The 127089-nt window shown below is 39.1% G+C and overlaps 4 protein-coding genes across 4 annotated transcripts; 3 read left to right on the top strand and 1 right to left on the bottom strand.

The window, feature by feature from the left end:
• Positions 1–15696: 15696 nt before the first annotated feature.
• On the top strand, positions 15697–24067 carry spon2b (spondin 2b, extracellular matrix protein). Its single transcript, XM_053323812.1, has 6 exons — positions 15697–15841; positions 17159–17431; positions 17797–18020; positions 19668–19859; positions 20415–20601; positions 22995–24067. Exons 2-6 carry the CDS (start codon positions 17197–17199, stop codon positions 23171–23173), a joined length of 1017 nt encoding a protein of 338 aa, XP_053179787.1. The 5' UTR covers positions 15697–15841; positions 17159–17196; the 3' UTR covers positions 23174–24067.
• A 2564-nt stretch (positions 24068–26631) lies between these two features.
• si:ch211-255i20.3 (transmembrane emp24 domain-containing protein 11) lies at positions 26632–28518 on the top strand. The gene is made up of 5 exons (XM_053323681.1): positions 26632–26761; positions 27211–27302; positions 27846–27971; positions 28102–28248; positions 28369–28518. Exons 1-5 carry the CDS (start codon positions 26632–26634, stop codon positions 28516–28518), a joined length of 645 nt encoding a protein of 214 aa, XP_053179656.1.
• A 1695-nt stretch (positions 28519–30213) lies between these two features.
• Positions 30214–37627, top strand: LOC128362943 (probable E3 SUMO-protein ligase RNF212). The gene is given in 12 exon segments (XM_053323813.1): positions 30214–30322; positions 31078–31139; positions 31286–31360; positions 31601–31657; positions 32219–32277; positions 32367–32426; positions 33241–33305; positions 34249–34309; positions 35522–35603; positions 35732–35786; positions 36781–36850; positions 37393–37627. Coding segments are annotated over 12 exon segments (906 nt in total). The 3' UTR covers positions 37544–37627.
• A 13032-nt stretch (positions 37628–50659) lies between these two features.
• fgfrl1a (fibroblast growth factor receptor like 1a) lies at positions 50660–119065 on the bottom strand. Its single transcript, XM_053323490.1, has 8 exons — positions 118628–119065; positions 116928–117031; positions 91801–92073; positions 62250–62327; positions 56979–57311; positions 53616–53788; positions 53307–53487; positions 50660–52923 (listed from the first exon to the last, which is right to left on the bottom strand). The coding sequence occupies exons 2-8, from the start codon at positions 116989–116991 to the stop codon at positions 52505–52507; spliced, it is 1521 nt and encodes a 506-aa protein (XP_053179465.1). The 5' UTR covers positions 116992–117031; positions 118628–119065; the 3' UTR covers positions 50660–52504.
• Positions 119066–127089: the final 8024 nt, after the last annotated feature.

Here is a 127089-nt window from a genome sequence, read left to right as displayed (position 1 = left end):
CAAATCTGTCTGAAGGCGATTTACTGGGTGAGCTGAGTAAGGGATCAGAGGTTTCACCTGGATTCACCTGGTCGGCCACTTTTATTAAAATAACAGGTGCTCCTGATAGTTTTTTCTGCAATGGGTGTATAGCTGTGTCCTTAAGAATCACAGGATTTCTGGGCAGTGGAGCAGCATTACCTAACGGTTCCTTGGAGAGAGACAGTAAATCCCTGAACAGGGAGGGACAACAGAAACACAAGATGATCTTCCTGGCTGACATATTGAAAGCCAATAAGGTGTGTGAGTTTATTTGACTGCTTCCATTGTGTCAGTATGCTTTTGTTGTCTACATGTATATATGTTATGAGTAGGGAAGTCTTTCCTGCCCTGTACTGCAATAATGCCATGAAGCAATGTCTGCATTTTTTATGGGACTTCATGAGTGTGTGTCAATGTGTCTGTACTTTTTCAGCAGCACAATTTCAACCTCAATATAATAACAAAAACAGAAAGTCTATAAATTCTTCTTTGAACAGACATCTGGTCTAATAGCAAACCCCATTTTCACTGAAGGTTTTTGTATGTGTTCTTGCATTTTTATTCATCCTGTTCTTTATTCATCAGTCCGGTCGTGTCACCGAGTGCATGAAACATGTGTGATATCCACTATTTTGCATGCACTGTACTTTGCTCAAGGTCATCTAATAGTGTGTATGTGTGTGTGTGTGTGTGTGTGTGTGTGTGTGTGTGCACGCGCACTCCTACATATCCCTGTCAACTCAACAGCCTGTCAATCAGGCTTTCATTTACAGACCTGGCCAGAGTTTCATATGTCTCCAGGGGATTTAATACAAAGAATCACTATCCAAGTGTTGTTATGCAATAACTCAGTCATGAGGAAGTCTTGTATATTCACTCTTGGCTTCATTTTAATTTTCACCTTGACTTTAAAGCTGACTTTATCCCCCCAACATGCTGAGGGAGTGATATGACCTTTTTGTCTGTGGAAACCATTCAAAAGCCTATTGTAGTATAACATTTTTTTTAAAAAATCAGTTGGTGTTACCTGGAAAATGAGAATTGGTTTTCTTTCGCCTGCGCTGCAAAAGCTATCCATCTTGACAAGTCATTTAGTATAAAGGTCAAGTCTTAAAACCACATTTCTTTAAAAGCAAGTGAAAAATCTGCCAGAGGGATGGGGAGATTTCACAAAAGCATACTGGCTTGTTTAAACAATTTTAAAGTGATCTGGATTCCTTTGGAGTGATTACCCCTATTTCAGAATGTCATCACATTTTAAAGAAAATTCTTCAAACATCACTGGAAACTAGTGTAATTATCTCACACATCTTCACCTTTTTTCTCTGAAGAAAACAAGATTTTGATATGGATGTTTTTTGTGGGGTAAAAAGTATATGTCTTGGGAGAGTTGAGGTTTTCTTTTAACTGTAATATTATTTTAAAATCCTCCTGTCTCTTCATTTCCAAACTATTAATATCTCATCTGTATCAGAGCGTGGCAGCTGGACTTCTGTCCAACAGATTTCTCTTCAACTTCGTCACTGAAGGATGTTCCAACAATCACAAGTCAAAGTAAAGAAGATCTCACATTGGCCTGTTTTTCACTTGTGGGTATCCTCAGAATTGAGTATTTTATTTCATTTCGTAATGTGGGGAAAAGATCAAGGGGCACAGACTCATGGTGCTTTTCCAAAAAGTCTAATTACAATTTTTCATCTTATGTTCATCAAAGAAAAAGAGGATGAGTCTGAGCATATGATGTTCAGCTTTTTTCAGTTGCACCAGTATGATAGAGAAAGTTTCTGAGCAACTTTACTACTGATGACACATTTAAAATCATTCCATAAATATTCATGCAACTGAGTTTGTGAATCTTGTTAGGCAGTGATGGTTGTATCCACTGTCAAATGTACATATGAGTTGGCTAACACTAAGGGAAGATCGTTTGTGTATATAATAAACAACAATAATCTGAGGCAACGCCCTTGTGGGATGCCACAAGTAATCATACGTGGGGAAAAAAGGATCCATTAACATGGACGGATTGCTTTCAACTGTTTAAAAATGATCTTATCCAATTCATAGAGTTCTTACTGAAGACATAATGAATTCATTTTTTCTGTAGAATTATGTGATATATCAAATTGAACACTGCAGTGAATGGTAAATGGACTGTACTTAAATGTGCTTTTCTAGTCGTTATTACCACTCAGAGCACTTTTACATTAAATGTCTCATTCACACACTGATGGCAGGGGCTACCACTCGGCTCATCAGGAGGAAACTATTCATTCATACACATGGAACAATTTGGGGTTAAGTATCTTGCCCAAGGACATAGGACTGGAGGAGCCGGGAATTGAACTGTCAATCTGCCAATTGGTGGATGAAGGCTCTACCTCCTGAGCCACAGCCGCTGAAATCAAGTAAGGAGAGACACAAGTTTACCTCGATCGAGGGCACATACTGTAGTTAGTCATCAGTCATATATATCAAACCAGTTTCAGAGGAATTATTTTTACAATATGCATGTTAAACGGGTTAGAAGTATGGCTTGGGAAAAATTCCTTATTAGATGAATTGAAATGTCAATGTGGACATTTCTGCATCGATTCAATAAAGTCAAGAATCCGTTTTCTAAATTTTGGTTAATAACGTGATGTTGACAGAACAACAAAGGCAGATCTCAACTGTGAGGGCAGTGCAGTGAGTTCATCTTCACAAAAGGCAGCAGTTTCAAGCATTTATTAATTAAATGACTTAAGTATGTTATCACTCGGCTAATACTAACGTTAGCGGGGTGGAGTAGTGAACGAGAGCAGCTGACCAACACACACTGTGGCATTAAACAACTGAAACAAACTCTGAGGTGAAGAAAATAACTTGGTGCTCGGCCCGTCTCACCTCAACAACCCTGCACCTACTCAGCGTGTTGTTCAACAATGTCTTTCCCTCTAACCTAACATTGCAGCAGAGAGGCTGCTCTCCGCTGGAGACATGACGTTAATAACATCACAGAAGAGTACTTCATCCTGGGTTTGTTATTCTCATACTAGACTTATACTATTTATTTATTTATATATATTACATATACATGTATGTTGAATGTTGACATTCTGATTTTTTAAAAGTACTTTTTAAATAAAAAAGGAGTTCATATTTATCTGACAGTGATGCATTGAAATACTTGAAGGTGAATGATTATACATTGTAGAATTGAATCAAATTGTTGAAAGTCTAACTGTTTTCCTCTAATCTTTCCATTAACTTCCACACTAACAGGATTAATGCTATTTCACCTACCAAGCAAACCATTCACCATATGCCATATCTGTTTTTAACTGTTTCTCTATTCCTCAAAAGCTGTTTTATAATAAAGCATCTTTTTCTGGTGATTACATTTTACAACAAAGTTTCTGTATTTTCTATAATGCATGACATCTGAGTCGTATCTTCACTTAGATTTGACAGCTCTTGCCTCATCCCTCTGAGAATGTGCTCCTCCTAGTTGTTGGTCAATCCAGGGAGATAGTTTCTTTATGACTCTTAAAGGCCTTTTGGCACTTTGGTGTGCACACAATATTATGATTTGTCCAAGATAACAGGACATAGTGTATAATTTATCCACAACTAAGGAAACATTACAGTCTTTGAACCTATATTCCCCAAAGATGGGAACTGTTTTTTGCTCTCTCTTTGCCTCTGGTCTTCAATCTCTCCTTTTGTTTAAAGTGCTTAAACCAAGCACTGGGGTAAGTTTCATTCCTCTGCTTTTCCAGCCTATGGATCCTTGTTCTGTACTGATTCCTGGGATAATTTTGATTGCTGGCACATAAAATCCCATATGGTTTGCTCTCTGTTGTCATTGTCTATCAGATATCCCAGAAAAAAAACTGATTTTCCACATCTTTAATCTGCGCGTCAAGCAACATTCCTTAAGCTATTTTCTTTCATAACATTATTCATTGTGTATAGCAGCTGCAGTACCATTCAGTTCTACTCTCATACTCTTAGATCAACTATTTAAACCTGGCTGAATTACAAACTTAGCCTCAGGTCGCTGAGATATTGCTTCACTTTAACCAGTATATCCAACTTCCCACGTCTCTCATTTAGTGGTTGTATTAGGAATATCTCCATTTCCATGGTTTGTTACCCTGCTCTTTAGGAAGATGTCGACCGGTTGACAGACAATTAAATTAAAAGATATCTAGCTGGAATTTTTCATTTGTTGGCCAAGTGAGAAGTTAACTAATATCCAGTGTAAAATCACATTAACAACAGGCAACTGGAGCAAACAAACAAACAATATATACATATTTTTTAATCAATGATGGAAAAATCTGAAGGTCATCTGTCATTTTGACAGATTACACTGGGGGTGATCATCCCTAACTTTAAGTTATTTATACCTTTGTTCAGTGCATATATTAATTAGCTATTATCTAGTCTTTTATTTGTGTATGGTCTCACGTACATGATCTTATTGTTTAGGTGGCTTTAGCCATCGCTAAATACTATAGCAAAATGTCAAAGCAGCTCAGTGTCGGAAGTTTCTTTACAAAGCCCTATAATTGTGGTGGTGTTGATAAATGAGGTGAAAAAAGAGGGTCTGGTGCAGTGGATGACGCCAGCAACAACTGATAATGTATGTCTGAAGGGGATGTGATAAATGGTCCAGTTGAAGCAGAGACAAAATTCAGTGAGACGTCACATGATGGCAAGTTGTGTGGTATCACATTCACGCAGACAGACTCGCAAACCTTTTCAATTTGCTCATAGAGTTCATTGCAGAGGTAACAAAATCTGTCATAAGAAAAGATGATGCTATGTAGTGCGTCCTACAGTTGCACCAATTATTAAAAAATGAAAATGAATGATTCTTCATTAAAACATTCAAATTAAAGTTATTACATTATGAAATCAATTTTACAACCCTATCCGTCAAAATAACGGACAATGAGAAAGACAATAAACAATAGTGTGTTTCCAACTTTGTGGCAACAGTTTTGAGAAGGTGCTCCACTATGTGTGCTTCGTTGTTGACCTCGACACTGGACTTGATGCATTTCGCTATCTGGGTTGCATGTTGAAGAAGGACTGCTATGTAGTGTGTCTAGTGAATACAGGTCACAGTGGGATGCAGTTGTCCCAATTATTAAAAAATAAAATTAATGTATGAAAACAAAAGATAATAAATATGTCTCATCATCAATAGAAAAAAACATTTAAAATGACAGGTAGATTATTATGATGGCTTATGAAGGAATTTTTACGACCCTATCCGTCAAAATAACGAGACAATGAGAAATAATGCAACCACTGCCTAGACAATAGTGTGTTTCCAACTTTGTGGCAACAGTTTCAGCATGACCACTCCCCCTGTCAACAAAGTGGGGTCCATAAAGAAATGGAAATTGGATGATGAAGAACTTGACTGGCCTCACAGAGACCTCAACTCCATCAAACACGTTTGGGATCAGCTAGAAAGGCAAGCCAGACTTTATCATCCAACATCAGAGTCCAACCTCATTAATGCTCTTGTGGCTGAACGGGATCAAATCCCTGCAGCCAGATTAAAAAGTCTCGTGGAGAGTCATCCCAGAAGAGTGGAGCCTGTTATTGCAGTATTTTAAAGCCCATGTGTTTGGAATGAGATGTCCAATAATCACATATGGGTGTAATGTTAGAGTGTCGGCATCTCGTGAAACTGCAACAACGATGACTACATATCCAAGCTGCATGCCAGCTAACATATTATTTCCCCTCTGCTTTTGTTATTATGCAAGTCTTGGTTATATAATGGAGTCACCTGTGATGACCCTGAACCCAAACTTCTTTCAGACTATTTGCATGATCTGCTGATGAATGATCATCGCTATTGATGTTGACACCTAAATCTGCCCCTGTTGGTGTTCCATCATCAAATACAAGGTAAGAACTGCTAAAGCCTTTACTTGTAACCATTGATGACTTTACAATACAGGCACACACGAACATGACATAACAACTTCCCATTCATCTATAGGATAAGTGGAAAAAGAGAGTGATCTACCATGACTCGTGTGTGTGTGTGTGTGTGTGTCCTGTATGGAACAATGAGCTCTTTCTAACATCCTGCCAATGATAATATTACACTAACTAGTGCTGTTTGAAATTATTATGTAATGCACCTACAAATTTTAAATTCTATTTTGTATTCTTTTTTTATTGTATTTACATATTTGAAAAAGACATCTATATGGATCATACCTGTCACAGATATTAAAAGTTTTTGGCTAAATGTTTCACACATATCAGATATACTGAATGTAATGACTGAGCCTTGAGGGTTGACTGTTATATGGCAGGCAAAACTAATCAATGGCTGAGGTGCTTGTTAGCTCAGTTCGGTTTGATGAAATTTTGTGAAACAAAGCAGAAAGAGGACTTAAATTAACAGACCTAGAGATAGAAAACCAATATTTTATATATAATATATAATAACTAACCTTTTTATTGGGATAATTGTGAAATGCCACAAAGTAATCCTCATTATTTGGGTCCACAGCATAATCTGAATTTGTTCCCACTTCAAAAATGTATATTTTTGAGGCATTATTAGTGAGCCAAGATCTAAAAGCAAGTATATTTAAAGATTAAATTTATTCAGATAAATAGACATGATGACCATTCAAGCACAGCTAATTGACTTACATTGATTTCTCAAACACTGTTGGCATCAAAAGGTTTTTGAATTTTACATTGCTCCTATGTTCACGGCAGTGATAAACTTTTGTAATAGCTCACACTTTACAACAGCCACACAAGGATAAGATGATATAATTGAGATGCTTATTGAAAATCTTGGCATATGGAATGGAAATCTCAGCGAGGAGGCTGAGTGTTTAACCCATTAACTTTCCTTATTGGCGCAGCAAACCTCTGCATTATAGTTTTGTTCAGGCCTTGATGTTAATAATTAGCCTCAATTCTCAAACCAGCATTTAATCATCATGCAGACTGCAGTCTCCAGTCAAGGCCTCTGTGTACAGTACATACAGATCCTGATGGTTTTACCACATTATTGTCAGAAAAAGCAGGGCCACTGGTTTACTCTGAAATCCTTCAATTACGCAACAGAATTCGTAGTAAAAATATTCCTGGATTATTATGTAAAGTTTCGTTAGAAGCAGGTGTTTTGATCATCTGTTGATTTTTTAAATTTATTTTCTTTACTCTCAGCTTTGACCATTTGTAGAAGAAGACTGCCACAGGTTGTTTCTGTCAACTGTGAGAATATGTTTACCTCTCAATTTCGTGAACTGCTTTTTAATCTATAGGTTCAGCTTTGGTGTCTGCATCTAGAACCTCAGTCCTCTTGCCAATAACTTAACTCTGAATCTCTGCACCAAATATACAAGTTTGGGTGGGAGAGGCTGTTAAAATATTTGATTATTCAAAAGAGCTTCTAAATAGAAAATAACAATATATATCAAATTACGATTTTCATTATACAATAAAAATGTACATAGCTACTAAGCCGTCATGGCACTCATTAAAAAATCAGGCCAGGAAATAAAAACTCACCTACTTTACATGAAAAAACTGTAGAGGAAAATTGAGCATGTAAGAAAAACACAAATCAAACTCTCAAAGGAACTGGAGTATTCTGACAGGTTTGCATATCTGCAGAGGAGCACATTATTTTCACATTAGAGTTCTTTAATGAATTATCATGTTATTCTTTTCTCTCGTAATACTGTACTGGATTTCATTTTGATATGTATATCCTATTTTCCATCCTACAGCAACTATACTCTTGGTTGTGGCTATGCAAGTGTAACAACTCTTATTTATGAGTGTGTGGGGTTTGTTTTGACACTGAAACACAGATGTACTGGTGTGTATCCAGCAGTGAAATTTATGGGCCCAGCTTGTCACTGTCTGACAGTGTTTTGGGTCAGGAGGTGTGTGCGTCTGTCTGGGCACTGTTGTTTTCTGCTGTGGGAGGTGAGATACTGACCAGGACTCAATGTGTTTCATCTTATGTTAACAGGGTAACTTGCTCGGTAGGTAGGCCTACCTATAATTAACTGTTGCATGCTTGAGTCATGTTTACAGCAGTGTTGGGTAGTAAGTTACTACTTCAGCTGTGTACCAGAATGACAAGGGACATTTCGATGAAGTTGTTTGTAAGATTTAAGTATTTAATGCAAGAAAACCAGACATAGAAATACTGTTCATGTTCTCAACTCAGAATTAAGCATGCTGACTTCAATAGCCACCACTGTGGTTTTAATGATGTTAAGTGAATATAATATGGAAACATTTGTTCCACAATGAATCAGTTATATATCAGACTAAAATCTGGGGAAGGTCAACATTTTCAGAAACAACCTGATTAATCTTACAAATTCACATCTGAGAGGTTTTCAATATAAATACCATGTTTAAAGTTTGAATTTGTATGCAGACTGGTGCTTAAACGGCATGTCCTTGTAGCTGCATGAGTTTTAAGACTCAATCTTCATGTTTTTTATTTTTCTTAATGGTGTGCTGCTAAATGAATTGCCCCAGTGAGAATAAAAAGATTTCTCTCCCCTAAATACACTTGTCTGCCCTTTATACTGGACCTGCTCCACCCGAATAGTTGGGACTTAAATGTCTTGGTTCCTTGGAAAGTGGAAACTTTTGTTCATCTTTCTTTTAAACTCTATCCAGGATGTAAATTGGTGACTTTCCAGCCACAAGCCTCATGCTCTAATGTTCAAGCTGCTGGGTTTATAAGACTTTATAGAATCACGAATAGCCTTATTCGAACCCAAAACTGATTCTTTAGTGTAACTTAAAGACACACCAGTGGTTTCATATCTCAATTAGAGGTTTTGTATAATCAATCTGCCTGTGGTCTACTGGCAATAGCCAATAGCAGCAGACTGTGTTTATACTGGAGAGCTCTAAGTCTCAGTTTGTGGAAGAATGCCGCAGGTTGTTTCTGAAAAAAGACATTTTGAAAATTTCCCAGGAAAAATTGTGGTTAAAAGTAACTTTTTAAGAGTCATAAGAAATTGAATACTTGCTGGTGTCATGTCAGTTCAAAATAATTTTGATTTAGAAAGCAATTGTGCAATGTTTTTCAGTCAGTATATCCATCTGTATGGCAGTGTATCAGAAATCCATTCCAGTTAGTCACGCTTTTGTGAAATGTTGACATGCTTATCACCATCGTTCACATCAACAGTGCCAAAATGTTTGTTCAAAACAGAACCAGAGCACTTGTAACATGTTTCCATTATTTTTTTGTCTGTTTGCGCTCTTGCTTCAGAATCAACAACATGAGTCCCACAGCATCTGCAAACTGTCCCCTCTTACTCTTTTGCAAAGGCTGATTCAAATCAACAGGATGCTTGCAGTCACCACTATCTTAAAGTAGTTTCAACATCATTTCAATCACTTCTCAGAGCAACAACATGCAGAAGGCTGCACATTTCAGCTGACAACAGCTGCATGAACAACCTGCTCATGAGACATGAAAAAGCCAGACTTGACCTAATTGGGGCATCCCATGCTTCCTTTTAAAACAGGGAATTACAATGTGTCAACACAGCAGCTTTGGAGGCTTTATGCTTAACTGTTGCTCCCACTTCCTCCCTAATTTGGCTCTCCCTGTCACTCCATTCATATGTCAACATGTCAACAGGACACACATGGAGAAAACCAAACCCGGCTTTATCACTGTTTTTTCTCCTGTGGTAATAGATTTTGGCATTTTTGCAGCCTGACAAAATTGGACCACACCTTGTCATGGTCAGAGCGCCATATTTCAAGTCAAAACTTTGAAGAGTGAAACCTGCACTGAAGCACAGGACTACTGTGCTGGAAAACTGATCTCTCATTTAATGTTTTTTTCTTGCTTTTTCCCTTTTTTGTTGCAAAGGGGCCTTATAAATCATGTCCTTTATACCTCCGGCCGGGGGTTCAGCGCCTCACCGCAGGGTGGGAGGAGAGCATGATGGGAAAAACATGATGGGATCTCACTTTAGTGGGTCAGAGAGAGAGAGAGAGACAGAGAGGAAGAAAAAGGGCAAAAGAGAATACAGGGCTGTGAAGAGGCAAGAGAGACTGTCTTCATTGGATAGAGAGAGATAGAGACAGTAGGGGGTAAAATATTGAAATACAGACAGGCAGAGAAAGAGAAATCAAGACAGAAGAATATAAAGACATAAAACTGGAGAAACTGCAATAAAAATCATACTCCTTATTTCAAAACATTTTTAAGCAACCGGCAAGGTAACTCTATGCTGCCAAAGAAGCAGAAAACAGAACAAAAAGTCATAAATACAAAAAATATACATATATAAAAACACAATCGTCATGACAGACATGGCAAACAATCCTAAACACAAAACCTCATCTTATTAGCAGAGAGCAAGAAATGAAAAAAGAGGATTCAGTTGCAGATATTTTATAAAATAATCAATTCATCTAGAAAAATTAATTGACAATGAAACAACTCTTTCTACCCTAGTTCACTGTCTTTCCCAAACACTTTGTTGGGACAAACACCAGTTATTATTATTATATTTGCATTAATAAGGACCAATTTGAAGCCTTATTAATCTACTGTACCGGTGCTCGATATAGGGGAAAAAATCTCCCACTGAGTAATCCAGTCTCACCCACAGGAAGCCAGTCCTTAATAAAAAAACGACCTCCTATACTAGGAATCATGTTATTTGAGTACCCAGACTTAAAGTATATGTTGCCTCTTAATCTGTAACTCATTAAAACATAATAAGAGCTCCTTTTTAAAGGGGCCTTTCAGAAAAAGTACTGCAACCTATTTGGAGGCCCAGACAATCTTAAAGGCTGTACCAGTGAAGTTTTTTAAAATATAAAAATACCCTGATCTAACAACAAAGAAGCATGTAGAATAGATGACTTACATTTGTGTTCCCCAATATGTCATAAAAAATCTCTGTAGGGACTAAGTCTACTCTTTACTGTCATTGTTATAAATGATGTCATGGTGCCCTCACCACTTTGATTTCTTTTTAGTTTGGTCGAAGTGTGCTTGCAGTAGTTGATGATGTCATCATCAGGCAAGATCTGTTGCCATTCTGAGCGTTTTCCATGGGACACAACCACACATACACACCCAAACATCCAAACCCAAGCCTTGTAGTAATCATTAAAGTTAATTTTGGATTGACCTCTCTGTGCCCTGTTCTCTGATTGGAGTCCATGTCTTTATAGGAGCTATCAAAACCAGCATACAAAAGATTGTATCTCTAACACAGTGTCACTGGGCTTTATAGGCCCATATTAACAGCTCCTGACCCCAACCAACTGTGGATCCATGTTTAAATGTGTTCTGTGGAGCTTTTACAAGTCTTTCTACTGAAGCTGAACAATACAGTCTAGGTGCCAACTGCCTCACCAATTGCTATGAAAGACACAAGAATGACAGAGAGGGAGCAAAAACAGCAGACTCAGCAGCTGTGATATCCTAACAGTGAATTTCTACATGTCGTGTTTTAATACTCTGCAGTCATCTAATACCATAACCAGAGCTGTTCATCCATAATTCTCGGATATAAATCACTTTGGTCTCGACATCCAATATTGGCTTGTCTGACTGTGGTGGGTTTTGATGATTGATGGCACAAACATTCAACAAAGTCAGTTATAATACCAGCAGTCAGTTTCTGTGGAGTCAAACAGGAGGACTCAGATAATGTATCACCAGAGAGGTAAGGCAGGTTAGACAGTTTATTTGATTAAATTCCTGTTTATCCAACATTTGAGGCCAATATAAAGGTCTATGTGGCTCAAAACACCACTGCCTTGACAATGGAAATAAAAAAATATTCCAAGTATAACAACAACATCAACCCAAAATATAGCTTCGGCCAAATCCTTGTGATGTTTTACATCCATGCAACACATGGATATACAATATCACTAACAGCCTGCTGTCTCCTGTTTCTACCCCGACCTGCAGCTTACATTAAAATGAACACACACTCACTCAATGTATCCAGAAACGTGCAAATGAATACACATGCACACAGATTGCTCCCACACAATGGAGGAAATTATTCTCAGAAATCAGGGATGATGATTACTGTTGTAACAAGGCCCTCAGGGCAGACAATGAATGGAGTTTAGTTGTGATGGAACAGTTTGAAGAAGGTTGAATGTTTCGACCAGGTGTGAGTGAGAGGTTAGCGTGTGTGTGCGTGTTTGTATGCTGAGAAACATCTGAAGAAAGTAAGAGAGACAAGGAGAGACTCTTTCATAATAAATGTTTGATGTAAGTGTGCCTGATGTAAGTGTTTTGTTTTTTACTACGTATGCTCTGATATGAAGCATGATTTGTCTCTCAACATACTCCGACTCACTTTGTGCATCTGTGTTTATCTGTATTTCCACATTCACTGTGGTCAACCCTAAAACTCTCTTAAAGCCAGAGGAAAAACAATGACCTCATATCCCGTCACCATAGTAACACTGGCCATTAACCTAACAACAAACCCTGTTATTTTGTTTACAGGCTGTCCACTCCATTGAGTTGACATATGCCGGGCCCTCTGTGGCCTTCTCCATCTTGACATTTATCTCCTCAGAGCCCTGTCACTGAAATCAATGTTTTCAGTCCTACTTCCTTCTTTCTGTTGGAAAGTCCAATGATGTTGTTTGGCAGCAAAAGAAATTCCTGCTTGTGTGCTCCATTTCTTAGCAATGACATTTTTTTTCTGTGTAAAGAATTCCATCAGTTTCACAACCTTTATTGATATGAAGGGTGGAGAGGCCTGTGGGTGCAGCCAAGGGTAAGCATTTTTATGGCTGTTTCAAGTTTTAAGCATGTTGGAAAATCCCAAGAATTAGTGTCATCCATCACTGTAAAATTTAATGAATATTTTTTTGGTTTGAATGACTAATCAGTCGAACTGACAGAAAAACAATTGGGAAATATGTTGAGAATTAGTTAATCATTTGTCTTTTTTTTCAAAAAATACAAAACCATTACCTAGTTGAAGCATCTTAATTGTAAGTGTTTGCTGTTTTTCTTTGTCTCGTGTGATAGTAAACTTAAATATCTTCTGGTTTTGGACCTTTGGTCTAACAAATGATGACTACTAGCTAACGGGAGTCAGGACACACCTGTCATCTCATCACTAGTCGCATTATTTATTGGCATTTTCAGTATATTGTGTGCATAAGCGTGACGTGACACAAAGTTTCACGCTTTCAGGCTGTTCCATTGATGAGCACTTTGTGGCAGTAACATGTGAAGAAATATAGCAATGGCAAAAGGCATAGAAGGAGAATATGGCTAGCAAAAAAATACAGATGTAACATATCATTAAAATACCTACATTAATAATAATGTTATATTTTAATGATCCCTGTGGGGCAATTCAGCTCTCTGGGAAGGTCAAAGGTCAGAGGTCTGAAGCAGAGCAACAGATGTGGAGCAGGTCAGGATTCAGGATGCCTTGCTCCAGGACACTTCAGCAGTATGGACAATAAAAAAGGGCTTTTCTAGTGAGTATGGCACCCTGTTGTTTTTCATGTATGAGCTGATGTACATATATATACTTGGATGAAATGATGAAGTAATTTGCTAAGGTGCATAATATGTACCTGTAGGGACACAGTCAGGTTTGGATCCATCTCTTGAATTAAACAGGTGGTTTTCATTTAATGCTGCTTCTCATTCTGGACATGCACAAAAAACCAACAGTTCTCTGAATCCCAGGGACCAGGACTGAAAGACACTGACATCAGACACACTGTTTGTGCTTCTTTCTTTTTTCATTTTGCTCTACTATCCTTGATAAAACACAGCACAATATGGTACTGTTTAGTGTGCTCAGAGTTACGAGGGTGGTGATGAGTTAAGTTTATCTTTTTAAATGTCGCTAATGAAAACAGACTGGACTCTAAAGTCTAAACAATAAATCCTGGAAACTGAGAGAGGTTGAGTGAGGGCAACTGGTCTGTATGTGAGTGTGTGTAGGTGTGTTTGCAAGAAACGTGACCATATGGAAATCATTAGATGTGGGCTGATTCAGCATGCTGGCATATTTTTGTGATTAGACGTGAGCGTGCTGGCACACATACACACCCTCCATAACCTGGCTCAGAGACTAAAGACACACAACACAGCACCCAAGAGAAAACAGCAGCTGTTATCGTTGCTTGCCGTAGGTGTGGTACTTACACATCACACACTGTAAAACACTCTAAAAATGGACACTGCATCCACTGTCCACATACAGTCTAAACCAGGGCTTTTCTACCGCAAATATGACCAAAAACACTTCATGTTTTTAGCAATGTTTGTTTATTTTTTTAGCTAATTTACAGTATATCCTGTGTTTATTTGTAGTAAAGAGTCGTAGAGTAGAGTAGTAAGGGTGTGACATTCTATAACATTATGGTTAAAGCTGAATAAAAGCTCCATTCAGCTATATGTTATGGCCAATAGCATGACGCACCACTGCACAGGTGTCAAATCAAGGTAATGTGAAAATGACTTCCTGACAGCACCTGACTAGAAGCTCCAACATCAGATTTTGCAAACTACAGTAGAAACACAATGCCTTTCAATGCAATTTAAACAAAACAATGTCACATTTATTTTTTCACAAAAAGTTTGCCTATTGTCTCACTTTGGGATTTAACATTAAACAACAACATACTTCATAAATATAGCTCTTTTCGGGAACTGTCAAATCTCAAATAAAGTAATAGAGTCACAACCAGCAAAAAGATTTCGCAACACTACATGCTAGAAACTGCAAAACCATGTGACAGCAAAGTATATACAAGGTCTTAGGTGGACATCATTGTTCAACCAACTTGAACATGAACTTAACTGAAGTGCTGCCCAGGTTGGAAATCAAACATATTGTTGCATGCGCCAACAAATTGCGAGCAATAGACACAATTTGAAGTTGATAAAAAACAACAGCATAATCATTAGTATTTTATACACCTGAAGCCTACTGTATATACAATGTACTGTCCACCTGGACTTGCCTGCAGCCAAAAATACATAGGCTTTCTGCACAACTCTCTCACAACCAATGCCATGAAACACATCATCTATTAGTATCTTAAGGCCTGTAATTCCTCCCACTTTCTGTTGGATGACTCCTCAACTTGCCTGCTTCTGCAAGCCCCAAAAAACACATAAAAAAGGAGTTATGCAAATTGACTGTGACATAGGCAATATAACTTCCTATGCGAGTTAAAAAGCAGCACTGGGATTTGATCTAGAAATACAAAAACGTGACCAAGAGACATCTCAAGAATTCTAGAAATACATTATCAATCTCATTAGTCATAGTTGTTGGTATTGAGACCTACAGTATCCCACTGTGATATGACACTCTAACCACAGAGCTGCACAAGACCCCTGGCTGTGCATACAGAGCTGCTGAACACATTAGACAGTTAATGGGCTACTTATAAAGTGTAGGAGAGAGAGAGGAGGAGGAGGGGAATGAAGGGAGGAGTGCCAAAGTCAAAGGGCATGAAGGGGGCAAGGAAGTCATTGACAAGCAGATAGAGAGCTTGAAAGAAAAAGTGGAGTAAGTCAAGAGGGGAGTGAGCAAAGGGGAAGGAGGGGGGAGAAAAATGGGGAAGGAGGCAAAGAGGGAGAGGAGAGAGAGGGGTGAGCCTCCTGGAAGACATAAATAGGCCAAAGAGGACTTGGAACTTTGCAGTCACTCTTCCCGACAGCCACATCCACCGCTCTCCTCTCCCCTTCTCCTCACTTACAGCCCTCCTCTCCACTCATCTGCTGCAACCCTTCCTTCATCCGGAACCCTGAGCAAAATCAGTGAGTAGTTTCCACACCACATATTCATACTGTCACTACACAACAGCACATAGATATTTAAATTTGGAAGACTGCAGTCATGAATCTGCACAATCTGGAACTGGCACCTGTATTATAGAAGTATGCATGTAAAATAATTATAATTATTTCTGCAAAAGTGGAATTTCATGCAAACTCTTGTAAGTGAAAAGATATTCAGACAGAGTAAGTAAACAAGACAAGAGGAATTTGTGTTGCAGTGCAAGAAACCCCTGCCAACAAATCCTGTTCCACTTTTGTGTAAAAATCAATCAGGACCTCTTTCATTTAATAAAAAATGATAAATTACTGAGGACAGATTTTTGAATGAATAGAAAGTCAGCACATTTATTTGCTCTGCATGACGAAATTATTGGATATATTAAGTTGTCTGGTTGTTCATAATTCAATACATTAAGCATGTACATTGCTCTATGTGGATGCTGATCTTGTATGTGATGCATGTCTCACATGGGAACACTTAGCACCATTTTGTGAGGGACACAGTCATGACAGATCATTTAAATTATACTGCCAAATGGGCAGGACTTGTGAGAATGGACCCAAGCCATTAAAAAGTAACTGAAAGAGTTTAGGAGGATGATTGCCATTTTGCTGCTCTTTCTCTGGAGCATGAAATTCAATTTTGTATGATGATATAGTGCAGTATACAAATTTATGTGTCTCCTGGCACAGTTTTATTTCAAGAAATTATGTCTTTCAGACAGGAATATATAGCTCAAAACAAAGGCCAAACTATGCATCTAAATCAATGTCAAATCTTCTGTCTATACCACATTATTTAAATAGTTTACAAGTCTAAACAGCACAAAGGGTTAAAGAGATTCACATGCACCACTTGTTAAACCCGACACTGATGCTTCAGCCAGATGCTTTGTCAGCCCTGTCATGTCCCATATCTAATTGAGAAAAGGATTACCGCAAGTAGAGATGTCATAAATAAATAGATTATACTTGTGAAAAGATTTTAAATGCACGTGGACAGAGGCAGTAAGTGTTGTGTGCCAAATAGATGACAGATAGATGGCAGGATGAAATTACCTGAATCCTTAGAATGAAAGCATTTATAATTATGCATAGTCACATTAAGCAGAATTGGTAAATCTTACATTTTAAAAAGTAATCTAAAACCAGACCTCTTCGGGTGGAGCAATGACAGATTAACAACAGTGCAGCAAAAGTGGCTGTTGGGATATATTGAGCATCATGCTTTGTGTGCACTCTAATACTAACCTTCTCTGTTTTTTTCCCCCTTCCCTTTTATCTACCCCCCCTCAGGCCTCCTTCATCCTCCCCAACAATCAGCCCTCATTATAATGGACATCACAAGGAACATCCTCTCCAACTCTGAGGCGCTCTACCACCTGATCGTCATGATGATGACACTAAGCCAAGGCATTCATTCACTGCCTGTTCCTACGCACATTCCCATGTGCACAGCCTCAGAAACTGCCCAGTACAGCTTAACGTTTAGCGGCAAGTGGACCCAGGCAGCTTTCCCTAAACAGTATCCTGTCTACCGCCCCCCTGCACAGTGGTCTAACCTTATTGGTAAGTGCACAACAAGCTAGCTGTGGAACAATATTCAAACTAAGAAAAGTACTGGGAGCAGATATGAAACTGTATTTCAAAAAGCAGTGGAAGCCATTGAAGGATAAAAAGATCTGATGTCAGTATGTGGGAAATAAATTCAAAAAATATCTCCTATTCAGTAAAAGTAGAAAGGACACTATTACATTTTCTTTCTATTGGTAAGAATTAAAATGTTATAATAAATATTATAATACTTTGATTTAATATCCAGGCAATCATCTCAACAATCCACTTAAGATATTTGAAAGTGCATCACTACTGCAGATTAATACCTGTTGCATCAACTAACTGTGATCCTCTCCTTCCCCCCTCTCTGCTCTAAGGGGTGACCCACAGCTCTGACTACCACATGTGGCAGCGTAATGAGTTTGCCAGCAACGGAGTGAGAGAGTTCACTGAAAAAGGCGAGGCCTGGACGCTCATGAAGGAAGTCGAGACGGCCGGCGAACGCATCCAGAGCGTTTATGGGGTCCTCTCCGCTCCCGCTGTTGTGGGAGGCACAGGCCAGGTCAACACTGAGTTTGAGGTCTTCGCCAGGCACTCCTATGTAAGTAACTCTAGCACCTGGTTTCTGGGTCACGGCATCAAGTATATGAAGGGGTTTATATGATGGGTCAATGTACATCATAAGGTGATGTGGTGTTTTTATTTGCCAATGTCAGAGGGATAAATAACTTTTTGAAAATGTTGGGAAGCCATTTTTGTTTAACCCAACGATAAGTGGACAAGCTTATCAGATACTAACTTTCTTTTTTTTTTTAAAACTGGGTTATTTTCTTACATAGTAGTTGCAGCCATCATTCCTTGTAGGTATGATAACATTATACAGCTTGACAATCTAGTGTAAAGGATAAAGAGGTTTCTAGTTTGAATATATTACAAACTTATTTTGGAGGTGAATATAAAGGCCAGTGCAAATAAAAATATAATCCCAACTCTCCTGCAAACATCTATTGTACTTTGTAGAGCTACTTCATTGTTCAACTTTGACCCCCACACTTGAGTTATGGTAGGTTGAGCAGTGAAAATATTTTTTTAATTATATTTTGTGTTTACCTTCATTTTTTACTTTCAAATAAGAGATTTTAGATAAATGAGTTAAACATGATTTGTTATGAAGTGATGTCTGTTAATGTTGCTGTATTGCCATCTCTCAACAATACAGTTATGAGGAGTTACTATGATATATACAGTAGTGCTGACAGTCAGACCTATAAAAACAAAACTAGGGTTGTAAAACAACTACAATTAGCTAAAAATCTTACTTTAATGCCACAAGTATTTATTTAGCCAAGTAATGGGTTTCCATACTGCTGTTAATTGTTGGCCATAAAACATTTACATTATGAAAAAGAGCAGCATTATGCCATTTCAACAAATTCAATGCAACAAAATGGTTACTTCGACCATTAAAACAGCTGTTTGCAAGTTTCCATAAGCTGCACCCTAAAGAGAACTTCCGAAACATAGCGAGCTTAATTTATGTCCCTACGTATTATGTGAAACTCAGCAGGAGCTGGCTGTTAAACTTCCTACCGATGAGTCTCTGGGTAGGTCATAAAGCTGGGGATATATCTGACCAAACACTCTGTTGGGCTTGGAAAAGAGACGAGACAGAGTTGGGATGAATAGGGGACACAGAGGTTTGGTTTGGAGGTGAAAGAAATGGAAAAAGGCCAGTTGGAGATTGAAAACGTTCACCAACAGACTGTACTTTGGCACTGAAATGGCTGTTTCTAGGAAGGAAGGAGAATTTTTGATGACTGATTTCTCCTATCAGTGTCATTCACGTTGTCATATGAGAAAGAAGTAAAGCATACAGTACTTACTATAATACTGATATATTATATAAAAAGTCTTGTTGATTTAACTTCAGAAGAGGGGATTGAGGAGTTGTGTTGCACAATTCTTCTTCAACTTCTTCTGCACCTACAGGTCACTGTCCTACTGACACAATGAGGTCAGACTATGATCCACTAACAAACAAACAAAGTCATATATGGTGACATAAACTTACATCTCTTCTGCATTTCCCATTCCACCCATGCCTTTCTCCTTTCTCTCCATCTCACATCCTATCCTTATCTCCATCTCTCACTGTGACCCACCTCCTCATTTCCTCCTCCTTCTTTTTTCCCCCCTCTTTACGCTCCATCTCCTTCCCCACGCTCTACTTCCTCTTCTGCATCTGCAGCTGTCGTTTATCGTGCGGATCGTTCCCAGCCCAGACTGGTTTGTGGGTGTGGACGGTGTTGATCTGTGCGAGGGTGACCATTGGAAAGAGAGTGTGACGCTGGAGCTTTTCCCTTACGATGCAGGAACTGACAGCGGGTTCACCTTCTCTTCCCCCAACTTTGAGACCATCCCACAGGACAAAATAACACAGGTGGGTCAGTATGATCAGCCAACACCCATCCAACAAAGCCAAAAATTACAAACAGTATGAGCAGAGTAATAATAAGCTTCACGTTGCTTGTTACAGCTGGTGTTGGCAGAGAAGTGCACATTGTTTTGCATGACTTTCATGTTGGTTTTCTACTCTATTATAAAAGTAGGACAATTGCTACATAGAAATAATCATTTAATTGCCTCATCCACATCATTACTACATTGATAGGGTGTTATGTAAAATCACCTGGGTAATGCAATTCTTATGCATTTCCAATTGATTACAGTCACTTTGATGATTTTGCAGTTGATACAATGACAGAACAACATTTATTGACAGCACATTAAATGCTGTGTTGGCCTATAGTTTGAACTGTGTGGTTTCTTTCTAGATATGCAACATTTTAGCACAAACTTAACATCTTTAACTTAAGTACTTAAATCATATATGCCGTGTTTCTTTTACACAAGTGATAAACTGCTATTGTGCTATAAAAGATTGATTGTCTCCTATTCATCTCTGCTATTGCTTGTCATTTCCCCCCCACCATAGATCACCTCTTCTCTCCCTAACCATCCTGCCAACTCCTTCTACTACCCCCGCCTGAAGCACCTCCCACCCATGGCCAAGGTAACACTGACCAAGATTAAGAAGACCAATCAGATCATCAGCTTGCCTCTAGAGCCTACGCAATCCAACCAATTGCCAACAGGAAACGAGATTGAAGACACACTCATAAGTAAGTCTAAGTAATATAATTTACATATATATGTTCAGAATGTTCTGTTCTTGTATGATATTGATGAAATACACCCATCATATACACTGAAAAGCACTGTTTGAAAAGAGCCCAAAGCCTATTGTAATACAGTCAAATAATAAATATAGAGCAACAACAGTAATCATATTTAATAATGACCAGTAAAAAAAACAATGACATTACACTACATGAATATTATAATGGATATATGTGCTAAGGCCTGTATGATATCCTTCAAATGTACCACTGTGTTTGAACTCATATTGTATTTCTTGAGAATTAAAAAATACCTTGTAGAGTTAGGGTTATACAGCGATCTTGTTAACACATTCCTGCTGCTATATATAATATAATATAATAATAATAATACCATAAAATCAAAAACAAGCACTCTAACATAGCCAACATAATGTGCTAAAATACAGATTAGTAAGATTAACAAGGAAAACAATGTACTTGCAATACTCCACCATTCCTACCCTAAGCTTCATCTTTCCATCCACTTCCACTGATGGAGTGATACCAAACAGATTTAACAGAAGAATAATAAAACTATATATACTCTATGCTGTTCCATACTAGAAGTTAACACAATACTAGGAACCTGAGTCTTTTTTCTGACTCGTATGAAAGTGTTTGGGAACCATTACTGGCCACACACAAACTTAATTACTCCCAACCAAAAACCAGAGAAGCCCACTGAGTGTAGGGCATCAGAGAAAAACAATGGCACATCTGGTATCCACTAGAGCAGTCTGAAGATATGAGACTGAGAAAGTGAAAGAGCATTATTAGAAAACTATGTAGAAATTATATACATCAGCATTTGGGCAGTGCCCCCAAATGGGAAGCAGACACAAATGTTTTAACAAGACCTAGATCCTTAAGATGAAGCTGGATTTACTTAACGCTGATTCGCAGATTGTTAAAATTTAAAACTCCCTGTTGTACAAATTAGCGGTAACAGTAAAAACAAAAGCCCAGCTGCAAAGAAGAATAGCTTGGAAAAATAAAGATGGATAGTGTGTCAACATATATGTACACGTAACACCAGCAATTCAGTACTCAAACCACCTGTCTGGGTCAATGATGTTATGTCTCAAATATGATACAGGGGAAAAAATTATCTAAATAGATGACTAGAAGAGGAAAAAGTTTTGTGGGGGGAAAAAGGGGAACAGATGGCATGTTGAGCTGGCAGGAAAGCTGACAGTGCAGTAATTGGATTCAGTGTTCAGGGTGACTGTAAAGTTTTGAGTCAGCATCACAGACTACAAGCCTGTTCCCCTGACTACCAATCAACAAACAACAGAGAGAGGCCAATAATCTGTTGGGGTTTCCTGCCCTGCTCCCAAAGCTCCATCCTACCCTTCCGCCTTTTATTTTGTTTGCTTTTTTGTCGTCCTTCTATCCTTTCACTAATCTCTCCATCCTCTATATGCCTTCACCCCAGGGTTGGGAAGGGTTTTTTTAAATACTAAAACAGATTGACAATTGCTCAAATTATTTCCTGTGAAATATAACATTAATGTTAAATAATATAAGTAAGCTTTGATTTTACAGCATTCATACAGCCTTTGCCATCTTCCCTCTCTCCCCCCTTTTCCTAATGGACACACAAGATGACAGGAGATGTCAAAATCAGCCTCAATTTGACTTGCATCCCTCCATCCAACCGTCCATCCATGCAGCTTCCGCACCTCCTCTCATCCTTCTGCTTTTCTACTCTTAGCTGACAACTCAAAGTCTGTGATACATATCATTCGCACACAAGCGCACAACAAGGTTGGCTGAGGTTTCTGGGCAAGTTCACCACATTGTAGAAAGGAAGAAAGATTAATAAGCATTATTCAATAGATAATTGAAAAAAAATATTATAAAGGATTTCCCCTTTCCCTATATTTTAGATGAGGTGCCTTTTAGAAGTGCTAAAACCCCAATGTGTAGTAGACAATGTGAAGCAGAGCTATACTTATAAAGAAGAAACATGGTCAGCAAGAAATCACTTCATAAATGAAGATTAATAAAATCAGAGCCACAATTAAAGGGACCTCCTGCAGCACAACCAGTGGCAATAATCTATAACAATATTCTATGGGTTGTCTATATTTTTAGAAATAAATTAGACATGTACTATTTTATGTAATGCAAGGCTTGAAAAGCAGCGTTTTTTTTTCTTCTATTATGTCATAGTCTTGCTTTCCATTCAAACCTCTGACATAAAATCCTTTAAGTCACTCATAACCTCCAAACAATAGACCCAGTATACTGAAAAAGGAGCTCTTTCATGCAAAATCAAGAAAACAATGACTGCAAAATGACAAATGACTCATGAATGTTAACATGTAATCCCCCCCCCCCCCTCTGTGCAGATACCCCTCTGGACTGTGAGGTGTCAGTGTGGTCTCCCTGGGGGTTGTGCAAAAGCAAGTGTGGAGACTCAGGCGTACAGCACCGCACACGCTATGTCCTATTGCACGCAGCCAACAATGGATCGCCCTGCCCCCTGCTGGAGGAAGAGAGGAAATGTTTCCCTGACAACTGTTTATGACTAAGCCAGGAAAGGAGGGAAAAGAAGGAAAGGAAAGAGAGGAGAGACAAAAAAGAAAAGAAAACGAGGAAAGGGAGAAAAGGACGAAGACGAAGAAACAACAGTAAAAGATCTGCAGTGTATTCGCTGGAGGCATAAAATTCATAAACTGGACTCCTTTCTTTCCTCCCTGGCTATGCCTTCATTTTGTAGAAATGACTGATTTATTGATTGATTATCTGTAAATCTTGACTTAAAATCAAACAGAGATTGTCATCAATCACCAACTGGAAACAAAGTGTCATCCTCAAGTTGTATTGATAGATCTGAGAGAACTAGAGAGGTGTAGTTTGGTGACATAGCTATTAGACACCAATTCTGTTTTGCAGATTATCAAAATTGTCTGGGGACATGACAATGGTGTTTTAAACATAAGTATTAACTGAAAACACATTTCCAAATTATAATTGGGTTTGGTTTGACATTTCTGAAGATCACAGACGAGTTTGCTTACAGTGGATTATAACTCCCAGCAGCTTTCATCAAGCGGATTTGGAAATAAATCCATATAAATGACACTTAAGATCTAAAATCCCCATATCCAAGAAATACTTAAAGGGAAATCCAAGAAGTATCAGATCAGGCACAGGGGAAATGAAGATGCTGCTGTGGTTCCATTAGATGGGATAGTGTTGACAAAATGTGAGTCAAACATGTAAATTAATGTACTATGCCGCATTCAAAACATAATGTTTATGAGACATTGTGGTTGTTTTCCTGAAGACAAAGAATATATTTATTGACAGGATTTTAACCTGTAATGTACAGTATATCAAATCTGAAAGTAAGAATTTGTATTCGTTTATGCTATTGAGATATTAGTGTAATACAGAAAATAAGTTTTTGTACAAAAAACAACAAACAATAAAAAAATGTATGTTTTCTGTATGTTCAATAAAATGTAAATAATATAAGATATTGTGAATTCACTGACAACCTCTTCTTGAAAAAATGGTGGTCCCTTTTTTGAGTCTAATTCCCAAACTCTACATGTAGCAGAACACAATCACAAGATTAATTTTCAAGTTTCCATGTCATCGAATAAAATCCTTCTTCAGTGCCTCTGCTCAGTAATATTACTAACACGGGGTCTGCATGATTAAACTGAGCGTAGAGAGAAATGCTTTTAACTGGATGACCTGAGTTCAAGCCCCAAAGCTAGGATTCATCCTGATGAAGTGTTGGTCATAAAACGAATAAACTATTTAAAACAGTTTGCCAAATGTGGATTTAGCCCATATGGCTTGAAATGTCAAAGCCCTCACTTCATGCTGTGACAGCCAGTGTAGCACATCCAACTATATAGTAGGAGCCCTATTTAATAGACTTAACAGAACTGAAAACAACCTCTTCTTTCAGGGGACAATGAAGAAAACACAATTTGAAACAGATAAAAATATGGCTGATTTTCTGAACGATAGTAGTGTAAATATGTAAACCAGATAGAGACACTTATAGCCCACTCTCCCTTCCCACCAAACAACATAGAAACCATACTGTATGACAGATTGAATAACACCAAAGAACCATAACATCTGGTGTACGATAGACTCCCTACTGCTTTGAATGGTGAGGGACAGAAAAATTACTGATTGAGAATGAGGAGAAACGGAAGAGGAGTGAGTCTAACTCCTGTATGTCTGTAACAGTTTCATCAGCTAAGTCTCAGAGAAGTAACAGTAAAGTATATACTCAATATTATAAATGGTGATGAATACATTATGGTACAACATGGGATTTTATAAATGGGAATAAATGGGAAAATAAATGTAACATTACCTCATACTGTTGCTTAGAATATACAACAAATATTAAAAGCAGTACTTCTGCCACAGAGAGTGATAGGTGGCTGTATGTGGTTCACAGAGAAATGCTAATTATCAATGATTTGTTAAAAGATGTGTTTTGTCACGAAGTAGCAAGTTAGACAGTATTTTGAAACCGGCGAGCCAGAGTGGCACTTTCAATGTTTTGATTTAGTGTTCACACTTTCTGTGAAACTACTGTGTGGGAGGAGAAGGAGATCTGATATTTTGCTTACTTTTACAGATGCTAAATATGAGAGGGGATTATTCTGTGTGTGTGGGTGCTGGGGTTTACTTTATAAGTGACCTCATCTAAGGTAAGCATATGGTAGTCATCTATTGTATGCATTGGTTTGAATTACATTTTCCACAGGAACTGATGTGGTGGAGTTTCTCTTGCACTACAGTAATAAGGCGACCCTGGTAATAAATAATGTGTCAGAGGTTAAGAGGTGAACATATATTTTAAAAGAAGGTTTTTTCAAGATATAAGAAAAAAGTCAGTAGGCCAGAAATACATTCATCAAATTTGTCAAGGTTAAGCACTGACTGCCATACTACAGTTGTGTGGTTGTACCACTGACTGTATATAAGGATGAAGGTCATGACAGCTCCCCAAAATTGAGGCCAAAACGTCTCGGTCGCCCACTGGTGGCTGGCTGCAGTATAGACAAAAATATCCTGCCTCCTCCATGTTAGCAGATGGAGCATAAGCTACACGAAAAACTCAAAAAATATATCACATACAAGTAGTCATTTTAGGTAGTTCTTATCACGTTAATGTTTTTCCAAGTACACATTTTTCTGATAAGTTTGTTTCTAATGAGTTATTAAAAGGTGGTGTTACATTATGGTTGACAGCGTTTGAAGCTGCTCTCAAACCTGTACAGACTCTGGCTCCAAATGACATCACACAAGCAAGAAAGAGATATTTTGTCACTTTTGCATGGCAACATGAAATTGAGACGCGTCATCCATATTTATATACAATCAACGGGTCGTACATATTCTTGCCCTGGAGTTTTTTAGCGAAACTGCTAAAACCTTACTAAGACATTTAACTCATTCCTCTTGCATCTTGTTGAAAGCAATGTTTTATCCATTAATGCACATTTCAGCATCTTCCAGTTTTCGTTAAGTGTAGTAAATGCAAACCAGCTACATTGTCCATATGGTATAAACAAGTCTACTGCAGCAATAATGTGTTTTATGTCATGACTCTCACATTAATATACACTAATAGGTGGACTTTTGAATGTGTCACTGTGCTTGTTCCTTAGTACTACAAAAACAGGTGACACTGTCAAGTGGTCAGTCCCAATCAATCAGTCTCTGCAGCTTTGCTATTGGCTCCCAGGTTAACCAGTAATAAAACCAGCAGAATGTCTCGTCACACAAAACAGCACCTGTAAGTTTCTCACACTCAGACTTTCTCTCTTACAGCCTCTCACTTTTAATATATATGCTACAGGATGCAGACATTTGGCTGTCGTAAAAGAAAAATAACACAGTTTTGATCTAGCATTTGTAGATCTGTAAAAAGTTGTGACTAAAGGCCAAACATTTTGTTGCTGTCAGAGGTATTGGAATTTAAAGGCTCATTGTTAACTGAAAATGGGTTTGCGAGGTACTGGCTTTCTCCTTCAGTGTTACCTGATGTTGGCAGTAGGCATGTATTTTGATCTCGGGGAACTAGAAGAAAAATGCATCATTGAGGAGATTCCTGAAGACACGCTGGTAACCGGTGAGTCCTGGAGACGGAATATTACTCCTGAGAGTCGTTCACAGTCTCAAAGACAGCAATAAATATGGATTTCTGTATTGAAAAGTTGTGAAATATCATGTGATTGTTGAATCGCTCAGTATTATTACTGGATATGAACTTATTATTTAACTTCATTTAAAAAGGAGGTGCAAAGGAACTTCACTGTGAAGGGATTAAACATATTAAGGCTTTTGTGTGCTTGTGCAACTTTTGTTTCAATAACATTTGAAGTAAATACTAATATCTATGAACACTGTATATTATGTATTATAGTGTAAAGCCAAATATGAATGCATTAATTGAATATGCTCTACAAGCTTTAATCTAATCATTATCCCAAATGTCACAAGCTGTTTACTGACCTTGGCTACTACTCTGTGTGATTGTGTACACATATGCTCTTATGTGTGGGTGTCTTTTACTCTCAGGATATTTCTTGTTGGAGCCTTGGGATTTGACGGCCTCCACCCACTCCCCTCACCTCGGCGTCACTGTGACAGTCAGAGACCCAAACCATGAGGTATTGGACTCACAGGAAAGGTTTATTACTTAGCGAGAGTCACACAAACATGTGTGTGTTGATACACGAGAACATGTGCTGTCTGGTTTCTCCATCCAAAACAAACACAAACAAGACTGAAAAGCATTAAATGCAGTGTCATAAAGCTTAGTGGTGCATGATTTGATTGATGACTAGAGCATAATCATTTACATGGATTTACATCTTACTGCAAGCCTGTAACTTCATTAATGTACTATTTTATTATTGTCTTGGATCTCCAGTGTAGAAAAAATGTTTTATGGCCCAGAGCATGAGTCCGTCTATGAATTACATTTGAATGCCAAAAAAAAGTGAATGTACATCAGCAAGACAATCTGACAGCTAAATTGGATGAGTTTTACTCTGTTTTATAGTTTTCATTTATATCATCCTACAGCAATTGTACATCAACTCTAAAATAAAGTAGATTTTAGCTCAAGAATTTTTGACAGAACAAAGATAAGCAAAATCAGATCTATAGATGGAGAAATGTTGGCTTAAATATGTTTTTCTGCTCTCTAGGTTTTGATGACCAAACGTTACGGTAAATTTAGTAAATTTACCTTCACAGCTCACGCCTCCGGTCAGCACTACCTTTGCTTTCAAACCAACTCCACAAGGTTTTCTGTCTTTGCTGGAGAAAAGCTGGTGAGACCTGTTGACACACACAGAACATATATTCATAAAAAAGTCACTAATGATAATGCAAACATTTTGCCATGACTTATCACACCTTTCTGACAACAATCCCTGACTTTATCCCCATTTTACTACACAGAAGCTACATTTGGACGTTCAGATGGGAGAGCACTCAATTGACCCCAATGTTGACAGGACCAAACACAACATGGAGAGTCTAGAGAGCAACCTCAATCATCTCATTGATCAAATGACGCATATCACGAGGCAACAGGAGTACCAGAGGGTAAATGCGACAATTTCATAACATGACAATAGGATAGCAGTAGGACAGGAATAGTATGGTAACAGCTTATATAACGAGTGATTGACTTTAACCCTCTTTTTGTCATCTCTTATTATTCAGGAGAAAGAAGAGACATTTCGTCAAATCAGTGAGGACACCAACAGTAAGGTCTTGTGGTGGGCCGTGGTGCAGACCTCCATTCTTCTATCAGTTGGTTTCTGGCAGATGAAACGACTCAAAGATTTTTTCATCGCCAAGAAGCTGGTCTGATGACAACCACTGACCTGTCAACGCTGTACCTGTTCACTTCACTGCATGTACTGCCCACTTTTGTACAGTACTGTGTTGCATCTTGTAATAATAATACCTTATGGCTTGAAATATCTGAACTAAAAACTCCCATCGTCAAACAATCAGTGACATAGATATATGAGGAAAATAGTGAAAACTACTGTATGTTAAAAATAAATAAAAACTTTGAAAAAAAATATTGGTTGTGTGCATTAACCATTACTATAATATTTAAATGGTTCATTCTCCTTCTTTGTGGACCTATGTAGCTCTAATTTAAACCAGGCTTGTGTTTACTGCAACCTTGTTTAGTTTAAGCTAGCATGTACACAGCAAGGTTGTACATTTCTGTTAAAGCACTTCAGTAATTAGTTTTGTCTACTTAAATTACTTAGTATCTCAAAATAATGACTTAGTATATTAAAACAATGAGATACTATCTCAAAATAATGACTTAGTATCTCAAAATAATTATTATCTTAAAATAATGACATACTATCACAAAATAATGACTTAGTAGATCAAAATAATGATACTAAGTCACAAGACAAGTAATTATTTTAAGACACAAATCATTGTTTTGATATAGTATCTCATTATTTTAAGATAGTATCTCATTATTTTAAGATACTAAGTCATTATATAGTTTCTCATTATGGGCTTCCATACAACTGCTTTAAAATAAAGATTTGAATGGATGGAAGTATTTTGTTATTATTTCTCATTTTATGGAGTATGAATTTTGATGCAATTTACCTGACATTCAAATTATTTTGAGAATTGCTGATATTTTTTAACATAAGCAATGGACACTTTGCCTCTTCTCCAATGTTGAAGGACCTGACAGAAAATTATTTATTTATATTAAATTTTTCGTGCAGAGTCAAACCAACAATGAAGTGATATTACTTAGTGTATTCAATGCATACATCACCTTATTCCTCTGTGCCATAAGACCTCCAATGTTGTCCAAAAACTATTAAAAACAAATATAAGTCATATGGGCTTCCATACAACCGCTTTTAAATAAAAGTTTGAATGGAAACAGTTTTGTTATTATTTCTCATTTTATAGGGTGTGAACTCAAATGATTGACGTTGTGAATAAATGTCTCTTTCACCCATAGACTGTATTCACCTGAGGAAAACTAGCAAGACAGCTAACAGCGCTGACGTAACTGACGTAACTGACGTTGTTACGTGCTGATAAACTTCAACATAGTAAATAAACAGTTGGGCTGATAAAATGTTACTTCGGATTAATTAACAATTCACCGACGAAAAAGAGAACTGGTAAGAGAGCTATACTAAGCATTTAGCTTATTTTTAGTCAGGACATAATATTAAGAAGATTTGTTTCTTGCTTAAATTAGCATGAACAATCACATGCTACGGGATTAATTCACATAACAGTAGGTAACTTTGATGTAACAAATCTACTGTTTATCTATCTAAATGTATTAAGATTAGGAGTTAATAAGGTGGCTATAACAGAAAAGGGTTTAGAAAGATGTAATGCTAACTTACTTTATGTGATAGTTGTGCCAATGCTGCCACTTAGCTGATATAGCTAACCATAGTTAACGATAAGAGTTAGCCTTTGGAAAGTTGCTGGCTGGTTAACTTTATCTTTTTCATTTTCTTTTTTTTTAACATTTATTCTGCAGGTTGTGACATGTCTTACTGGATCTGCTGCAACTCCTGCTTTCTTCCCCCCAGTGCTGACTGCAGACTGGCTGTGACATCCTGCGGACATGTCATCTGCAGTGTTTGTTATCAGAAAGGTGGACACACAATAAAATAACTAAGTGAAGTCAAAGCAATTGATGTGGAGATGTTTAGGAAGTATCTGGGCAGGTCAAATCGTGAGTAAACAGGGACATCTATCGGATTTGAGGTGATACTGCACATCTGATCACTCAAATCAGGCAGATCATTCAACCAGGAGCTTTTAATTAAATATTCCCATCACTAAACCCCCTCAGATAGACACAAACAAGCTCCCTCTTTAATTATATTTCCCCGAGGAATCCATATTTGAGTACTTGTCGTCAAATTGGGTTTGATCTTGCCCTTTATATTATAGAGAGGAAAATGAAATCTCTCATCCAGCCATGCTCCATCACTCTTCAAATGAAATAAATTACACCATTCAACATTTAATATTATAATGTTAATAATTTAATAAATCCTTCAAGTACCCAATGACCCTTAATCCCAGATTGACACCAGTTTTTAAACCAGTTATAATATAAATAGGTCACTCTGTTTCTGATGGGTGTCATCTCAGTCAAACTCTCAAGTTAAACAATATTTACTTTGGGTCACTGGGATAGACCCAGGGCTGGCACATCAATTTGGTTTCTGTCTAAAACATGTTGACTTTCACTTTGTGTTCAGTGCTTGTCAGTAATTGATACTGTAATTTGATATGAGCCTTAAGGAGCCTTAATTTATGTAGTATGTGTGTTTTTATGGGCCGGTCTGGTCTGAAATAAAGATTGAATTGAATTATTCTTTTGTATTTTTTTGGTTTCAGGTAAGCAAGGCAACTGTTTAATATGCGAGGCCAAATGCCAAGTATCACCTCTCTCTGACAAAGTAAGCATCTCATATTTTTCATCTTTTAAATTATATATTCATGTAACTTGTCTGCATGTGATAACACCACAATTAAAAATCTCATCTCAAACAGATTGACATGATTTAATAACCCAACTGACAAGAAATGTCTTTCTTTGTTTCAGAGCAGCTCTCAGGTGAAGGCCCTGTTCTCCGACATCAACCTTGTTGCAAATAAATACTTCACGGAAATCAACAAAGTTTGGTCATTTTCTTTCTTCACATCACATGACTGAATGAACAGATAGTTGATGACTTTTGGACATGATAGTGTTAAGATGCAGTTATTAGAATATTTGAAACATTGACAACTGTTTGTTACTCAATTTAAAATGATTTGTGTACTAGAAGTTTTTAAAGTTATTTATATACATGCATATATGTGTATTTTTATATAACTTATTACAGACATCTCATAATGTTGTCTTACTTTTCCTCAGGTTATAATGTTCCAGGCAAGACATCAAAAGAGGCTTTTGTCTCACTATCAGAAAAGGGTAAGAGAGAGAGAAAGAGGTTTGATGCTAGGGTTGGGCAATAAATCAATATTATATCGATATTGTTATGTGTGACTAGAGATCATGTTCAAGACATATTGTGATATGTTGTTGACTTTTCCTGCTTTTTAAAGGCGGGATTAGAGTAAACTGATGTAATTATCTGAATTTACCAGACTGTTCAAGCTACTCTATTATCTGCCTTTTCCCACTTACTCATTATATCAACATTACTGATTATTAATCATCAAAAATCTTGTTGTGTACAATATTTTGTGAAAGCACCAGTAGTTATCCCTACAATATTGTTGCAATATCAATATCGAGGTAGTTAGTGAAAAATATTGTGATATTTGATTATGTCCATATCGCCCAGCCCTATTTGATGCTATTCAAAAAATATTTATACTTTGAAAGCCTGTGTGACATTTTTAACCCACTAACCATGTTGAAAGCATTAGTTTCTTACTCTAGTAATTGCTCTCTAAAATGGATATACTAAATTCTACTGATAATATTGTTGCACCAGCTTTACTAGTGTGTCACTAACCAACCTTACAGAATGAGAAACTAGAGGATGTGATAGTCAAGATGAAGCAAGAAATGCAGCAGATGACAAAGTAAGTTAAATCAGCAGCATGTGAAATCCTTAACTTTAGTTCATGAAAAGTTGGCTACCTTTCTTAGTTTCCTTTTTTTCCTGTCAAAGGACGCTGAATGAACAGAGTGCCTACATCACTAAACTGGAAAACTCTCTTCAGCATCAGAGGTACAGCATAACCCAATTACATATACACACTGTTATCTTCTGATAATGGAAATTACACTTATCATCTTCACTTTATTAAAAATGTTTTAGTGCAATCAGTGTGGTAACGCTTGTAAATTTGATTTGTGCTGGCAAGTTTATATACTAAGTATACTTATATACTTATATAACTAAGAGCTATTATGCTGGTTAATCAGACAGTCTTTACATCTTTAACAGTTTCACAAACTAGATTACCTTTAAAAAAAATCTATGTCTACTTATATAGGATCAAAGGAGGTTAAATTGGCAATTATTTGGGATTAAATGCTAGGGTGTGTTTTCTGTGGGATTGTAAGCACCTCAGCATATCAAGTTATTTACAACTAGCTTGGTGTTACTACTCCTCTTACACTAGGTGGCGCTCCTGGCACATCCATTCCTGGCCTGTTTAATACCAGGCTTGGAACAGTTTAACAGGTCAAATTTTTAAGTTGCCAGAAAAGCTATGTCTTAAAGTATTTAAGTACAAGTTAAGTACAAATAACCTGAAGATCTCCATCATTCACCCACAGTATCATGTGTGAGGGCTGCAGCTAAGTCCCTTTTTAAATTTTGTGTAAAATACAACTAAAAGTCGACATACTGAAAGGGATGAAAAAAAGTATTTGAAATATTTAAATATTGTTTGACTTGAGGTCACCTTTAGGGGAGAATGGTCCTCTGTTATCATCCTATTTGAGATTTGAAACGGACAACTATGTATTAGATCCAGGTAACAACTCTATCTCTTGCGGGAATTGATGAAACTTGATTTTTTCCTGTTCACATTCAGTGCTAAAGCTTCATCAGTGGCCCAGATGAGCCACAGTTCCCATACTCCACAAGGACATAAGTCGGGTAAATAACAGTCTAAAATATATAGAAAAACCCTGTACTGTGTATGGCACCATATTAGTGTGTTTATTATTTATAAAGACCAAATATATTGTGCTTATGCATGATATAAACTTCTGACTCTGTCTCCACCTTTAAATTCCGCCTGAAAACTCACCTATTCAGAGTGGCCTACTCTGTCTCACACTGACTATGCAATCACGTTCTTGTTTATTTATTGTACTAATGCACTTTGTAGTCACATTCATATTTATTCTTTATCTTTGCACTAAATGTTACCTGATTTATATTGTTTGATGTACTGTTGTTGTGTCATATGTGCCTTGTAAGGTGTCCTTGAGTGCTTTGAAAGGCGCCTTTAAATAAAAGGCATTATTATTATTATTATTATATAAAGTACATGATGATGTACTGTAGTCAAGACCAAGTCCAAATTGGGCTCAGAAACCTAAACAGTTTCTACTCAGAGTTCTATTACTGTTGTTCATATTGAGTGACTGATATTCAAAAATGTTTGTGTTATTTGCTGAAATTTTGACTACAACTTTGACCAAAGATGATAACAGGTGAGACCGTTGACTAGAATTAAAAAAAATATTACAAAACATTATACTGTAGGAAAAATATTGTGATCCAGACTCTCAAACATGACAGTGTTATACTTCTGATTTTAAGTGTACTTCACTTAAATCACTTCAAGAAATACAAATACACTACATCTATGAATCTTTACACTACAGGATTCAACATTAAGATTTGTTATGATGGTCAAGTGTGGCCAGTATGACTACAGCATGATAAAAATGCATAGCCAAGCATGATGGGCTACTTTCAGGAACAAAAGGCAAATTTAGCAGCTTGTATATTCATAGATTCATTGGATAACCACTTCATTAATAACATGATACAGTGGTTGTTAACAGTGTGTTACACTTTCTTGTTTCAGTCGTACAGATCCCGTATAACTCCCCAATCTCCCTTTCAAGACACTCCTCAACTACTAATATGTGAGTATTATCCCTTTCTAACTTTTCACTATATTTATTCACATCATTAACCTTCTGTCTATCTCAGTTCATCTTTGATTTGCTCTCCCTTCACCCTGTCACATGCTTTGTTTTTTTTACTCTGCCCTTCTTTACCTAACACCATGCCCCAGACCTTATTAGATAAGAGGGAGAGAATGTAGGAGGTATTCCACAGAGCAAACAAGCTATATCCCAGGTTCAGCCCCCATGTCTTATGTTAGCTTTAGCTGCTGTATAGCTTTGCCCTGCCCTGCGGCTATCTACACACACACACCTGAATAAGCGCAGCTTTGCTTGGGTTTAGTCAGGAATCCCTATTGGGTTTCCTAGACACCGTTGACACAGGATTGATTGGCTGCCCGAGTTTAATAGCGTAAATGTTGTTTTATCCCCAGCGCCTTTAGATTCTTCTACTGAGCGAAAGCACTGTAGGTGATGGATAGCGGATATTAACCCCATTTGCAGTGTTACTACCATTCCAGCGGGGTTAATTAATTTTTTATTTAAATATTTTAAAAGTAAATTGAGTACCTTTTTACTTATACTTACCTTATTGTTTTAATTAGAAGCTTGATTAAGTCTAAAAAAATAATAATTAGTTTAATTTAGAGAAGCCCTAAGACCAATGGTATTTTGCAGGGTTTCCCAAGCTTTGGAGAAATCTATAGTTTTTTCAGTAAGATAATCACCTTAACCTTAAGTATTATATAATGAAGAAACATGAACCTAATATTATACCAATTATTGATTATAATTCTACTGTCAGAATTATATTTTTTAGAAAGGAAATGAATACTTTTTTTTGTTTTCTGTGTAGATCAATTGGTGTTAATCTACTGTTGATCTGCATTGTTTCTGAATTTTGCATTTGTTTCTCAAAGTAAGACATTTTGAAACAAAGTATGTGAGGCCTGTAAAATGTATGTTTTTGTTGTAGTGGATTGAGCTCAAAGTTCAGTATGATTATTGTTTTTGATTCCTGTGAATACCTGTAATTTACTGAAGTGTGAGAGGAAATGGGTTTTACATTCCTCTTGAAGGAGAAAGTGTCAGTATTTCACACAATGTCTATCACACCTCGGCATATATAGAAATTTTGCTAGGTGCACAAAAAAAAATCTCAGTCACCACTGCAGTGTTCAGCCAACTGAACGCAACAGGACTAATGAAGTGTGCTCTCCTGTCTGGCAGCGCTGAAAACATGGAGGTGGATGAAAGGAGTCTGTTCAGGAAAGTGAGTTCCATTATAGTTTTAATATAATACCTGAACTCTGTGAAGAACATACAGCATTGAAATTTAATTTATGACTTAAGTACATAGAGGGGGAAAAAAGTATTGAAAGAAAAAGCACATAAAAAGCCCAGATTTGCGATGTTCCTCTCTGTGTGTCTCTCTTTCAGACTAACACTGTTCCCAGACTGTCATTAATCAGTCCTCCACAAGATGGACTAATGGGTATGTGCTCTACTCTCCCTGTTATAAAACCTTTGTTTTTGGTATTAATTACAGGAAGAACTGTAGTCTGAGTGTTATACCGGTAATTTTAGGTTTAGTGGTTCGACACCCCCCTTTGTTAAATGTGTATACACTGAAGACACATTTGGAAATCTCATGTTATGCCACCTAGGATATAACACAATCAAGCCTCTGTGTGTCTTTGTCTCTCCTCTGATGAAAGTATGTGTCTAGAATTGCACGTTTATGAATAAGGTGCCACACTGAAACAGACATAATCGCACTGTAATCATCTGACAAAACCATCCTGCAACCCAACCTGTGTTTTGGGGTTATATACCCCGTGGTTGACCACCCACAGTGATTAAACTAATACAGATGTTGTCTTTTGTTATGTTTAGAATTATTTCTGCTGAGTTTCATCTCTCTGATTATGTGATTTAGTCTCTTAAGGGATCGGACTTCCGTTGTGGGGAATAAATTAGGTGACAGACCTCAAATGCTGCTATGGATTGTGTAGCTACTCACTATGTCTGTGTGAGTGTTTGGTTAAATAAATATTGTATTGAAGAAAATCATAATATTTAACCAGCAGTAGATTGATTGGATTGTTTAAAATGCTTTACAGTTTATTTCATTTATGGTTATTATAAGATAAGGATGACATGAGCCATTTATTATAGAGATAACTGTATGTCAGGCTTGTGAACATGCCGTAGATGTTTTTCCCTTTTAGGAAGTAACCTCTACTGTAAGTTTGTGTGAAGTGAACACTGTGAGATACTAATTACTCTGGAAAATGACTCACTCATTTATCTTGCCTTCCTCAAAGATTTTCCAAATAAAACCTGCAGAGAGCTCATGTGAAGGCGAGACACATAAGCCTATAATGATCCTGAAACATCTCATGCATTCCTAAAATTGTTACAAGCCATTATCATCTGCATGACTTGTGTGAAGCATTAACCATGGATCTATCCGGTGTTATGTTTAGGCACCATCTCACACAGATCATCCAATCAAAACACACTGGCCAACAACTCAGCACGCTCAGCCACAGTCAGGTGACTCATCTCCTTCATCACAGGCATCTTGTTAATGTTAAAGTAATGTAGAATAATCCTAACTTTCTATTAAACAGTAGCTGTTTATGGTCAAAGCTAAATTTGATACAATTATTTGATTTTGTAAAGTGAAGCAATGTGTGTGTCACTATTCCAACAAGCATACTTTTTGACATGCAAAAGTGTCTGAGTTTTAAGTCGCTGCATTTTGATACAAATAGTAGTTTTAAGTTATGGAGAATTTGGAAACTTAGAAGGTTGCAATCAACTTTATGTTGATTTTGCTCTGATTACTGATGGCTGGTATGTGGCATCACATGGCTAGAAGCACCCCGTGTGCATGGCCTCTCTGGTTAACCTTAATTGGAAACAGTTTTCGGAGCAGCTTGGAGTTGGTGAGAACATCTCTCTCTGAACCATGGTTACAGAAGCAACCTTTTGTTCTCATTAGTTTATAATGTTGTTATGAATGTAAATATTAATTAAATTTGCTATATGAGGAATAAGCTGAAAAACAACTACACCCTCTTCTCCTCTTCCAGTCGTTTCCAAGGAATGCCGATGACCCCAGACATGTCATATGGCCTGAGTTCTGGGTGGAAGTCTCCCCTCTTCAAACCTCCGCTCGCCTTCAGACACTCCTCTATGTCCTCTCTGGTCGGCCCCCCTTCCTTAACAAACACACACACATAAACTATCACAAAACCTCTAGAAGAACCACACCTGACCACTGACATGTTTCTTGAGGTATTTATGTGTCTCATGACCAAAAATGAGTCACCAGCTTGTTTGTGTGTTGTGTTTTAATGACCTTGAATTCACAAGTAAAAGTAAATGTTTTCAGCTTGAATCTATTATATTGTATATTGTATTGATAACTCAGATTCTGTGGTGTTGAATTGTACATTTAAATTGATTAAAATGATTCAACCTGACATCATACTGCAGATGAAATTGAGTACAGTTATTTCTGTGATGGTGACTGTTCATGTAGTCACAGGTTATTTGTTTACATAATTATTTAGTCGAGTTATTTTGAAAGTGAATTACTTGCAGTAATCCAGCAGAGAGACCCACAGGCCAGCAGAGTCTTACAAGCCTTTATCCGAAAGCACAGTTTGACGTGCTACACCAGCACCTGTTCAATTTACAAAGATAAACTGGGATTATGTTCACAAAAAATATGTCAATTTACTGGGTTCTACAAGAAGGCATGAGTACACTTCAAGGTTGACAGAGTCATACTTCAAAAAGCCTCAGGGCACAAGTGCTGTAGTGAAAAAACTCCCGGCCTGCTGGATGTAACTTCTGACTTGTGATTTCACCCTCAAATGTGTTACAAAACAGCTGCAAGTGAAGGCAAAGAAAAGTGTAGCCATATAGAAACATGATATCACCTGAAGTCATCGCAGCAAAGAAAAGCTGATGTGGTGAAGCGGGTGGTGAGGACGTCCAGATGTGTTCAGACAGGTAGATTCTGTGTTTGTCGACCTACGTTTTTTTTTCTTTTCCTCCTCTATTGTCCCTGATTGTCAGGGCGGTGAATGGTGTCTATTGAAGAGGGCTCAGGTGTGACTGTGTGTGTGTGTGTGTGTTCTAGGTCTGTGCACGCTATATTCAGGCACTTACTAGCGTGTGGGTGTGTGTGAAGTTAGAGTATTGTAGAGAGTCAGTAGGCCTGATCCTCCTCTGCGCTTCAGTGAGATTTGAACTCGTTTCCTGTTTTTTAAGGTCCACTTAGAGAGAAATGGCTCCCTGAGGCAGACTAAGCTGTCATGGTGTCACACACTGACAGGGAGAAGACTAAATCAGAATAATCTCTCCCTCACGCACACACACATACTGGGTCATCTCTTGTGTAGCTTTCACAATACCAGCAACATATGTGTTGCACCTTTCTTTCTTTCTTTCTTTTTTAAAATGTCATAACATATAATTCTTTACACTTATGGATCCTCACACACTTTCTCCATCTCACTTTTCACACTTTTTATCTCTCACTTGCTCACTTTCTCTTCTGTACACACACACTCACACACACCTCTGTATGGCTCCAGGCTGTACAAATGAGCCCTGCCACTTCAGAGAGCTAAAGAAAACTATTCTGATGTCAGTGGTAATTATTCAGCAGCGTGTTCTCACAGCTTGTCCTCCCCTCCCTCCCTCTCTCTCTCCCTCTCAGTCTCTCCCTTTCCATCTCCATCTTTCTGTGTGTGAGAGAGAAGCTTCTCACTTAATCTGATCCAGATTTCACACTTTGTCACTCAGTATTTCAGTCTTGAACCTTTGGTGCTGTAAGTGTAATCCCCTCCAGGCAAGACATGACATGAACTAAATGATTTCACACCGGAGCTATTTGTCTTCCTGAGTTGTGCAGAAAGTGTTGCTGCGTAGGCCTACAGTGTATAATCTGTGATGCCCATCAGGCTGAAAACAGCAAAAGAAGACCAATGAAGACCTTCTTGTTTGACAAGTAACAAGAAAAAGCAACAGAGAGGTTTATTTAAATATTTATATTTATATATTGATCCACAAAGAAGCCAAATATACCAAAACTACTTCCCATGGGTCACAAGATAATTTTGAGGTGTCATTAAATGATTAACGAGCGGAAAGAAGAAGAATTGAATGTCTTGTGCACAAAATAATATTTAATTTATCTTTTACTTGCTGAATAGTTTTACCACTTCATAATTTAACAAACTTTAAAGAGCAACTTCACCCAGAGAGTCCAAGTTTTACTGATGCCCAGTAGTTTAACTTCTCACCTTTTGACAGTGATGCAGAAGTGCACTCTGGGGTATGTCAGTACACTTTGACATCACTGTCGGCTGTGGTTCAAATGCATCAGAGCGCACTTCAGACCGCACCCAACCAGTCAACGTTGAAACAGGCTTTCAACCAGGGAGGTCGAACTGGTCACACCTCATAGCTATACTCATATCTCACCTGTGACAAGAGGTCACAAGGGGTCACAAAAAGGTCGGACGCCAGTGGTCTAGAGCGTCCTGGTGCGTCATTTCCTGGAATATGCTCCATTTACATCCAGGCATGCTATAAAGCATTTCTCTTCCCCTAAAAGCAATTTATAGCCATCACATGGCAAAAATCTCCCAAAATCATCCATATATAACAACGACACAAAAGCTGCCTATTAAAGGATAAGGTTATATTCTCTAGTTTTCCTGTCAACAAATCACCAAACAACTAATAACACATATTACTAAGCCACAAAGTTAAAGTGGAAGACATTTCAAGTTCAAGTTCAAATGTCTTTATTGTAAATCCTGCTACATGTACAGGACGTGTAGAGGATTGAAATTATGTTTCTCCCAGACAGTGAGGTAGACAACAATAAAAATAAATAATGATAATAATAATAAAGTGGTTTGTGCTGTTTTGTGTTCGTGTGTGTGTGAGTGTAGGCGTGTGTGTATATGTTGGGGGGGGGGGGGGGGGGGGGGGGGGTAGACTAGTTTCTGTATTAGCAGAGGTGAGAGTTTGTTGGGGTCAAGTTTTCATGGGGGCAGAAAGCAGAGGGGGGAGGGAGGAGAGAGAGTTTAGCTTCCTCACAGCCTGGTGGATGAAGCTGTTCTTCAGTCTTGAGGTGTGAGTCCAAAGGCTGTGGTATCTCCTCCGAGATAACAAGAGATGGAAGAAGCTGAGTGAGGGGTGGGGGGCGTCACGTGCAATGTTGAGTGCTTTACAGGCCAGGCATGTGATGTAGATGTCCAAAAGGGAGGGGAGTGAGGCACCAACGATCTTCCCTGCTGCATTCACTATGTCCTGGAGGGCTCTCTTGTTGGAGGAGGCGCAACTTCCAAACCACACAGAGATGCAGCCGGTCAGGATGCTCTCAATGATGCCACCATAGAAGGAGCACATGATGGGAGCTTTCTTGGCCAGTGATGCTGTGTTGTTGGTCCAGGAGAGGTCCTATGTTATGTGCACACCTAGAAACCTGGTGCTGCTCACCCTCTCCATAGCAGCACCATTGATGGACAGAGGATGGTGCTGGGTGTGTTCTCTCCGAAAGTCGACAATCACGTGATCAATTGGCTCAAGTGGTTGGAGCTGTGCTTTGTTGTGCAATCATGGGTCAGCAGGGTGAAGAGCAGGGGGCTGAGCACACATCCCTGGGGGGGGGGGGGGCTGTGTTCAGTGTGATGTTGCTGGATGCGTTGTTGCCAACCCAAACTGCCTGTGGTCTACCAGTAAGAAAGTCCAATAACCAGTTGCACAGGCAGATGTTAAGGCCAAAACTGTCCAGTTTCTGGATTAGCTGCTGGGGGATGATTGTGTTGAAAGCTGAGTTGAAGTCTTTGAACAGCATTCACACATATGAGACCTTCTTGTCCAGGTGGGTCAGGGCTAGGTGGATGGCAATAGAGACTGCATCACCAGTGGACCGGCTGGCCTAGTATGCAAACTGTAGGGAGCATGTATGGATGGATGGATGTTAAAGATATCCGTGAAGACATCTTAGAGCTCTTCTGCACAGTCCTTTAGCACACAGCCAGGTATGTTGTCTGGACCAGCAGCTTTGCGGACACTGATCATGCAGAGAGATCTCGTCACGCTGGCTGGAGACAGGCACAAAACCACCTGGTCATCAGAAGGGTGAGGTGTCTTCTGTGCAGGTGAGGGGTTGTCTGCTTCAAGGCTTGCAAAAAAGTTATTGAGTCCATTTAGTAAAGAGATGTTGTCACACATCTGTGGTGGGGGGTTGTAGTCCATGATGGTCTGAATCCCCTTCCACAAACTTGTGTCTCTGCTGTCTCTGAAGTTATTGGCTATCTTCCTTGTGAATTGTTTTTTGGCTTTCCTGATGCCGGGACAAGTTGGCCCTGGCTGTTCTCAGTTCTGCAACATGGCCAGCTCTGAAGGCAGCATTTTGGGCCCTCAGTAGCTTGTTGACCTCCCCTGTCAACCATGGCTTCTGGTTTGCCTGTGTGGTGATGGTCCTGGTTTCAGATACATCATTCATGCATTTGGTGGTTTGGTGATGTAAGCCGTCACTTTCTCTGTGAAGTCTTCCATGTTGGTATGATTGTTGTAGGTGCTGTAAACAGCGACTAACAAGATGGCTGTAAATTCCCTCGGCAGGTAGAAGCTAACAATGTCTGCAGACCACTGCAGCATCACAACCCCATGCATCACTTATGTACACAGGCCCTGCCACCCCTGGTCTTACTGTCCTCAACCTGAGGACTGTCCACTTGGTGACACGTTAGCCGGTCAAGTTGAATGGCAGAGTCCGGGATGTTGTTGTTGAGCCACAGTGAATTCAGTGAATACAAAAACACAGCACTGTCTCACAGCACGTTGAGTAGATCTCAGAAGCTGGATGTGGCCCATTTTATTTTGCAAAGATGCTCCTGTGAAGATGCAGGCAGGAACAGCATACATGGAACGCCACAACCAAGTGGCTGGCATAGTGTACAGGAACATCTACACTGAGTATGGGCTGGAAATCCTGAGGTCAGAACGGAAGACACCTCCAAAGGTGGTTGAGAATGACCAAGCTAAGATCCTGACTTCCAGATCCAGACTGACAAACTGGTGATGGCTAACCAACTAGACGTGATGATTTACAAACACAGAAGAAGGGAGTGGTGATAGACGTAGCAATCCCAAGTGACAGCAATATCAAGAAGAAGGAACATGAGTAGCTTGAAAATTTTTAAGGGCTGAAAGAACAGCTAGAAAAGATGTGGGGAGTAAGGGCAACAGTGGTGCCAGTGGTTATCGGAGCACTGGAGGCTGTGACCCGCAAACTGGGAGAGTAGCTCCATCAGATTCCTGACACAAAAAAATAATAATTAAATTGGCCTGTAGATGGCACTGTAGTCTATGTCAACCTTTCATATAGTATGATAGCCTCAGTATGCATTCCTCTACTGTGTGAAGGCCTTTGGACCACAGCTGCCTCTGATACAGATCTACAGGATGAGGAAGGGACGTTCAGGAGGTCACACACACACACACAGCTTTTATAGAGGGTGAAAAAGATGAGATTGAGAAATTGTGCACACACACACACAAACACACACACACAGGCACTTATGTTGCATTTTAGAGGAAGAGAGCTGAATAGGGGTAGTTTGTGAGTGAAAGAGGAACAGGTGAGGATGGGTGAGTGGGACCACTCGTATTCTTTTCAGTGAGCCTTCACACACACACACGCACGCACAGACATCCCACATGTGAAGGCAGGCAGGCTGCTGCCTTTGAAGGGGCCCGGCCTCCTTCAACTGTCCCATGCATGCTTGAGTGATGTCAGCACGGCTGTGGAAAGATTCCTTTCCTGTCATACGTACACGTACACGCACACACACACACACACACACACACACACACACCGTCCTTACCACAACTCGTCTTTGCCATTTTTACTACTTTCTCAAACAAATATGCACACTGTCTTGCTTGCATAAGATACACTGACTCTGACTTTCTTCCAGTCTTTTTCTCTCTTACGCACACACAGACACACACTTGGCAAGATGTGCAGGGAGAAAAAGGGGCCGAAAGACAACACCGAGATTAGGAGGCTTTTGTCACGGCTCTGTGGCAGACTTTAAAGGCCTTGGCTCCCTTCCCCTCTGCCAGATTTCTTTCTTTTCTCACCCTGTCTGTCCACATCCCTCTCTTTTCACAGGGGGAAAGTAAACATTTGGTACAGAGGGACCGGAGAAAGGGAGGAAGGGAAGAAGAAGGGAGGGATGGGTGGAAGAAGGATGGAAGCCGCCTGTTGCCCCCTTTTAGCCTCTTTTTTGTGTTTTTGTTTTCCTAGTTTTAATGGCAGCTTTGTGGCTGTGTGGAGGATGAGAGGAGAGGGAGAGGTATGCAAACAGAACTTTCAATGCCAGCCAGGTGTCTGTGTTATTCCCATCTGTGTGTGTGTGTGTGTGTGTGTGTGTGTGTGTGTGTGTGCATGTGCATGATGCATTCATCTTTGCTTTTGTGTCTGTGTATGTGTGCACTGTGCAGACTTCCATGTGTAGCTGTGTGCACATGTTGCATATGCACTTAACAAAACGGTGTCAAACTCTTCCCAGGTGAGTGTGTGTGTATATTAGTTGTCTTCCTTGGGTGTCTGTGTATGTTTTTTTCCCCCAGGTGTGTGTGTGTGTGTGTGTGTGTGTGTGTGTGTGTGTGTGTGTGTGTGTGTGTGTGTGTGTGTGTGCGAACGTGTGTGTGCCCTTCATGGTCACTGACTCCATTTACCTGAGCGGCCCTTTCACAGTGAAAAGGCGGTTGTCGGTAAAAAGCTCTTTGGACAGCTTCTCTTCATCACCAACCACAGCTGCTGTTGACTTAAGCGCCCAGGAATCTCCTCTATGGGTTCACACCCTTTTAACCAGCCAACCGCACACCAGAACCCTCCCCAAGCAAGCAAAAGGTCCTGCAAGACCACAAGGTCCCAAGGACTGAACATTTGCCCTGGCAATGGTCAAGATTTGTACCAAAATGCAACCACCTTATTAACTTTTATTGACTTACAGAAGAAGTTTGGTTGCAACAGAGAGCAGTATCCCATAAATTATAATTACGATGGATTCATTGTTTTTTTTTTTTGGCTTCTTGCCTTTATTTACATAGTAATTGGCAGAGATGCCAGCAGGAAACAGGGACAGAGAGAGAGGGGGGTTTGATCTGCAGCATAGGTTCCTAAGCAGATTCAAACCAGGGACACTGCAATTATTTGGCATTCACTCTAACCACTCAACCACCAGGGCACTCTAATTATGATGGATTAATTACTCAAGAAAGAGCAGCAAGCAAACACTCATAAAATAGGACATGAAAAGTCCCCACCATATATCTAGTATATACAGTAGCAGCCAAAGACACATCAGATTATTTCTAGTTACTGAAATTGCAGCTTAAAATAACTGAATACTTTTTTATGTGAAACTAGTAATATTTTCTAAAATTTCATGTCAAAAGAAAAGAAACCTGTTGTCTGCCTTGGTAGCTGAGTGGTTACCACTCATGCTGCATAATGGCTGCATCACTGGTTCGATTCCGGCAAGGGACCTATGCTGCAAGTCATTCCTCTCTCTCTCTACCTGTTTACGATGGGCCTCTATGCCAGCTACTGTCAAATATAGGCAAAATTGCCCCCAAAGAAATCTATAAAAAAAACCCTGTGACCTTAACCCAACAAAAGGTTCATCCTTTCTGAGCAGCTCAGGAATGTCCTCAGTGAATTCACAGCCCTCTGCTGAACCAGCCACTTGGTGGTACAGTGGGGCAGAAAGGCCGACTGACTGCAAAAGCTGAAAAGCAACAGGATTCATTTTCAAAAAGATCCAGTCAAAAAATTCTTACTTCTGTAATGTTTTTTACAGAAGTGGGTACAACGTGCAATAAGGGTCTCTTGCCAGATTTGAACCAGTGATGTGGTGCACTGTAACCATTTGACTACCAGAGCACTCCAAATCATTTATCTTCGAGTTAAAGCAATTTTTTCTGTGTTGGGGCTGTTAAAATAACATAATTTCATTATTCGCTAAGAAAATATTTTATTTAGGTTACAAGCACTGATGCAAGGGGCACTGATGAGGCATTTTAAGGATTACATATTATGCATAATTATGGCTTTTCACATTATTCAAAATAATGAAATCATGAGTATGTGGCATATACGTTATTGTTTGCTTATTATGATTATTTGTACTTATCTATACTCAACAAAGAACCATAGATATATCCAGTGTGGTCAAACTATTATTTATTTATTTATTACTTATTTACATATTATTATTTCCCTACATTAGAAATGTATACTTAAAATACAACTTCTTGTCTGATTCTTACTAAACGTCCATGACATATACAACTTAAATCTGAACATATCCTTTCAGCTGTCTTAAGTACCATATAAACATGGCAGATCCCACCTGGGACTTTTTTTATAATGAGGACGTAACCAGCTCAACACATTACAGGGTCAATAAATTAAATGGATTAAAAGGTTTCTTACAATTCAACCACCACAACAGGCTTCCCTGAGCAAGGAGCCAAATCTCTGTAAAAAATCATTTGAAAAATCAGCAATTGAGACTGTGCACACAAAAATGTTCAGTATTGAAAAATGGAAGAAACTCTGAAATGCAGTGTAGTAAATAAATAAATAAATGCTCGGGTCAAATATCAAGAAGTGTATCCTTAACCAACATGCCTTAGATATTAAAGAAACAAAACAGGCTTTAATATCTGTGGTTACACAATGGATTAGTTCATGTTTTTGTTTCTAATTTATTTGGATGGTCACTTGAGACTTCAGATACAGGCACGCATGTTTTGACTGGATAATCTCCGCTCTTTTTTTGTGTGTGTGTAACTGGATCCTTGGCCTGTTCATATTTTATGTGTTTATTGTTGTGGTGATTTCTTGTTGACTTCGAGGCCTGTTGGAAAATATTCTCAATCAGACTCTCCATAAAAATGTTATCTAAATTTGAACAGTGATTTTTGTTTCACGTGTCCAAATGACAAATCAAAACAGAGACAGAAAAGACTGAAGGCACTGGGCCTCAGTGACGTTTCCTCCTCCCTTCCTCTTCTGCACATTTCTTTATCTTCTCATTTGACACTTCCAAACTCTTCATTGATCTCCCCTCCATTTTCTCATGTCCTCTCATCAGTGCTGAGCAGGGGTGAGCTCAACACATCTGTCAGCAGCTCAGCTCTGTGTCATCCTCCTCCTCCACCACCCTGCTTTTTCTTCATCTTTCCCTCCTCTTTCTGTCCTCCCCACCCTCCTCCCCCCAATTCTTCAAGTCAATCAAATTCACAGGAGATAACCCAGAACATAAAAAAAGCAGGAAAAGTTTAATCCCTGAGATAAGGAAAGAATGAGAGTTGAATGTCAAGGATGAAAACACCCTGTGAAAGTCAGACACAGTATTTGTCATGTATCTTCTGCTGTTTTTTAGTGCTCTTATCTCATACTTAGAAACATATTGAATGTAATGTGTCTTTCACAGTTTTCCATTTTAAATATAGTAACTACCTCAGCTATGTATTTATCACATTTGAAGCTCACCAGATGTAAGAAGATATTTAGTCATGCTGTCAATGCTGACTTTGCTAAAACCTAAAAACTGAAAAATCCTGTGATGTAGTTTTCTTATCTGTATGGTTTCATTGTTCCTTTTCTTAAATATACTTTCCTTTCTCCTCCAGTGCAAATAGTCATAGTTTGCTCTATTTAAAAAAAATCAATACCTATTTGATATCTGATTAAACTTTAATGACAATTTGAGAAGCAAGGGAGACCAAGTGATTTTGGGGAAGTTTAATTTTGCTGTCTTTTCCTGTAAAAATCTCACTGTTTTTAATCTTTTGTTATATCTCTGTAAAATAAACACAAATTTAACTTTGGAATCAAAATCAATCATAAGTAATCATATGAATGAATGCTTGCTAGTCACCCTATGGCAACCTCACTGGAGCTTCTCTGTTATAAACATCTTGTAGCTCTTTCCGAGGTAAAGCTAATGCCGTGCAGGAAATGATGCATTTAGTGTTCCTACATGCAACAATGCTGCTTATTTTGGAATAACTAGGGGAAGAACTGAGAGGGGAGCTTGAGCATGGATGGATTACACAACAGGGCCCAGTTTCCCAAAAGCATTTAAGACTAAATGAGTTTGGCCCATGTATGTCCAATGGGACAAAGATCATCTGAGTCTTAATATATCTATATTAATAATGGTTCAAATGACTGTGAAATGTGACAGGGTTCTCTTGTAGTTACACACACACACTCACTTCTGCAGTTCCTCTCAGCTCTATGGCGTGTTGTAGCATCTTTGAGCTCACTGTCAGAAAATTTACTGTTTTAGTTCACTCTCACTCATCAATCTAGTTCCATGCAGCTACAAAAAATACTCAGATTAACCCATCGGACGCTATTTTTCCAGCACAAAACAATGGACAGACAACATTAGCGACAAGCTGGTTTATTTAGTGGAGCATTCAGCAGCTAAGGACTCAGATCTTTAAATCAGCAATGGGTGGAGACCAAAAGGAGAGCGCGTATTGGACGAGTGGTCAGATATGTTGGTTGCCAATGTTACATTGCTTCATGTTTGTTGGTTGCAAACAGGCAATGTGCTAGTCATATCGACTTGTTCTGCTACCTCTAAGTTGCCGAAACAATATTTAAAAAAAATACATTTAACACGCCTTGCTAGGGATGTTCTGGATGATCAGTGGAAGCCACCAAAGCTAAAAAAAAAACCTGAACAGCGTCACCTAAAGAAACTCTGTCGCTGCAGAGTCCAGAAAGTTTCACAGTGAGTTCTCTTAAAAGCAGAGCGCAGAAACGTTGTTGAGGTTTACTCTTATTTCATTCTCATGTCCTGTCCTTTTCGCCAGCCTCCACCCTTTTGCCGTGCCCCATCCTTTCAACAGCGTTTGCTTTCATCATCTTCCTCTCCTAAATGAGTCAGAGAGGGAGAGACGCTGGGCCTTCACACCCTCCATCTGCACGCAACGCTTGTCCATCTGTCATCTCCCCAGACAGACATGTTGACAGATGAAAGGCCGGCTGCAGCTCTCACAATTGAAGAGCTACAACTATTTAGAGAAGGACATTCACTTAAAGACAGTCCCATGGCACTGTGAGGTATTGTACTGAACTGGACTGGAATCAATTTCTGAGTTTGAGACAAAGGTAGAGGATTCAAGGAGTAGAGAGAAACTTTAAGAACAAAGACAATATGGTACAGATTTAACTTTTTAATGGCACCAATAACATGATTAATGGGAGAGAAAACAACATTTTGACCTAAATGACGATAGACTGTACAAGATTGTCGATACAAAGATTATCGATAAAATTTCGTATATTCTGTCAACACGTATAAATACAGTATCTTACAATGACATGAACATGGTATTTGCTACATAGCTTACATTATGACTATAACACAAAATCCACTCATGCAGTATAATGCCCAATTATATGGAAATAAAACAAACACACATGTCAAAAGAAAATAAATTAGAAATACACTTTACCCTTTTGAATCTTGAGACAATTTAGGATTCACAATGTTTTGTAGGCCAATATGTTGCTAGAGCTACTGTATGGTCCAAAGCATTATTACTAAATTATCTAATGTCTTCTATTTTGACACTAATCTCATTCCATGAACATACTAGTGGTAAGTGCACATATACACAGTCTGTCTATTGGCAGTCCATTAGCTTTGACACATAAAACGTACACGGGTTTAACATGAGAAATGAGGAAAAACTGATCCTAGAAAAGTCGGAGGAGAATTTTACTGTTTGTCGGAAGAAAAACTTTTGTAGTGGAAAACAGACACAATCCAGCTGTTGTTTTAACTGCCTACTGTCACTGAAGTTTGTATGTATATATGTGTCTGTTTGAATGTTGAGATGCCCTAACCTGAAACTGTAACCAAATCTACCTTCGGGTTACCTTGACCTTCATAGTGACTCTGTCAGCAGATGTTATAAAAGAGAAAAAATGCAATGTTTGTGGTTCTATTTTCAGTTAAAGGTGTTGCTACAGAGACATATGAGTGAACAAAGTCCTTTTCTTTGTTGACCTGGTGTGCTTTAATTTAACAGCTTGCATGTTCTTGCATATCAGCCGGTAAAATAGAGTTTCACAGGTATCAAACAAACTCTCTCAAAGGCACTTAATTCTTGTAGCTGTGGTGTGCATCTACTGTTCTTTTCAGGGCGTACAATAGATGACAAATGGGAATATGAAATGTATAGGTATATTTGTACATTTTCCTGCTTGAAAAATTATGTGCAAGCACCATGCCAGATGAATTTAATATATCACTTCATGTCACATGGTTATTTAAACACACCCTCGTAAAGATGTCACTCTTCTATTGTGGATGTATTAAACAGAGTCTACAGAGGAAAAAATTTAATGCAAATAAAAAGTTCATGACAAGCCTACAGTTTTTCTTTTTGTCACATTTTTTTTCTTTTTTAGTATTTAAAAATCTCTGGACAGAGTCACTCCACTGTTTAAATGTTATAATCCTGAACATGTTTTTCCAAGTGTGAGTGCTGTAATGTTAAACAGCTGAAACCTTGAATCTTTTCTTGTCACTTTTCTTGCACAGTTTTTATATAGTGGTCAGATCCGTGTCTGTGTAATGAAAAGGATTATTGGGGGTTTGGTTTCCAATGATGTACGGGTCAATGTAAATGAGCTTATCAGAAGAGCACTGAATGGAATGATGCAACAATACACAAAGAAAAAATGGGAATCAGTACGTTTCTAAAATTCAGCAAGCTACTGTACTGTGAAAAAGTAATACTTATCTTTAAAGATCATATTTTTGATCATTACTTGCAGTTTTCAAAAGTAAACTCCAGATTTAGAAATGTTAGTGCCAGTGAAAAACAATTTTATGGGCTTGAAACACTTGCTTTCATACTGTTGGGATTTTTTCTCATGATGAAACAACGCCATCACCTCACAAATCTGACCACAATTTGAAATCCAGCCTTTCCATCTTGAGTCAGTGATAGCCTCCAGCGAATTCTGTGCTAATTTATATTGTGTACTAATTGCTTTACTCACAACAGCTGCTGATGACCTCATTTACACATTACAGACTCTGAACTCCCATGCAGGTGTTTTCAGTTTGGCTGATTAACTACTCTGGTCAGGATGAAGCCAGGATTAGCTACATTGGGAATATTAAGTTTACCAAACTCATTGTGTATTAATGAGAATTAAAGTTTTAGTTGTTCCACCCTGAATATGCAACAAAACTGACGGGAGAGAATCACACCCACACAGTCTTGAGAAGATGTCTCATCTGTGGAGTTATATCGAGGTTTCAAATAACATTACCTTGAGACTAAGTTGTAATCAAATGGCATGATAAGGCCTAAAACACACATTTGTTGATCCAATTAGTCAACATATCACAAGGTCAATAAAACTAGTGATATATATCCTTGAATTTACGAAAACAGTGATAACTGATTGCCAGCAATAAGAGAAGTGTATTAACTTGTAGCTAATCAGTGGTTATTATTGTAGTTGTTATTCATCCACATGAAAGACTTTCTGCACAATATATGGCTCTAACAATTGGCTCTAGTATTTGTAATAAAAATATTAATATTCGATCCAGTTACAGGCTGTATACCATAATTTTACCTTTCAAGTGATTGCAACAGTTTCAACTTTCTGTGTCAGGGTGACAGATGTTTCTGCAGCTGGAAGCACAGCCCCTTTATCCATATTTTTTCTTTGTTAAATGAAAACAGGAGATAACAAAAGAGTCTCTCTGTCTTGTAACAAACCTTGATTATGCCCCAGGTCATCTTGTGACACACTAAAAGAGGAGAGTTAAGGGCTTTAAGTCTCATCCTTAAATTACCCAGCTTAAGATTTTATGTCTTTTGAACTCTCGGAGTCTCATGAAAAATTAAAAAGAATCAGTCACATTTCAAATGAGCAATCTATAAAATCAGGAAACAATTCTTAGAAGACACACTTTCGCACCACAGCATTGTTGAGCATCCCTTTGAGCTGTTAGGTAAAGAGGTTGAACATGTCTGACATGAGGAGAACTGAACCTTCATCCTTCTCCGTCTCTCTCTCCTCTAAAGTCAGTGAGCATCAAACAAAGCTGAAAAGGAGGTGATGTCAAACAGGAAATGCCAACACTCTCCAGAAAGTAAAGGGTTAGAAACCGTAAGTTGGGACAGATATAATTTCTGCAACCGAGAAGAAATCACTCTGTAGCTGCAGCTAGAATTCATAGCTTTCTGTCCATGCTGTCTGAACTCAGTAACTCAGTTTGTCATCAGCTCTTTTTCACACAGTACCCAGATAGCAGCTGGACATTTATCAGAGCGGCTGTCGGCTGGGCAAAAGCAGAAAACAGCAGCCCTCATCTTTGCCGAGGGTGTGGATACAGTGAAGTCTGTCTTGATTTGTGGATCTTATGGCTCAGTTGGGGTGACGCCTGAGATATACTCTGAAATTAAGCTATTACATTACACACATGTGATATTGTTCTTTTTAGATTACCCAGGATGAAGTAGTATGCTAAATGCTATATAATATTCCACTATATACAGGAGTAGCTATATTTGGAGCCTTGTAGTGTAAGCAAGCTGTATTCTTGCTGTTACTGAGGAGTTTGTGGTTGTGTCTTAAAGAACAGACATAAATGGACATGACCAAAGCGGTTCAGTTACCCTGAAGCTGCAGAGTTCATTGTTGCTTCAAAGAGGGCCTCAAGCAAAATATGGAGAGGCTTATTGATCTATAGAAGAGATTCGACATAGAAAAAAAATTGGAGTAAAACATGTTTTCCTTTCGTGGATTAGCTCCCAGATGGCTAAATAGCTGATGGCTAAAAATAAGGTTCTTTGTGATGCACTTTTTTCTTCTCTTTCTTTACATTCTTCATTGTTTTTTTCTTGAATAAGTCCATGTGTTCACAATAATGTGGCTGCAGCAGAATGAGGAAGAGCTGTGTGATCCCATGTTCCTTTATACAAATCCGCATGGTCTCTTGCATGTGGCTTTTCCTTGTATGCTCTGTAGTCAGTGTGGGCTGATGTGACTGTAAGAGTTGAATGTGAAACACCAAAGCTTTGCTGCTAGCTTCACTGCTAACACTGATAGTGAATGTGCTGGTGCTGGTGCACCTTCCCGTCCACGTGTGAATGCGTGTGCGTGTGTATATCCGTGTAGATCTTCGGGTAGACCTTGGGAGCCAATCCAGCACCTCCCTGAGTCAGGAGCAGCTGCTGATGGGCGATGTAGTCCTCGTAAGAAAGACAATCTTTATCCCCATTGGCAGGTTGAGGAGGCAGCGTTGGGCAGGCTCGGTCGCGATTGGCTACGGGGAGACGCTGGGAAGGAAGGGCAGAGGAGGATGAAGAAGAGGAGCAGGTGCGTTTAGATTGGCAGAACCAGAGAAGGGCGGTGCCTAAAATGAAAGCGACGCCTGCTGGTATTCCAATGATGACGGGCCAGGGGAGGCTGGGGGATATGGCTGTGGGGACAGGGTTATTTTGCGGTTTCAGATCTGCAAAAGAGTGAGAGATACAGATATTTTAAAACAAAAGAAAGCAGATATGACACACTACAGAAAAAGAAAAAAAAAACATTCAAGTGCAGAAAAAAACATCTCCTGGCTTATTGATAACATCTGTCAGGTTTTTTTTTACGTCAACTGAGAAAACTGTTATAGTTTTCTCATAGATGTTTTCTCTCAGAAATACATCTAATGAAGGTGAGGACTAGTATGGACAAATATTTTCATGTTATCTAGCACCAGCATTAAAATATAATGGTTTCAATTTACTGCTTCTTTCTTCTTTCTCTTTAGTATTGTAAATCAGATAATAAATACACATAATTATATACTATCATCTCTTTTTGTGTACAACTTAGTTTCCCTCTTCTGACCTGGTAGCACAGTGAGGTATGCACTCCTGAAGCTGTAGCCCATAGTATTGGCTCCCAGGCAGATGTACATGCCAGCGTCCTCCTCCTTGGCTCTGGTTATCAGAAGCTTGTTGAGGTAAGATCCGTCAGGACGTGACCAAACCTCCCCCGTAGGCAGAACCACAAACCGATGGTCACCTACCTGAATGAGATCATATAAAGAAAAACTTAACCTAAGCTCTTCAGTGAAAGCAAATTGTCAGATATTATTAGATGAACATGACCAGTAATATTGGTTGAAGAAGTGCACATGTATGCAAATGTGTGTACCTCTATGGTGGAGTTGAACTTGTTCTCATCACCAGGCTCGACTCTTTTAAGCCACTGGATGACTGGTTTAACATCACTGCGGACTTTGCACTGGAAAGATGTGGTTCCTCCATAGTCCACCGTGGTGTTGACCGGGTGAGTACCAGTCAGGATTGGTTTAGAGTTGGTACGTTCTGTTGAAGTGGACGTAAATAGAGACAAACACACAGAACAACATATTTTTAACATGAAATGCTATTTTAGTTAACAAAGTGTGAATGGGCGGGCTGTGGGCAGGAGGTAGAGCGGTCGTCCTCCAATTGGAAGATTGGTGGTTCGATTCCCGGCTCCTCCAGTCCACATGTCGATGTGTCCTTGGGCAAGACACTTAACCCCAAATTGCTCCCGTTGCTGTGCCAACGGTGTGTGAATGTGAATGAATGGTTAGATCCTCCTGATGAGCAGGTTGGCGCCCTGCGTGGTAGCCCCTGCCATCAGTGTATGAATGTGTGTGAAAGGGTGAATGACGTGTCATGTAAAGCGCTTTGAGTGGTCGCACAGACTAGAAAGGCGCTATATAAGTACAGTCCATTTACCATTTACCATTTACCAATAGAAGAAACTGCATCAGAACAGCTGTTATCAGAATTATGTAAGTGAAGACATTATAGCAATAATCATTTTAATATTGTTAGAAAAAAAACAGAGTCAGTGAACTGACAAATTTACACAAAGTTTTACATAACATTAGATTAGCATCTATGTAATAATAAAAGTATATTTTCAAATTCAATTAAACATTCATAGCAAAATTGACTATTTCTAAAATCAAGCACAGAGAGGAAAGTAAGACACTCTTTTTATACAATTTATATGAGCTGAATGAAATGGGAATGAATGAAACAGAATAGAGTGCACCAGAGAGAATATAATATGGTTTGAAAGCACTATTTGCACAGCATATGTTGTATTCAACACCACATCCTCCCTCTCAGCTGACGATACACAAACAGATCCCTTATGGCTGCCACCTTTTCATAGAATAAACACACCTGCTATTTGAAATCTGTTGGTGTAATCTCATGGGAATATAATTTGAGAAAATCAGTACTTTAAAAAAAGAAAAAAACATATTTGACAAACAGCTGTTTCAACTCCATTGTTCAGCAGAAATTGAAAGGCATCCTACGTTTTAGCCATGTGATAAGTTATTATTCATTAAGTTCAGGGAGGATCAAGAGGTGATGCAGAAAAGTTGCTTGTATATTTTACTTTTGAAGCAGGTTTACAACTAGAAAAGCTTCCTGCAATGCTTATTTTAGTTTAGTTCTATCAGAGAAGCTGATGTACCGTTACATGTAAACTCACACGTTTTTCTCAGAGTTCAATGTGCTATATGTTAACTTATATTGACTTTAAGTATGTTTTAATATTCGGAGCACGTCCAAAAAACATCTGGTAAGCATTGCTACCTACCATGAAATGCAAAGGGAACACAGATGCAAACAACATTGCCAGAACTCATTGAACTAATACAGGCAAAGAAATATTTGGAGACGAGTGTTCTGGACTGGTTTTGTGTGAAATTTCTGGAATCACGTTCTTCTTATAGGTTTTGAGGTAAAAGCCGAATGGGTGGGGCTCTTAAGCACACTGCACTTAACGTATTTAATCTCAAAATGATTTGAATCTCTGGCCTAATGAGTCAAACAGGTGCAAAATTATACAAGCCGACAAGATTAATTATATTTAGCAGTTATGGTCCTGATGTATTATATTTAGGTTTTTGAAATCGACAGTTTTTTCCCCTTGACTCCTTTTTTTCTATGTTTCTTACTAACAGCTGTAAATAACTGACAGCTTAGTGAATCTCTACTGATAGAGAAAATGTCACATTTGACATAAGCGAGCAGTGGTTTGATTTACTTCCTTTCTGTCTGCGTGCTTACGAGTGTGTGCACACATGTGCGAGTGTGTAAGCGTCTTTCAGGAAAGACTACAGCTGTAGTTTAATGTACAACAGATGTGGCGGGTAAAGCGAGAGGAGCTAGTCTGCTCTCAACAGAGCTATCACACTCTGCAACACACTGTATAGCTCAGCACACACACACAAATTCAACGCCAACTCTTCATACAAACAGCTCAACATTAAATCAACCAGCATCAAAACAGCTTTTTCAGCTTTCCAAATACGACCTAATACATCAAAAAAACACTCACAACTCATCATAACGCACAGCCTGTTCTCAAAAGTGAAACTAGACCTTTTTTAGACCAAAACCGCAACTGGCTCACCTTCCAAACTGAAAAACCTGCTGAACATTCCTCGCACGCTTGACTGAAGTTTACTGACAAGAGTGGTAGTGATCAATAAATGCCACTGAAGTGAAAGGAGACTTTTAAAAGCTATTTTTAAACTCTATTCTTGGTAAAGCTCATTAACCAGCACTGGTAAATGTGGTCTCTAGTTTGCAACCAAGAATATTTAGTCATTACAATATGGACAACATGAAATAAATAGTACATTTATTTTTGACTGCAGATGGATAAAGTATTTTTGACAATATCCCTGTAGCTCCCAGCCCATCAAAAGTTTCATAAACTAATCTGTTATAGATTATTTCAAATGAATTTGAAATTAGAGGCATACTTTTAAGATGGTTCATCTCTTAAAACATAATGCTAAATCGATGGGTGGATATCTTGCTCTGTTGAGCCACAGAAAACAATCTTATTATTTATGAAGAAAATATTTGCTTCTTCCAGCTGCTTAAATGTGGAAATCTGCTGCTTGTCTGTTTTGTTATTTCATTGCAAATTGAATGTTTTTGGAGTAATGGTCAGGCGATATCAAGGAATGTAACAACGCAACCTTGGACTCAAGGGGCTTATGATTTTCTGTTATTAGATACTGATGAACTATAAAAAATTGAAAGATTTATTGATAATGGCCCCAATGACAAGTAACTTGAAAACTTTCAGAAATCAATCAATAAACATAAAGCCAACACAGGCTGTAACAGAGAGAGAGGATCCAACATTCAAAATGAAGTCAGAAATGAAAATAGTATTACAATATCATACTGTCACATGACTACCAAGCAGAAGAAAGATTTTTAGTGAAATTTCTTATACCAAAATGTTTACTAAAGTAGTGCTTTTGAAGAACTAATGTATTCATTCCTGTGTATAAATTTATCTCTGTGTAGAAAAAGCGTTTTTCTTGCGGACGGTGGAACATTTTCCAAGTCTTGACACGATACTTCTTGCTGACATTTCAAACCCAAATCATTTGGGCCTTATCTTCAGCCTATTGCACACATCAAATGATCCTTTATCTCCATTAATCCTATAAATAATCTTTAATAATGGAGGATGACTCACGTATAACTTCCACTTTGTAGGTAGCGTTGATCTCTCCCGCTCTATTTGAGACGTGACAGGTGTATTTCCCACTATGCTCCGGCGTCAGGTTCTTCAGACTCAGTGTCCACTTTTTCTTCTTCCCTTCCCCACTTCCTGTTCCCCCTCCTGCAGCTCTCTCCCCACCTTCTCCTGCTCCACCGTCCTCGTCCACCAGCGGGCGACTGTCCTTTAGCCAGATGATGTCGGGGCGAGGGTTTCCACTTGCCGTGCATTTCAGACGCACGGAGCTGCCCACAGGACGAGCAATGACGCGTTTCCTCATCTTTGCAGGCTGGGTGAAACGTGGACGCACTGTGAGTAGAGAGATGGTGAAAGGGAGGGTTATTATAATATAAAAAAATCTACTAAAAACGTGGATGAAAAGACATAAAGTACACATAGTCACTCTCTCTGGACATTGGGAAGAAGAATAAAGCAAAAGGAGAGGAGAGAACAGAAGAAGTTATTACAAGAGATAAACGATTTAAAGGGCAGATTCATATTTACAAGCAGTGTTCTGTTCTTCAGTGGAGGGAGAAAATATTGGAGATTCTTATGTGACACTTTTATGAGACGTAAAGAGCGATCAAAGCCACGTTATCTGCAAAGGCTATGACACAGAAGGAGAGTTCAGAAATGTTTCAAGCCTCTTTTATTATATCTGCACTGCTAGAAAATAAACTATTTTTGCTATTAGAGAAATAAACATTAATAACACCTGATCTTTAGTACAACTTTATTCATGCAGTAGTAGACTAGGCTGCTGCAAAATACCAACTTTCCTGATGCTTAAAGCTACAATTCACATCGTTTTATCATCTCTTCTAGTAGAATTAGTCAAAATACTTACAAGGTCACTTTGAAGTCAAGTTACTGTATCTTTAGCTCTTAGCAGCTCTCCTCAATTGCACAGATGCTGTTTGGATGTTTGCTTTGACCCACACATATTCTGCACTGAAGTGTAACCTTCCATTACACACCATGAAATCAATTTCTTTGGAGTTAATAATAATCTGCATCTTCAACAAATTCATGCTTGGTGTGAAAAGTTTTTACTTCCACACACTCTGAAAAATTCAGTTAAGAACAAACTGAATAATCAGAGCCAATATTTTTAAGATTGAGTGAGGTTTAGGATTGAATATTAGACTTAGTGACTTGGTAAAATGGACATTTCTTGCAGTGTGAGGAGTGCCAGACGGGCTGAGGTCATTGCTTGAGGTGCTGCCAGAAATTCCATGTTGTGCTGTAACAACATATGGCAGTGTGCCTCTTGGTATATACAACGTAATTTGCTTTGATAAACCCTAATTATTTTGTTTGAGAAAAATGTTTGAATCACTTCCTCTTCTCTGCGACACAAAGACTTACACACATGACTGGGAACAGACACAAACACATGCATATACACAAACAACCCCCCCCCCCCCCCCCTTATTTTCCTCTGATCTTGCACCTCCAGTCCTGGGTTTATAAGCCTCTTCTGCTCTTAAAAAAACTACATATTTAACATCAACTCATGCATTCATCCACTATAAAGCCTGCTAGACAGCTATGTAACATCCCAGTATACATCCAGTCATGAATGCGCTGTATCCTTGTCTACATGAGTCATAAAAAGTCAGGCAGTGACACCCATTCATCCATGTAGATCCTTTCTTAGAAAACATAAAATGGCCAGTTAACCTCATACGCTTATTTAAACATCCACATCCTTCCATGCAGTTGCATGACCAAAACTCATTTAGCCATTCAAAGACACTCCTTTTTCCTGACCCAAAAAAATCAGTCAATCAATCAATGATTACAAATAGCCAGGCATTCACTCAACCTAACATACCTAACTATTTAAATTCAACTAAACTGACCTAATTTAACTAACTTATCTAACCTAACCTAACTAACCTAAAATAAATAATCTAATCTAACCTAACCTAATAGATCCCCAGAGGCAGTGCTGTTGTTCTGTTCCAGTAAAAACATGAAGCTTCAAGTCACACTCAGACAAACTAATACAATTGTTAGATGTCATCTGTGAGACCAACTTCCAGAAGGAATTATATCATAACAAAATACTACTTAGACATTAGAGCCAGTGATAAATTACCAAAGAGCTGGACAGATCACTCCATCAGATCATGACTGACCCATCATCTCAGGAGCCGGGCTAATAGTGGGTGAGATGGTAGGCTGGTCTCACCCAGCCAGCACCTCCTCACATGTCTGAAAACATGTTTTCGCACATGTATTATTTGGACAAACTGACCACATATTGGGAATCTAAATGGTTAGCCTTTTCACCTGAATAAAATATTGGAACTTAATAAAGTGACATATTGAAAGTCCTAAACAGCTTAATCTCTGACATCGCTACAGGTGGTGCAGAATGCATTCTGGGATAGGTAGCTTTAGCGGCCGTCAGACCTTTTCGGCCGGCCGATGGTATAATTTCATCACTTAGTCAGTCAGTCAGTCATGGACATTCGTGTTTATAGGGCTGACCCTGCTGTTGCGGTCCAGCCAAAAACTAGCCAGTCGGGAGGGAAGAGAGGAAATCATTCACAGGAGTGCTTGATTTTACAGCCCTTGTGTTCCAGCCACAGCAGATAGCCATCAACCCGGGCAATAAATCACCCTGAAACTACTGCAGTTACGTCTCTTTCTTTGGAAACAGTTATTATTCTAGCTCTGTGTCAACAAACAAGGGGAAGAGTTATGTGACGGGTTTGCGCGCTTGAATCCGGAGATTTCACTACGGCTGCATTACTCAGCAGAATATAGCTCTCTACTGACCGACACGAAGGTGGGCAAGATGACAAAACAAACATACTTGAAAGACTTTTAAGTCTTGCCTTTGTCCCCCCACCTCTGAGAAAAGCTACTGGACTACAGCTGAACCAGACAAGTCAATAGATCTAAGAGAGAGATTCAGGAAAGTATAGTGGTGAAGAAGAAGACAGTGATTAATAGTTTAAAGTTTTGGCAATGTCTCTCTTTGATGATGACATAAATTCAACTGCATCGGCTCAAGACTGAAAATAATTGAAAAGGGGAGGGAAGAGCCAAAGTAAAGTGTAGCTGATCTGAACTGAAATGGATTGAGTAAAGATGAGACTGGAGAATGAACAGAATACGGCAAAGAGCATCTGAAATGAACTGATTTATATCATCTAAGCTGAACCAAATCAAACAGACGTTCAGGAGAAAACATATGGACAGTGAGGGAGTAAGGTTCATGTTAAGGTTACTCCATCCAGAAGAACGGCACATTAATAAAACTGATGAAAAAAATGGAGTGACGGCAGAAAAACTGAGAACAAAGAGCGAGAGATGGAGTTAAAACAATAAAAACAGCCAAGGTAGAAGAAGGGGCACATTAAGAGGAAGAAGGAAAGAAAAACAGAGAGGAGACGTATGAGTGAACCAAGAAAAGCTGCAATAGAGAGAAGGTGAGAGCCAGAGCGGGCAAAAGGGCAAGCTTGTTCTGGGTCTCGGGGGCCACTTCAGCGTCACACTTCACAGTGTAAAAATACTGCTGACCCTCCGACTGACCGCCTTTGATCAGACAGTGTGTGAGAGTGTGTGTGCATGTAAGAGAGAGAAAGATTTCCAACATGGATTTTAGACTGAGAATGAGGAGAGTTTTGTTCTGTGAGGTAATTTTGGCTGATCTTGACTTGAGTAGTTTAGTGGCGGACATGGTTTTGGGTTAACATCAGAATTAGGTTAACATTTATTTTCAGTTTAAAGGGAACATTTAGGTCAGGATATGGAATTTGGTCATCTGTGTATTACATACAGAGCTGGAGGGAGGGAGGGATGGAGGGAGGGAGGGAGGGAGTTAAGACCAGGTTATACTCTGAAATCAAATGGGATTTTATTTGTTCTAAACAGCCACACTTACAGGTGGAGTGACAAGCTGACCGTCATAGAAAGCGTGAAGATACAATATTGTTTAAATACAGCAATAACAGTACTGTCTCTCCTGGCAGTCATTCATAGTGTTGCACTCTGTTGTTCCCGTGACAAAAAAGTGACAGAAATAGTTATGTAAAGAATGAAAACGTCACTCCTTTCTCACCTATGCACATCTGCCAAACCATGCCATGAAGTGGATGTTACTGTTAAATTGTCAGTTTTGGAAAGTTACAGAAATTGTCGGATACTTCCCCCTACTCAAATACGTTAGCGGAGAGGAAGTCTCAAAAGCTAGTCGACCATACGAGTATACATCAACCTTTAGTCCAGATTAGCATAAAGACCAGAAACAGGGAGAATAGCTGGCATTACTCTCTCCAAAGAAAAAACATATGCCTAACAACACCTCAAAAGATTAGGAATAACACATATATTGTTTGTTTAATCAGTGCACAAATAGAAATATGAATGGGATGTACCTATTCTATGAGGTTATCAAGCAACCAACTAGTAGTGATGTAGCTACAGCACAAAACTGTTTTCACATAGATACAACTTGTTGAGTGAACTTCAGAGGAGCTAGGAGGCAGATGTTTTATACCTTGTTCAGGGCTATGCTAGCTTTTCACTATTATTTCTGTCTTCTGCTGAAAGTGGTATCGATCTACTCATTTAACTTACTGCAAGAAAGCAGCCCCCCCCCCAGTACAGTTTTAATGACATGCAACGGAAGGTCTTCTTAAGGGCAGAGAAACAAGCATTTATGTAGATATTTATATCTGTGTATGTATGTGCAAGTATGTAATATTCAAGGTAAGCCAAGCGTGTATGTTTCATTGTGTGTGTGGAAAAACAAAAGGAGAATGAAGAGCAAATGTTTGTCAGTATTTAAGTGTGAGTGTGCCTTGACGTTTATGACAGAGAGAGAGAGGGTGAGAGAGAATGAGATGGGGGGGGAAGAAAGAGACAGAAGGATAACAACAAGCAAAGAAGGAAGGGTAAAGTTACATGACAGGGGGTCCTGGGGGATTTTGGAGGGGGAGTAAAGAAAGGAATGTGTCCCACCAAATCACACCTCACACAAATAGACTGCTCTTCACTCTGTCAGAGCCAATTATCTAAGCAAACAACCACCCTGATGTGTGTTTGTGTGTGGGCATACAGTATACTCTCACATTCTCCTCTCTGACAGTGTGCAAGGTGTTTATTATACAATCTGCCACTGTACTTTGTGAAATGTTACACACTCTCAGCTATCTAAGGTGTGACTTCCACTGTAGGATCCTTTCTCATTTTATAAACTTTCATTCAGAAGTAGTTCGAGGTCGTTACCTAGTTTCCCTGCCAGCTCTGGAACATGTTCATGATCACCATTTGCTGCTGCTGCTCCACCTCTTGAACTGGAGTCATCTGGAGAGGAACAAAAGGAAAAAAGAAAAGAAAAAAGAGAAGAAGCATCATTAGTGAATTAATGTCTTCTGAATAATCAAGACTAATATACAGTTTATAACATTCTTAAACAAACTCCACCCATTAGTACTGAAAATGATTCCTGTACTCATCTGTTTCTCCAGTTAGACTAAAACAAACATTAATTATGTGGAGATTTAACTGGGGCTATATGCGAGAGTAAGCTTGAATTTTTCTTTTTTTGGTATCAGCATCTGACAGTTGTTTTATACAATGTAGCTGTTTCAGCATGGGGTCATGATATATGATTTTTTGTTCAGCATAAATTCAAGATATCAGTGATGCATTGGTCCATTCTTGCATACTGGAGGCAGATTTTTGCAGATTAAGGAAGTGTAATGTGTTATCCTCAACTAAATCACTTTCACGTTCAAAAGCAGAGAGTAACATTTTTAAACCTACACAGTTTCAAACTGCTCTATGATGGATTAGCAATATAAAGCATTTTGTTCTGAAGCCAGTAAAGCAAAAAAATAAATAAAATAGACAAATCCATATTATTGTTGATATTCTGCTGATCCTTTGAAGGGGATGTATCATACATTTCCCTGGATATATCTTTGCATGATTTAAAGTATACAAAACTCCTTATTTATCTTACACTGGCTCTTAATGCAGCCTCTTTCTGAAGCTGTTTTGGCAGACAGTCTGTCTCTTTAAGGCCCCGTCCCGATAAACCCACTCTTGAATGTCATTTCTGGTTGTTTAGCTGACAGATTTCAGAAACTTCTCAAATACGTCTGTACATGTTTGGACCCCAAAACAGATCCAATATACTCTAAACCATGCGGTATATACCATGTGTCATTGGTCTCTGATAGAAGATGGATACCTTAAAATTAATGCCAAAATGCCCTGTCATGCTTTGCCATTGATCATAAAATAATTAACTCCAGTCTCTTGCTTTTCACACAGCATGACCGTATACTGTGCATTAAAATAAATATGAAATCATTTTCTTTCATGGGAAAAACACTGTATAATACCTTTATATTCTGTCAATTTCATACTCTATAAGATCATACTTGATCAGACTTGCTTTCACTCTCTCACTGGTGTATCAGTTTCCCTCCCTCAGCATGGCTTCCCACATCGATAATCAAAAAGATACAAACATCTGCCTGGACCTTCATGCGAGGAACCACTTCAAGATGTAACCAATGTATCCGAGGGGCCCTTTAACAGGCGGGTGAGGAGGGAGACGGGTTGATACAGTGCAATATCAGGTCTGTCAAAATACCGCGGGGGGGTGGGGGGTTGGCGGTTAACTTGGCTTGAACCTGAAACTTCAACCAAAACCTCATGGTAGTTATGGAAGGAAAGAAAAAGGAACCATATTGCTTTGGACCACCTGCAAGGAAGACGTGAGAGTGTACGCGTAATTGTAGATGGATATATTTATCGTGCATGTTGGTACATATATGGATGTGTAGCTGGATTTCAGAAGACCACCTGAAAGCTCAGAGTGTTTAATGCAGCGCCAAATGTCTTTAAAGTATCACTATTTGGATAATGGAATAAAAGACGCATTTGAAATGCAAATACGATGCATGACCTGCATCCTCAGGGCTGGTATTAATAACATACTGGCAGGATGCTTGGAGCAGGCCCTGTGCATGTGATTATGTATATCTTTGTTTGTGTGATATATGAATTCCTGCATGGGTGTGTCAGTGCATGTGTGGGTGCGTGCGTTCGACCGTTATTTAACTAAGTGGTAACTTGAGGTGTCGGTATTCCCGTCGAACCTCACTCCTCCTTCCCTCCTTCTGACTCCCCCTTCATCCCTGGCATGTTCTGAGAAAAGGGCATTGCGTTTGAAGCCCAGCGGCAAGGGGGTCTGATCTGAAGAGGGAACATGGTTTAACACTCTAACAGCTAGCAAACCCTCCCCCAGGCCCGCTGCAAGCCTGTAAACCTTACTTGGCAGACCTCCTACAGACCCACTCACAGAGGGGGGGCTGGACCGCTTCCACTGTCCATACAGTGCAGCTACACATCCCAAGTATCAAAGTATTTCCCAAATTCAAAACATGTATACGTATAGCAGCTCCGTATCATGATACCGATGCAGATCAGCCTACAAAACAAACCCACTGAGTCATGGCATGGTTAACATTATAAACAACCGATACTGTATAGAGCATATCATTAAAGAGCCTGGTTGTTGAAATTCCAGGCTCTATGTGCTTCAGGTAACAAGGAAAAGGTGATCCAAAATACATAATACATTAGAATCTAAATAAATATTGCACTTATTTTTAGTTAGTTAGTAAATGAGATATACAATTCTGTAGTGAGTCTTGCCTTTTGTCCTTGTTTGAGTGCTAGATGTTGGTTGGTTTGCTTTATAAATATCCAATTGTGTTGATGGGTGTAATGCCAGTTACTTGAAATGCATTCATCTGTGTCATCTGTACTGCACAGCTGTGCTGCTGATGAAGGTCGGGCAGCTGGAAAAGTCTTGTCTCCTTATCTGTGAATAAAGCTAGTTTAAAGGGCTTCTCTTCTGTTATCACTTGTTGTCATGCTTTATTGCTTTCCTCTGAACACTAAAGAAAAAAAAGATCCTATGGAAGTTAAAAATTGAGTTTTTTTTAATACTAATATAGCACTGATTGAAATTGTAGATTGAAAGATGACGAGGCTGCTTGTCTAACTGGCTGATAATTTAGCAAGACGAACATCTGTGTATAAGCATGATTACTACAACTGTATTCTCTCAAAGTGATGCAACAAAAATGATAATTTTGTCATTGGTTACTTTCTCATATTAAACAACTGTAAGATTTTTATTTGGATGTAACATATATTAAAGCAAAACGACTGAACTAGTAGTTCTTTAGATTTTCCAAAAGTAAAGAAATTACTGAAATGGCTAAATCTTTCCAAACAGCTGATGTAGCTTTCTGAAACAGTTATGATCAAATATCAAATCACTGCACTGTGAGTCAAAAGTTTTGCTATTCAAGACGATGAAGTAGAGTCTACAATATCCAGACATAAAATAATTTAAAACTTCTTTCTGACTGATTTTTTAGTAATCAATGAGGACACTCCAGAAATAATCAAAAACAGATCCTTGTTGGATCCAAAGATGAGTGCATGATTTCTACAAGTACTCTATAAACATAGACCAAGAGTGAAGACCAGACTATTGATGTCAATACAAAGTTACTGTCGACTATAAGCACACAGACGACCAGCTGACTCCTCCATTATCCAAAGTTCACTCACTTCACTCATGACCTGAAGAGGAAGCTTTCATCCAAAGATGTCCAGAGAGAACAAACTGAATGTGTGTGGTCTTACTAACTATATCAACAAACACCCTAGTCACCCATTACTCCTGCAGTAAAAGCCGCTGCCATGAATAAATGCTGTTTTTATTTTTGTATTTGTGACGTAACGACTTTTTAAACCTTCTAGTGTCATATGGAGCCAGACTGTAACACTATATTTCAATGTGACCCCTGCAAATCACACATCTGTCAGCGTGGTGGACATTCAGGCTTCAGAAAATGTTTCTGCCAGCCGAGTCTGTTTTACACCTTTCTTCTTCACCACCATTATACGAGTGCGAGGTTGGGGGTAGAATTAATGTTTCATTTTGTTTGTTACAAGTTGAACACACACAAAGTAGAAAACATATTCCCTCCTTGCTTCAGCTGTATTCAATAAACAATGTTTTCTTGTGATCCTGTTCCACCTTTTAATGTTCGGCCAGATACTTTGGCTGGTGCCTACAACAAACAATACACATGCACACACACGCCCACGTACACACAAATAATAAACATGTGCACACAATACGCAATCACATATAAATACATACAGTCATCAATAAATGAGTGCAAGTTTTATAATAACCCATATACAGTGATAATATCTCTGGAGAGCTGAAGCTATATACTCTATATGCTATATTAAATTGTAATGGGACACATGATATTGTCTCATTGTCCACAGGACCAGTGGCCTAACTAGTTATTATGTTTTATTACACAGATTTCACCCCAAATACACATTAAATAGAACCTGATCAGATTTGTTTTTATTTTATTATGTACAAGATCTCTTTTCTTTCTTTCTTGGAGCAGCTGTGGCTCAGGAGGGTCGGTGGTTCAATCCCTGACTCTCCCTGTCCGCATGTCGTCATGTCCTTGGGCAAGATACTTAACTCTGAATTGCTTCTGATGGTTGTGCCAGCACCCAGTGTGGTAGCTTACTGCCACTGGTGTGTGAGTGTGTGTGTGTGTGTGAATGGGCAACAGAAGAACATTGTAAAGCTTTTTGGATGAAAGTGTTATATAAACGCAGCCATTTGCTTTTATCTTTTAAAGACTGGGGGACACATCTACCATCTACTGGGACCTCCTCAAGCCATAATTATGGCAGAATAGCAGGCAGTTCTAGCTGCATCTGACGACATCTGGTCCTGAAATGTTCAGGACAGATTGTGTTAAGAAAATTAAATGTTAGCTTTACTTCCAACAAACTAGCAGACGTTATTTTGTCCCCTGTCAGAATTTTTTCCGCTTTGTGGTTGTTTTTTTGGGAAGGCTGCAGTTCAAGCAGTCGAGCGGTTCAGCCAGTCATAAGGTTGCTGGGACTCTAAATGTCAGCAAGCAAAGCGCCTGGTCTGCCAAACGAATGTCATGTAAAATTTGTGTTCAACGGCACCGAAGATACTCTAGCAGTGAGGTTTACAGCAGTGAGACCATGAAGAAACGAAAATGAGACAAGTGTGGTTTCATGCAAACAACTGAACTGAACAACTCCAACACCAACAAGACCTAAAATGTAAAAAGTATACTTCTGCCACAAGCCTTGGGCCACATGTTTCTGGTTCATGTCTGTTTTTAAGTCATGTTTGACTTTTTATTTCATATCATTTTAAAGTTATACTTACAGCACACATGAGAGGATATTTTAATGTGACCATGCAAGCATTGGCTGTAAAAACACCAAATGTCCCCCCAGAGTCAACGATTTGCAGTTCTGCCACCTGGTCTGGAGTGTCACTGCAGCATACAGACATGTGCTTTTGTAAGGCTTAACACAGCATAAAACACATTTGCCATATTTATGTCATCTATGAGTGTTGTTGTTTCTAACAATTCATTCAGTCTCTCTCTCATCACACTTATGTTTTACATTCTCACCATTTCATTTTCTGCCTCTTTTCTTTGTTTCTTTTCATCTCTCTCTCTCTTTTAATCTACCGGGGGAAATGGCTCAACAGTGTGCTACATTTCACACATTCACTGGCGGGGTACCCCTGTGTGTGAGTGTGTATGTGTGTGTTTGTATAACCCCTTCTTGTATTTACTTTCAGGTCTGTAGAGAAAAGGCAGCGATTGGACATGAGCATGCTCAGAAATATGAGTCCCCACTGTCCAGCGTGTGAGTGTGTGTGTCCAGGGGGCCAGTGTGTTTTCCTAAAGGGTCGTGTCCTTCCAGGTTTTAATATAGAGTCACTGGATATGTGGACAGAACCTCTGTGTGTGTGTGTGTGTGTGTGTGTGTGTGTGTGTGTGTGTGTGTGTGTTAAAGCCTCTGTGTTTCAGTGTGAGGAGGGAGAGCAATGTTTCTGTGTCAGCTCCTGACTGACCGCTGGTTGCTGCAGCATCAAGGCCAAAACCAGCAGCCCTGATGGGAGTTTGTGTACCTGACAAACCAGATAAACCATTGTTAGTCCTCTAAAAATCACCACCATGGTCACAGCTTGCCTCATACTTCATACAGACCTGATGTTTCACTTCATAATTCAGACAGGAGCTACCGCAAGTGAACAACTTTTTCATAACATTGGGGGAAGAGGTATTGTTGAGTTAAACCATGGGTCTCAGATGGGTTTATTTTTGCTTCAGAAATAACAACTTGGCTTGAATATTGCAACGACTTGCAGTTTTGAACAAAGTTTAACCCAACTGTGTGCTATGGAAATGATCAGAAATGCCTTATTATCTTCCAACTTCACATGGATTGCATTTTGCCTGCAATTTTAGGTTGGTAATCAGCTTGAATCAAACATATTTTAAGCAGAATTGTCCTGGAAACATAATTATTTCCCTGTTTACCAATCTGTGTCACTGATAAAATCTGTAATTTCTTATAAAAACAAAATGTTTGATGCTTCAATGATTAGTAGATTAATCGATCAGTAGATATACAGAAATTGAAAGGGAAACTATTTTATCAGTTTATAACCTTTTAGACATTTTTTAAACAAAAAAGCCCAAATTTCTCAAATATGGTGATTTCATGCTTTTCTTTGTCACACATTACCGTCACCTTTAACTCAACTTTAAACAATTAATTGAAGCAATAACTCAAACCTAGTACAAACTTTAATAAAAATGAGACGTCACGGGGCCTCTGATTCTGTTTAACAAGTGACCTCCAGTAGGTGTAACAATAGAGACCACAGGAATGCCTTGATTACAATGTTGAAAGGGCCTTGATAGGAGGGTAAGATAATAAGTGGTACACTTTGGTATCAGATAGATGAACTTTAAAACCCATTTTTCAACAGTTAAGCAAGGATCTGTTCTGCTCCAAAGCCTATAAAAACCAACAGAATAAACACATTCGTCCTTCAGCAATGGGATGGCCTGTCAGTGCACTGACCCCCTACTAGAATAGACTCTGTCATTATAACTCCATCAGTTCAATAATACTCTGGAAACAATGCAACCACACGTCATGTGGTTCTTTCTTTTGTTATAAGCCCATTATTACTGCTGACGGAATATAACCAGAGATTTAACATTTTCTGTTCTGTTTGTGGAAGAAAACAGACAGATCCAAGATCTCTCTCTTTGTATTTCTTAGTCTCTCTCTCTCTCTCTCTCTCTCTCTCTCTCCCAAATGATTACACCACAGTTGTCCTACATTTTGACCCCACGTTCCACACATACTTTTCTATCCAGCCACAGCCATTTTAGGAATATTTATACAGATTTTGTGCAACAAGTTGCAACATTATGCTGTGTCATTATATCAAATGACTGATTTTAGTTGTTGTAGCTCTAAATCAAAAATGTAATACTGTAGATGTTCTGTAGAAAACTTCTGTGTGCAATATGAGTGGTGTTACAGATGTAATTAGCAGCTCATCTAATCCTCAGTGGAGGAACTGCTTAAGGTACAGTACTTGGGGACGAGGCCAAACCACTGACTGTACAGTATAAAACAGACATCAATATCAACGTGAAGATTCATTTGTTTCTTTTCATTCACAACAAACTAAGATAAACAAATTAATGTAAGTTTACAATATAGTACAAAAGCATCTGCAGGACAGTGAATCAGCCTGGAATTCAGGGTCATGTTACAGAACACTTAATAACAATAATGTTTTCATTATCGAACATAACTCAAGGTCAACTCAACTTGCTGAGATTTTAATGGTATCAAAGGGTCTTCTTTGGTGTCTGGAGTTTGCTCAGTTGGCATGGAAATTGATCTTAAGAAGTCCTAAAACTGCTATGGTTGAAATCATAGCAGTCAGGTACTACACTGAGCTAAGATGACAACAGATATATCTCAGTGAGCAAACACCTACCTAATGATATTGCTGAAAGGAAAAAGACATTGAGTGTTCTGGTTCTTACAAACTACTATATCCAAGGTCAACAATGAACCTCTGTGCTTAAGGATAATCTTATTTAGGGCCGAAATGACTAGTTAATGAAAGCTATGCACAACTATTTTGACTGTTTATTAAAGAAAATTGCCAACAATTCGCTAGTTTCAGCTTTTCAAATATGAGGGTTTTCAGCTTGTCTCTGTTTTATATTAAGGTTAATTGAATATCTTTGGGTTTAGGAGTGTTTATTGGGCAAAACAAGCAATCTGAAAAAAATCTTGAAGAAACCAATTTATTATCTACCTAAAATCTAAATACCAATAAACATATGAAGAATCAAACACCTATTGTCACACATGGTCCAGAAGATGAAAGTCAAACTTTAAGCTTAAAGTTGTCGTAATCTCAGGGGAGTAAGACTCAGTTTATCTATATGTGCGCACATGCATGCACACGTGTACATTACTCTAAAGACCCCTTGTCCACACACACACACACACACACACACACACACACACACACACACACACACACACACACACACACACACGTCACTGTGATTTACTCTCTCGCCTGTGGAGAGGCTGTGTAGCCTTATGGAAATCATTATAACTTGTGCTGCTACACAGTCCTCCATTAACAGCATGAGAGAGAGACACTGAAAGAGGCTGCGACACAGAAAGAGAGGGAACAAGACGGGATCTGACGGACTTGTAGAAGAGGTCAAAGAGGCAGCAGGAGAGAGATGAAAACACAGAGCTGGAGAGAGAAAGAGAGACGGAGGCTGAGAGAGAAAAAGGCAGTGCAGAGAGAGATTTATTAACTGTAGCCGCAGAACAGACAAAACGTGCGCTACAGTTAACTGCTACAACTGAGCGACAACGCTGGCTTACAATACAGATTAACAGCTTCCCAGCACATTAATGATGTGTATTTGAGGTGATGACATTTTCAAAAGTTTATTAAATCACCAAATATCTCTCTCTCTCTCTCTCACACACACACACACACACACACACACACACTCACACACACACACACACACAGAGATAGAGAGAGAGAGAGAGAGAGAGAAATCATCTGAAGGTTAACATCTTTTTTATCTGAAATGTGTCTGGAACATTTAATCTCATTACTCTCATCATATCCATGGAGATACACACACACACACACACACACACACACACACATACACACACACACACACACACACACACACACACACACACACACACACACACACACACACACACACACACACACACACACACACACACACACACAAACACACACACTCACTCACACACATACACACACACCTGTGTGCAGTATTTTCTGCCTCCACACCTCCCTCGCTCCCCCTCTCCTCTTGCCATGGACCCCTTGCAAGAGTCCGAGACAACAACAAACTTTTTACGAGTGCAACTTTACGATGTTATTTACAAATGTGATTACACGTTGTACCATTCTGGCCTCAGCCTCTCTGAAATATGATGAACACACGTCAACGTTCGGCTGGGAATTGCTTCCAGCTTTCTGACCTATTTGGTACAAACCTACATGTGTGTGCAAATCACACACACATGCAGACTGACTTGCATATACACACACACACACACACACACATACATAAACATATTCTGTACACAGAAACTATTTTGTATAGTCACCTGGGTATATGGTTGATTACCCAGCGTTCTTTGCTTTGTTGGCAAGGGGTTTAGAGAGAAGGCAGGTTTAAGCAGTCGTGAATGTGTGTGTGTTACTGCACGTTTAGACAATTTGTGGAGGTTCAAATGGCTAACTGAAATGCACACTGAAATCCAAAAATCTGACACTCAGGTTTTGTACTTTTAAGAATGCTTAATGTACCATAATCACCTCAGTGAAATCTTAAAATCAGTTACATAAAAGAGAAAAGTTATGACTAAAATGAACTGTTTATTATGGCTAACAACAAAATGATCAGTAGTGCAGTTGACGTGTAGTCTTGGAAACTGAGAGTAACCGTTTTCAGTTTTTCCTAGAGCAAGTGGAATCTAAAAAGTTTGTCCTCATCGATTCGTATCAGTTCTCACAACAAAAAGTGTAACACTGAATTCATAATTGAATCATGTTGCATTAAGAGTGATTGCAAAGCATTAAATGGGTCAGACAGAAGCGTCTAAAGTTAAAGAATTTGTCTAAAGCTGTAACAACCAGAGCGGGATTGCATAAGACGCACTGTAATTTAGCTGCAAAGCAAAAATGTACTGGACTGCTGACAAGAGTGAGTGGAAGCCCCTGGATTCAAAACTCCTCCTTGACCAGATGAGAATGTAGTAGCTTGTTTGATGTAACTCCAACAGTTAATGATAATTTTTATATATTTTATATTTTATACATCTACGTCCAAGTCCAGTTATGTGCAGGTGGAAGACACACAGACAGCCTACAATGGATAAAAGAGCTCGTTAAGTGTTTAGTGAGGGAATGTTTTGACCATCAATGTCTTCACTAGGCAAAAAAAAAAGACAACAACTCACAAAACCTTGAACCATTGCTTCATTAAAACAATACTCACTCTGCGGACTAACTCTGTCCTTCTATCACATGATAAAACAACTTTCATTACAAAAGCGATACAATCTTTTTATAATTCTAGTTGTGTCTGAATACGTAACAAAGTGAAAAAAGTGGCACACAGAGAGAAATATGCCTGGTCATCAATATAAAAGGCTGACCACTCGGAGCTACAAGCCTTTCCTCCCAAAGTATTATTATTGCTTTTCTAACCTTGTGCCCAGCTGGACCCACTGAGAAAGCTCTGCTTACTGCTGCAGCAAAATAACAAATGTGTGTATGCTTTACTGAGACTGGAGATGTTGAAAACGTCAGGCTTATCTAACCCATAATCCCAGCTCTCCACCTTTCCTGTCTGTGTATTCTGCCTGTAGAAGTAAACACTTTGCGCCCAAGTGTGTGAGTTTCTACAGTGAAGTCAAATGGAGCTCTGTCTCACTTGCAGACTAAACAAAAACATTTTCAGGGGAAACCTTTTGTATGCCAGCATCATTTTAGAAACAGAGAAAGAGAAATAAAGAGTGAAGGTGCATGCATATATAGTATGTGTGTGTGTGTGTGTGTGTGTAAGTGTGTGTGTCTAACTCTAAGCAGAGCTCAGTATTTCCTGAAGCTGAACAGACCGCAGTTTGATCCTCTGCCATGAATGGGCTCAATACACTAATTACAGCCACCTGTGTGTGTGTGTGTTTGTGTGTGAGGTATGAGTGGCCGCATGAGGGAGGTGGGTGACTGTATGGTCATGAAAAAAAGCAACCTGCTGTTTCCACTCTGTCCACACATACACACACATAAAGAGGAAAAAATAATGTAGCGTCATACTTTGAGGACGCAGAGGTGCTGTTTTCCACTCTTAGGTTAAGCTTCAGTGTGTGTGTGTGTGTGTGTGTGTGTGTGTGTGTGTGTGTGTGTGTATGTGTGTGAGTCTGGTCTGTGTCAGGCCTGTTACATTCACTTTGGCCTTGGCCATGTCTCCCAACCAGGCAGCCGCATGTCTGAGTTTGTCTGTCCAGCTGTCAGTCACTAAGTTAGACCAGGAACACACCGTCTAAAGTCTAAACATACAAGTAAACTCATATTATGGGCCCAGGTTCTGTTTTACAGTAACATGGTTTTTGGTTGCAGATTGCCTTATTGATCCATCAATCCACTGACATTTTGCTCACCAGTAATTCTCTCCAACTCTTGCTGAAACTTCCTTTGAAGTCATGTTTTCCATGTGTGCAACAAGGAATGATGACGTACATTAAATCACCTCATTTTCTACAAAAGCCACTTCTATTACAGTATCAAATACATAAAAAATGTTTTAAGAGCTCGACTGTCTTACGTCTAAAAAACACTAGCAACATACTGTTTTTGCTCAATCTTAAACGCTTTGTTCACATACCTTTTTTTTTTTTTTACCCATGAGACCGCTCGTATCTTCCATGTCAATCTTTCATCAACTCCACTTTGATTGACATTTTATATTCAACTTACTGTCTTTATTTGTATAAAAAAACAAAATGTGTGAGTATCTTTCTGTCACTCACTAATTCAGCTGTAATAATGTGTGTAACAGAAGATGTTTGTGTGTGCGTTTTATGATAAGCGCAGCAGGCTACCATGTGTGTGTTCGATCAGGAAGCCACAAACGTCATGCACACAGGCAGTTTTATGGCAAAAGTCGTAAATATTAGTATGATCACAGCTCAAAACATCTGGTGCTCGTGTTTCACCCCTTTGCAAAGTAACTGTAAAGTTTTATCTTGAGAATATAATTGGCTTAGTGTTGGAGAAGCGAAAAAACAAAAAAAAAAATGCCATTGAGAACAGCAAAGCCTGAAAAGTTCTCAGTTCCTCCTGATAAAATCTTCAATAAGCTGACGCTTCCAGGTGACTAATTTAAGCCAGGGAGCAAAGTTTTGGCTAAAGCTGCTTAGCAATATAACTTTGTTCCAGGAAGTAAAATCTACCACCCCTACAGGCTGAAAATAGTTCCAGACCCCTCAGCACTCTAACTTTATAGATCCACTGCAGCTGTAATATATTGTACTGCTTTCTCCCTTCTCACCCCATCAGTTTCCTTTTCTGATTTAATTCACATTTACTTTTTAAGCACCTTGTTAGCGCTCTTATCCACACTGAGTCAGGATGAACAGAATAAAGTCAAACTTCATTCCAAAACCTCATATGTTACTGAAGAGATAAGACCACAGTCCCTCGACAAAACATGATAAAGAGATTTTCCCTTGGCTGAAAGTTTCTAAAAACATTTCACTTTTTCACTTCATTAATCAGTCTGACATCATGTTGTTGTTTCCCATTTTCTGGAAGGGAAGTTATTTTGATAGCAGCATCAAGAACAAAGTACTGTTTAATAATTATGTAATAATTAAGTCTCACAAAATGACACAATAAAACATTATGGCAACTAAATGAACAAATATTGTTGCTTAAAGGCATAAATATTATTAATTTGAATGCTTATATATGTTCTGGTATATATAAATAAAACAGAATAATTTACAATGGACTGGCAGATAAATGTAATATATTGTTTTGCCGACCATTTAAGTTATTCTACAGTTTTTAAAATAACTATTGCAGTGACTTCTGTTCACACACTTGTTTGCTGTTGATCGGACAGTGCTACAGATGATTGCTATAGGGCTACCACCAACATTTACTTTCATGATAGACTCCTCCGTCTATTATTCTCTCAATTAATTGATCAGTTGTTTGATCCATAAAAATTTCAGAAAATTGTGAAAAATGTTAATCATTGTTTCCCACAGTTGACAACCTCAAACATTCACAACACAAACATAATTAGTTTACTACACAGCTGACTAACAAATAATTATTAAAACAGTCACTGATTATTTTAATAGTTGGTAACTAATCAATTAACCAACTAGTCATTGATTGCTAGCAACTGAACAACCACAAGAAAAAACCCGGCACTATCTTTGAGCCGGGTATCCAGTTACATCCAGGATACTAACTCTAACTTTTAGAGATGACACTTGAAAATAGTCTGTAAAAATAGTCTGTAATCGTGTGGGCCAATTGCCCAAGGAAGAAAATGGAACATTACAACACCAAACAAGAAAATGCTCCAAGAAATGTAATGTACATGTCCAAAAACTGTGTTTTAAGGTGGATTTTTCCTTTGGGTGCCTTTGAGCAAGAAACTAAATCCCTACCTGCTCTCCTACTAACCCTGGCCCCTGACCTCCCTGGAAGGAGGCAAAAAAGGAAATTTTCCACTAGGGATCAATAAAGGATCACATTATAAACCGATTCTGACTCCAAGTATTTCAATTAATATTTTTGGAAGCAGCTGCCTCACTGCAGCAGCGAGGGGAAGGAAGACGGAGTTCAACTGTGCACTTCCAGCTGACGAAGCTCAAATCCTTCCCCATTCAACCTCCATCTGATATTATCCAAATACACAATATGTGATTAACATCCCACGTTTTTATGGGGCGTTAATAAGTCCAGATCCATTTTCCAGCAGAGTTACTTGCAGTTTCAACACTAGTGTTTTTTCAGACACTGTGGCCAGGCACGGGCCATTTACCCTTGGCGGTAAGGTTTAGGTTAACAACAAGGTCTGGGTTTGGTTACGACATGAAAAATGTTGAGAAAACCAACAGTGAGAGAATACATGAAGTACCACGGGCTCATCCAATGCTGAACGTGGACTGTGTCAGAGCGTAAAATATCAACAGAGCGATGAAATAACATACAGGCATGAGGCACAAGTGGTTCCATGCACTCGCTCATAAACGTCACACAGTGATGGGGTTTATGAGTTCTGAAAACATACAGTTCGGGATCGGGTTTTGTGTGTGGGGGTGTGTGAGTGTTAATATATATGTATATATATATATATATATATATGCGTATGTGTTTGTAAAACAAAAGCATCTGGTTAATTTCATTTTGTTGTTTTAAGCCTCAGCCTCAAAGTAAGGTAGCTAGCCTGTTTGCCTTCCTTCTCTTTTCCACATGCATGTGTATGTGTGCGCTTGTTGTATTAATCTACATGTATGCTTTTGTTTGTTCACGTAGCTGTTTTACATCACTGTTCACACTTCATTATCAGAGCAGCAGGGTCAAGTGTGTAACGCAGACTGAGATTTGCCTAAAATGGAGACGACATGGGCGCCACACACAAACCTGGCTTAACATATAACTGCAGCCTAAAGCCTTGACCATCCACCCGGCAGATTAACATGATGGAGGTGATCCAGTCAAGGACAGAAATGATTCAATGGAATTACTGAATTACTTCATGTCCGCTGCTCACAGGGGGGCTCTGAGATCACAGAAGTGGAAACAGACTGTATGTGTGGGGGGGGGGGGTGAGTGTACAGTACACGTAGGTTAAAGAAAATTTCACATGTATAAGTGCAAAACTTGCAAACCAGTCAGTGAAGAACTCCAGATACGAACTGCTCTATATGAACTTAAGAGACATGGTTTTAAAGTCAAATCCCACCCTGAAGAATCATCAGCACAATGTTTACTAAAAGTAGAATCACAAACATGTACAGAACCTTATCAACACCTAATTAAAGACACAGATGAGACAAGCAATGCATCTCAGGATCCATACACTACAATAGAATTCATATTTACAGGATGAAGGTCTGTCAACAAAATGTTTTTTTCAGTTATCTTGTGCAGACGTTTACTGCATGATTTGTGCATGACTTCATTTATCTATGCACCTGTCCACCAGGTGTGTATTAGACAATATCCCTTAAAATAAAATCATTGACTTCACCAATTCAAGTAAAAAAAAAGAAGTCTTGTCTCATTCATCCTAAAACCCCTTTCTATAGGCCAATCTTAGTTATTATTGTACCCTTCTGTCAGAGAAGTAACACTGAGTGTTACTGAAAGACACTCTGGGAAATGTGGGAGAACATGGTCAGAAGTTGCCAACCTTAAGAACTGTAACAGAGATTCTGTACAGTGACAAACAAGATATTGAGAGATTGTTGAAACTGTCTGCTTTTCCTCGTGCAAAAATATTAGATTATTTAACTGCACAGTGCCTCCAAAATGATCCTGATCAAATGCAACAAGTTACAAGGAATTGAAAGAAGTCACTGCTTTGTTTTAAGGAGTTAGGAGCCATGAAGTTCAAGAAGCAAAGCTTACCCTGTATTGTGAATTAGCAAGGCAAAATATTACTGCATGCTCAGAAGCATGTGGGATGCAGTACAGTAGGCGCACTGCCCATTTAGTCAGATATATTTAGCAATTTGCTCCAACCTCAAACCATCCTGCCGTATAAAAACTGCTGTCATATCCCAAAAATAGATGATGTCCCCATTAGTTAGGTGTTGCTTCTATTCCATGTGAAGCCCCTCTGCAACCAGCAGGCAGAAAAGTTACGTTTGTTATTGTTTAACTGCCCTGTTGTCTTATGAAGCAAAGATGTTTGGCCAATCTTTTTATACTTAAAGGGTGCCAGGTTGTAAATTGATGATTTTAATGGAGACAGCAACAGTTGTGTAAATGCGCATGCGTTCCTGAATGCAAGTGTATGTATTTGTATATTTGTGTGTGTAGTGTATGTGTGTTTACTTTTAGGAAGCTGAAGCATGTATCTGTGTGTGGGTTCCCATGTTAATTAATATGTGTGCTATTAAGTGTGTGTAGTTGAATGATCATGTGTTTCCATGCATGTGCACAGTGTGTATTTGTTCAGGGTGTACATTGGTGCATCTGTCTGCATTTATGTGTGAACCTGCCTGAATGCAAAGCAATCGCTCACATTCAACCGCGTGTATGGTGTGTGTAGGTACTGTATGTGTTCCTGTGTGTGTGCATGTCCAGCTGCTGCCTGTGTAACTCTAGTAAACATCAAGGCAGCGCTCGCTTTGCTGAATTAACGAATCTCTCACATCCATCGCCACGCGCCGCCTTTGAAACTCACACCACCAGCCTCAGCTCAGCACTTTGAACTCTCAATCATTCTCTCTCTCTCGCCCACCCTGCTCTTCTCTGTATCAGATTATACTCCAGTTAAATATTTACTTATTTGTACTTTAGTAGTTTTCTCCCTATTTGACCTTTTACTCATCCTAAATTCCTGAATCCATTCACTGCTCAGGCTAGAGGTGTGATAATAGCTGCTTTGGTACCACATGTGGTGGACAAAACAACAAAGCTCATTTTGGTTCCCTACAAACTCCATAAGCTCTCCCTGTTAAATCTCAACTACTTTACTATATCCCCATAAAGCTCTTAATGCTGACAGTTCTGTTGTCACCCCTGATGTCTTATTGTTCAATGGCTTGTAAAATGAGATTTAAATCAAATGCCTTTCCTGTCTTTCACTTTCTGCCTTATCTGATTAACAGATCAACCAATCACTTGATAAACCATGCCACTAAATTAAGTTCATAACAAACAAACAAAGGTACACGATAAAAAGCCTTCAACTGTTAAAAAACCAAGTCCTTTATAGTGTATAAATGACTGTAGAAGCAGACAAAGAGAAAACATTTATCATTTATACTCTCATTGTATTTTTCCCATTTATGTATTATTTTGGACTATGGTGTATGTACCAGTTTTGAAGTGTATACATTTTTAGAAATGTATGCAGGTATGTTGACTAGTGGAATCAATTCATCGCCCACAATTATACCTGCAAATGTACAACAATCACATAAATGTCACTAATATGTCTTGGTCTTGCTGAATAGGCCTTTAAACACCTGAGCATACGTGTCATAAGTGTCATATATTTTTCTATACATGACTCCATACTCCTCCTCAACCTCTCTGATGCGGTAAAACCCATCCAGTTGCTATTCTCAAGATACTTATATAATTTAGATTAATATAAACTATTATTACGGACTACTATGTGACCCCCATCTGCCTACTGCTACTCTGCTCACATTAAATTTCACTGTGATCCCTGCTGGAATGTAACCAGGCCTTAAAACAAGTAACATTTCAAAGCAAGTACTGAACCTCTTATGTGTGAGTATGTCATATGCACGTGAACAAGTGTGTGTATGAGCTTTTGCTTTGTGCATATGATGATTTTTGTGTATGATTTTTTCCCCCCTCATAGAGCTATTTCATGCTCATGAGTGTGCTTACATGTGTGTTTACATGCCCTTGTGTGTGTTTAAGTGTGTGTGTTGAGAATATGTGGTTCTCCTATTTAACTTCAAAGATGTTGGCACGCTCTGCTGTGTGAGGCTACATGCTGACAGGCTGTCTTTGATGAACAACTATTTACAACAATGTAAAACTAACCCACTCATCATGATGCACCGCTGGGCAGTGTTTCAACATGACTCAACCCCGACGCCTGCTTTGTTCATCATGCATTTGTGTTACTCAGAGCTGTTTGTGGATTGATAATAGTGCATTATTTTTAAAAGCTGTATCCTGCTTGCTTACATTGTTGTTGACATATGGTAGGTCTTTTAGCCAAGGATTGTATGGGCACATGCCTGCTCCAAGTATAGCCTTTGAAACTGGGTAAAACCAGGTAACACAATGCAATAGCCAGTTGTTCGATGTCAGATGTGTTTATGTGTAAACAGGCAACACACATAGCTGCTGTCACATGCAGATCTCGTCACTGCAAGGTTATCTACGGATGGAGGGAATTTCAGGACATTTAGACTCGCCAAATCCTTTCAAATCCCCTCAGGATACATTCAGAAAGTAAGCACAATGCTGTATTTCTTAGTTTGTGAAATAGTAGCATTTTAGATATCACATGCTCTGAGTCTCAGATGGATAGATGCAGAAAACAAGCAGTAGTACAGTAGGAGGAGGAAGGTCTGCGTGGGCTGACAGGGGCTTAACTCTGTGGCTTGTTCTCGTCGTTTAACAACATGCCTGACAGCATCTACACATCCTCCTCTCTCTCTTCCTTTTCTTCATACTTCTGTTTCCACTTGTTGTGAGAGCTTTGGTCTTGGGGCCAGGAGGAGTTACAGCACACAAACGAAAAGGACACACTCGACTCGTCACGGTGGCTTAAATCCGACGAATGTTGGCATGAAGCGCTGAGAACGCCTATCAAAGCAGCGCTTGCATTAAGAGAAAATGTCTGAGGACATTAGTCTTGAATGAAAGCATGGACGATGATTTGTTAACATCTCAAAACCTCTGGAGCTGAAAGGAATTTTAAACAACAGAGAATTTGGTGTACGTGATACAGAATGAGCCACAAAGGGATGTGCGATCAATGAAATTTGACTCAGAGATACACATTCAGAGTACAAATGATCAAAAATCTACAAATATACCACACACGCACGTATACACAAATGCAAAATAGAGTCAAAACAAAGAAATGCGGAGAAGAGATTATGGTTGTGTGTGTGTGTGCGTGTGTGTGTATCAGTTTTCAGCATGCTGTCACACTGATCAAACTTCAGGCTGATAGCCGAGGCGCCGCAGAACCATCACAGTGTTTGCCTAAGAACTATGGGGAAAATTACACACCACACACACACACACACCTTATCTAGAGAACACAGCAAAAACATATTGTGCATGCATTTATGTGAAATATAATGCGATGGAATGCAGTGAAATTATGCAAGTAAGTACATGCAGACACACACATACACGCACCTGATGGTTCAGAACAAAACCAGTCTGTTGAAACTCATGTCTTGTTTTACGGTGACATTGTATGTTTCAAATTACTCACTGTAAACTTTCACAAAGCCTTTCAGTCAGCAGTCATTTTCTCTAATCATGATTTTTTTTTTCAGCTGTTTTCTTCACCTCAGTTATGTTAATGTTTAAAAATACAAGCGATAAAGCATTTTATCAAACTTCCTGGGGCTGAGATATGGCCCAGTGGCAGATTTAAACACCAGTTTAGTCTACCCGCCTCCCACAACCACATGACAAGAAAACATTGAATAGGCAACAAGGTTTTATCAAAACCAGATAAAACACTGGCGTTTGGATACATAGCTGAAACTGTGATAAACCTTTTGATAATTGGAACAAGTTTTTCCATGCCTGCTGCTTTTTTATACTTTTATCATCCCCTCTGAATGCGAGCGGTTTTTCCGTTGCATCCCGCCTTCTTGTTGTCAGTGAGGTGAGATTAGAAAAGCCAGATGTAACTGCTGGAATCTGAAGAGTGACAAAAGGAGAATGAAGGGGGAATCTCGGAGCATAACTCGCTCTTCACGTCGTCATTAAGACATCAAAGCTGCTGCAGAAGATACAGGGGCTTTTGAGCGCTGACACAAATGCATTCTGCGGGGAGAAGAGTAACGAATGAGAGAAGGGAAAAGAAAAGGAAAAAGAGGGGAGAGGAGAGGAGGAGGAGGGAGGTTGCGTGTTGAAGAACCAGTCTTTGGCTTTGATGACGGCGCAAGAGCGAAAAAGCAGACAAAAGTTTCTAAAACTTCAAAAGAAGCCTTTTTGTAGCGCAGGTCCGCTCTCTCTTTCTCCTTGATTCTTCTATTCTCTCCTCTCCCTCCTCTCTTCAAACATGTCTTTGCTAATTGCCAGACCCTGTTCTGCCCTTCGTAAGCTCTCCACTCCTCTCAGGTCTATTCAACAGGGGGGGTTGTTACAGCGGGAAGGCCTAATAACACGCTCTAAGTGGGACAATGGAGCCTGCAGGGCCAGTGACAAAATCCCAGCCCTAATGAGAAAAGACTCCTTCAGCGAACAAGCAGGTCTGTCAATAGACTGGCCTATTATGGAGTTACAGGGTGGGGGGCGAGCTGGAAGCAGAGTGCATGTGTGTGTGTGTATGTGTGTGTATTGGTGTTTAAATTATGGGTGCATTAGTCTGTGTGATAGAGACATAAAGTAATACAGAATAAGTAGTGTATGAAATGGAAAGAGTCAAAGAAAGAAATAGGAAGCAAACTTGCATGTATGTCTTTGTGCCTGCATGAGCGTGTGTGCATGTGTGTGTGCTGGTGCCTCCTGAGGGTAACAATAGTGAACAGGACTAATCCTCCACCGTATAATGGCCACTAAGCTGTCTATTCAGAAGTACACAGGACCCCTGCTAACTGCTCTGATCAGACACGAATACCCGCGCTCGCTCATTCACATTCTTCTTTTCTTTTTTGTGCTCTTCCATCTCTTCTGACTTCCTCTGCAATATCTTCTTCTTATTTCTATCATCATTTCCATTTGCTTCCATTTCTTCAGGTTCTGCCTCATCCATCTATATCTACTCCTCTTGGTGTTTGGGTATTTGATTAAGTTCCTCCATCTGCTGTGCTCCCTGTCTGTCCCTCCTTTCTTTAATCTAAAGAATCTCTTCTTTAATCATCTTCTCCTCTCTTTGTCTTTCTTGCCTCTTCTCCTCTTTCCTCCATTCCCAACCCCCTCCTCCCAATAACTTTTTGCACTTTGTGTTGTTTGTTTGCATCGATGAGGTTTGGAGAGGTTAACCCTTCTGCCGTGAGAATGTGAAGTCGTTGCAGCTAAGGATGCTGAAGCACCTCGTTTCCTTTCTTGTAGGTGGGCTGGTGAGGAGGTGGTGGGTGAGGGGTGTAGGACACATCTTCCATAAGCACCACTTTAAGAGCAGGAGTGTCTCCTTGAGCGGAATGGTGGATGCCTTTCACATGTCTGGAGATTAATACATCACACTTATTCAGTAGCTTATTCACTTTGGTTGTTATCAGAAAGTTACAACAAATTACTTGAATATCTAAACTCAAGCAGCTGTTTAAGAACTTACTTAGAATTAAAGTAAGTTGGCAATTAAAAAAAAATCAAAAACTATTTTATATGTAAAAGCCGCTGGCAATGACACACTCTACTCTGCATCAAAATTGCAATAGAGGTTTGATTACCAGCCCTAATAACTGATCAATATTTGTTATTATTCTTTTATATTTATACATACTTTAACTTTTTCAAATAACTTGTTTCAGCAGCTCTGTTTTCACCAGCCGGCCAGATTACACTTTCCCTCATTATCACTCATAGTTCTGCAGTTTTCTTTGCACCCGCTTCATTCTCTGCCTCCCCCTTTCTCAGCTTTTGTTACTGTTGGACTCACACTGAGAAACTAGGTCTTAATTACATTAAACAAACTGAGGAACCGAGATATTTTAAAGCAGCCCACATCCTCAAATATTCAGTTTCACATAGTTTTACTCATACTTGGGGACAGAGTGTACTTCATGATATGAGTAATAGTCCACCAAATGACCCGTGTTAAATTCTGCTACGTTTGTAACCTATTATACTTATTTTTTTTTTTACTAAAAGGATGCCCACTCAGCCAAAACACACAATGAGAAGTAAAGTTACACCTCATATTAGCAATCGGAGAGTTGCTGTGGAAACCCAGAGTGAAACAGCTGGCAGATGAAGTTAAAGGCAAATTCCACCCTGAAATAGAATTTATAAAAGGATGGAAGAGAAGGGCACAAGGGAATTTGGAGAGGGCAAAACAAAAAGCAAGAATGAGATGACATCTTGTTGTTAAAACCAAGACTTGATGCATGTACTTTGTAATGCCTCTATGTCTATTTCTATTAAGTAATTACTTTTATCCACCCAAAAAAAAATGAACAAGCTCTACTGGTGGCTGCAAGCAGAAAAAAGCTGAGAGCAGATGTGAACACTTTTCTCAAAGATGTGTCGGACTCAGAGACTCTGTAGCATCAGAGTGCGCTTAAGTTAGAGGAGAAGGAAGATTTGAGAGAAGGAATGTAATTTGGGAGGCTAAATTGAAGAGATTTCAAGCTTCACTGAGAGATAATAGCATTTAAACTCTCCAGAATCATAGGGAATGTGTCCCTGACTTCTGTTTTTGGGTGGATTTTCTTTTAAGAATGACTCACTGCTCAGGTCTCATGGAAAAGGCCTGCTGACTGACAGATGGCATCTAGCATGGAGAATTGAAGTCAAAGCTAGCAGAGGGTATTTAAGATCCATTAGGGGTCTATGAGAGATTTGCTTGGCATACAATCAGTAGATGTGGCCCATACTCACTTACTCACTCATGCACACGCACACGCACACACACACACACACACACACACACACACACACACACACACACACACCCTCAAATGTAAATGGAGCATGAAGGCAAACAGAAGGGGGGAGAATGAGGATCTGAAAGACACTTCAGAGAAAAGACATCTTCCATCGGCTGGTGGAGCCTGAGGAATACGAGAGGAGAGAAGAGGAAGAGGAAGAGGAAAGGAAGAAATGATGGGAGAGTTGAGGCGGTTAAGAGGGAAGACAGACAATCTCAGGTGTGAGGGTGAAAGAAGTTAGATTAGAAGGGTAAAAGGGAAGGGAAAAGAAAGAGGGAGACAGCAGGAGAGAATCTGAGAGAGGGTGAGGATGAGGATTGTGAATGTAGAATTGTGTTCTTGTTGTAAAACACAAATCACTTCTCTTCTTGTTTCAGGTCCTCAATAATTCATTGTTTCTGCATGATTTGCTATGATTTGGTCTTGTTTGTTGTGATGGTATAATTACACTGCGCTTGCCACAGGCTACCAATCAATGTGAAGGACACAATAATATGTTTTCAGCTTTCTTCAGTCTGTTGATGGAATTCTATGTTTCTATTGATACAGTAGATACACATCTCTCTCTCTCCCTAAAATGTTTAAGATTTAATCGCGCCATCTCGACCTGTTAGAACATGCGTTTCCAAAACTTCTATATTTTTTTTGGTCTTCAGATTTGTTGACTTCTCCAGACTGAAGCCAGGAAAAAAACAGACGTTCTATTCTTTTCTTTCTCTGACTCTCCCTCCTGTCCATCTTCTTTCCGTCTCTTTGCTGGAAGTGAAACGAGGCAGAACGAGAGGATGTGGGACAGCCGTGAAATGGAGGCCAGGGCCCCTGAGGAGTGTGTGGTGGTGTGCATGTATGTGTGAGTGAAAGCTCCTATCTCTGCGTGTGCATCTTCATGTTGTTCACATCTGTCTGTGATGTGTGTAGGTGCGTGCATTGACCAGTGTTTTTCTGTCCAGCCCTGCTGATATATGCTCAAAGATACGGTACGAATATATCTCTGTGCATCTGACTGTGTGTTTGTCTCGACTGGACTCAACAACAAGGCACAAAACAGCCTTCGCAACTTGACTCCACTCTTTCTCCCCCATTCCCACACACGGTTTCATATGAGCCAGTATGTTGACATCTCTGTTACTTCAGGGTGCAACCCTGATTTCCGGAGGAAAACTTTTACCTAACTCACTGTAAGGGCGTTATGTGGTTAACACAGATCTGATGCGGAGCAGCACGGAATGACATTTGCACATCCATCTCATCTTAATGCAATTATTAGCTCTTGTCACATTCTGCCCTGTGGTGCAGCAGTTATGCCCTCAAAAAGTAGTAGCTTGTCCAAGATGCTTTTTGTGCCAATTGGATCAATTCTGGCTGGGAATCCTTGTTTCTAATACCTCTCACTGTTAACTGTCAAATAAAATCTTTAAACAATGTGAAACAATTTCTTTCCTCTAGAAATGCTGGAACACCATACTGTACATTAAGATCTGAACATAAACAGATATCACATTTGACTCACCTCTTTCATCAGATTTGATTTAACATATATGTATATATGTATCTATAAAAATGTGTAATGCTTTGCTGTTACAAACAAAAAGAACAGAAATAAGAAAAATGGTGTGAAAAGTTTGGAAGCATGTAACACTGTAAACTGTATTTAATATTTGTATTATCGAATCAAATAAAGGCAAAGAAGCTGTCGGTTGACCTTTGGTATTTTTTATCCAGGTAAAAACAAGGAAGGGAGAACAGAGAAACTTCTAGTTTAAGCAACAATATAGTTCAAGAGGAAACCACTCGATGATTTCTGTGCAGCTTTTTAAAATAACGTCTTTGTCATGTTCTGTAAATCATGATTGAGACACCCCCCCCCACCCCCACACCCTCCATCCCTTCAAAAAAAAATCCCCTGTGAGGCCTCAAACCTTTAACTGAACACCAGCAGAGCGGCTCCTTCAAGCCAGCGAGCTGCAGCGCTGTGTTCACTCCATGCATTTTTCTGCCATTAGTGAGAGAGCGCCGTGTGTAACCTGAGCAGAAGAATCTGGTGGTAGAAATGCTAAATCCACAACACACACACACACACACACACACACACACACACACACACACATATTTGGAAAAACACGGCAAGACAGACACAGATGGGCTCATGTGTTTGTAGGAAGGTGGGTGAGGGTGTGTGTGTGTGTGTGTGTGTGTGTGTTTGTGTGTGTGTGTGTGTGAGGCTCTATGCAATCACACACACTCATATATCTCTGTATGTGTATGACTCATACCAATTAGCCTGCAAACCTTGGCCACCTTTACATCCTCTCCAGACGAGGCACCAGATATCTCAATTAAAAACTTGGAAATTTGAGAACACAAAAACAAAGGAGGTATCAGGATGGAGGGAGGGATGAAGGAACTGAGGGATAGAGAGATGATATTGGTTTGCAACATGATCTGATGTGTTAGTTTCTGGCCGGAAGACAGCTGCAGTCTCAGACATGTAGTACAGTTAAATGGAGAAAGAATAATATAGTAAAACAAAAGTAGACTGAAGCAACAATTGTGAGTCATTTAGTCCGCATGCAACATCACATTGAATTGTCGTGACATACAGGACTGAGCAGTGTAATGTCAGGATTTATTAAGAGTTATGATTTTAGCTGAGTTTAGCAGCAGTAGTGGACTGATCCTAGCATAAAAGCGCAGCGATCTATTAGAGAAAATGTAGAATAGCATAATTTTTTACTAAATATATTTTCCATTTGTCACATTTCATTTCTGTTTTTCTTGTTTCAACATTCATTATGTATCTGCCGCTTGATGAACACAAATTACGAGCGAGCTCATTTATTCAAACATACAGTATGACTACGTTTGATATCTTTCTCTGCCTCTCTTTCTTCTTTGTTCTCCAATTATGACCAGATGTCAGCTGCTATGGTTGAGCTCTTAAATCACTGCAAATCACCACACCAGTCACTTATGAATGGACCTGCACGAGCACACACACACACACACACACACACACTCACGCAAATACACGCACTCAAACACAAGGCTGCATTGATGAAGATGTTCATTAAAACTAAAAACTGCATTCTTACATGTTCGTTCACACACTCACACACACACACACACACACACACACACACACACACACACACAACACACAAGCGCGCACACACACAAGCGCGCACACACACAACTCCAAACCACTTCCTTCCTTCCTTCTTACGCATGGCTTCCCAACTTTGCTCCAGACACGCTCCCATTGTCATCACATCTGGTTTGAACTATAAATTTTCTATCATTGACTCTTCTGGGAGGAGGGAAACAATTTCAAAATTTCTCGCAAGTGAGTAGGAAAGACAGAGAGCAGAGAGAAAGGGTGAATGAAGGGAGAGAAAAAGAAATGAGAGATCAAGATACAGAGTGGGAGGAAGAAATGAGAGCTCTCCTGGCGGTCAGTTTTTGAAGGACAACGAGGTTTGTGGAGCAGGAAAAAAAAAAAAATCGTTCTCAGTTTCACTTTACTGGTGGTCCCATAAATCTGTGCACACCAACGCATACACGCATACATACACTCTTACGTAGACACGAGCCCTCAGATAAACAAGCACGCACACGCACACACAGACTATTTACTCGCGCAAACATTTGCCAACCTCCACACAATAAAAGAACAAACATTTCAAGGAATCTTCTAATTTCCCCCGCCAACAAAAGCCTGCCTTCACAAAATGCCTCTCCATTGCTTCAGCAACTGGGCAGCGGTACAGTGGATGTATTACGGTAATCAAATGCTATTACGTCCGGGAAAAATGGGAAACTGTGAAAATATTGATAAAACTTGGTTCGGGGGAAAAATGAGCCTGCCGACTGAGGAAGGAGGAATGAGGGCTGAGATTGAATGCTAACAGGAAAAAGGTGTTAAAGATATTTTGGGTTAGAAATTGAGAGGCAAAGACAATAAGACGCAGGTGTGGGCTCATTACTGAGGAACGGAGCGGTCATAGAATAATTACCACAGGACCACACAGAAGAGGAGAGGAGATGAAAGCAGAGAGAAGGAGGCGAGAGGAGAGGAAGTGAGAAGAAAGCGACAAAGCAAACATCAGAGAGGAAAACACTGAACATTCAGTCATAAACTGATAAACACAGGACATCACTGGACTTAGACAGAGACAACTGCTCCCATACATGCGTCCATTCTACCCGTGCTTCAGACATCATTGTGTATGCGGATTGTTCCAGCTATGAAAACACAGCTTTTCACGCTAACTGCCTCTCCAAGGAGATGCTGTGGCATGAAACCTGGCTTGAATTACAGAAAGGGGTCATCTCTGAAGGTTAACCTGTTGGAGCAAAGAGTATTTCTGGGTACCATTTGTTCAATCTGCAAATTAGTGATGTAGCCTCTTATGCTTGAACTGCATGTGAACTTTGCTTTTGTACATTTGTTAACTATCCACAGTTTTCTTGATGCAGGGAATATGACGTGCTGTGTTAAACGTTTTGTTGCTTTGCCTGAAAATGTGGAAAAACACATTTTTTAAATTAATTTTGTTTTTTGAGACCAGGATATGATGTTTTAGGAGGTTTCTAAGATTTTACGTGCATCATTAAAGGGGACCTGTTTTGCTCATTTCCCGCTTTATATTTTTATCTAGGGACTCCACTAGAACAGCTTTGCATGATTCACAGTTCAAAAAGCTCCTTATTTAATTTATACTGGCCCTTAATTCAGCCCCTCAATACAGCCTCTGGCTCTAACAGGCAGTTTTAGCTTGTGTCTCTTTGACCCCCTTACTCTGCTCTGATTGGCCTGCTTTCCAAAGGCCTGCCGAAGGGTAGCATGTATAGATCCCTAATTATTTGTAAATTTGATTAAGAACTTTTAGATTATTGTCAATGCATTTGTTATAGAATAAACCTTTGAGATCCAGATTGCTTTAAAAAAAAAAAATTCACATCTGTAAAGTACTATTTTTACACCCTGTCTGCTTTCATTCAAATAATGTGACACCCTTGTGTAGTAAGATGGCTTGGTGGACTTTGTAGCTTGAGTTCAGGGACCTTTGTTGCATGTCGTCCCCAGTATCTCTCTCCCTTCATTCATCTCTCCTCCATTGACTCTAAAACATAGACATGTTCCACAAAAAATACCAAGTCACCTAACAACTCTTGCTTTTTTCTGAAGCATGTGTGTGTTTGTCTACTTCTGTGAAAGTGAATGAAAGGGACAGTGAATGAGAGAGAGAGAGAGAGAGAACGAGAACGAAAACGAGAAAGAGAGGCAGCAGCTGTCTGTCTGGATGACCTAAGCGGCAGCTGTTGCCCCCCTCCCCACCCTCCCGCCCTCTGTATGCCAGCCCGTGTTTGAAGTTCAGGTCAAGACCGATGCAGCTTGGGATCACATACCGATAATGATAACTGGAGAATAAAAGGACATTATTAACTGCCAATATGCCAATTTATTGTCCATATTGGAAGTGACATTAATATCTAGAAATGACTGCATCTGTAAGAACAAAACTAATATAATCTCTCTTTTACAATTACTCTACGCATGTTTGTTAATTGGTTTCATGTCATACATCACTGACCGTTTTATGAACAAAGAAACTAAACAAAGAGAACAGACTTTCTCAGTAATCCCTAATGTCATTCAGTTTTCTGCCGGCAGTGCTTTTTTAAGATTACCATTTTGGTTAAAAAAAAAAAAAAAATTGTGTAAGACTGTTCGCTTGGGCAATACAATACAAAGTAAACACACACCCTCACTAATCATTAGAATACAGAAAATATTGGTTGGTAATATCTGTATTCCAGCATTTTACACAAGCTTGTCTTTGAAGTGCCGACGTTGGGCAGAGAGAGATGCTTTAGTCAGATTCTCTGGAACGCTGTGCAGCCTTAATCTCCATGTTGGCATCCACTCTACTGACTGAAACCTGACACACACAAGCACGCACACACACACGCACATACGCACACATACTGTAGGCCAACAGACACACATACAGAGTGCCATATACACAAACAAATGGAGTAATGGACACATACAACACAGAGTCAGACACATACAGACTTGCATGTGTAAATGTGCGCTGACAGTCTTTCCTCCAGGTATTTTGTTTACATGGATAAGAGTTGAGGGAAGTGGATATTTGAGTCCCAGCACAGAAAGAAACACACTCCTGTACTTGAGCAGCAAGGTTGTCAGAGTCCAGAGGGTCATAGACTACAGTGACCACCACAACAACACAGAGTTTATACAATGGAGGCGCACACACACACACACACACACACACACACACACACGCACACACACACACACACACACACACACGCACACACACACACATACACACAATGACAAATGCCATTTGGAGAACAAGTTGGAAAGTTTATAATGCAGAGAAAAAAGAACAGGACCTGACAATGTCTCTTTTATAGTGACATCAGGACTGAGACACGCATGCACACAGGCACACACAAACATGACATTCCTTACTACACTGACGCAATGTCCTACACGCAAACACAAGCAGTCTCCTTTAACAAATGCCTCATTCATAATCATACAGGAACACACAAGCAAAACAATTGTGGTCGCACACACAACCGTAATAACCCAGACAAAGGCAGTGCTTCATTGTCTGAAGAACCTCACAGACTTGATTACTGAATAATGACCCCACCAATCCAACCTGGCAAATTATATCCAAGAAACTTACACTGCAGAGCCAAACTTTTTTTTTAAAAGAAGGAAAGAAAAGGAAAATAATGTGAGAAAGACACAAACCATGTGTAATCATGAAGAGGGGTAAAGCAGACCAAAGCAGATTTAAATAACTGGGAGGAAAGCAAAGAGAGGATGAGAGAAATTAAGAAAAAAAAAATTCTTAAGATTTGTTCATGGATGGCTGGTTTTTATCAGTCTGTCATGATTCACATTCATACATTTACTCTCTCTCCAACATACACAATTCAACCCTCCTTCATCAGGAGACTTGTGCAAAAAAATATTTTTGTTTGTATAACTGGTGACATTGATAAATGTGTTACAGTTAGTTTGAAAAATGTTATGCAGCATGTAACTTTAGGAAAAACAAATCTGCATTAGAGTTTGTAATGTAATAGCTCTGAAGTAAAGGTGTTTTTGTATTATGATTTCTTTGAATTTTGTGCCATTCTGTAAAGTTCTGGTGTTTCATTTGTTTTTCTTTCCACTTACTTATAATGATGAGCGTGTAGTTGATGTTCACGCTGCCAAACCCGTTAGTTGCTTTGCAGATGTAAGTCCCTGCGTCATCAGTCTCTACTTCTTTGATACGCAGAGCGTGCTGTAACACCCTGAACCGTGTCCAGCCACTGTGGATGTTGCGGCCGTCTTTGGTCCACATGATGAGTGGTGGGGGGTCACCCTCTACGGGGCAGGGCAGCTTCATGGTACGACCCAGCCGGACACTCTGCCGATGAGCCACCCGTTCTGACACCCTGGGTGGACCTTGAGAGTAGGAGAAACAAGGAGAGGTCATGAGATTATGAAACACTCTATTAAACATTGTGATATGTTCAGAGAAATCGTTTTAATCACTAACACTCTACTCCCTTGTCAGACTAGTTTAAAAAATCAGATTACTGCAGAAAGCAGCAACAACCAGGTTATTTCAGGGCACGCAAGTGTGGTGAATGGAACTTTGCACATTTGCTTGCTGAAAATAGTTGTTTTAGACTGGGTAGAAATGAGACTCACTAAGCAGTAGTTAGTCAAGATAGTGTCCACACTGCTTTATTGACATTTAAATTAGATGTAGCAGATCATTTATCCCAAGTGCTATTACTACTACTACATTATAAACTTCATATTCACTCACATAGCTTAGCACTTTATATTTCTAATAAACATGCTTATTTTCTGAATTGCATTTATAGTACCGGCACTTTCAATATCTTTTATTATTTTGTGTTTTCATGGTTTTCTGTTTCTATGATGCTTTACAAAAATAATTTCTTCTTGTGGGACAATAAAGATCTGAACTGAACTTAAGTTATTTAGGAAATCTAGTGCACATACATATCTTCCCCTTAATTGGTCACTCTGACCCTCACATAAGGAGATGAGACATCAACAATTGTGCTCACATTCACACAAACTCCCAAATTTCCATTCACACTGAAAATCCTGTATTAGAGTTGGCATACACCCAGGTAGAGAATGCTATGGTGTCATATATTATACTTAGCTGCATCCCCACAATAATTGAGAAACTGAGGTATTTGGGTGTGTTGCAAAAGTGTGGGATCAAGGTTAGAATGACCTGTCGTAATGCCCTTCATTCTCCTGTCATGCCCTCATTTCCTCGTTTGCAGCCACAAATCTCTCATTTTCACCTCTATTGTCCTCTAAATATGGCATGAAACGTACAAGACTTATTCTTTAACCTTTAGTTAAGTTCATAAAGGCTTAGCTAAAAACTTTGACATTTTAACACAGACAACAATGGTATCCCTAGGGAGCAAACACAAAGCTCAGGCAGTGGGTTTAATATCAACTGAGATGTCGTGTTGAGACATAAAATCAGGCGTGACCTTGACCGCTCAGTAGCCAGTCAACTGTGAAACTGCACACTAGAAAAACAGAGCGAGTGGAAGTGCAGGCTGACTGACCGGGAGAGGTGGGAGGAAATTAGAGAGTGATGGTGAGGGGGGTCGGGGGGGGGGGGGGGGGGGGGGGGGGTGGGGGAGAGGGAGGAAGCAAAGTAGGGAGAGAAAAAGGGAGGAAATTAAGGGAATGAGGGAGGATGGAATTTAGGGGAGTTAGTCTGACGAGAGAAAGGGAATAAACTATGGCCAAATCGGAGAGAAGTACAAAGAAAGCAAAACAGGAAGATAAAAAGATGGGAGCAATAGGGGTGTAGGAGTTAGCAAGGTTCAGTGCATTCTGTACATCTCTCTTTGGCTTCTCATTACTCCTTTTGGGTTAAAACAATACCCTCTAAGTATAGTACTAAAAACACATAATAGGCCACCATGGAGTGAACAAAGTGTCCTGATAAACAACAAAAGGCAATTGTATGGAAATGCATCGGAAAACAAGCCTCGCACACACTCCAGGTCACGTCCTATAGTTTAAGAGACACATTGAAGGAAGGACAAAGGGTGGTTTGATTTGAACAATGAGCCTGATAGCGGCTTATCCAGCTGAATACATATGGCTTGATAATGAACAGAAAGATATGTAAACGTAACCTCATATATAAACACTTGAGGTGAGTTTAATTTTTTGCACCCTTTGTCTGATAGTTGCTTATCGCTGAGAATTAGCACAGTCTGATGCCAGACATTGATTATGGAGAGTTTTAATTTGTCATTGTATAAACACTATTTTGGTATCATTGTTTGGCTTTTGATTGTATGTAGGTGGATGTTATTTTACGCAAAATGGAGAGATAGAGTAGTCGGACGCGCTCACAGGGAAGCAACAAGTGGTCAATACAATGAATAAATAAATAAATAGAAAAAGAGCAAGTGATGTCAAGTCCAATGAGGTGTTAAGACATCTCAACTGTGTCTGCAGTAAGTTAGAAGTAAAAACCTATTTTTAATTTATGTGTACTTTCAGTTAAGTGTGTCTCTACTGTGTTTTGCTGCCATTTATGGTTGTGGCAGTTTCTCTCCTCTCCTTTGCTCTATGTCTCACTGCAGGCGGGGCTTCAACCCTCCACGCGCATGAAGCAGAGCAGACGAGAGACACTTGTAGAGGAAACACTGCACAGTAGTTGGATGCCAGGAAGCAAATGTGTCACTTCAGAGCCTTTCAAAGGTTGGATAACATTATCCTCAGAGGTAGCTATCCCAATTTTATCGGTGCATTTTACCTAGAGCCCTGGTTTTACCTGGTTACAATCCTCTGTTACCTGTGGTTGGCCTGGGTGTGCATCACACAGAAAACAGTCAGCCAAACAGAAAAGACGGGCACTGAGCACACACAAAACAGCCTGTTCTTGCTAAAGCCCCAGAGAGGAGCGTAAGATAAAAATCTATTTTTAAATGGTTTTTGGTATGAAAAACCATAAAGATATCTTTTTATGGATATCAAAACATCAAATGAAACACTAGAAAAGTGTGAAATATGTGACCTTTGAAATGGATTATCTAAATCACAAAGTAAATAAGCAAACTCAAACTTCCTGTAATAAGGCCTCATTACACAGCTAAAGTAAAGTGTGAACAGCTAAAGTAAGGGAGGCTAAACTAAGAAGTTGGTCTCTCAGTTGTGGAAGATGTTTACGACGGACAATTTGGTTCGACTTTGTTTTCACTTCTAAATAAGTTTGGCTATCCTGGGGATTGGTGTAAAAAGTGTATGATGATCTGACTACTTGTGTAACCCCATCAGGTTTTAGTTATCAGCAACTTGATGTGCACAATGTTATTATTACTGATATGAATCATGACCAAAATTATGAGTATAAGGTGCACTATGCCAACATTTTCCATTAACTTTTACTATTCTAATTGTTGGGGAAATAAAGTTCAGAGGAAAAATCAGTTAAACTTATACTTTTACTTTTTCACATTACTTTTAGAATAACTAAGTAGTATGCATGAGCAGCAGTTGCCACCATGGCTAGAAATGCGGGGGAACCTCCCTACACCGTGTCAAACTTCATAAAGTTCAAAGAAAATGCTTCACCTTTCGTAGCCAGCCCTGGCCAGCTGTCAACTGTCACTGAAATAAAACAAAACAAGGATCATTTTTTACCCTTCAGTCCTCTGCTGTGGATTGGAGAGATGAATATGGTAAAGTCAAGTAGTACAAATAAAGCCGAGGAGGTTAGACAGAATATTAAAAAAAAAGGAGAACAGTTACAGTAGTCTTCTAGTATTTGCTGCCACAATGGGCTGTTATTTTAACAGGAGAGCAGGAGGTGGACACAATGATGGATGGATGGAGGTGAAATGTGTGAAAAAGACATTAGTCACACAGAGGTATTCTCGAGAGCCTCTCCTCCTCCTCCTTTCTCCTCCCTCCATCCTCCTCGTTCCTAGACGAGGAGGGAATGTGTTCATGCAGCTGTATGGCTTTCTCATCAGGGGCCCGACAGCTCACTCCTATCCTTCTACTTTCTCCTTCAATTCCTTTCTTTTTTTCCTCTGTTGAAGTTTTATTTATTCCTTTCTTGCTCTTTTTGCTATTTCCTTTTTATATAACATTTCCTTGTAAAGATACAGTATATTCTCATGTTTCCTCTCACACTAACCCTCCTTTTTCGCATGCATTCTTTCACCTCGTTTATGTTCGACTTCATTGTCTTTTCTACATATTTGTCAACCTTGTCTCTCTCTCTCTATTCATATATATATATATATATATATATATATGTATTGTGTCCCTTTAATGTTCCTCTTTTTCTTTCTGTTTATTTCTCTCTCTTTTCTTCCTCTGACAGATTGAAATCTCATTGCCCTGAACTCTTACTACTCCCCTGCTACCTCTTTTTTTTTACCCTCAACCCCTCTCTTCCTCTTACTACCTCCTTCGGTCCTCTCTTTTCCCCTGTCATCACTCTTTTCCTGTTTCTCTCTCTGCCTCTATTTTGCTCCCTCATTCCCTGCTCTCTCTTTTTCCTTTCATCACACTCATTCATTCATACATCCTCTTCATTTAATGCTGTATCTCTTCTTTCTCTCCACAGTGATTTACTAGTCTCCTGCCTCCTCACTCACACAAAACTCTGTCTCTTCCCGAGAGGTTCACAGGGGCAGGACCTCTGACTGAACCTCTCAACTTTCGACAGTTAACCTCTCCTACACTCTCCCCCTTTTCCTCCTCTCCTCCCCCTGATGAAGGGAACACAGAGCAGCAGCTCCTTTACTCCCTTCATCGTGGTCCTCCTCCTTCTCCCTGGTTCATGACTGAAGTAAAGTCTTTTTAAATATGTCTCTGGGGGTTGAAACTGGAGCAAGTAAAAAATCTATTCTAATCTTTCACGAGACAAAGGGTCAATGTGTGTAAGTGTGTGCACACATGCATGATTTTGAGCACACATGCTTCTGAATGTTAGTTTATATACAGTAAACGCTACACATTCTTCATATAGTCAAGTTATCCTAAATAAGTGTAACTTTGTCTGTTTATATGCTGTATAGGCAGACTGTGTCTTTGTGTGGTTGTGTATGTGCGTGCATGTGTGTGCATGTGTGTGTGTGTGTGTGTGGAGGGGGTGCAAAGAAAATTGCAGGCCTTCAGTCTGTTTAGTCCATTTGGGGCTTATGGCGCTCACTTGCCTGCAACTGGCTCCACACGACAATCCAAAGCAACTTGGAGATTGTTTGTCTCTAGGCACGCACGCACGCACGCACAAAACGTATACACCCTCCCTCTCTTTCCCCTCAGACACACACTACTCCCACATACTAGACAGGACCTTCCAGCTCAGAGCTGCACATCCTCTGCATGGATGGTAGCTGAAGGCCAAATAAAGCAGAGCAGAAATCAGTTCATACATTCTGTTCTTTTACAGGTTACTCCCAAAAATTCCTCACCTTTTTTATTTTTTTTATTTTTACAGTTAAGTGGGGTAAATAGTGATCACAAAAAAACCCAACTATTTGTAGTCAGGACATAAAATATGTTAAAAACTATACTTCTCATGTGGTACTTTTCAATGAAAATCTAGAGGAAAAACTGGGAAATTATGATATAGTGTAACATCTTACACTTGCACATATGATAATAATAATAATAATAATAATAATAATAATAATAATGCATTGTATTTAAATGCGCCTTTCAAAGCACTCAAGGACACCTTACAAGGCACATATAACACAACAGTGTTAGTTAGTGAGTTTGAGAAGGTATAATAATTTCTTTACTTTGTACTACATTGTAAATTTCTGAAAGACCGTATAAAGTCAAGAAGTTGTGATTAGGGCTGCAACTAAAGATTGTCAATATTGCTCGGCTGATTATTTCCTTGATTAATTATTTTTTCTGTAAAATGTACGGAAAAAAAATGAAAAATGCATGCTCTAATCTCTTAGAGACCAAAGTGACACCATCAAATGTCTTGTTTGTCTACTAATACTTAAAGGACACCTATTATGGTCATTTCCAGCTATATATTTTTATTGTGGGACTCCACCAGTGTAACATTGCATAATTCACAGTTCAAAAATGTCCTTATTTATCCTATAGCCCCCTCCTAATTAACCTACTCTATTCTGATTGGCCAGTTTTTCGGAAGTTGCAGAGGGGCAATCATATCAAAGTCATGTTAAGTTACCTCTGATGCAAACCCAACATTTCCTGCTTTACTGCTTCATATTAAAAGCTTTCCAATGACTAAATAACAGGATACTTTTATTGTGATGGATTTACAGTAAATGAAATGTGTTTCTCACTGAATCAGCAGAGCTTCATTAGCGGTGTTAAAAACTGGTGGACACAACAACATCTGGAAATATTTGGAGCTTGACGGATGACGTTTAATGAAGAGCTGCAGATGACCAGCACCAGCACACCTCTAACCGGTAAACGACTTATTTTACTTGTTGAGTAATGGAAAAACTGAGTGTTCAGAGCTGAAGCCTGTGTTTTTTGGTCAAAAGGATTACTTATACACTTTTACCTCATTATTTAACACTTTGACTACATTGAGTATGAACATCCGACACTGTAACATATACACCCACAAGTCCAATGTGGTCTACTTTCAGTTTAGTCTAGTCAAGTCTAATCTAGTCATGTCTTGTCTTTGTAACTAAATATTAGGTAGTATTCTCTTCCTGGCTCTGTCTTATTGTCTGTCTTAATACAATTTTTCAGTTGTCACTCAAGTGCAGGCAGGCTGTTTTCCTTTCTGTGGCCAGCAGACAATACTTGTACACTTTTGCATTTCACACGCTGACATTAGCAGATGCAACACAGTTTAGTTTAGTATTAACTGAGTTTTAATGTGCTTTCTTTGGTTCTCAACTCTACATACTTTGAAATTCAAAGATCATTGCCAACTAATGTCAGAGCACAGTGCTGTTTGTTCAAATCAGACTGCTAATGTCTTTCCCAGACATTTCCATGAGTGAAATTTCATTAGATGAAAAAAATCAATGGTAAAAAATCAATTGGCTGACAGTGAAGGATTTGTAAAATATTTTGGATCGAGAAGAGCACAGTTAACACCTACCTACTCATAACGACCCAACTCAGGTTTCTTGAAAGCATTTGAAATATAATTTTACTTTCCGTAAATCCAATCAAGCATTCAAATACATAATTTATATCATTCTTCTAAGTGCTGAAAAAATAACTGCTAATGTGTTCATTTTTTGTGTTGCATATTTTGGCAGTGTGTGACAGCTGGGACTGCCCTTTATGTTTTGGTTTGGACAGAGTTTGGTCTTTTAATGCCCTTAACGTTCCACTGGTCTTAGAGTCAGATGGGTCTGCAGAGTCCAACACAACGTTGTTGTTGGCAGGGAAGTGAGACTGGAGCGAGGGAAGAGAGCTGAGGAATGCTTTTGATGGGGAGCACTTAACAGCGGGACACAGCGTTGATGTACTGCCCTAGGTAAAGGTGTGTGTGTGTGTATTAGTGTGCATATGCATGCTGTGCCACAATGTATTTCTCAAAAGACTCAAAGACACATGAATCCTCAAGAGATCATCATTATTATCAAATCACTTATAACAGTAAAATACACTTTTCTTTCTCTCTTTACTTTTAACTTAAAGTTTATAAAACAGGCACAAGGCTTATCTATCCGCAATGTGTGGACTACTCAAATTACCCCAATACCCGTAAGTCGGCCATTTACGTAACGCTTTTAGTGAAACCCTGTAATCCCATGCTGTTATGTTTTTGTATGTGAATGCTCTTTATAACCTGGAATCTGGTTATCAAATCCACACTCTCTAAATTGATTATGACCAGTGAGATTGCTTGTTGCGTAACGCCACATTAGCCGAACCAAGTTGTTGTGTAATTTATCATCAGGATACTTACACTGACAGACTTAACCCACCAAAAAAAAATGTCTGAGCTCTTACTGACACACACACACACACACACACACACACACACACACACACACACACACGCTAAAACACACTCAGTTGTCTTTCTTTGACCTAAGGCAACAGGCAGAATGAAGGGTACACATTAAGTTGTCTTTCTGAAGTGCACACACACACAAACACATAGAAACACACAGACTTTCTCATTCTGACCCAGTCACTTCCACCCAATCAATAGGTCAACTGCTGCTTACTCCGTCCTGACAGGTAACACTGGGCCTGAGGCTGGGGAGGATACACTGTCATCAATGAAAGGCTACATGACACACATATACATCAAACTAATAGCCTACACTTGTCTCTCGCACAAAAGAAGAACATACAGCGGCCAGAAAAATTTTGTGGAATCTGCTGAGTGATTGGTACAGCAACCTGATCCTCTCTGAGACGTATACCATCAGCTTTTTAAAAGCATGAACACACAAAGTTGTAAAATTTGTGTAATCCCTTTTTCATTCATTTAAATCTGATATTTTATAGCATGAAATTAATCTCTCCCTACAGACTCTTCCTGTAAATGTGATTTGTTCTCTCAGTCTTTCTTTCTCCTTCTGTTCTCTCCATCCTCACCTCTTTATCCCTCACTTCCACTCCCTCCTTTCACCACAGTTTTTTCTAATAGCTGGTTATATTGTTCCCCCTTTTATTCTCTTCTGTCTGCTGCACCTGCCTGCTCTCACTGAATGGAAAGCTTTACACAATCAGGATTAAGAATCAAGGCTGTTATTCAGAAGAAACCTACCAAACAAGTGCCACATCGGAAAAAAATGGAAAGAAACCTAAGCTCAAAGATTTCCCTATCCGTCATTTTGAAATAATGCTTCGCACACATGCAAACAGCCCTTGAAATGGCCCCTAAAATTTAGAGCGTAAAAACATTATAAAATCACCATAAAGTCATGCTTTTCCTTTACAAAACAAAGATCTGTGTTTAAATGTCATGTTAATGTTCTCTGAAAGCAGTGGGGCGAGGTGCAAAACCAACCACAAACCTTTTTTCTGTTGGGTTTATACTTGGCAAGAGTAATAAATTTGCCTGGCTTTAAAAAAAGCCCCACCTAAATAACCGCAAGAAAAAGATTTATTCAAATGATTAATTTTACTAAGGCAAATGCCAAAAATGTGCTTGGTTGAAGCTTCTCAAGTGAGGATTTTGAGCTTTTTTTGTGTCATACATTAGTAAAGTGAATATCCGAAGTTCTTTGGACAAAACAAGGAGTGTGAGACAAGGGTGTTAGGCCTTAGGCTCTAATATAATGAAACCATTTTCTGACATTTTAGGGACCAAAAGATTAATTGGACTGAGAACTTAATTGTCAGATTAATCAAATGAAAATAATTGCTAGTTGCAGCCCTAAATGTATGAAAAAACTTTTCTCACTACATTTTTCTTTTTTTATCTCATGTGTTTGCATAGATAGCAAGAATGAAGCAAACTAATTATCCAGATCTAGGCACAGACACAAACAAAATTATGTTTCTCACAAAATCCTGTTTAATCTCAAATATGTTCAAATTCATACAGTAAAGAAATGTCAAGGAAACCTGCAAAGCCTGCAGTCAGCGGTCCAAAAATAAACACAGCGGTGCACATCTACCAAAGGAAAAACAGAGGATACTTGAACATGGGAAAGTGGGAACAAGGATTTTTTGAGGAAACCAAGGCAGAGAACATTAAGTTCTGCAAACCACCAAGAACCTGAGGGCGGCTTGAACCTGAAACATTCTTTTAAAGCTTATAAAGGGCTTTACAGAAACCACATCATGCACAGTATGCACTTGTGTGAGAGGGTGTAGTAACAACTTGGGCCTGTTACATAAATGCAGATTAATGGAAGTGGAGAAAGAACAGTAAGGGAAGGAAAAGAGGGAGACATGAAAATAAAGTGTGAAAGACACACAAACACGCAAGACACGCAGAGAGTGAGTTAAGGGATGTAGCTGGAAAGGGATAAAGAGAGATGAATTAATCTACACAAATATCTACCTGTTAACATTTGAGCATTTACAGGTAAACTGCTCACTGGACAAGAAGCTGACATTTTAATGACTACCTTGGATAAACACATAATGTACTTCTTCTTTCAAAAATCTTGTATTACTTTTTCATCCTGTTAGACAAAAACAAAAAAAGACTGACAGAGGTAGAGACATTCTCAACGGTCCATTAACACATTGCAGTCATGACTTGTTGAAAACCGATCTGGTAGTTGCCCACGAACGAAGCTCTAAAACACTGTTTTTTCTGTCTTTCACAGACAGAGATGAAGGGAAAATTAGATTGTACACAGTTTGATGAGCATATTACAATACCTCACCTGTCTCCTGTGATGACAGTGTCTCCAAAACATACATGAGGTTCATTTCACATAATGAATCAGGTTATTCAAACACTTGTATCTTATTATAAATCTCTGAAGCAAATACACTATAGAAAGAGAGAAGATTGCCTGATGATTCTGCAGTAGGAATATACTCAAAAAGCTTTAGCAACATATTTTGTCAGATTATAAATTATGTTTGGCAAAAATAAGGACTGGAGCATCCAGGGAAATTTAGACAATGACTTTGTAGCTCTCTAGATGGACTTATTTGACAATCATAAAATACACATAATACTGAAGACATCACATACACTTACAAAGTGTTGAGTTTTAAATTACATAATAAAGCCCACAGGCTTATTTCCATTGTGAAATAAATTTCAGCAGGAACCGACTGGACAAAGAAGAAGGAAAAGAAAGTGAAAGGGGAGAGAAAAGATGAGAAGAAGAAAGACTGAAATAAAGGAGGTAAGCAGGCCAGCTGGGGCTGAAAGTAGGTCAAAGGCCAGAAGTACTATTCCAGTTCTCTCTCTCTGTGTGTGTGTGTGTGTGTGTGTGTGTGTGTGTGTGTGTGTGTGTGTGTGTGTGTGTGTGTGTCCTGGCTGGTCAGTGTATGTCCTGAATTATCACCACTAAAGTATTACATATTTCTCGGAAATATGTGGAGACAGTCAAATTATTTAAACAAGTCTAGCAACTGTACAAGATATCAGACATCAAAACTCTGGTAGTTTATTACCAATGAGAACCTAGAAACACTTTATAAGAAACAATAAATAATGATTCAAGGAACTGGTAATGTCATGACGTTTAAATCAGTTTGGCAGAACAAATTAAAGTTTTGCACTTAAGACCTTACAAACAGATACATTATTTCAATATTTTAGAGGAGCCACATTTTAATACAAATAGAAAAAAAAGATATCCAGACATGTAAAAAGCCTCACTACTTCACTCTATCCATCCTTCACTAGTGACCTCCAACAAACACTTGTTAAGCTACAAAGTCTCTTCCAAAATCTGCAGCCATGGCAGGTGTTGTTGTCGTATGTGTGGAATCTAGGGTCGGGTCAATGTACTTGTTCAGTCACTGTCAGGTTACAGTCACCACCAGTAGACACAGCTTAGCAATGACCCTCAGTAGCAGGCAGACACAGAGAGAACGTACTGTTAAACATACATGTTGTGGCAAACAACTAAATTTATGTGAACCAAAGCAGCGTCCTCGACCTGACTTTTATCAGCATTCTGGAGGCAGTCACTGTTACTCATTAACAACAGTGATAACACACACACACACACACACACACACACACACACACACACACACACACACACACACACACACACACACACACACACACACACACACACACACACAGTCCCTCCACATGCTGTGGTCCACTTTGGTGATAAAGAGGTGAATATTTGCTTTAAGGGAGCCTTGCATATTGTCATACCAGATATAAAGAAGGGTCTTTATGAACGTCTCTACAGGTGGATTTAACTTCCTCGTAGTTAAAAAAGTGGAGATAAGATATACATATACTGTACTCAAATTGGTAACCCTGGAAGGAAAAAAGACTTGTGGTTTCTATTTAATTTTTAATTCAAGGTAACTTTACTAATTTGAGTGCTCTGCAGGTTCTTCATTGGTTATATTCCAATGTATAATTACAACCTTACATTGAAATGTACTTATTTAAATGTTGTTGAAAAATGGTTTTATGTAATCTAGATGTATAAAAAACTTTCACATTTCAACCATTTGACAACAAATTACCATATCAATGCTGGCTTGGATTCATAGTTTTTATTTCTGCTAATGTGAAATAGTTACTTAAACGTGTTGTAGCCCTCATATTTCATCCCTGGTAGCGTCAGGTACATTTGTATCTCCATTTGTTCTATAAGAATTGAGGACTTTGAGGAAAAAAAGAACCTCAATGCATGGTACTCAATCAGGTTGAATGTTATAATTCTGCTCCCCCTTTTTCCTCCTGTATTTCTTCCTCCTCTTCATCCACCTGTGTGTTTTCTGGTTCACTGGGTGGGAGTCAGACATTCCAAGCATGCACATAACGTAACACATGCACGACACGCACACACGCACATAAACTCACACGCACACACACAATCATACCCCCCTCCCACATTCCACACCAATCCTCAGCCGTGACTAAGTCCATTTGTTCAGCTCAGGTCACTGTCTCATCTTAGCCTACTGTGTGTGTGTCAGAGTGTGTGATTTTGGTGTGTGTGGGTACGCGTTTGCATGAACCTATATCTTTTTTTTATAATCACTCCATGTTGACTAATATCTAAATGCCCCACAAAGCCTTAAAAGGATAAAAACAGTCAAATGAAAAGTGGAAACATTCATATGAAGAAGCAGTGGCCCTGCTGACGTCTTCCACAAACCTTTAACCTTCATGAAACAGCATAAGTTGCCTCAGTATGAAGTAATCCTAAATTCACATCCATCTCTGTTCTGCACTGGCATTTTCCCAGCCAACATGGGATTTGAGCCTGCATACTTAGATCACTTGCATGCTGGTAAAAAAAGGGGAATCTAAGGTCTTGTTCTAACAGACAGACAAGGTGTCAGTTCAGAGGGCTCCAGCAAAAAAAACAGACAGGGCTGTCTGGCAAGAAAGTTGAGCTTGGCTCAACTTTTGCCGTAACACAAAGTGATGTCATCCGCCAAGGAGCTGTTGGCCAATCAAATATGTACAAACTCACATTTCTGTTGGATCACTTTGTGAAGGAAATGCTGTATTTCAACTTTTTACCTAGCTGTCAATGATGAAACTGAAAAATTATTGTCGGGATGATTTTCCACAGCAGCAGCAAAATCCTTCCTTATAATATTATGAACATCTGTGCAGTGTCCTGGTGTCTGATAAGCCTTCACATTCATTGATCTGTTACTTAAACTAGACTTCCTGGATCATATTTCAATAACTCACTGGTACCAACTCAACTTTCCAACTCTGAAAAAGTTTGCTGTGTATCCATCATCTTACTCATCAGTATACATGAAAAAGTCTGAATATCCACCAGTTGAATCATTCCTTTCATACTCACAATATGTGCACATGTTTTCAGCACATACAGTATCTGCCATGACGCACCTTGTGAGCCAGGAACAGAGCGTGAGAGGTGTTGATTGATAGTGGACACTACCAAAGACACACACACACACAGACACACACACAGGCGCAGGCAATTCCTGAATACCGCCTGAAAAGAATCATTCATCATGCCACTTGTAGCCGTCAGTATGTGCTAATCTCTCCGTCTGTCTCTGTCTGTGCACTCACTTTTTTCATCTCTTGCTCTTGTTTTTCATCTCATCATCCTGCATATATGTGAGTGTGTGTTTGTGTCTGTCTTGATTACAGGGGTGAGCCTACTACATTTCACTCATCTTTTCTCACTTCTCTACTTGTGTAGCTTACTATGTATGAAGTATATAAGAAGTAGTTCAGTAGTAGTAATACCGTACTATAAAAATACCTCTTCATTCAGAATTTGATTTTATCATCAGAATATACTTAACTTTAGAGCTGCAACAATTCATCATAATCTGCAACTATTTTGATAACTGATTAATATTTTTGGATTTTGGGCAATTTGACGATGTTACCTTAGACTTTAGGAAACCATATCAGACATTTTCCACTGTTTTCAGATGTTTTATAGACCAAGTGTTTAGTCAATTAATCAAGAAATTAATCTGCAGTGAAAATAATTGTTAATTGCAGCACTACATAACTTCTATATACCTGTGTATAGTACGTGAAAGTATAATTAAAAGTACCTATATCACAGGATTATTATATATTCAGAACATATAAACAGCCTATGATACTTTCTGTACTGCTGAGAAGGTAAATCTAATGAAAAAATCAAATTAAAAAAAGTATAAAGTGTAATTCTGCTAATCTGTTACAACTGCAACCTTCAAATAAATGTACTTTGGTGACAAAAACAATATTACATTTAAAATGTAGTAGAATAATAAAAAGCAATGCAATGAAAAACCTCAAGTGTGGTCTTACTTCAAATGTTACTTGTTAAAATGTAACTTTCCATCACCAATGGCTACACGCAGCAGACAGAACCTAAACTCTTAAACCTCCAAGCTTTCCTTTCCCCCACCTTCTCCATTTTCCACCACGTCTGACCGCTTTCACTAAAGCTCCGACAACACAACAGTTAAATCCCAGAAAGCAGCCCATAAGTACCTTTGTTAATTACGTGTGGAAGAATAGGCCTGTTGTGTGCCGGTGTGATAATGGTGCCAGCACAACAGAGGGATTACCTCCGGATAATACGTACACTGAGATGACCAGTGTGATGAAGGGCCATGTAGTGGGAAATAATTAACACAGCTAACTGGTCTGCAGGCCTTTCAGCCAGACGTCAGCACTGTGTGGTTACTGGCAGAGGATTAATGTCCTTGGTTGTTTCACTGCGGGTGTAGATACTGTGTTTTTGTAATAATTTTACAGATCTGGTCAATGTTTGCCTGGTTTTTTGGGAAAAATGCAAGTAATGCTAGTCATGCCATTCTCTGCTGCTTTTTGAATTATTAACAATAATCAACGCAGGATGCACTGTCTACTTTGGCTGCTTGTGAAGTCCTGAAATAGTTACAGCACACTGTGTCAGCACGCACTGTCTAAGTTTCTAGGTTATGAACTTTTGGCTTTTGGCAGTAGTCTATGAGCAGATGATCCAACAGATACTTTCTGTTGCATTAAATAAACTTCAAAGTCATATTAAAACACTTTTTGCAGAGTCACTAATTTCAAAACCATTTCAATGATTGTAGCTGCCATCAGAAGGGTTAATAGATCCAAATCTAATATGCTACCTGAAAATTAAAACAAATTGTCATTGAATTTGAAATTCACTGGATGTATAGTTTAATTTCTTCCATATAAAGCTAAATGTGCAAATTCTAGCCCAAAATACAGTTTTCCAAACCTGATCAGATCTGGAGTGCATATCTGCCTGTTCACACAAAAAAAGCGTAAATCAGTGTACGACAACCAATAATGATTCCAAAATAAACAAAAAAAACTACAAAACACATCAATACTAATCTTACAGATTATCATACTAATTTGATCATGAAAACAAATCAGTAAATATGGGACAATTAAAATGCAATGGTTTGGGCACACAGCAGTCCGCAGTGTCCCCTCCTGAGTTCCTGTCTTGCTGAACCCACCCCCACATCTCTCACAGTCCTCTCACATTCCCCCTGCAGTATGGATTCCACATCGACAGCTGGCACTGGGGAAAAAGACGAGTGCATTTGTGTCCCCTCATGCCTGTAGGTTTTCAGCTTTGTGACATGTTTTAGTTTTAGCTTCTTGGTCATCACAAGGAAAAATGGTCAAAGATGGTTTCTAATCCTGTTTATGATTTTTTTGTTGTAATTTTAGATTTGGTTTTATCTTTTGCTTTAATAGAGAGGATACATCTTTGAAAAAGAAAAGATGTGTGTATATTCATGTATTTGATCTGGGAAATCATAACTTTGAACATTTGAATTAAGATGCACAGGAGTTCAATCAGACAAGCCCAATATGTCACAGTTAGTCGCAACAGCAACATCTTTAAAAACCTATTTCCTAAAGCTGTCAGCCTTAACATCCTGCTCCTAATCAGCCGAAGCCTCCAAGGTTCAAAGATCATCTGTACGTCTGATAAACTGCCAAGGAGAGAGAGTATGTGTGGCTGACTGTCCCCAACATGTCAATCACATTAAAGACTGAGGTCACAATGGTGGTATTTTTGGTCAGGGTGGTCGCTCAGTCTATCACACACAAACACACAGCTGCTCTGAGTTCCGTATGCCCCCCCCCCCCCAAAACCCAATCTGACAGGCTGAAACCCAAAGAAAACAAGGGTTTGTGTCTCCTGTCTCAGCGATCACCTTTCAACATCTCATTTGTAATGGCATCAGGAATAACAGCTGGAGTGTGTGTGTGTGTGTGTGTGTGTGTGTGTGTGTGTGTGTGTGTGTGTGTGTGTGTCTGTGTGTGTGTCTGTGTGTGTGTGTGGATAGGGGTGTGGGGGTGTGAAGGGGGTTGAAAAGGGTCTGCCTGAGGGATAAGTGAGGAAGAGAGAAACCAAGAGCGGTAAAGAAAGTTTAAATGCCAGATAGACGGTGACAGAGAGAACCGACAGATCAGAGAAGGGGAGATATAAAGGAGATAGAGACCAGACAAGTACATAGGTTTGAATGGAATAACATTTCTGGTGAAAACTATTGACTGCAAGGTGAGATTGTTTTTCAGAAGTGACCTGGGAAATATTTCTGGAAAAACACACTACTGCTGAGTTCTTAAAAAGCAATATTTTAATGCTGTGAGAGTTCCATTAGTTTCCATCATATTAATGACGTGTCTACACCGGAGGCCTGCGCCTCCATGATAGGAGGTGCTATTGATTCTCTATGATTAGAGTTTTTTTCCCAGGGCAGGTTTCACATTTACATATTGCAGTATGGCCCTATATAAATATTTCCTGATGTAGTTCTGAGGACTGAAAAGTCATTAATAAAGTGAGTACAAGTGAGTGACAGTGTGCAGGATGCTTTGGTCCTTTCATTAAAGAAATAAAATACATCTTCTGTACAATTGATTTTTTTTATCAAGCTAATAATCTAAGCTCTAGCTCTATAACTAGTTATGATTATACTGAGTCAGTAGTTAAGTCAATATATTGTGTTTGTTGACACCTTTCTGTTTAATATCTGAATGGAAAAACAGCAATAGAGACACAATATATATGTACTCATCTCCATAATAGTTGTAATGCATCAATTAATGTTGTTTTTGATATACAGTCAATGTCAATGACTGAAGTGAGATAGAGTGAGAGACAGAGGAGATAACGGAGTGAAAGCAGGGTGTTTGTTGTCCTGTGGTGTTATTAGAGCCTCCTCTGGTGCTGGCATGTGCTTTTTTTGACCCTACCTCTCTCTCTCTCTCTTTCTCTCTCTCTGACACACACACACACACACACACTTTTCCTGACCCCTCCCTGATCCAATGGCTGCCCTTTGACCTGTAGTGCTGTAGCGTTGACCAAACATACCCCAACCCCACTGAGACTACAATGCAGCACTGTGGCGCCACGACCCACACAATACTGTGCTATGCAGTAAAAAGAGAGTCAAGGGTGGTGGGGGGATACACTGATGAAGAGAGACAGTGAAAGAAATAGCAGAATAAAACATTAAATATCCAAGCCTTGAACATCCTCTTGCTTGCCACCAAAGAAGAAGAAGGCCACAGTGACAAGACACACACATGTACAGCATGTGTTGGGACGATCGACAGCGGAAAGAAAGACAAATGAAGATTGATGAATAGAATGAAGGGGGAACTGACAATTAACATTTCTCTTAAGTATGCCGTTTAAGGGCATCCTTTTCTTCCCTGCTGCAGATAAAAAACCAGTGTATACTCCTGCATCACTCTATATTTTCTTTTTTTTAATGATTTTTAGAGACTTAATACCGGAAACTGTTATCAAAAGCTCAAACTGTGCAGCTAAACATTGTTCAAACATATAGAAATGCATTTCAAATTCTAGTGGAGTGGAGATACTAAAGTTTCAAAAGATACCAATTAAATCTGGCTGATATTTGGGAAATGTGTATAGAACTATGCACAAAACAGCTAGAATATTTCCATGTGTTTGAACTGTGTAGCCCAAACTTCAATAAAGACTTGGAACAAGCGGAAATGATCCAGTCAGAGAGTGTGGACTAAATTCACTGTTCTTAAGCATCTTTACTCTTTATCCTTCACTCTTTCTTTCCACAAAGCCTTATTTTTCTATCTTATCTCCTCCTGTTGGTCTTCTCTGTGTTGCACCCCCCCTTTCACAAACACACATCACATCTTCACATCACTGCGACACATAGTTAACCCCCACTGAGAACGTCCAGACAGCCCCATTATTACCCCACCATTAGCAATGTCAAAGCAAACATTGACTTTATCTAATGTGGGCTAATAGCCTTTAACATTAACAGGGCCTGTAAAACTCTGAGTTGCAGAACAGTGGTTTCAAAAGTGGGGAGGGGAGGAGTGAGGCAGGCCCTCAAGACTCCCCCTCAGTTCTCTGCAAAAGGGTTCATGTCAGTGCTGTTTGTTTTTTCAGAGCACACAATGCATACAATAATGTGTGTGTAATGTTTTGAAATTATTTCTAATAAAAATATAGGTTGAAGAGCCAGGAAAGCAAAACATTTTAGGATATTTCATTCATGAATGTCCCTAAGAGATTCATGTAGAGTATCCCATGTCTGCAAACACTTCTATCAAATTCTGACATAAAACAACACACATAAGGCAACAAAATATATATTAGATCAGTCTGATATTTTAAAGTATATTGCACCCTTTGGCATTTTGACTTTTTTAGCAGCTCTGGTTGTCCAAACAGCAATTCAACATTTGGCCCTGACATTAAGATTTAACAAGAGGAACTAAACAAGTAATTTGTGCCCTTTGAAGCTTCCCTTTGTCTGTTAATCACCAAGTAATCAACAAACACACACATTGAATGTTTTTTGCTCTTCCTCACATTTTAAAGACAAAATTATCACTTTGAGCAATTAAAAAATAATCAGTCAATCAAATAAGATTCATCAAGTAGGTGGCCACCAAAGTACATTTTTAATTTTTGAAGTGAGCCTGTTTATTGGTCAGTTCAACAGATAAAAATGTTTTTGCTAATATAACACTATGTCATAACAGCATTAAAAATTCTTGCCTAACTACTATAAATATACATTTTGTTTTTATTCTGTGGAAAATGTACTGTTCCTCGAATGATGATGAACAATAACCTGTTTATGGTTGCCTGGATCCAGCTCTGCACAGCTAACACTGGGGCTGGCAGGCAGATGCCCATCACCACTACCAGCAGGCCATATAATGGTTATCAGCATGTCAAATGGTATTTACGATAGCAAGCTGTGACTTAGGACGCGTTGCATGCACACACAACAGGAGCAGGGTGGAGGGGATTTACTCATGTGAGTCTGTTTACAATGAGGTGAAGTTGTGAGTTTGAAGCATCTGTCTGTGGTATGCAGTTGTTTACTCTATGAGGAATCAAGATGCTCTTGTTCTCCTTGACTCCTCACATGAGCAGACAGCTGCCTACCACTATCACCACAATGTTTTCTATTATAAGATGTAATAACATGGTTAATCAATGCTTACACTAGTAAGCTTTAGAACACTGTGTGTGGCCAAATACACAACAACATATATAGTTTGAATATAAAATAGACAGCAAATATTTGGGTGTCACAGTGGCTCAGTGGTTAGTACTGTTGCCCCATGCAAGAAGGTCTGGAGATGCTGGCACTTGCAAGCTACTATAAGGTCAGTCCTTCACATACTGAAATACTTCAATTATTTATTAATAGTTCTTAAATGTGAATATTTTCTGTTTTTTTTGGTCTTCTTCATGCTGAATGTGTTTTGGGTTGTGGACTGTTGGCCGGTGTCCTTGCAGGCATTTGTACTCCTTTCTGTTATGTTCCCGTGGCTCCACTCAACATCCTTCAACCTCCTTCAATTTCTTTGTGTGATTTGAAAAGAAATTTAAAAAATACTTCACAGATGGTCCACTCAGGTAGAAAAACATCACCTAGGTCTAGTATTTCTCAACTGATGGCTTCTGACATTTGTGACACCTCTTGTCTATCTATTCGTCTTGAAATCTAGCCACTTTTCCACAAACATTTCAAGCACTGCTGGTTATCCTGTGCCTCCTCCTCCGCTCCTCTTTACCTGACCGCAGTTCTCCCCTACCCATCATTGTTAGTGTTAGCATGCTAATTACATTTCTCAGTAATGAGTGAGTGGGAAAGGAGGTTAAGTGATCGTGGGCTGTGTGTGTGTGTGCTTACATGTGTAAGTCATATTTATGGGTAGCGTCATCTAGTTGTGTACATTCCCAGCTTCGGTGTATGCTGTTGTTTATACCCTGCACTGTCTTTCTCTGTAGTGGTGATGCTCTTTTGTCTTCCTCTGTTGCTCAGTGTGTCCTTTTTGGCAGCTTATGTGCAAGAAAGATATGTTTTTAATGTGTCCTTTGTGGCCCTTTACACTTACTGCAACAACAACTGAACCCTCTCATCGCTGTCTCTGTTTATCTCCCTTCCCACTGATAATGGGTGGTCTTTACAGCTCAATCACCAGGAAAACATTAAATTGTTTAGAGAGAACTATGCATCAGGAAACCACATTCACAAAACCACACTCATCTTCTCATTTCTTAATAGACCATCTTTCCTAAAAAAAAAAAAATACTGTGTAAATAAGGAGAGACATTGTAGCTCATTTGAATATGAAATAACTTCAATAATCACATTATAAAAATAATGTGATTACATCATTATTATCCTTTTTCCGCCCTGCTCCAGTTGTTTGAATGAGAAGTGTTTAACAGCTGCCTTAAATACCATCTGATATGCTGATAACCATCTGACATACACATGACATTTCACATCACATGCACCTTTCAAGTATGGTTGTGAGTATTAAGACGCACATGTATGAACCAGTAAACAAACACTGCATCTCTTCAGTGGATTTCAAGTGTTACTTCAATATCAAGTCTTGCAATTTACTTTTTAGGTATACACTCCGATCCTCATGTGCCTCGTAATCAGCCTGAAGAAAGCAACACAGCTTACAATTCATGTAGGTTTTTCCATTGAAAAAGAAAAATGAACCCTTTTCAAGACGCAACATCTGTTTCTTTCCAGTGTTTTTTTGTCTATAACACTGTTTAATGCAGTTGAAATTTGTCAAAAAAGAAGCTGTTACTCTTTGATTCTCAGGGCTGACCAGAAAACATTTATACCTATTATTTGGATGGAGAACGTATGTGTGGCTACAGTGTAAATATTTCACTGTAGTGTCACTTCATCTACATTTGCAGGAGGAGTAACACACTAGTGCTGTAACTCACTAATAGATCAATCTGCCCATGCCTTGTTTTGTCTATAAAATGTCACAAAATAATGACAAATGTACCCTTAGAATATCATTGAGCTCATGGTGATGTCTTCAAATGCCTTGCTTTGTCCGTTCGCCAATCCAAATTCTAAATATATTCAGTTTACTATCATTCAGTTATGTGTGACAAGCCTCAAATCACCATATTTCAGAAGGTGCAACCAGCACATTTTTGGTAGTTTTGCTTTAAAAAAGCAACACAAACGAGAAATCGATTCTCAAAATTGTTACTGATTAATAATCTGTTAATACACAAATCGGTTGCAGCTCAAAAATACACCACCCTCACACACATACACAAGAAACTAACTGAAGAATGCAATGCCTTCTGTATAATCTATAGCTGTTGCATTTAGCTGTGAACATATTTTAGGTTGTATCTGTCTCTTACATTCTGCGCTCTTGAACCTAAAACTGTCCAGAGACACAGGTAGCCTAGCACACTCTGGCCTACAAATAGTCTCTGACTCCTGTATTCAAGCTAAATGCCATTCAGCTAACAGAGGAGAAAGTTAATCTCTCAGCAGCTCGGTCTCATGCTCAACTTCACACACAAACACACACACATGCAGACAGAGATCCAGACATCGGTTCAAAGCGTGATGTTGTGTAAGTCTGTGGAGTGCAGTTTATGTGAGTCTACATCTGCTGCAATAAGGTCATAAATGTTGCATCTTTATCTCTCTGTCTGTCTTTGGTCTTATCTCTGTCTTTCTTTCTTTCTTTTTTCTTTGTTTGGCTCCCGTTTCCTTTGGCTAACTTTTTACTTTTCTTTTTTATCTCTCCGTCTGTGTCTGTATCTCTCTGTCCTCCAATCTCAGTCCTGTTTTCCAACATCCTTCTATTTTCTTATCTCTATCATCTCAAGTCCAGCAAAGTTCTCAGTCACTCTACCGTCCCTGCTTCCAATCACCGATCAACACTGGCACTAAAAAACTTCAGTGCCGTCAATGCTCAGCCCCAACTAACTCCAGGGACATCCAAGGAAAAAGTAACTTCCAGTAACATTCATTTAAACTGTTTGATTTTTGCTTTTTCATCAAAACAGTTAACCACACTCTACTTTGCTGTGATTTTAGTGCAGTTGTGAAGGTGCTGTTACTGTGAGTGAACCAGACAAGCAAGGCCACAAAAGAGTTCATGTTTTCAATATTTACTGTCCTTATGTATTTCATTACATTCAGCTCTGTAACCCAACTCCACTATGCATACTTCTCTGGGTTATCTCAATAATCACCAAGTCACAAATATAAATGTCTCTCTGTGTTATTTCTTGGAGTGCAGTGGAGAATGCAACAAACAGCCAGTAAGAGGAAGCCTTTTCTACATCTATTATACATCTATTCAATTTGTCAATTTTCAACTTAAAGACTGGAAATTGTAATCATGGGTTTGTCTTACTTTTCATTATTAGTTTACGACATCAGTTCTGAATCAATTGTTTATTCAGCAACAGTGTTGGAATAAGTGAATCTAGCTGCATCATTTCCATCAGGGGAAATCTGATATTATCTGCCTCTGTCTTGATTTATTTGAGCAAGTATTCCCTTTCTGTTTAGTTCTCCTGGCATGTGCCGTGCTGAGGGACTGGGACAGTAGTGAGGCTTGTTCACCTTACCAAAGGCTGTGTTGCTTGTTGTGTTAGTGATATTTATAGAGTTGATTTTTTTTTCAGCAATAGTGTGTAGCTGAGGACATGATACCCTGCCTGAGAATACATATCTGTAAGCAAGTTGGATTGTTTATTTTAGTTTGGCCCCTGGTATATTGGTTTTATTGCTGTTTGTAACAATGTACAAGCAATCTTTTAACGTCCACAAATATTGGGTAAAACTGCAGGAAAATATTGCAAGAATTTGCGTTGAAAGTCACAAGATTGCAAGCTCTAGAAGGAACTAGATGAAATGTGTTGAAAATTGTAACTTTCTTGCATTTGTTTTTAGTCCATTGTTCATATAATTCTTCTGTTTTGTTCAATACTACAACTTATCCTCTATACAGGGAAAGATGAGAGACACACAGATAATCGATGACATGCCGCATTATCCGATTTCAAAACCACAAATTCAAAATTACATGGTATAACCTCCACGCTAGTGGCCACCAAAACCCAGCATCCTGCACACATACCCCCATACTGCAAGGATGGCTTTCAGCTGCTTCTCCTTTGCCAACACTCAGAATTACACATGCAATAACAAAATAAGGAAGCCTTACATTTACACATAAAATGCTCTGTATTACTTCCCTGTGGTAAATGTACAAACAAACACTGTCTTATTTTCTGCACCTCATTTTATAGCAGCCTCAGTTATATTTCTCCCTGTCCTCATACTGTACTTCAGCCAAGTGAGCAGATCTGTTGGCCAACTCAAGTCTGGTCTATCACAAGATGAGGAAGAACTTACAGTTTCTAATAGGTACATAATGGCATTTTGTTCCTTCTGTCCTCCTCATGCTCTCCTGCCCTCTCTCTCACACCCCTTCCTATAATCTGCTTCCTTCCCTTGTCCATTTTCCCCCTTTTTCCCCCTCACTCCTTCCCCCCATAGGCCCTGTTCTTCCTCCCCACCTTCCCCTTTTCTGTTATCATCTATTCTTACAGTCTCTCAATGTCCCACCCCTCCTCTATCCTGTTTCTTCTTCACCCTCTTTATTTTCTTTTTTCTACCTTTCTCTCCCCCCCGCCCCCCTTCTATCTCTCACTGCTGCCTGCCCTGGTTTCATTGACAGACTGCAGGCGGTGAGGGGGAGGAAGTGCTGTGGCATTGCACTGCAAACATCCCTAATAGGCTAATCTAATCTCATCTCTTTGCGGTCCATGGCCCTGTGTTTACTTTCGGCCCCGTGTCTGCACACTGGCTCGGCCTCGCCTCGCTGAATGCAGCTTTGTTCCCGCTGAAAACTCATCATCAGTGTGATCTCAGGAACGGGCGCCAACTCCATGACCGTCTGCCCATAATGCCTGCAGGCTGGGGACACGTTCTCATCTATACACAGCATCTGTAGTGGTTGTTTGTTTGTTTTTATTATGTTTAGTTTGACTGCAAGAAACACAGTGGCGTGCTGAGTTGTGAGGGTACTGCTCTGTAGCTGATCCTGACCACCAGCCTCCCTGCAGGGTTGTTCAATTTTAGATTTTTTTGTTCAAATACTTTATAAGACATGATGGCTAACAAGGCAACATCCTTGCAAATTTACCAGGAGGTAAAGTAACCACACTTCAAGCCACATGAGTACAGTGTTCTGAAGCAAGTGCGAGAGAACAAGACAGTAACTGAATAACGACTCAAAGTAAAAGGTTCACTGACTATCCAAAGAGCAAAAGCATTCATTCAGTTCACCAAAGGACAACAATCTGCAGATATTACACAATGTGAGCAAATGTTTCAGTTCAAAAAGTGTCAAAACCAAACAAGAGACAGACAAACAGTTTTAAATGTTCACAATTAATGTAGCACCAAAGACAACATGATAATGAAGACAAAAAGGACAGAGGAGGGGTCAGCTCCTGCAGATTCTATTGTCCTCCCATCAGGCTCTCGGCTATAGTGAGACTGTGTGTGTGTGTGTGTGTGTGTGTGTGGAATAACAGTCACAGGAATTGTAACGCCATGTTTCATAACTACTGAATTTATCAAATACAGTAAACACTCGGAATAGCAGTTTGACAGCAAAGTAGCAAAGATGTAAAACTAGAAATTTCACAGCAGAAAATGTACCCATTTGAAAGACTCTTCACTCATGCTGACAACTGCAGTGATTTGAAGTATTGTCCTTATGTTGTTTTATTGCTGGTATTGACGGCCGTATTGCTAATACTTTGGTTTTAAATCCATACTCTAAGTCTAAGTCAGAAATAAGTGTCACTGTCACTCACCTCTGGCAGCAGTGGACATCAGGAACGTCTGCAGCACCAGCAGACAGAGCCAGAAAAGCTCCATTTTGGTTTAGTGATGAATATGAATTCCCAACCGCTTAAACCTGTAAGAGTAATTATCATCATAAGAAAAATAAATACATTTAAAAAGTGACATTAACTTATAATAGGTGACATATGTATATTTAGGAGACAATGAGCATATATCTCCCACCTTAAATTGGCATTTTCATGTTTTAAAATACACAAATCTTTATAAATCCTCATCTTATCCAAACTGTGGTATTGTCAGCTGTCACAGTGTCTGATTAATTCCAAAAACTCAACAGCCACCTTCATTATTTCACCATCTGACAGGATTTTGTTTATTCGCTGCTGCCAAAATAGCTGCTAGCGCAATGGAATAAAATTAATTTCTAGCAACTGGCTGACAGCTTGTGAGCATCTATGTAAAAACATGCCTTAGATTTGAGAAAAGAGCAAAAAAGACTTATGAGACAATATAGAATCTATCATCTGCGGAGTAAGCCATCCATATCTGCCTGTAATGATCTGTTGTCCATTACGTGCTTTCACTAATTTTCTAGTTTCTTTATAATACATTATAATTTATTTGTATCTCCATGATCAGCAAAAGAACCATGCTCAAGTTCCCAAAAAGGTAGGAGGGTACATTGAAGGTGAAAGAACAAGTCTGCAGCAGTAATACAGAATAAGGTGTTCATCATTGGCTCAACACCAACATAAATCTGTCCAGACTATCACACAGAAGTGGAGATTTTCCAGTAGTCAAATACAGTATTTTCCTCACTGATTTATTCTGTCCACCTGTCCATATGTCTCTCCTTACAGTGGTTTTTATCTGTCCGCCACATAAATTCTTCCTTGAGCATTATGGGATCTTATTTCAATACTTCACAAGCTGTATCTTTGATCTGTATCTGCCAACCTCAGCGTCTCAGTTCACCACTAACTGCTACACACTTTTAAAGTGAAGGATAATTGATTGATTGCATGTAAGAATCAAGAGTAGGTTTTCAACCTTCTTGAGACAGTTTCAAGCACATTCTTATTTGCATTAAGTAGTTTGTTGGTTGATAGAGATAAGAGCATACATCTCTAATCTGTAAATTCACAATAAACATAATGCAAAACAGCTAAAAATGACTGATTTTGAAGCTCACAAACTGTGATTGTCTACATTACATGATCTCATACTGAAGGCTTGATTCAAACTGACCATTTACAGAGACATGAATTAAGAAATGTACAGTAATAATAAAGGCTGCTCCTTAGCATTCATAAAATATGGCAAATTCACCTTCTCTTATTATATTGTACTATGTGGATATGTTGTCTGTAGTTGCAACCACTTCATGAATATAGTATAAATGAACTCTGCAAGCAGGGTAACAGGTTATAACTTTGATATTCATAGATATAGAAGTTCATCACTTTAAATGGTAGAATTTGCGTAGATAATCCGGCTGAAAATCAAGAAACAGCACAACTTCGACTAAAATTAAACTTTTTTTAAAAATCAGGAAACACCTAAACCTGCAGCCTAAACACACACATCACAAAGTAGCTCACAAGGTACAAATGGAAGGTAAATGAGATAAATAGCCTACAGTTTATTCACAAAAGAGTGGAACAGAAAAGACATCGTGTGTAATATTACATTCATTTTTCGGACTTACTGTCAAATTCCCAGCAGTGATGAAGTATCCACGGTGTATTACCCGCTGGTGACCTGCACGTATACCATTCCGTTATCCCTCAAAAAGCTCCTCACCTCTACTTCCAATGACTTTATGATTTCAATAACTTGATCCGTGAATCAAACTAAGAATAAATCACAACTCTGAACAGACGCGACTGTCACCGAAACGCCAACTGGTCGCAGCCTTAGAAATGAAGCCACAAAGTTTGGCTATAACAAAAAAAAATGTTGAAGTAAATTAAAGTTTTTTTTTTAAAGAAGAAAAATATATAAAGGTAAGGTCAAACACGTGAGCGCTCGAAAAGCAGGCTGTAGTATTTCTGAATGACAGTCCGCATGTAAACCACTCGAAGGAGACCGCTAACGAAACCGGGAAAAGAAAGAGGGGAAAAGACAAGAAAAGTACTTCTCTATATTCTCCCTCTGTTAGCTTAACTATTCCGAGAGTTTTCTATAAAAATGAAAACCTAACTACTATATCCACATAGCCTCCAGCTGCAGTTCACCGTCCAAAATTTCAGCCGCAGGCAAGAAAACAAACTGCGTCGACGGACTGTCCCAGCACGGAACTTTCAGCCAATCAGAGTGCAGGCCAATCAGAGCCCTGGCCAATCAGTGAACGGGAACGCGCTGGACAAATTTGGAGCGGTTTAGGGTGCTGAGGAGGGGGACATCAACTCAAATTAACTTTCATCATTTCATAGTAATAGCAACGGTATTAAGTCCACTAGCATCCAGCTGTAAGGTCTGGAGTTTATTTTGAATGATAAGTGCTATTTATTGTATTATTGTTATGATAATTATTAGTGGTAGTGGTCTTAGTGGTAGTAGCAGCAGCCCAGTAGTAATAGTTGTTTTAGTCTAGTATTACTAGTAGTAATACTTGTAATATATAAATACCGATATGATAAAGATCTAGACATTTTTATACCATTCCCCCCTCATTCTAGTCTATTCCTGTTGCATAGTTTACCATTGCTTTGCTCTCTGGTCTTTGGTGGCTTGGCCCTAGTAATACTGTGGTCCAACACTGACACCTCATGGCAATCAGACGCTATTACACCATTATGATTTCACATACTGAGTTCAGCCGTAACAGGCAGCAAACAGTGGGGTTTCTGTAGCTGATGGTCTAGGTAGGTCAGTGAATAATGATTCACGTAGTAGTTTAAGACTCTCTCTCTCAACTACATAAGCTCTACATCTACAAAAAGCAAAACGTGTTTTTATTGTATGGGGACTTAATCAATTAATGGTCTACACTACTCTCTCCAAATTATGTATTTAATCAGGTAATCTAATCGATATCTCTGGGGGAGAAAAATACAATTTCTTTCCAAATTTAAAGTTACAATTTCACGATGGCAGCTTATGATCTGATCTTTTTTTCCCAACAGTTTGATTAACTACGTCTAAGAAATAACTTATAACTTGGATTCTCTTCATCATTACCTAAGACACAATGATGTTGCATTCTTGACTATGAAACATCATTCAATTATGTGGTTTTACAAGCATAAACATCATATGTTTTAATAAGCAAATAGGATCGTTCTATTTTACACCATCAAGCAGCAGCGCCATCTCCTGGTAATAAGAGGGAAAACACACCAACCTTGTCATCCAGCATCAGTCTGATGAATCTTACGGCAGATGGGACTGTGACAGAGTGACAGGGACGCTTAGGAATAACTTCAATGCTGATAAACCAGATAATTACCCCCCAGCAGTGAAGCTCCTCTCACAATAGAGTGTTTTTGTGCTTGTGTTCTGCTGTGCAACCTGGAAAATCTGCTTTTCTCGGCTGTTTTTCTGCCAAAAAAGCTCAGAAAAAACAACTATAGACAATCTGAAAGGCACAATTAGTAAAGTAATGAACAAAAAAACCCCATAGCTTTAACATTTTATGTCAGTCAGACAAAGACTTACTGCTGACACATGGAATTATGTCATGATGAATTCTGTAATTAAGATGCAACATGTTTTGAATGGCCCAAGTATGATATGGGTTTTGTTTTTACCCTGTATAACTTTATTTGGACACAGGGAGACTTATCACCTCCAGCAATTCAATCATTTGTCCCCTTCAATGGACTATTAAATGTCTGCCACAACCTCATCCCTCCTAAAAGCTGCAATAATTATATGAACATAAAACAAATAATAACAATGGAATCACTACGTATAATCGGAAAGAGGTTCACACACAGAAAATGATCACCTAACTTAGTGGTTTCCCTCAGCTCTGTGGAGCTTAGCGTTATAAATCAACTATTGAGCCTTTTTTCTCATTTGAAAATATGCTGCCATTTGATTATATTTTTCTTTCCACACAACATCACAATTAATGATATTGAAAATCTTCTACAAAGATACTTTATCAATTTGTTGTTTTATTTACAGATATCAGTTAAAATATATGCAAAGGATGGAAGCAAAGGCTTGGATTTGATTTTGGTGCATTGTGAAGGATTAAAATGTTAAATCCATGAAAATTTCAATAGGCAGACAGCAAGGCCATATAAAAGTACCTGGGTAACACATTTCTTGAATCTATTGAATGAAGACAGAGAAACAGGATATAAAACACAAAGGCAAAATGTTGGATCATAAAAATCTACTTTAGTCATAAGTACATTAAGTACATACAGAAAACATTTAAATGACTCCGTTTCCAGCCTGCATTCAGACTCAAAACAACCTCTTATTTATCTAAAGTGAACTGAAAGACATTAAGGACATCCAGTACTTTACATCAGTGATTTAATACAGCCATCTCACCGTAATGATTTGGTTTAACGGTGAAACACAGCAGAGTATTGTCCATGGCTGTGTTCCAGCTCCATCGCTGTAACCACACTGTGTTTTATTTCAGAGTTAGGGGAAGGCAGACCAAACTCCCAGGAGTGTCAGCGAGTGTGTGAGCAGCTGGGAGAGGGGCTATCTGCAGATTTCCTAAGTGAAAACCTGAGACTCTTGAAGAGCTTTTAATGCTACCTGGAAATGAACAGGAGACAAATGGAAAAACCACAGAAAAGAAACAAAGTTAAATGAATACATTTAAAAACTTTAACTGGGGATGAAAAGAAAAAAAACAACTGGATTTCAGGGGATCAAAAGAATAATGTTTTATAAAAGTCTAAATTGAGTATCACCAAGTCAAACTTTCTTACTGTCTGTGCAATGAAAATGACTCCATACTGTAAAACATTTTTTCTGTCTTGTCTCTCATGCCCCTTCGACACACCAACTCTTTCAGTGCAAAGTAGGTTAATATTTAAAATTGTGAGGAAATATTTCGGTGCTGATGTCAGCAAGCATCCATGGAAGTGAAGTGAAGAAGCTTGTTCCAATGCACACACTCTTTTACTTTATGGAAGAGCTTTAGAAACGCCATTGACAACACTGCAATAAACCTTTTTTTATAGAAGGCATCTCAGAAAAACAAAGGTGGATATAATCAAATTAATAATGGCTGAAATTAATATGATTCTTGTTGGCACTGTCACAGCTTGAAAAGAACAGATGCATTATAAGTAAAACCTGTGTTTGTCCAGTAATTACAAATAGAAATGTCACATTGGGCCCTACATGTACCACTACGCAAAGGGCTCACCAACCATGCACAATTGCAGTAACCACACCTCCAGAACCCAACCATCCCATTCAAAGCTTTAAAATACTCTACTTGTGCAGGTTTACAACTTTCTTGTAGTCCTGTAATAATGGTGTAATATTTACATTTAGTTGGGAAAATATAACACTGTGGAGACATTCATGCAGCATTCTGCATACAGTGGAATTCACCCTTTGATGCAAGATTAACACCCTCACACTCACATGTTTAGACTGCCTCTTACAATAACTGTATTTTGGTAAAATTCTTAAATGGAAAACTCTCTTAACATTATTAAACACTACAAAATAAATATAGCTTAAATATGAATGATTTTCTCAATTAAAATAAACATTTTAATCTAAAGTGATATTACTAACAAGTTATTAAATTCAGCAGTAGATTTTTAAATAGTGTGTACCAACAAGTATACTACCAATTATTTTCATGGAAAAGGACTTTTATTAATTTTCTTTTCTTTTTTTTCATAATAACAATAAAACAAATTTCACAGATCCCCTTCAGTTATACGAAGTAACATGTAATTCAACACAATGGTGATCACCTCCGAATTTCTCCAAAGGGAGATCATTTTTTTTTTCTTATTTGTTGTTTCACTGTGGACTAAACTTAAATAAAAGGTTAATTTTGACCACTTATGGACTAGACCCACCTTTTTTTAATGAAGAATTTGTTTGATATTGTCACCCTCTAGGTTCTCTCTCTTGTCTTTCTGTTCTTTGTTTTTCATTTTTGGAAACCTAATTGTATCTTCTGGGGCTGTTGAAATACTCCCCTCACTCCTTCTCATTTGCAATTTGCTGCTACTATGTGCTGCACCTGGTTTGAAGGCAAGACTGAACCATTTAATCTAAACAGAGGGGGTGTTTAGGCAATACAGAGGCTTTGGATGGTTAATAATTTGCCAAAAACAAGAAAAATAAAATGTAAATAAAATATTCTTTTAACATATATTAATGATAAATGATGAAGATGTAACTAATGTTTGAATAGTTCATTAGGGCAAATGTCTGTCACATGCCCTTAGAATCCTCCTAACCCTTCCTTACAGCCCACCTTAATAGCCAAAAAGACGCCACAAAAGATAACAAGGTCAATTATGAGAACAAACATTTTAACAGTATAATTTTATCAAATTTACCTTTTGTCTTTCTTTCCTTCTCCCTTTTCTCTTTTTCTTTCTTTGTGATGTTTTCTTCGTCCCCCTCTCTCTGTCTTCTTGTCCATTTTTCTTTTATGGTTTATTCACGGTGTCCTGTCATGTTGTGCTTGTTGAACTGCCCTGAGACGTTTTTAATTTATGGGGGGAGCTGTTGCCCCTGCCGGCGGGGGCTCTCGGGCTTAAGAGGTTAATATTTGCTGGGTTAAATTCTCCGTTGTTACCATAGGTTGTTACTCGTATTTTGTATTTTAAATACGTAACGCTGTTACATGTAATCCGTTACTCCCCAACCTTGGGCTTGTCGAGTTTCCTCTCGCCTTCTCCTCTTCTCCGCTCCACTGGGATAACTCCGCTTCATTTTTCTAAACTCAAAACTTCTCAAGACTGCGCCAACAAGTTTGTTTTGGTACCATCTTCCTTAATCAAGCCTGCACATGCGCAGTAACACGGAATAGTCCATTGCATGAGAAGGGAGGGGGGAGCAGTCAAAACGATCATGATAGATTAAGCATTTTTATGTATTTATAAGCGCGTGAATTAAGACTGAAACAATAATGATTGATTTAAATCGAATAAACCTTCATTAATAAGTTTTTATGAGATGTTTGGGGGGCCCTGGAAATCTCGGGGCCCCATGCAATTGCCTGCGTTTGCCTAATGGTAAGTCCGCCATTTTCTCACACTTTTGTACTATCAATCATACCGTTTTGTAGTCAGAGGAGTGGTCCCCTGCTGGCCATTAGAGAGAATGCAGGTTTAAAGCACTTTTGCACTGGCTTCACTTTTCAGACCCATAACTATCCGCTTGGTAGTGTAAATTCAAAGATCAGATTTAACCATGTCTATACAAAATCAACACACAACATAAAATACAATTTAAGTGACATTAGATCCATCAGAAGTAGTATCAGCCCCTTATTGTCATAGGGTTTACAATTTAGCTTCATATTTTATCCACTAGATGGTAGAAGAGGGTTATATCACGGGAACAAACATACACACAAATACACACTTGCAAGCACACACACATGCAGTCTTTTATGTTTTAATAGCAGCTATAGTTGTAAGAACTTGCTTTTCTTCTAAAATCATCATGACATGGTGGGAATATGGTTGAGTATGCGCCATTGAAACCCATGCACTGTGACAGGCAGTAAGCTGTGTGTGTGTGTGTGCATGTGCGTGCACACGCACACGCACACACACACATGCACACCAGACGCTATGAGACTCTGGTGTATAACTGTATGCTATCATGTAATTTACCTTTATATGATTCTGCTATTCTCTGCCTGAATGAAACTGGTCACCAGAAGTAAAATTTTTTGTTAGTAGACTGCCTGATATGATGGATGGTCAGCAGATTACATACTCACATTCCTGCATGCCCTGACTTTCACTGCAGATGCTATCATGCTGCAGCTTAAGCTGTTCCTTTTACTGAGTGGCCATTATGGATTTTTTTTTTTTTTTTTTTTTGAATGGGTGAATTTGAAACCAAAGTTATTTCAGTAATGATATCCATTTTTTGTTATTTTCAGTTATTCAGTAGTTAGTTATTTTCAGTAACTGCACACTTTTTGCTAGTTTTTTTAAGTACTATAATGCTATATATATATAGTGCTATAGTGTAACTGTATACATTTTGTTTTGTTATAATTAGGGCCGGAGCACTTCACAGTTTGAAAGCCCTATTGTAGGAAAAGCTCTGCTTTTTTTCTTCTAAAACAAATGTATTTTTGGTGGCCTAAACATGTACGAAAACTTATGGGTCGCAGAAATGGGCATGGGAAAGTGGCTCTATGGCGCCCCCTAAGACATCTTAAAATGAATTTCCTCCATCTACAGAGAACGAGGGGAGAGGGGAGATGCAGAACAGACTTCTGCTGCAGCCACCAATGTCGTGGGGTGGGTGGGTGGCCAGCCGAAACCACACCAACCCACCCCATTCTATCACTAGGTGGCTTTGACGCATCAAAGACCGAAGCTTGACACAGCCTCAGGTTACCGGCGATTAACCGGCAGACGACAGAGAGATGGTTCGAGAAACTCAGTTTTTTCAGAAGTCACCTCGTGTGCCCTGGCCGAGGTCCCTGTGAACCCCACGACAGGCTCTGTGTCAGGACTACTGGGACAGACGGGGCGTCTGGATCTCGCTACAAACCGGGCAGCCCGGGGAGAAATGGGGAGAAAAGACAAAATCTCCTCCCCATGTGGCTCTCCCCGGCCATAGAGGTGAACCAAGGGAGGGGCCCTCCATTGGCAGGTCACAGATGCCAATTGATCAGTGGGACAAAATCTTGTTTAGGCAGCCCAGAGAGCACCCCACAGAGGTGGGCTATAAGACTACAAGTCTTGTCAGGGCCACTCTTTTTCACTCTGCCTTTTCCCTCCTCTCTCTCTGTCTGTCAGCCTGGGGATGTCTGACATCTGCTGCCTGTGGGGGCTTCAACACCCTCTCCAGACCTCCATCAGCCTCTCCCTCCATCCTCACCTGCCAAGCCCCACACAAGCCCTCCTTCCTTGGATAAAACACCAGGCCACACACCCTCTCAGTCTGCGGTGGGGACTTTGTCATTTTTTTCACTCTCCCATTTTTTCACTCTGCCTTTCGTCTCCTCTCTCTCTGTCTCTCTCTCAGCTTGGGGATGCCTGACATTTGGTAAAACTGCAGAGGTAAAACACACACACACAGCTTGTGCTTCGTGGTCCTGGTACCCTATCATGTATTTTCATGCATCTGGTATACTAACATTGTGGTTTCGGTACCCTATTATGTATTTTCGTGCACCTGGTATACTAACACGTGGTTCTGGTACCCTATCTTGTATTTTGTGCCCCTGGTAACCCATCTGGAAGCCTGAGCTCAGTTCTACCAGCTGTGGGGGCTTCACCACCTCCATCAGCCTCTCTCTCCATCCTTACCTGCCAAGCCTCACTTAGGCACTAATCTCTGGGATACACATGCAGCCACACACCCCCTGAGACCCTCACCTCATCCTCCTGAAGTGAGACCAAAATTGCTTTCGTGCCAAAGGGGTTTGGCTTTGTGGTTCTGGTACATTATCATGTATTTTCATGCACCTGGTATTCTAGCGTGGTTCTGGTACACTATCATGTATTTTCGTGCACCTGGTATACTGTCATGTGGTTATGGTACACTATCATGCATTTCTGTGCCCCTGGTATTCTGACATGTGGTTATGGTACACTATCATGCATTTCTGTGCCCCTGGTACTCTGACATGTGGTTCTCGTACACTATCATATACTGTATCGTGTATTTCACATCCCTGGTAACCCTTGTGGAAGCCTGAGCTCTTGAAAATTGGGTTACTGAAATCGTGCAGATGGTAGCTGGGAGTTTCTGCCTAAAGTGAGAGCAAAGACGCTTGATGCCAAAGGGTTTGGCATGGTTTCTTTTCTCTTTTTTTATCAGATTTGTTTGTGGGCAATTTTTGCCTTTATTTGAAAGTACATGGCATAGAAGCCAATAGGAAACAGGGAGAGAGTAGAGAGACAGGAATGACGTGCAGCAAAGGTCCTTTACTGGAATCAAACCAGACATGCTGCCATTATGTGGCGTGTGCGGTAACCACTCAACTACCAAAATGCTTGTTTTTATGATGTATTATTACAA

Source organism: Scomber japonicus, chromosome 8 (assembly GCF_027409825.1).
Source record: "Scomber japonicus isolate fScoJap1 chromosome 8, fScoJap1.pri, whole genome shotgun sequence".
Taxonomy (NCBI): Eukaryota; Metazoa; Chordata; class Actinopteri; order Scombriformes; family Scombridae; genus Scomber; species Scomber japonicus.
This window is presented reverse-complemented; position numbering and strand designations above follow the sequence as displayed.

What these genes read in the sequence shown, in the direction of transcription:
- fgfrl1a (XM_053323490.1), bottom strand. Translation starts at nt 116,991, where the DNA reads ATGGAGCTTTTCTGGCTCTGTCTGCTGGTGCTGCAGACGTTCCTGATG. An exon ending in CTACACGCTCATCATTATAA is followed by an intron (nt 62,328 to 91,800) that starts GTAAGTGGAAAG and finishes GTTCCTCTCCAG; the next exon opens with ATGACTCCAGTTCAAGAGGT. An exon ending in AGAGCTGGCAGGGAAACTAG is followed by an intron (nt 57,312 to 62,249) that starts GTAACGACCTCG and finishes CTCTACTCACAG; the next exon opens with TGCGTCCACGTTTCACCCAG.
- si:ch211-255i20.3 (XM_053323681.1), top strand. Translation starts at nt 26,632, where the DNA reads ATGGGTTTGCGAGGTACTGGCTTTCTCCTTCAGTGTTACCTGATGTTG. An exon ending in TGAAGACACGCTGGTAACCG is followed by an intron (nt 26,762 to 27,210) that starts GTGAGTCCTGGA and finishes TTTTACTCTCAG; the next exon opens with GATATTTCTTGTTGGAGCCT. An exon ending in TCTTTGCTGGAGAAAAGCTG is followed by an intron (nt 27,972 to 28,101) that starts GTGAGACCTGTT and finishes TTTACTACACAG; the next exon opens with AAGCTACATTTGGACGTTCA.
- spon2b (XM_053323812.1), top strand. Translation starts at nt 17,197, where the DNA reads ATGGACATCACAAGGAACATCCTCTCCAACTCTGAGGCGCTCTACCAC. An exon ending in TCTTCGCCAGGCACTCCTAT is followed by an intron (nt 18,021 to 19,667) that starts GTAAGTAACTCT and finishes CTGCATCTGCAG; the next exon opens with CTGTCGTTTATCGTGCGGAT. An exon ending in CACAGGACAAAATAACACAG is followed by an intron (nt 19,860 to 20,414) that starts GTGGGTCAGTAT and finishes CCCCCACCATAG; the next exon opens with ATCACCTCTTCTCTCCCTAA.